Source organism: Loxodonta africana, chromosome 10 (assembly GCF_030014295.1).
Source record: "Loxodonta africana isolate mLoxAfr1 chromosome 10, mLoxAfr1.hap2, whole genome shotgun sequence".
NCBI lineage: Eukaryota > Metazoa > Chordata > Mammalia > Proboscidea > Elephantidae > Loxodonta > Loxodonta africana.
In genome coordinates, this window is record NC_087351.1 from 118,992,601 (window position 1) to 119,103,942 (window position 111,342).

Consider the following 111,342-nt stretch of genomic DNA (forward strand, 5'->3'; position numbering starts at 1 on the left):
CAGTGACAGGTGAAAGTGACGTTTAGAAACTGGGGCCTGTGGTCTCTGAGCCTTGACTGACCATGCTGTCTGAACTGTGGCCACAGGGAGACAGCCCAGGTGGGACTGGCCATGTGGCTGTGACTGTCACCCATGTGCCAGTTATCCAGTGCTGTGTAGCAGACCGCTCCAAATCTCAGTGGTTTCGAGCAGCTCCTCTCAGTCTGTGGATGGTTCCAGCCCACCTAGGCAGTTCTCTCTTGGGGGCTGGCGTGATCTGAAGGCTAAACAGGGTGGACGTCCCCACCCCATTTCTGGTGCCTCCAGTTGGTGGCTGGAAAAGCTGGGGCTGGCCAGCCACTGCGCTGCACATGGCCTCACCATGTGGGTGGCCTGGGCTTCCTCACTATATGGCGTCTCAGAGTAGTCAGACTTACTCCATGGCAGCTGCCCCCCACCACTTCAGACGGCATATCCAGTAGGCCCAGGCAGAGCTGCAAGCTACCTGTTGGTCAGAAAGCCCTAGGCTGTTCTAGGTCCACAAGGAGGGGACTACACAGAGTGGGAACACTGGAAGCATGGTTCATTGGGGCCATCACTAAAGACTAGTTGTCACCCTTGTAACTCTGTGAGGGGCTGTCCTCCCCACCCTTGCCCAGGCCAGCCAGTGTCCTCGGGGCCAGAGTGACCACCTGCTGGAGAGCCTTTGCAGGGGTTGCCTGCAGTCACCAGAGGCTGGGAGAGGCACAAACTGTTTTCCCTCAGAGCCTCACAAAAGAAGCTAACCCCACTGACACCTTGATTTTGGACTTCCGGCCTCTGGAACAGAGAGAACAAGCTTCTGTAGTTCAAAGCCCTCACTTTGAGGTCCTTTGTTGCACCCAACACAGGACTCAGCCATGCTGCCTGAGAGCCAGGCACAGGGATGAGCCCAGGCCACTTCCTGCCTGTGGTTGCCTGAAAAATGAGGACAAATCACAGGCAGAGGCGGCATGGCAGTGTCAGCACCTGGCTGAGGGGTGTGGTGCAGTGAATTACTTAACATGGCCCTTCTAGCAATACAATAGTCTTTGTAACTCCCATAAGTAACTGGGTGGAGCTATGCAGATGAGGTGGTTGTGGTCCCCGCCCCCCCGATTGAGTAGCTAATAATGCACATGGCGCCTAACCTAACCCACTGCGGTCCAGTCGATTGCGACTTATAGCGACCCTATAAGACAGAGTAGAACTGCCCTGTAGAGTTTCCAAGGAGCGCCTGGCAGATTCGCACTGCAGACCTTTTGGTTAGCAGCTGTAGCACCTCACCACTACACCACCAGGGTTTCTTTTGTGGGGGTAGGACCATGCAAATAACATGTATGAAACCCTAACAAGGAGATTGATCAGTTTTGCCATTCTGCTTAAAAGAGTGGTCAATCCCAGAGCAGGGGATGGCTTACCACCACCAAGAAAGAAGAGCTAGAAGTGGAGTGTGTCCATTAGACATGGGATCCCTGTGCTGAGATCTGGACCCAGGAGACACAGAGGGAGAGAGAGCAAGAAGCAGTGGCAGAGACAAATGGCGGCAGCAGAGGCAGCCGAACCAGGAGACTGGCAGGGGACAGCATAGTGGGCTTCCAGGCCCACTGAGCAAGGAGGTTACTGTGGGTGTGCTGACCCATGGAGCGAGAGAGCAGGAGACTTCCTGGTAGAGTGGGTACCTCTTGGCACCTGGTGGAGGAGCTAGGCTCACCAAACCAGAGTGAGAGAGCCGAGCCCTCCGGGCCGAGGCTTACCTGCAGAGTGGAGTGCTTCCAGACACCTATCAGCAGAGCTAAAAGAGCTTTGTAACACTTGCCTGAGCGGGGCAGAGACCGAGGGGTCAGAGAGGTGTGCCTAAGGGCACAGCTGAGAAGAGGCTGTCCTGATGGAAGAACTGTATCCTGAATTTTTCTGAACCTGAATTGGAAACTGTTGCTTCCCTAATAAGCCCCATAATCATGAGTATTGTCTGTGAGTTCTGTGTGGCTTTTGCAATAAATTATGGAATCCAGCAGAGAAGTAGAGAGTGCCGTGGGAGGGGTGGCTGGTGTCAGAATTGGTAAAGATGGCGGAGAGGGGAGGCATGTCTGACCCCAGCCTGTAGGAACCAGCATCTGACTGATGGTGATTCTCCCCCTCGTGGTGTTAGAGGAGGTCAGATGCTGCTGCCACACTGCCACACCGTGTTTACGGGGGCCACCTTCTCCAGCCACCTGCTTTGGGCCCTTTGCCCCACCTGTTGGGCCTGCCCGAGTGGGAACTTCAGCTCAGAGCATCAGGTGAACCAGCAGCTCCACAGAGATCCTTTGAATTCACATTTGGGGGAAAAATAACATTTTCACACTGATACCAGCTAAGGTCACTTGCAATGTAGTTTGCAGAATTTTCATGCCTTTAAAAGATGTGGAAACGCTGGTGGCATAGTGGTTAAGAGCTACAGCTGCTAACCAAAAGGTCTGCAGTTCGAATCCACGAGGCACTCTGTCCTATACGGTCACTATGAGTCAGAATCAACTCAACAGCAGTGGGTTTTTTTTGTTTGGTTGGTTTAAAACATGCAGCGGTGCAGTTGCTGTGGAAAACCCTTAAACCCAGAATTGCCATATGACCCCAGGTATGAACCCAGAAGGCTTGAAAGCAGGGATTCGAACAGGTGTTCGCACATCAGTGTTTATTGCAGCATTATTCACAATAACCAAGTGATGGAAAAACTCAAGTGTCCAAACAGATGAGTGGATAAACAAAGCGTGGTTTATCGATACGGTGGAATATAACTCATTTTTTTATAAAGAGGAGTGAGGTTCTGACACGCACTACAGCGTGCTTGGACCTTGAAAACATGCTCAGTGAAATAAGCCAGACACAAAAGGATAAGTATTGTATGATCCCACTTACATGAAATACCTAGAATAGGCAAATTCATAGAAACAGAAGTTTATTAGTGGTTACCAGGGGCTGGGAGGAGGGGAGAGCGGGATTTATTTCTGAAGGGGTGCTGAGTTTCTGTTCAGGGGGTGAAACGTTCTGGAGATACACAGTGGTGGTTGCCCAACACGGTCAATGTAATGAACGTCACTGAATTGTACTCTTAAAGTGGCAAATATTATCGTACGTATATTTTACTACAATGAAACTGAAAAAAAAATTTTTTTTTTTTCATTAAAGGAAAAAAATGCACTGGGCCTACATTTCCTTTCACGGGTAATTTTCCTGATTTAATAGTTGCCTTTTTTTCCCTTATTTTCTATGTACCTGTTGATACCTTCTATCATGGTCTTCTGCAGTTCCATAAGCTCCCCCTTGGTGCCCCTTCCTGCTGGGTCAGAGGTGTGGGATTGTTCTAGAACTTGTTCTTTCGTGCCAGCAGCCCTCTGGGGCCCTCTGCCCTCCTGCCTCATGACTGGGCGCTCCTCCTCCACCTCCAGGAAATTCCCTATGTCTCTCCCAGGTTCCATCCCCGATGTCTGGTCCCACAGCTTCCTCTTCCTGGGCGCACCCTCTCACTTCAATGGCTCACATCCTCTTCATCCGAGAGAGGTTTCGTGAAGGGAGAGAGGTTTCGTGAAGGGAGAGAGGTTTTGTGAAGGCCCATTGGTTGAGACCTTGTGTGTGTGGAAAAGCCACTGCTACCTTATGCTTGCTTGATCAGCTGGATGGTAATTTGAGTTTGAAAACCATTTTCCCTCAGTGCACTGAAGGCCTTGACCGATGACGACCTCTATCCTGGCCAGTTTTTCCCATCCAGTACCCTTTGTGGGGACCATCTTTTCCCTCTGGAAGTATTTGGACCCTGACTTCAGGTCCTGAAATTGGGTCTTCCTCATTCATGAGGCCAGGTATGTGGTGACCTTTTCTATCTGGAAACATGTGCCCCTCCATGTAGGAAACTTTCTCGTGTTGCTGTTCTATAACGTTCTCCGTTTTCTTTCTTCTCTCTAGAGCTGCTCCTAGTTGGATGTTGGGTTTTGTGGATTGAGCTTCTAATTTTTTTTTTAACTTCTCTCTTATTTTTATCTCTTTGTCCTTAAGTTTGACTCTGTGGAGAGTTTCTCAACTTTTTCTTCCAGTGCATCTATTTTTTCTATTTCTGCCATCATATCTTCAATCTTCTAGTGTTCACTCATGTCCCACGTTTGTCTATAGCATCGTGTCATTGTTTCACGGATGCGATCTCTTAGCTCTTAGAGGATGTTATCGTTGTTTTTTTTTCCTGGTCCAAGCTCATTGTCTCCGTTTCCTTTGATTCCAGAAGAGAGAAAAAAAAAATGGAGGCCCTTCTTGTTTTGGTCTTGGACCAGAAGCTTCGGCTGTGTGTAGGCTGGGTTGTCGTGGGTAGACTGCACCTTGAGGTCAAACCAGCCTCTTTGTTGTGGTTCCCCCAAGTTCCTCTGTGGGGCAGGGGGGCTTTTCCCTGCACCCTTTTGATATCTCCAGGGAGGAGCCCTCTGTCCTCTTGCCTGAGCTACATAAATCATTTGTCCACTGAGCTCAGCCCAGGGCATCTGGCCACCCCAGTCAGGGTCTCCCCAAGCCCTGAAGTTCCCCCGAGAAGACGGGGCCCTCAGATAGCCAAGCGTCTGTTTTTAAGCTTTCTGTTCTACCTCAGGGGTTGCTTTCTCAATCCCTGTGACGCATCACCCAGTTTTACTGCTACGGTTTCATACCTGGGCGGGCAAGTACCCCCTTTGCTGTTTTCCCCCCGTAAAATTAACTTATTTATTCTTGACCTTCATTTTTCCTTTCAAATTTTAGAACAAAATTGAAGGTTCTTTAAAATCACAGCTGGAATATCAATTGGAATTGTGTTGTGTTTACGGATGTGTTGGGTCCAGCACCCAGACACAGCAGGTCTCCTTGTGTTCCCCGTGCTGCCTGTGTCTGTTGTTCTCCAGAGGGCTTTGTGTGTTCCCTGCAGGCTAATCCCGTGCCTGTCGTTGTTTGGGTGCACAGTGGGTGCCACCCTGCCTTCTGTCAGATTTCTGCCAGATTTCTGTCAAATTTCTGCTTATGTGGAAGGGTGCTTAGTCACCTTGTGCTGCTGTAACAGAAATGCCACAAGTGGGTGGTTTTAACAGACAGGAACTTATTTTCTAACAGTTCAGGAGGCTAAAAGTCCAAATTCGCTGGCTAGAGCACTGGCTCTAGGGGAAGGCTCTCTCAGTGGGCTCTGAGGGAGGTCCTTGTCTCCGTCTGTGTAGCCCCGGCATTCCTTCCTTCCTTGGCGGTCTTCATGTGGAGACTCTTCCCTCTGTGCTTCCTTGTCTCTGTCTATACTGCTTCTTACAGCTCAGAAGGATTCTGTTTAGTGCACACTCCCCACCGATGGAACCTCACTAGCGTAACTCAGAAAACCTTATTTCCAGACGAGATTATACCCACAGGTATAGGGGTTAGGATTCCAGCGCATATTCTGGGAACCCATGATTCAGTCACACACAGTTCAAACACACAGTTGAACGGGCACCATTGACCAAGTGTTCAAGTTCTGAAATGTGTCATACTTACATTAAAAAAAAAAACTTGTCAATTCCAACTCATATGTATTTGTATGATGCACAGTTTTTAAAAGAATAATCTTAAAATAGACACTCAGCAGCCAGCTTGAGAAATACCACATTTCCAGTGCCTGAGAAGCTGCCTGGGGTCTCCCCCCTGGATCACTCTCCCTCCCCTCCCCCCATCAAATCACTTCCTCTCAGGCTTTTTGTAGGCCCTTCCCTGGCTTTTCTGAACCCCTTTAGCACCTGTGTGTATGACCCTGAACTGTATACTCTGTTTTGACAAGTTGCCAGTCAGTTCAGCCTCCCTGTGTCAGCCAAAGCTCCAGGAGAAGCTGAGCAGAGCCCTCCTGAGTGTTTACAAGAGGTAGTTTGGGGTGTCTGTGGGTAGGCACATTCCCACAGTCAGGGCCTCTCTCAGAGATGTGGTCGGGGGACGGGCTGCTCTGCATTTCTGCTTCTAAGCCCACCAGGGCCTCTCTAGCAATCAGGCATCAAAGCAGATACTCCTGGGGGACCCAGAGGTGCCATCTCTTGTGTCACACTGCCTAACCTGGACGGCAGCCTCTCCTTAGGGCACCTGCCCTCTGAACATCTCCCTTCACAGCCCCCTGGGGACTCACTTTCCCTTGCTCCTGTGTTAGGTATTCAAATGCTGGACTTCTTTCCTGGTTTACACTCTCATTTTGATGGAGCACATCCTCCAGTAGCTTCTTGAGAAAAGGTGCACCTTGCACATCTGAGGCGTCTTCACTACCCCCTCATATTTGAATGATAGCTTGGCTGCGTATAGAATTCTAGGTAGGAAATCACTTTGCTTCAGAGCTTTGCAGATGTTGCTTCATTGTCTGTTTTGCCTCCAGTGTGGCTGCTTCCAAGTCTCAAGCCATTCTGAGGCCTCCTTTGGGACTTAATCTATGTCCGTTTGCAGAATGTTCCATTTGTGCTGGGAAGGAGTGTGTATTCTCTGCTTGATGAGTTCTCCAGATTGTCCACATCTTTGCTTGTGGATGTTGAGCTGTCAGGAGAGGAGCTGGAGTGTTTCCACCTGCAGCTGCAGTTGTCGGGTCAGGTGTTGTCTGTCATCTGTTACTTTACATCTCTGAGGCTGTTTCTAGTTGTATGTGTGTCCTGTTTTCTTGATCTACTGTTCATCCCATTGACTATGTGGTAACTCTCTCTGTCTTTTATGATGACGTTGCCTTAAAATCAATGGTTTTGTTTATTAAAATACCCCAGCTTTCTTTGGATTATAGTTCTCCATCTGTTATTTTCAAGTTGGATGTGTCTTGTTGTTATAAGTGTGTATTTTGAAAATATATTGCTGGTTCTTGGGGATTTTTTTCCTTGTCCACTCTGAGCCTCTGATTTTTGATCATTGAGTTTAACTTGCTTGTATTTATTATAATTATTGTTGTATTCTGACTTATCTTAGCGATATTATTTTCTGTTTACTGAACTTTTTTTGTTTCTTGTTTTCTCCATTCTGACGTTCTGTTAGATAATGTCTTAGTCACCCAGTAACAGAAACGCCACACGTGGATGGCTTTAACAAAGAGAAATTCATTTTCTCACAGTCTAGTAGGTTACAAGTCCAAATTCAGGGCGTCAGCTCCAGGGGAAGGCTTTCTCTCTCTGTCGGCTCTGGAGGAACGTCCTTGTCCTCAATCTTCCCATGGTTGAGGAGCTTCTCAGGCGCAGGAACCCCGTGTCCAAAGGACACACTGTTCCCCGTGCAGCTTTCTTGGGGGTGTGAGGTCCCCAACTCTCTGCTTACCTCCCTTTCATCTCTTGAGAGATAAAAGTTGGTGCAGGCCACACCCCAGGGAAACTCCCTTTACCTTGGACCAGCGAGGTGACCTGGGTAAGGTTGGTGTTACAATCCCACCCTAATCCTCTCAACATAAAATTACAATCCCAAAATGGAGGACGACCACACAATACTGGGAATCAAGGCCTAACCAAGTTGATACACACATTTTTTGGGGGACATAATTGAATCCATGACAGATAAGTAAAATTTTCATTTGCCCTTTTGAAAATTACAATTTTTTAAATTCTTTTGGTAGTTACACATAGCTTACTAAGACTCATTTTGCCTTATTTCCTCTTCTGATAAAACAGGTCAATACCTGAACAAGACATGTCTCAAAGCATGATCCATCTTCCTCTGTTCTTTCAACAGACTCTCTCCACCCCTCACCATGTTGGCAGCATCAAGGGTTTTGTTGTGAATCAGTTCACCCATTCAACAAATATTTGGCAAGCATCTGCTATGTGCCGGCACGGTTCTTGGCACAAGGGGGAGTGGGGGCGAGTGCAGCGACAGAGCAGCCAAAGCCTTCTGGGATTTCTGTTGCAGTGGGGAGCGTGCCTCTGAGTGTGTAGGTCTGTGCGTGTGCACCTGTGTATGAGTGTAAAGTGTAGGTCTGTGTGTCTGTGTGCGTGCCTCTGTATGAGTGTGTGTAAGCCTTGGTCTGTGTATCTGCCCCTGCGAGTGCATCTGAGTGTGTGTGTGTGAGTGTAGGTCTGTGCGTACCTCTGTATGAGTGCATGACTATAAGTGTACCCCTCAGTGTTGTCTCTGTATGGTGCATGTGTGTCTGTGTATGGGTTTAGAAGCCTCTCTCCCCCAGTCACAGAGAGTGGGACTGGCTCACTTAATCCACTAACTTGCCCTCCCCCAGGCACCTCTGCTGGGGCAGCCTCCAGGCTCTCACTGTGTGGGCCCCTGGGGTTCAGGGCTCAGGGCTTTCATCCGGCCAGCCTGCCCTCCCTGGCTGCCTGACACCAAGCCTCCGGTAGCAGGCAGGGGCCTGGAGGAAGCAGACTGAGGTGAGGGTGTGGTCAGTGGGGGCCACCACCGTCCCCAACCTGGCCGAGTCTCCCCAGCACAGAGATGCCGGGCAGGTTCAGAGCCATACTGAGTGGGGGTCGTGAGCCTTGTTGGGGAGGTACCTTCTAGTCCTTGAGAATCCCGGGCCTACAGGTGGAGCTGAGGGGTCCAGAGGGCTGGGTGTGGGGGGCAGTAGGAGGCAGAAGAGGAGGGAGCAGGTGTGGTTGGGGCTGGGCTCTGAGTGGCTCTCCTGGCATGGGGAATGGGTGGGGGCAGCACAAACAAGGACTCCTGCTCCAGGCAAAAGGAGAGTCGTCCCCATTCTGGCCTACCTAGCCCGTGGGCTCCAAAGCCACGCGTACCTGGGCTCCTGCCGGGCACCCACCTGTGGGCGTGCGGGCGTTACCAAGCCCCCCCATTCCCACCCTCCAGGCGCCCCTGGGTCTCGAAGGGAAGCGGCTCAGCCCAGGGCCCCAGGAACGCACAAACCCGGGCCTAGCTCACAGCCGCCCCCCCGGAAGGTGCTCGCCTGGGGAACAATGCCCTTCGTGGGACAAACTTTCCCTCCTGCGAGAGAAAATAGCGTTTAAGAGAATGGCGTTTCCTGCGTTTGTGGCTGTGCTGCGGAGTGATTCATGCCGGCCCTCCCACAGAGCCAGGGGCTGCCTGGCTGGGCACCGAGGGCCCCTCACCCCCACTGCGGGCCCCAAGGTTCCCGCCTCCCAGCTGCGGCTCCTATACCCGCAGCCTGACCCTGGGCAGAGGGGCCATAACAGCATCCACAGGGCTGGGAGACAGCAGGGGGGCTTCCTGGAGGAGGGGGCCTGGGCTGGGGGCTGAGTGCTCAGTGGATCACTGCTCCAAGCCATCGAGGACAGGATGTTGGTTTGGGCACCAAGGAGGGCCTGGTGAGGGTGGCTGTGGGCACAGGGCAGAGGGAGCATGGAGACCACAGTCTGGCTGGAGGGTGAGCAGAGGTCTGGGGGTGAGGGGCATCCCTGTACATGGAGAGGCTGGGCTGGGTGATTTTGAGGTGGGCCCTGCATGTCGGAAGTCCTGAGTAGCCCAGGCGGTCAGACCTAGAGCCCAGGGGAAGTCTGGGCAGGTTGAAGGTGGAGAAGACAGTTCCTCACAGTGCAGGAGTGTGGGGGTGTGTGGATGGAATGGGGTGGGGGACCTTGAGGGCACCCCTTGGATTCTTATCTTCTGGAGAAGAGGGGTGAGGGCTGGGCCACAGGGAGAGGACATTTTACATGGGCACCCGCTTGTGGAAAGAGGGTGATGGGGAGGGGCCTGGGCCACACCCACATGGGTTTCCTCCTGGGAAATAAGGGCTCTGAGGCTTCTCTGCAACCTTCTCTCTAAACTGTCACAGGCTGCTGTCTCTTGGTCCCTTCCCAGTGCATGCTGGGAGAATCCCTCCACCTGGTGGTCCGCCTTCTGGTCATGAGCTCTGTATTCCAGCCTCAGTACTCCCAGGCTGCCCACACCCTAGCCTCTGTAGCCAGGCCCCTCGTGACCTCTCACCTCTTGGTGCCCCCTGGGCCAGACCCTGGCTGCGGCTCACCAGACACCCTCAGCCCTCTGACTTCTGCGTTCTCACCACACTCACCCCTTTCTTCCATCACCAGGAAGTGCATGTCCCACCCCTCGGGGCCCAAGCATGGAGGGGGACTGCCCTGCTTTGTGGACACACACAGCCTGTTCCCAGGATCACCCTGTATCCTCTGGCCCCCTTAGCCTTCACAGGTGTTTCCCCAACTCTCTTCCTTACCTGCCTCTCAGAGGACCCGGATTCACACAGGGGGTCCAGTTTGGGTCCTCACTACCTTCCACCTGTCCTCCTGGGAGCCCAGCTCCTCATGCCAGGGGCTCCCTTCCTGGGGAGGGGGTGTTCTGGGTGCCCTGGTGCAGGTCCAGCTTCCACTGTTTCCCTGTGGACGCCAGGCCCCTTTGGGAGCACTTGCTGCCCTGTGCATTTTAAATGCCCCTGAGTACTGGATACTGAGCTGTGTGCTCTGTCTCATCACCTGTGTCACCTGCATAAACCCCCACTTTATGACTGGGAGGCTCGGGGGGACAGGAGATTCCTGGGGCCCACTGCTGCGTGGTGGGAGCTGGGGCAGAACTATGGTGAGGAATGGGGTAGGGGTACCTGTGGTGGGGTGCCAAGTGAGGTTCCCAGTTTCGGATCAGCCCGGTGTGGCAGAGGGGTCATAGGTCTCACTGCACTCACCCCCTGAGACCCTCCTCTTGGCTGCTGGGGACCCTGCCCACCCTGCTTCCCAGACCCCTTGCTGGCTGGCGCCCTCATAGGCTCTACCTCTGGAAGTTGTGGACAGGCAGTGGAGGGGGCAAGGAAGCCAGGTTTTCCCTTTTGGGCAGCGCCCCTGGAGATGGAGGCAACGTCAGTGGAGCAGGCTGTGGTGACATCTGTGGGAACGGGCTGCTAGGCTCCAGCATGGGAGCTCCGTCCAGAGGCCGGCCTCGTAAGGACCCAGCCATCGTGGGCTCTGGGTAACCTCCCCTGTGCTCCTCCAGCCCAGGGTGGTGGCAGCTTCCTGTGGCATCCAATTTCTGGGTCACCTGGCTGTCCTCTTTGGGCTTCTCCTACCCTTGTTATGGGTTGCATTGTGTCCCCCAAAGAGATGTATTGAGGTTGTAACCCCTCCACCTGGGAACATGACCTTGCCTGGAAAGAGGGTCTTTGAAGAAGTTGTCAGTTCATGTGAGGTCACACTGGAGGAGGGTGGGTCCTGATCCCATCTGAGTGGGGGCCTCATACAGAGGGGACACACAGGATGGCCATGTGACAATAGAGGCAGACTGGAGTGATGTGTCCATAAGCCCAGGAACGCCAGGAACTGCCAGCAGCCACCAGAAGCTGGAAGATGCGAGGAAGGCTCCTTCCCTGGAGGCTTCAGAGGGAGCGCAGCCCTGCTGACACCTGATTTTGGACTTCTGGCCCCCAGAACTGTGAGAAAAAGCTTTGTTGTTTTAAGCCGCCCGGTGTGTGGTGTTTTGTCTCACCAGCAGTAGGAAACGAATGACAACTCCTTGAATTAAATTCTTCTATTTGAAATACCCCTGGCGGTTTGTTTTCCAGCCCAGGAACTGAGTCAGAGTCGGATTTTGCAGGGTGCATGGGTTTTTTTTTTTTTTTTTTTTTATGGGGGTTGGCAAGAGGTTCCAGGGCAGCAGGGAGTCAGCGGGGAGAGGCCACTGAGCTCCCGCTGGCTTTGAGGCCTCTGCACCTTCTTGAGGACTGGTGAGCTGTGGTCTTGGGGCCGGCCTCCCACCTCTGTTACATTCCCAGCTGTGGATGAACGCGTGACCCAGACCGACCAATCACTCCCCAGGGGGAGGGGGAGTGATAAAGCAGAGGGGACAGAGGGGCAGGGTGGGATCTGGCGGTCAGCGCCCTGTCTCCAAACTCGCCCTTGGGCACGGCGGTCCCCTACCCTGGCCCAGCCCTCAGCTCCTCCGTACTTAGGCGCTGGGAGCCGGGTTTCCATGCCTGGAACTTGAGCCCTGCCTAATGCTGTTCTCTGTGACCCTATCACCGCCCCACCCCACCCCACCCCGCGAAGATGGAGGGAGAGGACACAGACCTGGGGGGCACATTCCCGGCTGAGGGTCTTCCTCCCCCTCCGCCGCCCCTCCAGCCCTACGGGCTCTGATCTCGTGAGCCCTACCCCCACCATCGCTCCCTCAAAAACCAAACCATCGCTGTCCAGTCGATTCCGACTCATAGTGACCCTACAGGAGGGCCCCTTCTGGCTCTTCCCGCCCACCCTGCAGAGTGGCCAACGGAGCCCAGCTCCGCTCCCTCCTCCAGGACGTCCTCCCGACGTCTCAGCTCGCTGACCTTTGACTCACACCCGGCCCGGGGAGCCCCAAGGCAGCCCCCTTCCCTCTGGCCCCGCGCTGGGGCTCCGGCCTCCGCGTCTGGCCGCGGCTCGGGGCGTTTCCTGCCCGCCGCCCCAGCTCGGTTCCTGCAGGAAGTGGCCGCCTCCCGAACAAAGGGGCCGGCGGACAATGGCCATTGAATTGGGCCGGGCGCTCCGCGGAGGGGCCGGCCGCCAGCTGCCCGCGCTGATAAGAGCCGGTGCGGGTGGCCCGGCCGCGCTGCGCTCCCGGCTCCAGGCTCCGAGCCCCGCGGCTGGGATCGGGGGGCGCTGCGGCCCCGCCCGGCCTTCCCGGGCCAATGGGGAGCCGGCGCCCGCCCCGCCCCTCGAGCTGGCCCCGCCCCCGGGACGCCCCCACCCCGCTCAGCCTCGGCTGTCGGACCCCTGACCGCCGGCCGGGCCCCCGCGCCGGCGAGAGCAGCCACGCTTTGGAAAGCGCTCCCCAAAAAAGCACCAGACGTCACCGTGGGAGAGATCAGCGCTTTGTTGCGCTTCCTTCGCCTTGTTTGAATGACGGCGGGGGCGGGCGATGCTGAGGTCTGACCCGAAGCTCTGCCCGAGCCTTGAGCGCACTGGCCCAGGGCGCCCCAGGGACAGCAAGGGGCTGCGCGCCCGCTGGGGAGATCTGCTGGGACAGAGTAGCCCCACTCCTGACCCTGGATCCCTGGGCCCCGAGCAGGGCCGGCAGGAGGGAAAGAGTGACGCTCCTGCTCCCCCGGAATCTCTGAAAGCTGCCGGGGGGCAACATAGGGCTCACATTTCCAGGTTCCCATGTGCTCTCCCCACTGGGAGCCCCTTCCTCCTGAGGCCCTCAACACAGCTGGGCACAGGAGTGAGCTCCAAGTGGGGAGTGGGCCCCCACACCAGGCCTGAGTGATAAGCCGAGGTCTGGAGTCAGCACTGTGCTGCCTGGGAGGGCCCACGTGCACCCCACCCCGCCCCTAACCCTGGGGGCCTCTTCTGCAGAGCAGTAATTAGGACTAGCCACCAGGATCTATGTGTTGGGGGCCGTGTCCCAGTGTCTTCCAGGAGAAGCTCAGGGCCTGGCTGCCCCAGGATTAGAAATCCACGGGGGTGGGGGGAACAGGCTGGAGAAGTCTGGAAAGGGCTGGGGGCTGGGGGCTGGGGGGGGGCAAGACTTAGTTGTTGTGAGTTGCCGTGGAGTGCACTCCGCCTCATGGTGACCTTATGTACAGCAATGAAATACTCCATATGTTTGAGGCCACTGTTGCAGTTGTGTCAATCCATTTCATTGAGGGTTGCCCTCAGTTTCCCTGACCCTCTACCAACCATGACGTCCTTTTCTAGCAACTGGTCTTTTCCTGATGATGGGTTCAAAGTAAGTGAGCCAGAGTCTCACCATCCTCGATTCCAAGGGGCATTCCGGTTGTATTTCTTCTAAGACTCATTTGTTTGTTCTTCTGGATTCCGTAGTATCATCAGTATTCTTTGCCAACGTCAGGGTTCAAATGTGCCAATTTTCTGTCTTCTTTTCTCATTGTTCAGCTTTCACATACATGTGAGGTGACTGAAAAGGCCATGGCTTAGGTCAGGCACACCTTAGTCATCCAAGTGACATCTTTGCGTTTTTAGAGCTTTAAAGAGGTCTTTTGCAGCAGGTTTGCAAGACCTAGAGGTGTGGGATGAACTGAGGCAGGCTCTGTCTTCTTGCAGCCAGCTTTGAGCTGGACATCAGGAGACCTAGGGCAGGGCTGGGGCCTGGAAGCAGCCTGGAGCTCAGGCTGACACAGCCTCCTGCTGGGTCGGACCCACCTTCAGCTCAGCTAGCACTTCCTGATGCAACCTCTGGGCCAGCTGCAGCCTCTCCCTCCCCCTCACCTGATGGGCACCCCCCCCCCAGGGCAGGGATGACACAGGGTGGCTGAGTCAGGGCAGAGGGACACTTGCAGGCGACAGGAAAGAGGACCTTGACCCAGCTATGGGGGCAGGGGTAGGAAGGAAGGCTCCTTGGAGGAGATGGCCCTTGTATTGGCATTGCCGGGGGAGGAGGAGGCAGAGGAAAGCCACAGGAAGCCGAGGAGCAGCAGGTGCAGGGGCAACTGGGGGAACAGTCGAGTTCAGGGGAGACCCTGTCCTGATGGCGATGGGGTGTGGCTGTGGAGGAGTCCAAGTCCCCAGATGTTGGGTGGGGTGAGGTAACCAAGGATGTCCCTGGTGATGGCAGGACAGCTGGAGGCAGTGGGTTGTGATGCGAAGGTCGGCGGCCCTGATGGTGATTGGGAGGCTGTGCCCATGGATGGCAGAAGTCCTGGGGCACAGAGATGTTGCGTTATGGGGGTACTTGCAGAACTGGAGCTGGAGAGCAGGGTGGTGAAGCCACCTGAGCCTCCTGGGCGCCTGCTGGCAGCATACCAGGGCCACGCCCTCGGAGGAGCCTGGCGGCCCCCCCACTATCTTCCTGCTCCACCCAAGAGACCCCCATTTCCTAGGTAACCGTGGACCCCGTCTGTAGCACAAGGAGTCCCAGATACTCAACAACGAATTGGCCCCACTCGGCCTGCACACCCTCTCCCACCCCCACTCCCCGTCCTGGTGCTGGCCGTGTCCTTGCTCGGACTACCCTCCTCTGCCCTTCTCGGCCTCGGGCCGCAAGTGTCCTTGCTGCGGGAGCGCCCGCACCCCACCCGGCGCTGACGTCCCGCACCACGCCCCCACAGGCGCGGCCAGACGGTCACGGCAACGCGCGGCTGCGTTGTTCTGGGAGCGGCCCTGCGGCCGCAGACCCTGAAGCCCGCTGGGCAAATGTCGCCCGCCGCGCCGGCCAGTGGCCGCAGGAAGCCTAGGCTGGGCCGCCTTCCGACCCCCGCCCTTTATCAGCCCTCGCCGCTTCCTGCGGCTAGCGCGCCTGGTACCCGCGGCGCCGGACACCGTCCTGGTGACTCATGGAGCCCGCCTGGGGACCCTCATCCCCCTTCCCGAAGCATGGCTGCTCCGACCCTCAATCTTAGGAGCCGGACCTGGCGCTCAGCCAAGCCCACCGCCTCCTTCGGGCAGCGAGGCCCCGGCGCCAGCTGATGTCCCTCCCTGCCTGGCCCATCCTCTACCCAGCGACATCTTTCCCATCTTTTAGGGTCCAGCTCAGCAGTCTTCGCCCTCCCTCCTCCCCCGGCCAGCCAGCAGGGCTCAGGCACCCCCACTTCTTGTGCCTGTCCTGCAGGGCTGCGGTCCGGCAGGGTCGAGCACACCTTCAGCTCTGCAGTAGAGGCCTTGCTCCTCACCTGGGGCTGGCGTCTCCTGTCTGTAAGGAGGACCCTCCACCCTCTGAGGTCGTCAGGATGGGCCCGGCCCACCTCTCCTCTCCGCCGCCACCACCAGCTCTAACTGCCCTGCCCTCATGCCCTCTTTCACCTGGACCCCTGCCTCTTCCGTAAGCCTAGAACCTTCTATGCCTTATGGCGGCCGGGCCTGCTCCTCCTTCTCCTGCAGGTCCCAGCGTGGACCCCTCCTCTGGGAAGCCCTCCTGGCCTAACTTCCACACAGCCCCCACCCTGAGGCCTCCCCAGGGTTCTCCCGCGCCCTGTCACAGATGTCCCACTCTTAGAGCTTGTCTCCAAGCTATACGGGACCCTCAGCAAGAACCCAGAGCCTACTTCCCATCCGCGGAGCCGGAGCCCACCCTCTCCCCAGTGCACCCTGCTCTACGCGCCTGGGAGCAGAAGTTGGGGAGGACGCAGAGGGCCTCAGTGCTCCCCCTCGGGTGCCCCCGCCCTGTGACCACCCCGCGCATAGGGCAGAGGAGGTAAGGGGCCAAGGAACCGGCTGTCCCCAGTAGGGTCCTTCCTACAGCGGAAATGCATCCGCTTCTCTGGAGCGCAGGCGGGTTTGAGCCGGCCCCCCGCCAGGTACCAACCAACCCCACATTCACGAACACGCAGCCGCGGGGGTGGGACCTCCACGCACACACTTAAGTGCGGGCTCCACGTGCACACGCAGGCCGGCGCGCACAGAGCCGGGGGCTCCGCGCGCACACGCAGGCGCGCGCACATAGACCTAGGGGGCTCCGCGCGCACACGCAGGCCGGCGGACTGCTCGGCCCCCCGCCCCGCCCACAAGGCCGTCCTTGCGGGGCTGCCTGCGGCTGTCACCTAGCCGCCCCTTGGTCGGCTCCCAGAACCCGCAGGGTGGATGGGGGCGGTAGTCCGTGGCCTGTGCGCCGTGCGCGCCCGCGTGTGCATGGATCATGTGACCACCACCCTCCAACCCCCGTGTTGGCCAGGCCGGCAGGGACCGAGGGTAATGAATTTGTCTCTGAACAGCACCCCTGCCCAGAGCTCCGAGGGCTCATTGAATGCCACCCACAGACTGGTGCGTCCCGGATTTCCACCCCCCACGCGCCTTCCCCTCCGACTCTTCCATCCTGTTGCCTCCCAACTAGGACAAGTCCGACTCCTGGTCCATCGCCACCTGCCCTTTCAACGGCTTTCCCACCCCTAAGTGACCGCCACACTACCTGTGTGCTCAGGCCCTCTTTTGGGGCAGCCTCACCTCCTCGCTTCCCTCACCCCTGCTTCCTGCTGCCAGGTCGTGTGCCTTGTGTGTATGTGTGCACGTGTCCGGCGGGTCCTATGTGAGGTTGGGTGGGGGCACTTCTGGTCCATCGTGCCCACCTCTGCCACCTGTGCCCCCCTGAAGTCAGGCCCTGCCTGGACACTGCTGACCCCACTGAAGCCTGACGGCTCTGCTGATCCATGCCGTCCTGCCTGGGGGCATCTCTCAGCTGCCCGATTCACTGTACTGCTGAGGCCGGGACATGGGCCATAGTGGCCACCCCTCTGAGATATGCCAGGGCTCCTTTTCCCAGGCCCCCACCAAGGCACACATCAGGCAAACAACGTCATGACTCACCCTAATCCCTGCATGAGTGGAGCAAGGGCTCCTCAGCGGCCAAGAAAAGGATGGCCCCCACATTGTCTGTTAGAGCGGGCGCTGCCTCTGCCTGGTGTGTGGCCAGGTGTGTGTTGCCTTCTGCCTGGATCAAGGTGTCTCCCCTTGGCCTGACTCTGGGCCCAGCTTTTCTGCCTGTGGCCAGAGCAGCTTGCATCTGTAATGGATAATTCATGCTCCCGGCCCCACTACTCAGTTGCCTGCAGACTGGCCTGGGCTGCAGGGCACCTCCTCCAGGAAGGCCCCTTGGTGCTGCCCAGGGGTCCTCTCTCTCGGTCATGGCTGCCCCCTGGTACCCCAGCCCCCAAACAAGCAGGTGGGGTGTCGGTGACAGAGGAGGCTGCAAAGTGAATGTCAGTGATTAATCCGGGTCAAGGTCATGGTCAGGGTCAAGGTCATGGTCAGGGTCAAGGTCGACGTGAGGATCAGGGTTGAGGTTAGGGTTCAGGGTCAGTCAAGATCAAGGTCGGGGAGGGGATTGTTGGCATCAGGGTTGAAATGTAGGTTGAGGTCAGGGTTGAGAGCAGGGTCAGGGTCCCACCAGCGGGAGCCCCTGCCCTCACTGGCCCCATTGTGTGGGGACAATGACTTCCTCTCCCGACAGGAAAACCATAAAGAGCCTCCACTTTGCCTTTGAAGGGCCTGGGCAGCCTCGGGTGCTGACTGCAGCCTTGGACCCTGCCTTGAGGCCCCCACCCCTTGCCAGCCTGGCCGGGGCCCAGGCCCCTCCAGGGACCGGCCAGCCCTGCAGGCACGTAGGCGCGGACGGCGCGACAGAGAGGCTGGTCAGTTGGGCCCCGCGCACGGCGCCGGAATGGGCGAGGCCCGCGGGGGTGGGGGAGACAGAGTCGCTTGCACCGGGTTAACGGGAACGCTCCTTCTCCACAGTCAGGAGCTGCTCCTAGAAGCCCACGGTCGCCGGGAGGCGCCCACCACAGGACCCCACTGACTCCTCTAGGTGTTCACCAAGGGGCCGTGTCCCTCTGAAGCAGCAGTCCCCGTGGGTGCAGACAGCTCAGAAACCCGGAGGATGTTGGCCCAGGGCAGGCGCACCTGGACCGGGATGGGGGTCCCGTAGTGCCCCGGAGGGGATGCTCCAGGAGCTGCGGCCCCGCCCCGGTTCTGCCCTGAGCCTCCCCTACCAGGGCCAGTTAGTCCTGGGGCGCCCCCTGCTGCCCCGGCCTGGGCCTGCAGCCCCGGTGAGCGGCGAGTGGGGCCGGGCCGCGTCGGGGTCAAGGCCCCTGGTCTCCCGGTCGCCGGCAGCGGTGGGGGCCCGGCGTCGCTCTGGGCCCCAAGAGCTCTAGGGATGCGCCGGGCGCGCCGGGGCCCCACGAGCTGGCGGCGCGCACGAAGGAACGGTCACTGCGGGCTTGGGGAGGGGGCCGTGGGCTGGGGGCCTTGCGGTAGGAAGGGGGGCAGCACGAAAGGGTCGCGGCGGGAGGGCCGATGCTGGGCGCGGAGGGAAAATCAGGGCAGGACAAGAGTCGTGGAGGGTGAGGGTTGGGGTCCAGCCCGGCCGATGCGGGTCCAGGGGTGCCAGGCGGAGAGCAGGGCTTCTTAAGCCCCTCGAGGCGCGGGGGATCCGGGCAGCGCAGGTGGGGCAGGAAGCTTGGATCCCCGGCCAACGGCGGCCCCAGGATTCTGTCCTCTTTGTCCATCCCGCGGCGATGGGCGCCCCTCGTGCCCGTCTATACGGTCCTGTGGGGCGAGGGGGTCCTCAGCCCTCTAAGAAACGGGGGCAGCCTTGATGCCTGTGGGGGCGGGAGCCGATTCGCTCCCCGGCCCCGCCCTTCTCAGCCAGGTGGGTGCCGCAGAAGTCCAGGGTTCCCCCAGGCGGGGCAGCCCCAGCGCGTGCCCCAGGACAATCTGGGAAGAACTTGTCATAAAAAGCGAGTGGGCCTGTCGGGGACGCAGATGGAGGCTGGCACTCATCCTGCGATTCCGTGCAGTCCAAATCTTCACTATTCCGGAACATTGGGTTCCACGAAGTGTTAGGGAGCAGAGAACCGGGACCTGTCTCGGGGCATGTGCCCTCCTAGAGGGTGGCGGTGGCGGCGGTGTGCGTTCATCTGCCCCTTTCCCGGTAGTGCCGCCTGAGCGTGGCCTCTGCTGGGGCAGCTCAAGTGGCAAATGCCAACGCACCTCCAGTGAGGCTGAGTCTCTGATGTGGCCGGCCGTGCCGGAGTGGACCCAGAGCTCAGCGTCTAGCACGACTGCACAACTCTGCAGGGCAGCCCCATCCCCACCCCACAGGTGCAGCTGGGGTAAGTGGACAGGAGAGGCGCTGCTGCCCCACAGACCAGGGCATGGTAGGAAGAGGAGGCCAAGGGACTGCTAACTGCATAGGGCTAAGGCAGGCGCCACGCACTTCTGACCTTGCCAGTGGAGGGTGGTGCTGCCCGCTATGAGGCCCCAGGGGGACTTGGCATGGCTTAGGTTTGGACTCAGACCTGGAGGTGCCTGTGGGGGCAGGCTTGACTAAGTCCAGACAAGACTTTAGTAGACCTTTGTCTTCAGGGCTTTCCAGCATCTACTTCTCCTCCAGGGAGGGGCACCCTACCTTCCAGGGGTCCTATCTGCAACCCCATTTAGGTGGCATGAGTGGGACAGGTGGGGAGCAGACCCAGGAGGTAGTCAGCACTGGAAGAGGCAGGAGCACAGGCCAGGCTCAGAGCATGGTGGGGCTGGTGCCCACAGAGCTGCTGAATGGGCAGGGCGGCAGACAGCCAGCTCAAGGTGGACAAAGTTGAAAGGACCTTGAGGCCACTGGTGACTGGGTGGCAGCAGAGTGGGGACGGGAGTGACTGTCAGGGACAGCCAGTGGGGATGGCTCTCTGGAGTGGCTGCCTGAGTCAGATACAGAGAGGACCTCCCTCATTCAAGCCTCTCTGTGGACTCTGCCCCGTGGGCTGCCACCAACGCAGGGCTCCAGGAAGGACGGGATGAGAAGGCTCCACGCGTGGCCAGGCCTGCACCTGGCCCTGGGCCCAAACAGCCAGCTCACCCACCGTGAGCACCCACTGAACAAGGGCACTCCCCCAGAACAAGCCCCTCCCCTATGTGGGATGACTCCATGTTCCCGAATAGTGACGACTGGGACTGCACAGAACTGCAGGACAAGTGCCGGCCTCCCACTGCCTGAGGGCACGGGATGGAGGTCAGGGTGTCTGGGGAACAGTGACCGAGACTCCACCATGGCCTGCCTGGGCCTCGGGGCCACCCTCAGGGATTCTCAGAGGGAAGCTCTGATGGGGGGGGACACTCACGACAGCGTGGGCACCTAGGCTGGGGCCACATCTGCCAGGCTCTGCAGTTCTAGCCCAGGGCCCATTGGGGAGCAACTGGGGTCCCCCACCTCCACGTTCCGCACAGGATACAGATCTAAATCCAAGCTCACCCCACAGCACATCGCATGCCAGGACAGAGACACACAGGGACACCCCACACTGCACATGTAGGGGTGCATACACAGGCATTAGCTCCTGCCGAGGAACTTCACTGTGGAAGCCCCCCTTCCCATCTCCTGACCTAGGGGGAGGGGGCAGCAGCTCAGGCCAGTGGGGAGGCAGAGCAGCTAGGCCATGGGCTGTACCTGTGGGCAAACCCCACCTGCCAGCCGGCGCCCCTACACTCGGCCTAGGCCACAGGTAGAGGGTAGGAGGGGTCAGGGCCCCAGTCCTCTGTGGGCTGTGGTCAGTACCTATAAGAGTGCATATGGAGGGGCTGCTGTGGTGGCCCACCTGCTGGCTGGGGCAGGCAGTGAGGTCAGGGCTGGTGGGCCAGGCAGGCAACCCTAGGGATAGGGCTTGCTCACCCTGGGATAAAAGGTCAGATTTCAGGTTTCAAAGGGGGACCTGCCTGCTCACAAGGGCCCTCCTGGTCCAACATGCTGGCCTGGCCCAGCTGCCCCAAGGAGCAGTGCCAATGCACCTGACGCCCAGGCCAGCAGCCGCGCCTTGAGCAGACCCTTTGCCCTCCCCTGACACCCAGCAAGGACACTCCCCAGAACAAGTCCCTCCCCTAGGTGGGATGACCCATCTGTGCCCAGAGTCCCCTCTGAAGGTGGGCACGTGTCCTGGCAAAACCCTGGACGCCCCCAGGACTGCTGAGCACATCTCTGGCAGTGACGAAGCCTCCTTAGGTGGTCAGCTGGTGCCTGGTGGCATCCTTGGAGACCCAGGGTAGGCCCCCACGTCCACCTTCTCCCAGGCAGCTGGCATCCCCCCACCACTCTCCGCCCAGGCCTGATCCCAACCCATCAGCCTCCACTTCATGTGGGCAGAGGCTGGGAGGGGGCTCCCGTCTGCTAGGGACCCTGCCTGCTATGCAAGGCAGGTGGCCCAGCCTGGAACTCAGCATTATACAGGGACAACTAGATGACAGAGCTGCAACAAAGGGATGTCGCTACAGGAGCTGGGGGGCTCTCCCTCTGTTCCAGGACTGGCTGCCCAGGAGCCACCAATTCAGAGCAGGCTGCAGGGCCAAGGGGGTAGGTGCCCTGTACTTGCCCGCTCTGAACAAGTTCCAGTGGGACTTAGGCCAATGCAGAGATCACAGCTGGCTGTGGTCATCCTCCATGTGGGGGCATGCACATGGGCCCCAAAGCCACCTGTGGGATGGATGAAGACCTGTGCAGCCCCTGGGGCCCACACATCCCTGCACGCCTGGGGACGGTGGTGATGCCTTGGGGTTTTGACGTCTGCTCTGGGCCCCTTCTCCTCCCCACCTGTCCATCCAGACCCCGTGTGTCGAGGCAGTCATTCCGCGTCCTGTCCTGGCCACCGGCATCTACCCCAGGCTCTGCAACAGTGCACCCACTGCCCCTCCCCCCCCCACTCCCTGCACTCACCCCTATGACGCCCTGGATGGAGCCACCCCACGGAACTGTGAAGCCACCAGCCCTAGTCCAGACATCCACGTACAGCCCCCAGGCATCTGTAGCTCCCTTCACCCTGCACAACTTGGCCTTTTCACCTCTGCCCAGACGGCCAGCAGGCCTGGCACAGACACATCAGCACCCCCCCCACCACCACATACCCCAGCTCAGGAAATGGCAGTCTCCCCCAGCTGCTCAAGACAAAACCCTAGGAGTGTCCTTGAGTCTGGTCTTTCCTGCACTCCCCACACCAATCCAATGGCCAGTTCTGCCAACTTTTCCCCAAATGCCCCTACACACCCACCCCCACCTTTGCCCTGAGCCGCCAGCCCTGCCAGCCCTGTCACCGCTGGCCCATCTCTTCACACCCGAGCTCCTCTGCCCACGTTAAGGCCTCCGCACTGGAGCCTGACCGCTGCCCGGCCACATGCCTACACACCACTCTACACCCCTTCACACCCCCTTGTCATCCAGCCGTCACCTCCTCCCGGGGCTCCCCCAACTGCCATGGCAGCCTATGTCTGTCTCCCTGCGCCCCGCCCAGGAGGACACAGCAACAGGTGCTCACCCATTTAGGCTGCCTTGGGGCTCCCAGAGCCTCATTTACACAGCGAACACCAAGATGCCCCACCAGGTGGCGGCCCAGGGCTGCACCTGAGACATGGAGTCAGGTCCCTAGGCTGTGCTGGAGCAGGGACTGGCCAGACAGCAGGCAGGGACCTCCCTATGGGAAAGGCTGCCAACAGGGCTAGGGAAGGGTCTGCAGAGTGCATCTGAGCCCTCACCATACACCCTGACCAGACCCAGGTGCACTGACCACATGTCTCACAGGGCACTATGAAGCCAGGCAGCCTGCCCCCACCAACACCATGGGGGCAGCCTGGCTCACAGGAACCACAAAGCCTCAGCTGACCATGACTCACTAAAACTGTCCTTTCCAGAGCCTCCCAGGAGTCCCAGGCCTGCTGGCTACAGGTGCAGACTCGGCGGCCAGGTGGCAAAGAGCATGGCCTGCATACAGCTCCCCCACTCGTGTCCAGTGCCCTGGGAGGGGCGGTCCTCTGAGGGCCAGGGTGGTGGGTAAGATGGCCAGCCCCCCACCAAGGCCAACACTGCCCCAAGTGGGTGCTGCCCCACTCCTTGAGCCCCCAGGGGCAGCTTGGGGTGAGAACCATCAGGAGCAACGCACCAGGCTCGGGGTGCCTGCCTGGCCTCCCTTCACGGAAGCTGGGCCTGATCCCAGATCAGAGAATGTGCCCAGTGCTCTTTGCCTCTCTGGCTCTGGGGCCACCTGAGATGTTGTACGAGCTGCGTGTGGCGTCCCCCCGGGGGCTGTGCTCCAGGGCAGTGGGGCCACAGTGCGTACCTCCTGATGGCCTCGGAGCCCGAGTCCGCAGAGCAAGTGGTGCTGGACCGGACTCAGTCCACACTCTGCCCAGGTGTGGCAGGAGGCTGGGCAGCCTTGGGGCTTCTGGGGCAGACGTATATCTGGACTGTACACTGTGGCCCTGACAGCTGCGAGTGGGCCTTGAGGTGGCAGGGGTGTTGCCCCACTTGAAGGCTAGGGGCCTGGAGAGGGGCTGCAGCGTGAGGGGCAAAGGGTGCCTGCGATCCACCCTCCTAGGCCCTGTAGCTTCCCCTTGGGGCCACACGGCTCTGGACCAGCGAGGCTCCCAGATCTGGGGGACCACTTGGCCCCACCAAGCTCACCACAGATAGCTGGCTGTCCACCAAGTACCCACTGCCTTGCCTGATAGGCACCCTGAGTGCCAGTTTCTTGGGACCTGGCCAGGAGGTGGAGGTGCACAGAGCACCCTCCACCAGTTGCTGTGTGGGACTGAGATCAGGGCGCGGGGCTGGGGGGTGGCAGGGCCGAGGGCAGGGTGCAGGGCTAAGGGACAGGCCAACCCCACTCCACTCTAGGACAATGGTGACCTCCTATGCTCGGGCCCAAGAGTGATGGTCAGTGATCCGAGGGCAGACCTGAGGCCGGTGTGCAGGCAAGAGTGACCAGACACAGGAAGACATTGGTCCAGCTTCCCTGCTGGGTGGAAATGCTCCTTACATTGCTCAAAACATGATCCCAACAGGAAACTACCACAAAGGCCACATGGCTATGGGTGGGCCAGGGCAGATGCCGCCTCTTGTCACCGAGTCTCTTGCCCACCCTGCCTGGGAGCCATGGATGTTCTGCAGACCGAAGCCATGTCCACTGCCAAGTGCAGCCGGCCCAAGTGTGGGACCCATGTCAATAGCCGTCATCGTCGTCACCGTCACAACCGTAATCTGCAGAGCACAGGGAACAGTCACGTCAGGGGAAAGAGCGGCCCAGCGCTCCCCTCACCCCTCCCAGCCCCCTGCCCCTGGGCTCCCCTCCCGTCTCCCTGCCCACTTCCCCTCCTTCCCCACGTCCCCCCCAATCCCACCCTCCCCACCCCAAGGATTCCTCCCTCCCCCTCCTTGGGGGCCCACCCCACACCAATTCAGAGTTTCCTTCCAGGGCAGGTGGTGGCTGCCCTCCTCCCTCGGCCCCCAGCCCACCCGACCCACCCACCCACCATTGCTACCCATCATCTGCAGGGCGCTCACGCAGGGTTCGCCCTCCTCCTCCTCGGCGTCATCCTCGTCCACATCCTCGTCGGGGTGATAAGACACTGGCCCGCTCTCCACCACAACGGCTGCCGGCCTCACAGGCTCAGCACCAGGGGCCGGGGGGCTGGAGACCATGGCCTGGAACAGGGGAAGTGCACTGTGGGACAGCTGTCAGGCCCGGCCGCCCCCTACCCCACTCTTTTTTTTTAATTAATTTTTATTGTGCTTTAAGTGAAAGTTTACAAATCAGGTCAGTCTCTCACACAAAAATTTACATACACCTTGACATACACTCCTAATTGCTCTCTCTCTAATGAGATAGCACAGTTCTTCACTCTTTCTCCTTGTGTCCATTCGGGCAGCTTCTGACCCCCTCTGCCCTCTCATTTCTCCTCCAGACAGGAGATGCCAACAGAGTCTCATGTGTCCACTTGATTCCAGAAGCTCGTTCTTCGCCGTTATCATTTTCCATCCCCTATTCCAGTCCAAACCCTGTCTACCCCACTTTTGAAGGCACTGTGTGGAGCACGGCTGCCCACCCTGACCACCTCAGGGAGCCCACCCTGCCTGCTCCAGCCCTGGGCTCCAGCTGCCTGCTGCTGTCCTCCAGTGCTGGGCACACGTGGTGGCTGCCACCAAGGCCCAACAGGGAGGGCATGGGCTCGGGTCCCTTGTCATTCCTGGCCACATTCCTGCCCCCCTGCTCCTGTGGAGCCAGGAGGGGTTGCAGCCCTCTTTGCCAGGGCCTACTCTCCTCAGCCCACCAGATGTGGATAGCCCCAGGGTCGGGGAGCTGCCCAGACCACGGCCCCGCCCACCCCCGACAACACACCTCTCTGAGGGCCGCCTTCTTGGCTGGCTGGGCAGACACCAGAGGCCTCAACCTGAAAGGAAGCACAGGCAAGGCCTCAATGCCAGGGCACAATGACAGGACGCTAAACACATGCCCCACTGCACGGCCGTGCGGGAGGCCCCAGGCAGCAGATACTCCCACAGCACACGCACTTGGGTGCAGGAGGGCACTCTTGGGGCTGGTGGGGAGGACCTGGTGCCCACCCCGTGTTCCCACCCAGCACTGTCCTGGTGGCATGGAGCACCATGTGAGTGCCACTATCTCCAAAGATGTCACTCCAGAACCATGCTGGTGCCATCAGCCGCCACTCCATGTGACCCTGCCCGGGCCCAGTGCCTTCCCCACTGCCTCTCAAGTGATGGCTCCACTTTCACCCCTCCCCCCACTGCCGTGTTGCCCTCAGTCACAAGGCCCCTTGATCCCCAATATCTCTAGTCCATCCACGACAGTCTGTCCTCGCTCCCTGGAGGTGGCCGAGCCCTCCTGGCTGCTCTCAGCCCCTAGTGTCATTGCGTGGCACGGATCCAGTCAGGCTACCCCTGGCTTAAACCCTTTAGTACCCCTGCATGCCTACTCTGAGGGATGGCCTGCCCACCCTACCCTGGTCCCACTTACCCTCCTGCCCTTAAGTCCCTGGACCATCACACACCCTCCAACCACGGGCCCCTAGCACGTCCTTGTGGCCTATGACCCCAGCTTATCCAGCCCCGGTGTCCTGAGGCTCCTGCCTGCAGCCCCTCAGCCCTACCCTACATTCTTGCCAGGGATCTTGTCTGACAGGGTCCTACACACGTTCATGCGTGTTCTGTCCAACCCGCTCAGCACTGCAGCCGACAGCTCCTCATGCCCTTGTGGGTGGGTGGTTAGTCACCTCCTATCTTTCACCTTTCCCAACAATGTGGCGATGGGTGTTCCATAACCGGGCTCCCTATGCCCAGAAGGAGTGCCTCCAAGGGGGGCACAGGGCCAGGGGGCGGGGTCACCCTCACACAGTGAGACACTTGGGCTGCCATAGGGTGGGGGCGCAGAGGGCACCGGGGAAGGCAGGGACACTGGGGATGGTGGGCGGGGAGCATGGGGGGTGCAGCCCCTCAGAGTAGCTGCCAATGTTACGAGATGTTCCAGTTTACCCAATGAAACGGGAAATCCTGAGTTTTCTATGAAAGCTTCTGATTTTCTGTACTGGCAGCTAATTCAAATCTCACTTAAACCACCACGCCAGCCAAACGAATGACACCTGGGGCAGGGTCAATGCACGCTCATAAATACCTGAAGAACAATAAAGAATTAGAGCCAAGACACCCCGCCTGGCTACCTCTGGCCGTGGTATGCTGAACTGTGACATCTCAAGCCCCTGACCCTGTGGGCCAAGGCCCCAGCAGTGGGCTCCCTGCCACCCCACTTCTAGGAAGTACGTGGAGGGCGTGGCAGCGGCCCTGTGTGGAACCCCTTCTTGGGTCCCGTTCAGTCCACCCCCTCGCACCTCCCACTGGTAATGCCACAGGAGGAGAGGAGCCTTTTTTTTGGTTTGTTTTTGTTCTGGGTTTGTTTTTTTTTTTTTTTAAATAATTTTTATTGTGCTTTAAGTGAAAGTTTACAAGTCAGTCTCTCACACAAAAACCCGTATACACCTTGGTTAAAAAACTCCCAATTACTCTCCCCCTAATGAGACAGCCGCTCTCTCCCTCCACTCTCTCTTTTCGTGTCCATTTCACCAGCTTCTAACCCCCTCCACCCTCTCATCTCCCCTCCAGGCAGGAGATGCCAACATAGTTTCAAGTGTCCACCTGATCCAAGAAGCTCACTCCTCACCAGCATCCCTCTCCAATCCGTTGTCCAGTCCAATCCATGTCTGAAGGGAGAGGAGCTTTTTAAGACATTTATCTGCTCCCCTTGGCCAGAGAGGCCTGAACGTCCCCCCATGGCACCTGCCACCCCTACTTCTACCAACACCCCCCTTCCTCGGAGTCTGCCCCCGCAGCCTGCAGCACCCTGCCTCGGGGTCCAGACCCTGCAGGCATACAGACTGTTCACAAGAGACAGGGCCACCCAGAACCTGGAACTGGGGCGGGGGGCCCACCTCAGAGCTCCAGCAGCCCCCTCACTTTCAGGAGCCACTCTGAGGACCCAGCCCATAGTCGGCTCCCTTGTCTGCAGGGCCCTCAGAGCTAACCTGCATCGCTCCCTCCAGGGTTTGTCACTGGTGGACAGGACAGAGGGTTGGGGGCAAGGGGGGCCACAGCCCCATCCTATGCCCTCCGTCTCCCTGCTGGCAGACCAGAGAGGACAGCACCGGCCACCACTGCTCAGACCCCGGTGCCATCCACCCAGTGCACCACATACTACCGAGGAGCCCTGGTCCACAAGGGTGCTCACGTGGGATCCCACCTAACATGGGGCTGCTCTGCTCCCTCGGGGCTGGTCAAGAGCCCCCAGTCCGCCCCCAGGGAGGATACTTCTCCTCCTACTGGCTTGAGAGGACTGGCCCTGGCACACCCTGGGAAGCAGGCCCCATTTGGAAGCAGTCATGCTGGAGTCCATGGGGACCCCGGCCCCAAGACTGCTCCTCCCTAGCACAGCAGCCAGAGTCCTGCCGTAGCCCCACACTGAGGTTGTGGGGCGCTGCCATCTGGGGTTGGGTCTGTCAAGTCTCCCCAGTCTGTCCCCGTCCCCAAAGACCCAGCGGTCTAGACAACATGCCCCGTCTGACCAGGCACACTGGCCTGGCCAGCATTCGGGTGCCCAGTGCAGATTCCAACTGGAAACATCTGACCACAGCAGGACCCCACTGAGGTGCGGGTACTGGCCCCCAACCTGGAGAGCCAGGGAAGCCTCTGTTTGCCTTCTGGGGGGTGTGGGTGGCCCCTGGCCTGTAGGCTGGGAATCTTGTAACAACTCATATCAGGTGCCAGGCAGAGGAGACCCCTTGTGGAGGGCACGGGAGGGACAGAAGCAAGCCTGAGAAGACTCTGAGGCTCCATGATGATCTGGGAGGAGTCGCAAGAGAGGGAGACAGGACCCATGGAGACTTGGATGGGGGGCTGCCCCCCTTTAGTTTTAAGGAAACTTCCCGCCAGGCCCTAAGGCCTCTTCCAGGACATGAAATACTCAAACTCAGATCCCGGCTACTCAGAAAGATCAATGGGTTTCTGAGGCAGGAAGCAGTACACATGCACGCTCACACGCACGCACACACACACGCACACATGCACACACACATGCACACACACCTCCCACGCTCTGAGGCAGGGGTGCTCGGGTAGCCCTGAACAGGAGGCATCCCCTGCCTGGCCAAGACAGCTGCGTCTGGGTCTCAAGCGGGCCCTCGTGCAGACTCAGCCTGGCCTAGCCCCACGCGACAGAAGTCGGAAAACCCTTCCTATACAGATGGTGACGTTAGGCCAAACCAGAACCCAAAGGGTCTCAGGAATGGTGCTGGGTAAGGCCCCTCACTGCCAAAGCCACCCTGTGAGTCCAGGGCCAGGGCAGGTGGAGGAGGTCTAGAGCTGGCGGCTGTCCCCAGAACACGGGGTGTTCGGAGTGGAGTCAAGGCCTCCCCACCAGCCACCTCCCTGCTTGTGCCGCTGCCCCAATAAATACAGGGAAAATGACAAGGCCAATAGCCTAGCAAAAATACGCAAGGACTTGGGTAGCCAAGTCACATAAAAAGTGCTACAAAAGGGTTTTAAACATATGAAAAGATGTTCAAGCAACTTAAAACAGTTTTCCCTTCTCTGATGAGCCGCGCCAGGAACGTGGTGATGGTCTGAGGACAGGAGGTGGGTGCAGCCCCACCAAAAGAAACTGGCAGCCATTGCAGAATCGCCCTGTGCAGTGCCACCCCCTGCCTCCAGGGCTGTTCCAGGACCTCGCAGGCCAACAAGGCCCCACAGCTGGGATGGTGAGACCAGGCTGGCGCGTGTGGCCAGCAGCTTGTGCACCTCCAGCAGCACACTGGGCCGGCATAAGGATAGCCAAGGGTGACCCAGGTGTGGCAGGGCCATCAGGCCCAGGGGCACAGAGAGAGCAAGCTCTGATGCGGGCCTTCCGCTGCAAAGCACAGGCATCCTAGCGCCAAAGACATACTCCCCTCTGATCGCGTCCACTGCTACCCTGAGAGAAGCCCCTAGAGACGAGCTTCTCCCCAGGCATGCCCCCGCGCTCCCCACTTCCCCAGCACACAAAGGGTGTCCTGCAGGCCCCGGGGAGCCCCCCTCCGAGTGCCTGATCGCCTTCTGGTAGATGCAGCCCCCACCTGACACGGCCCCTTGGAGGCCCTGGAAGGACACGGGGCCCTAGGAGCCCCTCAGCTGATACCCACACTCACACGCTAGCCAGGCCTGGGGGTCAGGTGCCATGCCTCACACAGCCAACACCTACACCCTCCCAGGCGCAGGTGGGTGATACCTTCTCACGCACATGCAGCTGTGGGCCTGGCTATGGGGGGCACTCCAAAGCCTGGCCCCCTGCCCCCACGGCCCGAAATCCCCACCACACAGTACCTCTTCCCCCCGCTGGCGGCAGAGTTGGCTGTGCTCCGGCTGGCTGGCGTCCTCCTCCGTGACAACTTCCTAGCACCGGCCGGCCCCGGCAGCCCCTCATCCTCCCCAGGTGGGCCACCCCCGCCTGTGCTGTTGAGGTCCCGCAGCACGTGGTAGTTGATCTTGCTGGAGATCTTCTTCTGCTCCAGCATCTTCTCGATGGCCTCGCCCGCCGTGCTGGCCTGGATTGGCTCCCGCTTCTTGCAGGACTTCTTTGGCTGTGTCGGGCACAAAAGGAAGGACTGCGGGGGGTGCATGCCCTGCTGCTGGGGGTGGGCTGGGCTCCCTCGGTGCCGCTGGACAGAACACCAGGGCTTGAGAAGCTTCCAGAACTCACAACTCAGCAGAGGACCCACAGGACTCCCCTCACACCCAGGTGTCCTGCCTCGCCAGCATGTCCTGCTGACCCCTGTGGCCTGGACGCTGTGGCCCTTGCCTGCCTAGCCCTCAGTTGGAGACTCTTGCCCGTCCCCTGGCTGGGGGACATTATGCCTTCCCAGGACTGCAGACACCCAGACGCAGTCCTCGGCCAGCAGAGATGCCCGGGCTGCACCCCAGGGGCCCAGGGGAAGGTCTCCCACCCCGCAGACACAGATGTACTAGCGGCGCAGGCGGCTCTACCCTGTGCTCCCTGTAGATGCCGAGCTCCTTCTCCTTGGCAATCCTGGCTTCTTTCTCTGAAAGACCAAGAGCTGTAGGTCAGGGGGGCCCTCCCCAGCTGATGGTAGGGGGCCCGCCCACCAGCTTACCCCTCTGTTCCCGTAGGTACTCTGCGTTCTCACGCATCCATAGCTCAGCCTTCACGCGGGCCTCCGCCTCGTCCAGGATGTACTGTGCAGGCACAGGGAGGACGTCAGCCCCACGGCACATACCGGCATTCTGGGGTCCCTCCTACACTGAGCCTTGATCCTGCTCACACCTTCACGTGGCGCAGGGTGGAGGCAGCAGGCCACTGGCCCCAGAGCATGGGAAAAGGTACGGCCTCCACCCTCCTGCCCACTCAGCACCAAGACCATGCTGCACTCTGGGGTGGGGCCCAATGCACATCGGGGCGCAAGGCCCCACCAGGTAGTGAGGGACACGAGCGAGTGACGAGACCATAACGCACTCAGGAACAAGCAGGCAGCCGTGGTCATGTGTGGTCACGCTTCTTTAAACAGAGTTGGAGAGACTTCTCCCTCACAGCGGACAAGAACTGGAGGCACAGTGCTGGCCCGAGTCACCCGAGTGCCTGGGCCTTGGAGGCAGTGCCCTGCTGTGGCTGGACACTGTCCTGAGCAGAAGGACCAGGCAGTCATGTGCCCGTACAATGGTAAAGGCCGCCCTGCAGAGCGAAGGCCCTGGAAAGGGTGTGGGCCCCAGGGGTTCCAGGGGCTCACACTGCCTAAGGCTGCCCGGACCTAAAATTGGGATGAGGGAGCTCAGGGGCCTAGCAAAGCCACAAGGTGGGAAATGACAACAGCGCTCCATGCAGGGGGTGGCCAGTGTCCAGGGGAAACAGCAAGCCCCCGAGAGGCACCAGGGAGCAGCAGCCCTGGGCTCAGGAGGGCAAACAGGCCAGCCCCGCCCCCGTGCCCGGACTGCACATGGGGTGACAACAGCTTACTCTGTCAATTTCGAGGTCATCGATGCCACTAAGGTCCAGTTCACCATCCTCCAGGGTGTCTTCTAGAGGGGAGCACAACCGTCAGCTCATGGGGGTGAAGGCTGGTCAAACTTCACAGATACCCCCTGGCCAACAAGCTCCTAGCAGCCACGGCCCCGCTCTCTTTGCACCCACAGAATCCCTCTGAACGGGTGAAGGCTGGTCAAACTTCACAGATACTCCCGGCCAACGGGCTCCTACCACCCAGCCCCGCTCTCTTTGCACCCACAGAATCCCTCTGAACGCTACGCAGCAAGACAAGCCACATCCCTGAGAACTACCATAGGGGAGCTTCTCATGTCATGGCCCGAGTGAGGGAGCCAGGGCACTGACCAGAGCCACCAAGGGACTGTGGAGGTCCCAGCTCAACTGGGGACCCAGGAATCCTGGGCCCCGACAAAACGGGGGGTAAGAGGACACAGCAGCTGGCGAGGCCAAGGGTTCCCATTGCAGCGCCCACAGGCCAGGGCACAACGAGGGCAGTCCCAGGTGCAGAGCTGCCATTCTCACAGGGGCTGCGCCCTCCCACTTGTGCGATATCCGGGTACCCTCTTCTCCACAGCCCCTCACCTCCATCAAGTCCTATCACCCCAGACTCCACGTGACACACCCTGTCAGTTCTGTTATTGGGGTCTGTGAAGTAGTCCTTCACACTGCTCCAGCTGGGCAGCCCCACCCACCCTCGGCACCATGCTTGGCACCATGCTTAGCACCGTGAGCCTTTAATCCCCACGTGCCCCGGGGCGGGGGGCCAGCAGTGTCCTAAAACACCATGCCTCAAAAACAGCTGGCTGTGGAGGGAGGGCCAAGAGGGGGGTCTCCACATCCTCCGCCGCCCACCACGCACCCTCTTGGCTCAGAAAGGCCCTGAGACCTCCTGCCAGCTGCAACCCTTTCCACCTACGATGCTCCCCACCCAAAGAGCCCCGCTCCTGCCCTCCACTTGAAGAGCCCCCTCCCCGCCCTCCACTTGAAGCAGCCCTCCTTTCTCCGGCCCCCCTCCCCAGCACTCACTGGGGTCCCGGCTCGGGGAGGAGATACACTCTCGGATGGACTCTGAGATGCCCAGGCTGGCCGCTGTGGGCAGGGGCCCGAGCAGGGACTCCAGGGCAGGGGGCCGGCTCCCCTCCTCCGTGCCCCCGGCTGATTCTGAATTGCTGGGCAGGCCATCACCAAGGAGCTCCCGGTAAAAGTCCTTGTTGAGGTGGCTGGCAGCAGCCTCCAGCTCCTCGTCCTCCGCATCCTCCTCGCCAAATAAGCTGGATACGGTGTCCTCAATGGAGCCTGGGGACACATTTCACACACCTGTTAACCAGGTGGAGGGCCACAGCCAAGGACGACCCTTCGGTATAGCCCCTCCTCTAACCTTTAAGAGGCAATTTCTCTGCAGGTCTAAACAACCTCGAGTGGGAGCGTAAGACCACAGGCTGCCCTCACTCAGTGGGTAGCGAGGTCCTTCTGACAAAGGGTTCTGGACACCTGACACCCACATGCGAAAGAATGACCCTTGACCTGCACTGCACACACCTCACACAAACACGAACTCCCTGTCAGACCTGCACCCCACATGCCACACATACACTCTGTCAGACCTGCACCCCACATATCACACACAAACACACTCCCTGTCAGACCTGCACCCCACATACCACACACAAACACACTCCCTGTCAGACCTGCACCCCACATACCACACACAAACATACTCCCTATCAGGCCTGCACCCCACACACCACACTCCCTGTCAGACCTGCACCCCACACACTGCACACAAACACACTCCCTGTCAGACCTGCACCCCACACACTGCACACAAACACACTCCCTGTCAGACCTGCACCCCACACACTGCACACAAACACACTCCCTGTCAGACCTGCACCCCACATACCACACACAAACACACTCCCTGTCAGACCTGCACCCCACATACCACACACAAACACACTCCCTGTCAGACCTGCACCCCACATACCACACACAAACACACTCCCTGTCAGACCTGCACCCCACACACTGCACACAAACACACTCCCTGTCAGACCTGCACCCCACACACCCCATGCAAACATGAACTCCCTGTCACTGACCCAAATGTGAGAGCTCAAACTACAAAGCTTTAGAAGAAAACAGAGAAAAAAATCTTTGTGACCTTTGATTAGGTAAAAATTTCTCAGATACAATACTAAAAGCACAATCTATAAAAGAAAACACTGGTCAATTGGATCTTGTCAAAATTAACCTCTGCTCTTTGAAAGACGCTGGGGTAAGAGAATGAAAAGACAAGCCACCGACTCGGAGAAATTATTTGCAAACAACATATCTGACGGAAGACTTATATCCAAACATATATGAACACACAGTCCAATAAAAAATGGGCAAAAGACTTGAACAGACACTTTGCTAAAGAAGATACACGGCAGGGGCAAATAACTAGTGAAGAGATATTCATTACCACTAGTCTTCAGGGAACTGCACACCTACTAGAAAGGCTAACATTCAAGGGCCTGACCACACCCAGTGTTGCCGAAGGTGTCGAAGGACTGGAGCTCTCACAGACTCCCAGTGGGAATGCAAAAAACGGTGCGGCCACTGCGGAAGACCTCTACCTACCAGAACATGGGCATACTGAGTGATTTAGAGTCAGGAAAGCTGTGGGTCAGGGTTGTATCCTTTCCCCTTACCTACTCAATCTATACACTGAGCAAATAACCCGAGAAGCTGGACGATATGAAGAACAGGGCATCAGGATTGGAGGAAGACTCATTAACAACCTGCGTTATGCAAATGACACAACCTTACTTGCTGAAAGTGAAGAGGACTTGAAATACTTACTAATGAAGATCAATGACCACAGCCTTCAGTGTGGATTACACCTCAACATAAAGAAAACAAAAATCCTCACAACCGGACCAATAAGCAACATCACGATAAACAAAGAAAAGATTGAAGTTGTCAAGGATTTCATTTTACTTGGATCCACAACACAACACCCATGGAAGCAGTAGTCAAGAAATCAGACAATGTATTTGCATTGGGCAAATCTGCTGCACAAGACCTCTTCCAATTGTCAAAAAGCAAAAATGTCACCTTGAAGACTAAGGTGCGCCTGACCCAAGCCTTGGTATTTTCAGTCGCCTCATACGCACACCAAAGCTGGAAAACGAATATGGAAGACCGAAGAAGAATTGAAGCTTTTGAATTATGGTACTGAAGAAGAATATTGACTATACCATGGACTGCCAAAAGAACTAACAAATTTGTCTTGGAAGAAGTACAGCTAGAATGCTCCTTAGGATTGAGGATGGTGACACTTTGTCTCAAATACTTCGGACATGTTATCAGGAGGGATCAGTCCCTGGAAAAGGACATCATGGTTGGTAAAGTAGAGGGTCAGCTAAAAAAAGGAAGAGCCTCAAGGAGATGGATTGACACAGCAGCTGCAACAGTGGGCTCAAGCATTAACAAGGATTGTGAGGATGGCGCAGGATCAGGCAGCGTTTCATTCTGTTGTGCACAGGGTCGCTGTGAGTCGGAACTGACTCAACAGTCCATAACAACGACAACGTGAGAACCGGAGGTGATGGATACGTTCACTGTTGTAGACTGAATCGTGTCACTCAAAAACATGTACTGTAAATCCTAACCCCTGGTGGCATAGTGGCTACGCCCTCAGCTGCTAACCAAAATGTCAGCAGTTCGAGCCCACCAGCTGCTCTGAAGGAGGAGGATGTGGCAGTTTGCTCCTCTAAAGATGTACAGCCTTGGAAACCCTATGGGGCAGTTCTACTCTGTCCTATAGGGACTGACTATGAGTTTGGAATCATAGTTTGTGTATACCTGTTGATGTGATCCTATTTGGAAAAGGGGTTTCTTTGTTATGTTAATGAAGCTGTAATCAGTGTAGGGTATGTCTTAAACTGATCACTTTTGAGATAAAAAAGAGCAGGTCAGGCACAGAGACAAACAAATAGAAAAGTGGGAAAGATGGAAACCAGTGGAGGTTTCCAAGGAACACTAGGAACTCTAGGGAAGCAGAGACTAGGACCTTCCCCTAGAGCGGACATAGAGCCTTCCCATGGAGCCACTGCCTGAATTTGGACTTCTAGCCTCCTAACTGTGAGAAACTGGAGCCCTGGTTGCACACTGGTTAAAGCATTCGGCTGCTAACCAAAACGTCAGTGGTTCAAACCCACCAGCCACTCTGCAAAGAGCCCCCTTTGTCCCTGTGCTGACCCTCAGCTTCCCCTCTGCACAGCAGCAGTGTGAGGCTGGGCAGGGGTCTCTGCTCTGTCCACCACGAGGCCCCAGAGGCCAGGACAGAGCCAGCAGGCTAGACACACGCTGTCTACTTCTGAAGGTAGGTGTTATTGCCCACTCTGGTTATTTCTTCCTCTACCCCTCAACTTCATCAGCCCCCAGCCCCACTTCCTCCATCAGGCTGGCCTTGCTCTCCTCACAATGTCCCCTGGTAAGTCACCATTGAGTGACACTCCTAAGAGGGAAAGTGTGCAGTTGAGGACCTGCAGTGATCAGGCCTGAGACCCACAAGTGTGGACGACAGCCCCATGCCAGCAAACACTCAGCCATACCATGGGCTAGGAAATCGTCTGAGGAAGGGCCTTGCTGACTGCCCAGGCAGATGTGGGTGTCAGGGTGGGACGACATGTGGCAATGACAGAAATCACCAAAGCTGGGCAGCATGAAAGTTGGGGGTCTGTCCCTGTGGGCCTCGCTGGAGAAGCCATGTATGGGGCACCCTGAATGCCTGTAGACAGGGCACCCTGAAAGCGTGGATGAGGCACCCTGAACACCATAGGGGGCAGCACCGTCAGGGCAGCTGGTCAGGGATGTGGGGAAGGAGCGGTGTGCCACTGTCAGGGCAGGTGCTGCAGAAACTGCCTGGGAGCCAGGACCAGAGGAAGCACACAAAGACGACCATGAAAGCCAGCACAAACATCCTGGGTTCAGAGACCTGCATGCAAACGAGGTCTTCAGTTAGGTGTCAAACAGCCTAGCACAAACACTAAAAGGAAGGTTCTCAGATTGGGCCAAAACGCTGACCCAGTTCTCTGCTGTGTGAAGGGGTGAGTGTGGACTTGGGGGTGGGGGCCCGGCCAGCAGACACGGAGCAGACTGCCAATGGCCCTGACCACTCCACGCTGCATACCAAACCCACACCAGCAGGTCAGAAAGACGGTGGGAGCCCCAGAAGGAGCAGTGGACGTTGGTCAGCTCACACGGTCCTCAAGCGACAGACAGGACAAGACATGAGAGTTCAGAATTCACTAATCACCCAGCAAGAAGCCTGGATTAGAGCCACGCACTTGGCAGACAAGCTATTCCCCTGGAAACGAGGGCAGCCTTCCTCTCAACTGCTCACAGATCGCGTTCAAACTGGCCACAGGCGGGTCACAAAAACCAACAGCTCCATAAAGCCACAAGAATATTGTCTGGTTACCACACCATAAAAGCAGAAACTAACAATAAAATCAGAAAACAAAAGCCCTCCCCACTTTCAACTGTAAAACTCTCCCATAACAACTCTCAGGCCCAAAGAGAAAACCCCCCGAGAGCAGAGACCTGAGAGAGCACCCACCTCCTAGCGGAAGGTAGGGACCATGCTGAGATGACTCTCGGGGGGAAAAGGCCTCGCCCTAAGTATGCACAGCCACAAACATGTCACGGCGAGTGAGCCGCACGTTAACCCTAAAACGTCAGGAAACAACACAAGCTTGGCTGAGGGAGAAGGCAGACTCGAGGAGGCAGCAGAAACAGTAAGTCAATACGAAAGCGAGTTTAAGGGGAAAACTGATAACCCCGGCTGAAAAAGCATAGAAAACAAAAGTATACACACTAAGAAACGATAACAAGGAAAAGAACCACAGAAACAACCAGATTGGGAGTGTCGTAGGGCGCCTCGGCCTGGGTGAGGCAGCCTGGCCCTCGAGGGCAGCTCAAGGGGAATGTGAACATGAGATGGTCTGGGCACGGGGCTGGTGGCTGTGGCTGGACAGAGGCTGGGCATCAGTCAGGGTGGGGACGGAGCAGGGGCCAGAACTGAGACAATGGGTGGTGCAGGGTGTCCAGGAAGTACAGCGTGTCAGGACCAGAGGGCCACAGGCCTGGACAGGACTCCATGACAAAGACCACGTGGTTGCACGGGGAGGGGGGGATGGGGCGCTGAGGCAGCCCTGGGTGCTGACCCTCACACGGCCTGTGGGGCAGGCTGAGCTCACCGTCTTTGGCCAGGGTGGCGAGGGCCCCCTTCGCCTTCGGCCGGCTGCTTTCTAGCTCAATCTCGATTGCGTCCTGGTAGCTGCAGATCTCACCTAAATAATGAATTAAAAATAAGCAAAAAACCCACATTTCAAGAGAAACTGAAGTCTCTGATGGTAGGGCCCGTTAGCTACCTTCAACTTCCTCCAGCTGCTTTGACAGGACTTGTTCCAGCTGAAAGAGAGGAGGCGGCTGTCAGGACAGGAGGTGAGCTTGTGCACGGGCATCTCCTATACCCGCGGGGTGCTGTGAGGACAGGAGGTAAGGTCGTGCATGGGCATCTCCTATACCTGTGGGGTGCTGTGAGGACAGGAGGTAAGGTCGTGTATGGGCATCTCCTATACCTGCGGGGTGCTGTGAGGACAGGAGGTAAGGTCGTGCATGGGCATCTCCTATACCCGGGGGTGGGGGGCGGTAAGGACAGGAGGTGAAGTCGTGCACGGGCGTCTCCTGTACCAGAGAGGGGAGGGTGGGCCGTCAGGATAGGAGGTGAGGTCGTGCATGGGCATCTCCCGTATCCAGGGGGCTCAGCGCATGCCTGCCACTCCCCAGCACTGGCCCCGCCATGCAGTGGACACACATCAAGGCAAGTACAACGGGCCAGGTCACGTGGGGGCAGGAGGCACCACGGTGTGAAGGGAGGGAGGAGCTGGTGAGCACCCAGCAGAGGCTCAGGACCTCAGGAGACAGGGAGACCCAAGGGCCCTTCTGCCCACAGGAGGCCCCCAGTACGACACGGCCTTGAGAACAGGCAACCCCGTGTGAGGACGTCGGTTGTGCTGGGACGGGGGCTTGGCAGGCAGGTCTGAAGCTCTCCCACTACCCCCAAGCACCTCGCAGACTGCCACGCCTGCTTTCCGTGGAATGGGAATGAAGGGCTTCCCCAGCCGTCCCAGAGAGGGCTCAGGGCGCGGAGCCTGGCTGGGGACTGGGCGCCGGGGCTCACTGCTCATCACTGTCACTCAGTCAATGGGAGTGGCCCAACCAGAAACCTAGACAGTGGGGACCCCTGGGCTGGCCACAGAGAACGACAGCCCAGGAGCCACCTGCCTGAGAGAACAACTCCCTGCAGGCACCTGAGCCTCCCCAGCAGCCCACCGCCACCCAGCCCCCTCTGCTGACCACCACGCTGAGTAAAGCCCACCCCCAAAGACCAGTCCTACACCTGCTCCAGCACTCAGTGGGGACTCGGCTCTGCACTACAGTGACCCAGGAACGGCCACTTCCTAAAGGGCACCCAGGCCGGCTGGGGCTGGAAATCCCAAAGCTGTTCTTCCAGAGCCTCCACCCTGAGTTCTCAAACCCAACCCCTAAGCCGGCCCCTGAGTTCTCAAACCCAACCCCTAAGCCGGCCCCTGAGTTCTCAAATCCAACCCCTAAGCCGGCCCCTTTCTTGGTAGCAGCCTCAGTCACAATGGCTGTTTTAGAAGACCTCTGTACTCCCCAGGCGGCTGTGCGGCTTTTCTGCTCGCGCAAACTGGCAAGCGTTCCAGAAAGGAGAAGCCATCTAGACATCCTCACAACAGCAAGTGTATGGCCCCACAGTCTCCTCAGTGGCAGAGACCGCCACCACACCCCAGGCTGCAAACCCCATACTCAGGGGCTGCCCACCACTGCCTGTGACCTCTGTCCTTGGCAGAAATCTGACCCCACAGGGGTCCCGGCTGGGTTTGCGTGGTCATGAGTCACCACTCAAGGGTGGCAGCAGGTGGGAACCCTGAAGCCGTGAGCGCTGTGGGGATGGTGCCGTGATGACGCCCGTGGTGCCCGGTGCCTACCTGCTTCATCCGCAGCTTCCTCTGGCCCGCCGTGTACGAGGGGGGGTCACACTCCTCTTCCAAGTCAATCCTCATGAACTCGTCGATGGTCAGCTGACTGGTCGGGGTGTCTTCAAATTCGGTGAGTCTGAAACAGACAAGGGGGTCACGCCTGACACCCTGAAATCAGCTGTTTACCAGATGGCCCCCGGCATGTGGATGCCGCACTCAGCTCAGGAGCAGGCTGCTTTCTGGCAGCTTTCGGTCCCCACCCTATCCTGCTGACAGCTCGGCTCCTGGGGGGGCGAAACCCTGCAGGCCCCTCGCTGCTGCCAATGTGTGACGCCAGGTCCCTGGTCAGCAGACCCCCTTTGTAGAGGTCCCCAGCAGCCACAAGCCCGCACTGGCAGGTGGGACTCTGCCAGGGTGAGCAACTGAAGGCTGATTCGATCAACCTGGTCAACTTTCTACATTTCAGAAACTTTTCAAAATGTTTAATAAAGGTCTTTAAAGAGAATTAAAAAAAAAAAAACATAAAAGTGCCACCAAGTCAATTCCAGCTCATGGCAAGCCCATGTATGTCAAGGTGGAACTGTGCTCCGTAGGGTTTGCAGGGGCTGATTTTTCAGAAGCAGACCACCAGACCGTCCTCCTGAGGTGCTTTTGGTTGGCTTGAACCTCCAACCCTTCAGTTAGCAGCTGAACACATGAGCTGTTTGCACCACCTGGGGGCCCCTAAAGAGAATCAGAAGTGAAATATTTAAAGCAAAATAGCTCTCCATCTGCCTCTGAAAGCTGCTACAGGGCACGCTCTCAGATGAAAAGCAACTGTCGTGCTTCCGGTTCACGGTAAATACGGCGGCAATTATAAGTCTGCCACCACCTCCGTGGCTGCGTTTATCCTGTCAAAGTCCTTACATGCTGCTGCCACTCAGGATGCGATGGGAGGAGACCCTGGACTCACTGAGCAGGTACAGGGCTGCTGTGCACAGTCTGTTAAATGTTAAATGTCCCCTGCCTTCTGTGGACAGGAGGCCCTCCCCTTTAGCCCCAGCTTCCCACTGAGAGTCGGCCACTATGGGTCCTCGAGGTCCAGGGCAGCCACCTGAGCCTGAGGCCAGCTACTTGCACTGCTATTCCCATTGCCCCTTCTGCCTGCTTCCTGTTCCTGCAAGGGACGCATCCACACCTTAGCCTGGACGACAGAGAGAAGCACCAGGATGGGAAGGAGCACAGCTTCAGGATGACGTGCAGGGGAGGTCCGAAAGCCCTGCACAGAGCAGTGCCCCAGGCCAGACCGTGGGCAGCAGCCACATACTGAAGTACCCGCCAGCATGCCTGACTACCCACAGACGACGCGCGTGCTCGGTTGTCCCCTCGGATGGAGGGCACCTACCTCTTGCGCAGCGTAGACTCACACACTTTGACCACACTGATGACCTCTTTGACAGTTCTCCGGAAGTCATGCATCCTGGCAGCAACCAGAAGGGCTGGAACGAACCAAGATGGGCTCAGTGACACTTGGCCATAGCCGCTGTAGCCGCACGGTGGTCATGGCCCGCCCTATACATAGAGGTCATGACCCTGAAGCTAAACCTGGCCTCGGTCTGCTGCCCACATGCCACCTGGTGCTGGACCCCAGAGCTGGTGGCCTGACCATGCAGTGCCCACACTTCTTTTAGGCAAGGATACCTGGGGGCCACAGAGGTGTCACGGCATACAATCGGAAGACTGCATCTGCGTGCTGCCTTGCACGTAATACACCCTGACTAAAAAGCCGTAACGAGTGCAGCCCCACACGCCCCACCTGAGAGCACGAGAACTGAAACAGACTTTTGGGAATTCTGTGTGACCCCTGAAAGCACAAGGAGGTGGCGTTCTGGTGACCGTGGTGAGTGACGCGTTCAGGATGGGAGCTAAGGGCTCAAAAAGGACAGGGCCGAGTCAGGAAGGAAAGAAGGTGGTGCCATCCCAGGGTGGCCAGAGGGTGCTTCTGTTTCCCAAAGAACAGGTGCCTTAGCGAGCCGCTCAACCCTGCCCCGCCTGCTGCAAACCAGGTCTCAGGCAGACAGAGTCCAGGGCAGCGTCAACCCTGACATCAGCTGCAGGTTGGAGCCCAGGCACTGCAGACAGGAGTGGAAAGTGTGGGGAGGGGACCCAGGGTTCAGGAGAAACTGCCCAGCTGACAGGTATGCCCGACCAGCAGCACAAGGAGGCAGGAGGGCTGTGTGCATGGGTAAGGGCAGCAGGGGCTGAGAGCCACAGAGCAGTACTCTCCCTCTCATTGGGCTGGGCGGAGTGCCCCAGAAGCCAGGATGGGTCCCAGGGGCAAACAGAAAACCTTGTGAAGTGCGGAGTCGCTAGCCACTGGGAGCAGCACCCCAGGGCCAGGCAGGGATGCCCACCATGCCACTCGAGCCACTCAGCCTCTGTCCCTGTCCTCAGGCCAAGGAGGCCCAGAGGGGAGAGAGTCCAGAGGGCAGAGAGACCAGGGGCCACAGGAGGCCAGGGCCTGCAGGTTCCGCCTGCTGACCAGCAAGGCTGAGTCTGCAACCTGCTATGAAATGAGGCCAAACTACCCAACAACGGCCGAGGGAGTGAGGGGCTGTAAGTCTACAGAGTAAGGATGGCACCAAGCTCTGGGGGTGTGCGGTGTTACCGTGCAAATCTCCGCTGTGTGTCTGGGGATTTTCCTGGCTGTCCACCCTCCAGCCCCATGGGCCAATCTGCCCTGCCTGCAACATCGCGGTGCCCCTCCCCGTCCTGCACCATACCTGCGCCGCAGAGCCCGAAGGGGCACCGTCCCTGAGCCATACCTGCACCGCAGAGCCCCGAGGGGCGCCGGCCCGTGTGCATCCAATCCCTCTTCATGCGCTGCAGCAGCCGCAGGGCCGTCATGGACACCTCATGGTTCTTCTCCCCAAACTCCAGCAGGTGGGCGAAGCGTGGGATGTACAGGCAGGGGTCTGTGGCACACGCTGAGCTCAGTGCAGCTGGCCCAGCAGCGCCCCCACGGCAGGCCGGCGCAACTCCCAACCCCATCTGGGGACCCTCCTGCCTGTCCCCCGTGCACGGCCCGTGTCCTCTTCCCTCCCGTGGCCTGGACCCCTGCCCCTTGGCCAGAGTGGTTGCAGACAGTGTGCCCAGTGCTCCCACCATTGGGTAGGCAGGTGGTGCAGCGCCATGGTGGCCTCCGTCCCTCACGCAGGCCTCCCGCCGCCCTCTGGGAGCACGGAGAGGGCTTTACACTGCCAGGCCTGTGCGTGGCTGTCAGGGACATGCTGCCCATGGCGCCCATCACATTTCAGGTTGTTTCCTTAGGGTATGCGTCCTAGAAGTGGAATTACCAAGAAAGAGCATGGATGGGGTAGGTTCCAGACGCAAGAACATAAACAAGCCCTCTCACACCAGCTGGGCAGTTCACATCAGCTCACTCCCACACACGTGGGGAAGACGGCCCGCTCAGCACCTGCAGCTGGGCAGTTCACATCAGCTCACTCCCACACACGTGGGGAAGACGGCCTGCTCAGCACCTGCACCCAGTGCTGCATGTTGCTACTGTGGGGGCAACCACGGACCAGAGCACACGTGTGCATGCATGCACGCACACACACACACTCACATGCATGCATATCTGCACTCACACACACGCTCACATGCGTGCACTTTCACGCACAGCACTCACATACACACACTGACATGCGTGCAGTCTCTCACACTCACAAACATACCTGCATTCACACACGCACTCGCTCCCACACACGCTCACATGAATGCACTTCCACACACGTGCACAGCACTCACGTACACACACACTCACACACGCACACATCTTGTTGACTAATTCTGCATTTCACAGTTTACCAGTGAGATTAAACTTATTCACATGTTTACTTCCTATTATTTCCCCTCCTATGACATGTCAGCAGTTCAGATCCACCAGGCACTCCTTGGAAACTCCATGGGGCAGTTCTACTGTGTCCTATAGGGTCGCTAGGAGTTGGAATCGACTCGATGGCAGTGGGTTTGGTTTTGGTTTATGGTGTGTCAGCTTATCTTTTTTCTTTTTGTCTACTGCCATGTGTGTGTTTTGGTAAATAAATCTGTATTTCTTACTAAGGAAAAATGAATCTGAGTGTTAACGTCACAACTCTACTCATTTCAACTAAAACATTTAAAATAAAGGGTCGGTACGCACATGCGCGCGCGCACACACACACACTCTGACCCTTATCGGGTGTCTTCTCTATGCCTGGCGCCATGCTAGGTGCTGGGGCTGCTTTATGGAGCTGACAGCCTGGTGGGGTGACAGAGGTCCACCCTGGAGGAGACAGGCTGGGGTGGGGGCAGCAAGGAATGGTGATGGAGGGACACCAGCGAGTAGTAGGGCCACAGGAAGGGAGGGACTTGTCAGCTCCTGTAACCCCCTCCCCAACAACCTGCTCAGAGGTGAGGAAGATGCTGCAGATGTCCGCCAGCACCCGACACCCTCCCCTTTTGGCTCTCAGCCCCCTTGCATCATCCTAAATGACTGGGGTCTGGCCTGGGACTCCATGAGGTCCTACCGGCATTCCTGTCCACCTCAGCCCACCTGAAGGACACAGAGAAGGGTTCTGAGGCCCCTGAAGGCAGGCGAGGTGCCGAGGGGCTGCGCGGGCCAAGCAACACTGTCCCGCACTGAGCCCGGCGGCTGCACTGTGAGGAGCAACGCCCCAGGACTGCATCAGCCGCCTGCCCACACTGGCCAAGTGGGCAGCTATCACTCAACCTCCAGGCCACGTGACTAGGACACGGTGGGGCCAGGCTCGAGTCCGGCTGGTCTGGACAATAGCCTACTCCTCATGATAAAAACTCTCAGTAAAAATAGAAACAAAAGGGAGGAATACACGGGGTCACTGTACCAAAAAAAACTGGTCCATGTTCAACCATTTCAGGAGGCGGCATGTGATCAAGAACTGATGGTGCTGAAGGATGGAGCTGAAGGTGCACTGAAGGCCTTGGTGAGAAACAAGGCTCCAGAAATCGACAGGACACCAATTCAGAGTTGTTTTTTTATTTTTCATTGTACTTTAGGTGCAAGTTTACAGCTCAAGTTAATCTCTCATACAAAACTTTACACACATACTGTCACGTAACACCAGCAGCAGTCCCCATGACAACACACTCTCCTTTTCCACTCTGGGTTTCCCGTCTCCATCCAACCAGTTCCTGTCCCTTCTCATCCTGCCTCCGGAAAGGAGCCGCTCATCTGGTCTTCTGCACCTGCTTGAACTAAGGAGCGCACCCTTCAGGAGTCTTATGTTTTATATAGGCCAGTCAAACTTTGTCTGAAGAGTGGTCTTCAGAAATGTTTTTAGTTCTAGGTTAACATAGTGTCCAGGGCCATGTTTTTGGGGGGTTCCTCCAGTCTCAGTCAGACCATTAAGACCAAAAAGACCATGGTCTTTTTACTGAATTTGAATTCTGTTCCACATTTTCTTCCCACTCCATCAGGGACTTTCTGTTGTGTTCCCTGTCAGGGTGGTCACTGGTGGTAGCCAGGCACCATCTAGTTCTTCTGGTCTCAGGCTGATGGAGTCTCGGTTTATGTGGCCCTTTTGTCTCTTGGGCTCATATCTTCCTTGTGTCTTTGGTGTTCTTCATTCTCGTTTCCTCCAGGTGGGCTGGGATCAATTGATGTATCTTAGATAGCCACTCACAACCTTTTAAGACCCCAGACGCCACTCACCAAAGTGGGATGCAGGACGTTTTCTTAATAAACTTTGTTATGCCAACTGACCCAGATGTTCCCTGAAACCATGGTCCTCAGGCCCCCGGCCTTGCTACTCTGTCCCTTGAAGTATCTGCTTGTATCCAGGAAACTTCTTAGCTCTTGGTTTAGTCCAGTTGACCTCCTCTGTACTGTGTTGTCCTTCCCTTCACCCAAGATGATTCCTGGCTACTGTCTAGTTACTGAATTTCCCTCTCCCTCACTTCCCCACCCCCATAACTACACCAAAGAATGTTTTCTGTGTTTAAACCTTTTCTTGAATTCTTGTAATAGTGGTCTCCTACAATATCTGTCCTTTTGCGACTCGCTAATTTCACTCTGCATAATGCCCTCCACATTCATCCATGCTGTGGTATTCCGCAGATTCTTCATTGTTCTTTATCACTGTGCGGTATTCCGTTGTAGGTATATACCATAATTTATCCATTTATCTGTTGATGGACACCTAAGTTGTTGCCATCTTTTTGCTACTGCGACCATGGGTGTGCATATATGTCTATTCATGCGATGGTTCTTACTTCTCTAGAATATATTCCAAGGAGTGGGATTGCTGTGCCGCATAGTACTTCTGTTTCTAGCTTTTTAAGGAAGCGCCAAATCCATTTCCAAAGTGGTTGTGCCATTTTACATTTCTACCAGCAGTGCGTAAGTGTTCCAGTCTCTCTACAGGCTCTCCAACATTTATTATTTTGTGGTTTTTGGATTAGTGCCAGACTTGTTGGGGTGAGATGGTATCTCACTGTAGTTTTGATATGGATTTCTCTAATGGCTAACAATCATGAGCATTTCCTTATGTATCTGAATGTCATCTTTGGTGAAATACCTGTTCATATTCTCTGCTCGTTTTTTAATTGGGTTGTCTTTTTGTTGTTGAGGTGTTGCAGTATCTTGCAGATTTTAGAGATTAGACCCTTGTTGGATATGCCGTAGCCAAAATTTTTTTCCCAGTCTGTATGTCTTTTTTTTACTCTTCCGGTGATGTCCTTTGACGAGCATAAGTGTTTGACCTTTAGAAGCTCCCAGTTATCTAGTTTCTCTTCTGGTTTTTATGCACTGTTGGTTGTGGTTTGTATTCTGTTTATGCCATGTATTAGGGCTCCCAGCGTTGTCCCTCTTTTTTCTTCCATGATCTTTATTGTTTTAGATTTTATATTTAGGTCTTTGATCCATTTTGAGTTAGTTTTTACACGTGGTGTGAGAGATATGGGTCTTGTTTCATTTTTTTGCAGACGGATATCTAGTTACACCATTGGTTAGGGGGGCTGTCTTTTCCCCATTTAATGGATTTTGGGCCTTTGTCAAATATCAGCTTCTCACCGGTGGATGTCTTTACATCTGGGTTCTCAACTCTGTTCCACTGGTCTGTATATCTGTTGTTGTACCAGTACCAGGCTGTTCTGACTACGGTGGCAGTATAATAGGTTCTAAAATCAGGTAGTGTGAGAGCTCCCAACTTGTTCTTCTTTTTCAATAGTGCTTTACTTATCTGGGGCCTCTTCCATATGAAGTTGGTGATTTGTTTCTCTGTCTCATTAAAAAATATTGTTGGAATTTGGATGGGACTTGTATCTATAGGTTGCTTCGGGTAGGAATAACATTTTCACCATGTTGAGTGTTCCTGTCCATGACCATGGTATGTTTTTCCACTTACGTAGGTCTCTTTTGGTCTCTCACAGTCCTGTCTTACAGTTTTTATCGTATAGGTCTTTTACATCTCTGATCAGATTCATTCCTAAGTATTTTATCTTCTTGGGGGCTACTGTAAATGGTATTGACTTGGTGATTTCCTTTTCAAACTTCTCTTTGTTGGTGTAGAGGAAGTGAACTGATTTTTGTATATTTATCACGTATTCTGATACTTTGCTGAAATCTTCTATTAGATCCAGTGGTTTTCTTGCGGATTCTTTGGGGTTTTCTGTGCATAAGATCTTATCATCTGCAAATAGGGATACTTTTACTTCTTCATTACTGATGTGGACGCCCTTTATTTCTTTTTCTAGCCTAGCTGTGCTGACTAGGGCCTCCAGCACAATGTTGAATAAAAGTGGTGATAAAGGGCATCCTTGTCTGGTTCCTGTTCTCAGGGGGGATCCTTTCAGACTCTCGCCAATATAGTCGATTTGATTCCTATGTAATCCATCTCGTGAGGTCCGCATGTATAGTCACCTTTATGTAACACTGGAGGTGCTCACTTGTCTATGCCAGGAAATTTAAGACAGCTATTTGCCCAATCTACTAAAAGAGATCCATATTTGTGCCCACTCCACCAAAGGAAAGTTATCCAACAGAATGCAAAAATTATAAAACCATGTCATTAATATCACATGCTAGTAAAACTCAGCTGATGATATTTCCGAGACTTCTATAGTCATTCATCAACAGGGAACTGCTAGAAATCCAAGCCAGGTTCAGAAGAGGATGTAGAACCAGGGATATCACTGCTGAAGTCAGATGGATCTTTCTGAAAGCAGAGACTACCAGAACGATGTTTACCTGTGTTTTACTGACTATCGAAAGGGTCTTAACAAATTATGGAACCCGTACATAGACCCAGAGGCAGTTGTTCAAAGAGAACAAGTAGATACAGCGTGGTTTAAAATCAGAAAAAGTGTGCACCAGGGCTGTATCCTTTTACCATATTTATTCAATCCATATGCTGAGCAAAAAATCCAAGAAGCTCGATTCTATGAAGAACAAAGCATCGGAACTGGAGCAAGACTAATTAACAACCTGCAATATGCAAATAACACAACCTTGCTTGCTGATGAAAGATTACAGCCTTCAGTATGGATTATACTTTAACATAAAAAAAAAAAATCCTCACAACTGCATCAATACGCAACATCGTGATAAATGGAAAAAAATACTGAAATTGTCAAGAATTTCATTTTACTTGGATCCAAGAAATCAAATGACTATTGCACTGGACAAATATGCTGCAAATGGCCTCTTTAAAATCTTAAAAAGCAAAGGTGTCACCCTGAGGACTAACGTGCACCCAACCCATGCCGTGGTATCTTCAATTGCCTTATGTGCATGCAAAAGGTGGACGATGAAAAAGGAAGACTGAAGAAGAATTGATGCATTTCAATTACGGTGTTGGATAGGAATACTGAATATTATCATACACTGCTAGAAAAACAAACAAATCTGTGTTGGAAGACATACAACCAGAACATTCCTCAGAAGGGTGGATAGTGAGACTTTGTCTTACTTACTTTGGACGTGTTACCAGGAAGGACCAATCCCTGGAGAAGGACATCATGCTTGGCAGAGGGTTAGTTAAAAAAGAGGAAGACCCTGAACGAGATGGACTGACGTGGTGGCTGCAGAAATGGGCTAAACATACCTACTGTTGCGAGGATGGTGCAGAATCGGAAACCCTGGTGGCGTAGGGGTTAAGTGCCACGGCTGATAACCAAAAAGTCAGCAGTTCAAATCCACCAGGCACTCCTTGGAAACCCTGTGAGGCCGTTCTACTCTGTCCTGTAGGGTCACTATGAGTCAGAGTTGACTCGATGGCAGTGGGTTTCGTTTTTTTTTTTTTTTGATGCAGAATCAGCCAACCGCTTTGTTCCAGTATCTGTAAGGTCTCTAGGAGCGAACCAACTCGACATCACTGAATAATAACATACCCAAGAGCGGAGTTTCTGGGTACCTGTTTGTGCTCGGCTTCAGCAGACACTGTCAGAGAGCTTTGCAAAGTGTCTGTGCCAAGTTGCGAGCCCACGCAAAACGTGGAAGTTCTAGATGCGCCACACCCTGGTCAAGGCAGCCAGCATCGGCCTTAAGTTTAGCTACTTTCAGGGGCTCGGTGATGCCCCATCTCCTGGATGATCAATGATGCGAAAACTCTTCAGATGCTTACTGCCCATGTGAATGGTGTCTGTTCACATCTTTCACCCATTTATCAAAAACTGGCTTGTTGAGCCTTTTCCTTTCTCATTTGCAATTCTTTATATCAATTTGAGATATAAATTCTTTGCTGAAAACAAAGCAAATATCTTCTGAAAGGGATTTTCTCTAGGGAAACATTTACTAAATGGAGCAGGCCTACTAAACAGACCAATAATCATGGAAAGAACTAAAAGCTTGTGTTTTAATTTCTAGACCAAGGTGGGGAGACCCAGTGATGAAATCGCTGAGCTGTTGGGCTACATTTTGCACGTTTCTCTAGGAAAGTTCTGAAGAAGGGAAGCACAGGAGAAACACTGGGGACCATTTACATGCCTTGAATGAGAAGCCCCTTCTCAAAGCAAAGGCTCTAGGGCTGGAAGGGTGAGTCCAGCCTAGGCGGCACGATAACTGTGTGGCCTCGGCAGAGGATGCAACCTCTGGGGCTGTTTCCTCGTCTGTAAAATCAGGAGCCAATGACACAGATTAATTTTTGAATGTTGAACCAGGATTGCATTTCTGGGATAAATCCCAAACAATAATGATGAATTAACCTTTTTATAAACTGTTGAATCTGATCTGTTAATTAAAAATGTTTACACCTATATGCATGAAAGATACTTGTTTATAGGTCACTTTCCTTATAATGTTTTTGTCTCGTTTTGGTATGCGTACTTTAACACATATCGCAACAGTAAAAAAAAAATCAGTTTCTCTCTGGGGAAAAATAAAATCAAGAGTGAGTCCGGTGCCACCTGCCTCCCAGGATTAGTGTGAGGATGACGACAGCCTGTGCTGAGAACGGTGCATGGCCTGGAATTGTCCGTTCAGCGGTAGCTGCGACCACCCCCAGACACAAGATGAGACACAGCACCTGACCAGAAAAAACCATGACCAACATCAGAGACAGACATGGAGCAGTGCCCACTGGGAGCTCAGAGTCTAGGGCTGGGTGCCCGGAACCAAATTCTGACTTTTCCATCTGCCAGCTGTGTGATCTTAAACAAGTACTAACCTCTCTGTGCCTGTTTCCTCATGGAAAAAAGTGAGAGAGTAAGAACTCCTACCTCATCCGGGTGGATATACGTAAAGCCCTCAGCACAGGGTGGTAAGTGCTATTGACGACTGCTAGCTTCTGATAACTGCAATAATCTGAACTATGAAGTGCACTCCAAAAAATCAATTAGAAAAGGACCATAAGCAATCCAATAAAAAACAGTAAAGGGTATAAATGCCTGTCAGGAAAAATCACAAATGATCAATACACACAGGAGACGTGCTCTACTATGTTCAGAGTTCAAGAAACGCAAACTACAACAACGAGGCACGATTTTTCATACACTAACGCCGACTAACAAAGCCAACCTGGGGTGCTGATGAGGGAAACATGAGCCCTCAGGAGCTTCCCAGGGTAGAACCGCACTGTGTGGTGTGACCCCTACAGCAAAAACGGCGCTCCTCAAACCCAGCATTTCACGGCCCCTAAGTTGTCCCAGGAAACCCTGGTGCTTAGTGGTTAAGTGCTACGGCTGCTAACCAAAGGGTCGGCGGTTCAAATTCGCCAGGCGCTCCTTGGAAACTCCATGGGGCAGTTCTACTCTGTCCTATAGGATCGCTGTGAGTCGGAATCGACTCGACGGCACTGGGTTTGGTTTGGGTTAAGTTGTCCCACAAAACCCCACTCGTTTCCAGGGGAAGAGCGCCCACCGCCTGTGGGAGACTCCGCGGCTTTAAAAACCACCCGGTGGCTCGGCAAGAGAGGCGGCCTGAAGGGTAACACGACGGGACCCCACTGTGCCCCACGACCCTCCTCCACATCAAGGCGATCCAGGCGGGACGACGGCAACAATCCCACGAATCGCCACCAAGCTGCTAACAGCAATCTTCTTTAAAAAGGAACGGAGTCGCCCCCCTGCACTACGCTCCTCTAAACGCTCGCGCTTCTGGGGAACCTGTCATTTTTCTGAAAACAGATGTGAAACAAGAGGAGCAAAGCACTGAGCGCGCAGGAGAGGAAAGCAGCCTTTACGGGCTACGAGCGCGCCTGCCGGGGCCCCCAGCCGGGACAGACCCCCAGACCCCGCAGCTGTCCCACACGCCCCCCGCCGGCCCCAGCACCCAGGGCCGGACTGCGCGTCCGGGGGAACCGACCACCCACTCCGGGCTTCTGCGGGCCGGGCATTGCGTCATCGGCGCGGGGCGGAGCCGCGGCGGGGGCGGGGTCACGGCCAGGGGGCGGGGCCAAGCAGGGACGGGGCCGCGGGCAGGGCCCAGGCCGGGCGGGGGCGGAGCCGGGGGCGGGGCGGGGCGTGCGCCGTGACGTACCCCGACGCACAGTGACGCGCGGCCGCCTTGGTGAGCAGAAGGCGCCTGTGGGCGGGCAGGCGGGCGGGGGCGGAGCCGCGGGCGGGGGCGGAGCCGGGGGCGGAGCCGGCCGGGCGTGCGCCGTGACGTGCCCCGACGCGCAATGACGCGCGGCCGCCTTGGTGAGCAGAAGGCGCCGGTGGGCGTGCGGGCGGGCGGGGGCGGAGCCGCGGCCGGGGGCGGAGCCGGCCGGGGCGTGCGCCATGACGAGCCCCGACGCGCAGTGACGCGCGGCCGCCGCGGCGAGTGGAAGCCGCCGGCGGGCGCGCGGGCGTGCGGGCGTGCGGGCGGACGGCGCCCCCTGCGGCCGAGCTCCGGGCGCCGGCGGCGGGCCGGGCAGGCGGGCGGGGCGGCGCGGAGGTGAGCAGCCCGCCCGCCGCGCCCATGCTGCTGCCCCTGGCCTGCCTGCACGGCCGCGTCGCGCAGTGCCTCACCTCCCTCCTTCTGCTTCCAGAGCCGCTCCCGAAGCCCCGGCGCGGGGCAGGGGCGCGCGGGGCAGAGGCGCGCGGGGCAGGGGCGCCGACATGCGCTGAGGCCGCCCCCGCCGCGCCGCCCGCGAAGATGGCCGCGGAGCTCTACCCCCGCGCCGCCGCCCCGACCGCCACCGACATCGCCAACAGCAACGCCGCCGGCCCCGCCGCCGCCGCCGCCGCCGCCGCGGGCAGGAAGGGAGGCCCGCGCTGCCCGCCCTGCGCCCCGGCCCCGCCGCCGCCGCCCGCGCCCGCGCCGCCCGCCCTCAACAACAACTTGGAGAGCCCCAACTGGCAGTCCTTCCACCCGACCCTGCGCGAGAGGTGAGCCCGGGCCCGCCCCGTCCCCGGCGCCCGGCCGCCGCCCGCCGCGCGCAGACCCGAGCCCTGTGTCCGCCCTTTGCAGGAACGCGCTCATGTTCAACAACGAGCTCATGGCCGACGTCCACTTCGTCGTGGGGCCGCTGGGGGCGGCCAGGAGGGTGCCCGCCCACAAGGTTGGTAGCGAGGCTCGGTCCTCCGCGCTCCCCCGGCCACCTGCCACCTCCCCGGTGTCCGCCCTCCTCCGACACAGCCCCGCTCCGTGCCCGCCCTGCGGCCGGCCGCATGGGCGAGGGCGCCGGGCCCCTAGCACCCTCTTTTCTGTCCACAGTACGTGCTGGCCGTGGGCAGTTCCGTCTTCTATGCCATGTTTTATGGGGACCTTGCAGAAGTCAAGTCGGAGATTCACATACCAGACGTGGAGCCGGCAGCTTTTCTCATCTTGTTAAAGTAAGTCTGTCTGTATCTGGGAAGGGGGTTCCTTCCTGCCCTGGTGCCACCACGCAGCATCTAGCAGTCTCTGTCCGAAGGGACAAAAGGAGCTAGTGGCTCTTCCTCCTAGTCCCAGGAGCCATCCAGACCTCTGTTCAGGGCCTCTGACCCCAGCCCTTACTTGCCTAGGTACATGTACAGTGACGAAATCGATCTGGAAGCCGATACGGTGCTGGCCACTCTTTATGCTGCCAAGAAGTACATCGTTCCTGCCCTTGCCAAAGCCTGTGTCAACTTTCTGGAGACAAGTCTGGAAGCAAAAAATGCCTGTGTCCTGCTCTCCCAGAGCCGGCTGTTTGAGGAGCCCGAGCTGACCCAGCGCTGTTGGGAGGTCATCGATGCACAGGCTGAGATGGCGCTGCGGTCTGAAGGTTTCTGTGAGATTGACCGGCAGACACTGGAAATCATTGTGACACGGGAGGCCCTCAACACCAAGGAGGCGGTGGTCTTCGAGGCCGTCCTGAACTGGGCCGAGGCGGAGTGCAAGAGGCAAGGCCTGCCAGTCACCCCACGGAACAAGAGGCACGTTTTGGGACGAGCCCTCTACCTAGTCCGAATTCCCACCATGACCCTGGAAGAATTTGCCAACGGCGCAGCCCAGTCAGACATCCTAACACTAGAGGAGACCCACAACATCTTTCTCTGGTACACAGCTGCCAAGAAGCCCCCCCTGGAGTTCCCCCTGACCAAGAGGAAGGGCCTCGCCCCACAGAGGTGCCACCGATTCCAGTCCTCCGCCTACCGCAGCAACCAGTGGCGGTACCGGGGGCGGTGCGACAGCATCCAGTTTGCGGTAGACAGGAGGGTGTTTGTTGCTGGGCTGGGGCTATACGGGTCGAGCTCTGGGAAAGCTGAGTACAGCGTGAAAATCGAACTGAAGCGGCTAGGGGTCGTCCTGGCACAGAATCTGACTAAGTTTGTCTCCGATGGCTCTAGTAACACCTTCCCTGTCTGGTTTGAGCACCCGGTCCAGGTCGAGCAGGACACTTTCTACACCGTGAGCGCAGTCCTGGACGGCAGTGAGCTCAGCTACTTTGGGCAGGAAGGGATGACGGAGGTGCAGTGTGGGAAGGTGACCTTCCAGTTCCAGTGCTCCTCTGACAGCACCAATGGGACCGGGGTCCAGGGCGGGCAGATCCCGGAGCTCATCTTCTACGCCTGAGACACCAGGGCTGCCAGTGGGCGTGGTGCACTGCGAATGGGCACGCAGAAGGTGGTGCTGCTTGCCCCTTTTCTCCAGCACGTTGCCCAAGTAAGTGTGGCATAAGTGTGGGTGCTTGGCGCCTGGTGCACACTTACTCCTGAGCTGGCAGGCTCGCGGACCCTAATGGCTTCACTTACTTCCTATCTCTTTTGTACCTAGACAGCTGTAGCCGTGAACTGTGAAATAGAAAGCTTTTCCATACGGCCAGAGCCTTGTGTTGCTGAGTCTGTGGCTGAGTCTCTGTGGGCCTCACAGGTGTCTGTTGTACAGTGGGGTGTGCGTCTCAGGCAGAGGGCAGCCTTTGGGGTACAAGGCAGGCCCTGTTCCCCTCCCAGTAGCACCCACATAACCTGCTCCAAGGGATTTGCCATCCTCCCACCCTGCTGGATTTTAAATAGTATCTTCAGACTGTTGTCCAAAACGGTGGGGGAGTCGGTTAAAGCTGTCCGTCTATTTAAGCGGGTTTTCATAATAAAGTTCTAATAAAACAATAGCCACGTGTAGATAAATGAGTACAGAAGTGTTAAGTTGGGTATTCTATTTCTCATATAACTGAGAAGATGAAGACTGCTCTCTGCCATCACTAGAAGAAACTCTAAACCACTAGGCGATGCTAAGTGGTAGACAGAATACATCCCGGGGAGCCATCTGTTCCCGCCCGTCGTCCTGTCTGCCCAGCGTCTGCTCTCCACCAGCAGGCAGGCTGGGCTCACCTCTGTTCTGGGCCTGCTGGCTAGAACGCTCTACTCCGTAGAGCATCACAGTGGCTTAAAGCCCCATTGCAGGAGTGCCACTGGGCTGCTGCTCGAGAGTAGAGCTGACTCTGATGGCTCATACCCTGCCCCCTAACCCCCGCGCTGTGCACAGTGGCTTTGTTCCTGGAAAGCCTCTGCTTGACCCTTGAGGAGGGGACAGTGCTGCTTTGCACAGGGATGTGGCCTCAGGAATTGGGCAGGGCTGTTGTGTAGGGCCCAGCCCGGTATCCCTCTGCTGTGACTGCCCTCCCTGTGATGCTGTGCCACCTTGCAGCCCCCCGCCCCTCCTTCATGATGACCAAATGACCCACCGTCCCTGCACCTGGGACCAGTTCCGCTGGTGACCTGAGCCACCCACCTAGGCCCCACATGCTGCCCTAACTCAAGGAAATATACTTCTAGACTCACGGGCAGAGCAGGCAGGAGCCTCTCTAAGCAGGTGTGAACACTCATCCCCTCCTTTGTAAAGCTCAGCTCAGCCTCAGGTGTGGCCTGGGGAGCGCCATGTGCAGGAGCCACCCTGCCCCCACTCCCACACTCCACAGCTGCTTGATACACGCCCACCCGCAGGACGTCCACCCGCAGGGTACATGCTGCACCCGAAACAGCCGCTGTCCTCCTGACCTTTCAGGAGGCTCTTCTTACCTGAGAAGTCCTGCACGCTCACCTGCTCTCCTCCCACCCCTGAAAGAACACCTGGCAGTCTGGCCACCCACATACCTATTGCTGGTGCGTTGATGCAGAGCTCTCTCGCCAGGAGCAGGAATGTCTTCCCCAGCACGTAAACGTTCACCTGAGAGGAAGACATGACAACCGACAATGGTATTTATGTTTAAGGAAATGTTCTTATTTTTCTTTCTTAAAATACGTATCTGATTGTTTACTCTTTAACAAATCCAAAGCCCCAGACCTCAGTGAGCGTGCACAGCTGAGTTTCAGGGCTGTGCTGGCCTCAGCCTCCCCGAGTTCTCTGCCCAGCGTCCTGTAGAAGACAGGCCCCAAGTGTCCTGTAGGACACATGGTGGGCTTCCATCAGAATTAACAGTTCTCACACCCAGTCACGCTCCTGCCACACCTCCTCTGCCCTTTCATCCACCCCAGCTGCCACTTTCAGTCCTGATGGGCCACCTGCAATACTCGAACCCAGGCTTCAGCCCCTGCTGCACCTGGCACAGATTTCCTCTTGGCCCTCTTCACGTAAGCCTCCATGACCCTTCTCTGCCTCCCCACTGCCTGGGGCAGTCCCCAGAGCACTGAGGAGCCTGCTATCCCTGACTCAGTAGCCTCCGTCTGCTCCCTCCCTGGCCCTAGCCTGCTGGGCTGTAGGCAGCACAGACAAGGTCAGGACTGGGAGGGGCAGCCTCAAGGGCTAGCAGATCCTCAGGGAGACAATGGCAGCTTAGGGGTACAGGTGTTGGTGCAGACCCCAGTCAGGAGCACCACGGCAGCTGGTGAGGGGCTTTTCACCACCGACCAGGGCAGCTGGCGAGGCCCATCAGCGGACTCTGGCGAACAGAAGGTGTGGAAGTGGTGGGAAGGGGCCTCCAAGTGGACAGGGGAATGGAAGGGGCCATTGGACAGGGTGGCTAGAGGCAGTGACGTGGGAGGCATAGGTTCCCACCCAACCCTGTGCCGAGGGCCTGTGTGTCCCTGCCTCAGCCTGGGACGGCCGCACCTCTTGTTTACCTGCTGGCTGTCACCTTGTCCTCACCCCGGGCTCACCTAAGCCCAAGGGGCTACACTCCTTTTCCCTGAGACTCACAGACATGGTGGCCCTGCCTCCCAGCCTCCCTTGCCTCACCTGACCAAGTCCAGTCCATGGCCTCCTGGACGAGGGCCCTGGCCTGGCACCCACACAGGCCACAGAGAAGACGTGCAGGGGCAGCCATCAGAGCTGGTGCTCATGCCATCCACACTGCGGTGTCCCAGGACGTGACACCCCTCCCAGACAGTGCACAGAGGAACCTGCTGACTCCAGGAGGCTGGGGCACTACGCAGTGGTACAAGTTCGGTGTGATAGGTGGGAGGGGGTCCTTGGGTGGCACCACGTTAGGTCGGACTGCCTGCCCAGCTTATCCGCTGTCCACCCCATCTGGCTAGGCCTCTATATCTCCTCCGAGATACTTCCTGAAAGCTCCACAAGGAGCCCTCCATCATTACGGCCCTGGCTTATGGGTCGTGCCTTCTGAAGGAATTCTGGCCTCTCACAGCACAGTTCCTGGAGTCTAGGAGCCCTGGGGCCTCAGGAGGACCAAGTCCCCTAGGCCTGCCTGCCAAAGTGCACGTGTGCACATGTACATCAGTGTGCACATGCGTGCGTGTTTGTGTGCATGTAGCTGTACACGCGTGGGGGTGTAAATGTGTGCGTATGAGTGCGTATGCGCATCCGTGTGTCTGCACGTGTAAGAGCGTGCTGTGACACAGCACTTGTGCCAGCTCCTCGCTGGGCTCCGTGTCTTGGCCATTCTAGCCTGATCCCTCCATTCAGACTAGAGCAGAACCACTCAGCTGCTGCGAGGAGGTCGCTTCTGCTGCCCCCCACCCTCACAAGACAGGGCGCCCCAGCCTGCCCGGCACATCAGACTTCACACTAACGAGTCGGACACAGAACAGCTTTGTGAGCGTGCACCTGGGGGCTGCATGAAAGGGTTCTCTAATCAAAACTGAGAAATAAAAAGGCTGTGCGTTTAACGTGCACGCAGCTATTTCCAGAAATGCTAATGCGTCTTAGTATCACTAATTCACTGGTTAGAGACGGTAACACTGACACGCCTGGCGCAGAGACTCACGATCTGTGTCGTGCAGCCTCAGTGAGGGTGGCTGGCGAAGGCTAGGCGTCTGCAGCCCTGCCTGTTCCCCTCCTGGGACGGGAGGAAATACCAGAGCAAGCTCCCCGCCCTCCTGAGCAGGGCCCAGCAACTTGTGGAGCCGCTGGCTTGTCCCCAGCCTTCTCCTGTCTTCACTGTGAAGCCACCCAGGCTGGAAACGAGGTCTCCTGGCCCTGCCCTGACCCAAGCCCTGGAGCATTCCAAAATGCGGTCACTGGATTCTCACAATTCCAATAGGTTATTTTTAGCTTGGCTACAGAGTATTTCAGCAAGCGCTTCTGAGAGATGCCATTTAAAAAGACAGCTGGGAGAACAAAAATACAAGGCACGGTCTGCTTGCGACAGAAGTGTAACTGCTGGTGGCTACCATGGCGCACACGCCCCCCCACAGGCAGGGCTCTGGACCGAGTCTCTCTGGGTCTGAAATCCAGGAGAGACCTGTGTGCACCTGCACGCTGTGTCATGTTAGTTTTCAATGGCCAAGCTGTTACTGCAGGCTGGGCCTCCCCAAGACTGCAGGCCCAGACCCCAACTTGCCCACCGCACAGCCACCGTAGCCGCCGGGGGCACACTTGGCTCATCGTGGTACTCCCTGATGCAGCTCACCCGCGTCTGCCCGGCAGGCGTCCCCCTGTGGTGGGCACCACCGTGTTCAGTCGTTGGGGGCGGGAGACTCCACAGAAAGGTACTTTCTCCTGGTACCAGAAATAAGTTTCTCTAAACAGACTACAAATGAAGTATTTTATAGTACTTTAAAATGCATACATCTGAATCCAATATTTTCTTTTAAAGCCTCTCCCTTGACTAGAACAACTGTGCATTTGGGCCTCTCAGCTTGTCCACAGCTGGGAAATTCTGGCCCACCAGGAACACCTCCGCCCTGTATTTCCATTGGCAGCAAACCGCCCCCCACCCCATGTGCCAGTTTTAAAACAGGCCTCTGCCTGGGCAGTTCTGCTATGCTAGCAAGCCCCTCTAACTTGACTGAGGCTCTGCCCTGGGACAAGCAGGCTGGCACCCATCATGCACAGATGTGGCTGTCCCCCGTGCCCTCAGGCCCTCATGGTGTGTGGGTAGCATGTCTCCACCCTCCTGCAGTGTGTGGACATGTCTGTCCCATGCACCCTCAGGGCCCCCGTGGTATAACAATGTATCTGTCTCCACCCTCCTGCAGTGTACAGACGTCTGTCCCGTGTCCTCAGGCCCCCACAGTGTAAGGGTGTGTCTCTCCCCTGTGCCCTCAGGCTTCCGTGGCATGTGGATCTGTCTGTTCCCACCCTCCTACAAAGTACAGATGTCTGTCCCCTGTGCCCTCAGGCCCCCATGATGTATGAACATGTCTGTCCCCTGCGCCCTCAGGGCCCCGTGATGTAAGGACATGTCTGTCCCCACCCTCCTGCAATGTGTGGACATATCTGGGCCCTGCAGTATGAGGGCGTGTTTGTCCTCAAGCTGAGAAATCAGGTGTACCTGGAGCAGATCACTGAGGTCCAGGAGCATGTCTGGAGCAGGAGTCAAGGAGCACCGCAGCAGGTGGAAGCACAAGTCACCCGGACACTCTAAAGAAGCAGCAACGGCACAACCAGCGAGCAGGGCCTTCGGGTTTGCTAAGTCCAAGTCCAGCAACTGGTCATGACTGAGAGTAAGGCAGCAGCGCCAGGCTGACCAGAACCCCCCGTGCCCCCGTGCCAGGGGAGGGAGACCTCTGTGAACCCCTGACCAGGACAAGAGGGAAAAGGAACGCGGGGTTTTTCAGCCCAGGCCTGGAGAGGAAGCCCTGCCTACACGAGCGGCATCTCTGCAATCAGGGCCACCACCACAAGGAGTCTTGTGTGGGCTGACCCCACAGGGAAATAGGTGGACGCACTCAGTCTCAGTCTATGAGTCTCCTGGGACAGAAGATATACGTGAGCATGGGCCCTCCCCCACACAGGGCCCACGGTCTCCTGGGGAGACGGAGGGACACACAGACACTGGGGCACCCTGGCAGATACCACGCACAGTGCTGTCACTCCAGGGAACAGCCATTGGGATGCTGGCATGGGACCAGGCCTCTTTTGAGCAGATGCATAAACAGTACTGAGAAGATGTCCTACCCGACTCAAGGCTCTGATGGTGTAAAAAAAAAAAAAAACGGTGTACGTGAGCAAAAAGATAAAGCACAGGCAGTGACAGAAGCAACTTGTCAGGTGACCTTAAGATCAGTGCCATCCAAGGCTCTGCTGTGGCCTCAGCTGGTCACTAGTAGAGACAGCTGGGTGGTGCTGATTACAAGTCCCAGACCACGTGCCCAGGGGAAAACCCCAGGGATTCAGACACATCACAGAGGAAGAAAGCTCCAGAGTACTACGGTCTTACACAAACCCCAGACGTCTCCAACGTGGGCATTGAGGGGTGAACGCAGGCACATTTTCCCTCAGCCTTTAAGGAGCTTCACCCACGCTGAAGGGCAATGATGTGAGACAGGCCACACCACAACAGAGACCAACACACCAGGCAGGGCTGCAGCGGGGAGAGCAGTGGGACCAAACAGTGAGGGGCTATGGCAGGGATCTAGGAGCAGGAGCAGACCAGGAGCAGGGGGGAGCTGCAGGGAGAAGGGGAAGGCAGGCCAGGAGGGGGGGCCTGCAGGGAGATGGGGAGGGCAGGCCAGGACGGGGGGCGTGCAGGGAGATGGAGAGGGCAGACCAAGGAGGGACTGCAGGGAGATGGGAGGGCAGGCCAGGAGGGGGGGCTGCAGGGAGACGGGGAGGGCAGGCCGGGGGGGGGGCTGCAGGGAAATGGGGAGGGCAGGCCAGGAGGGGTGGCGTGCAGGGAGATGGGGAGGGCAGGCCAGGAGGGGGGCCTGCCGGGAGATGGGGAGGGCAGGCCAGGAGGGGGGGCCTGCAGGGAGATGGAGAGGGCAGGCCGGGGAGGGGGGGCTGCAGGGAGATGGGGAGGGCAGGCCGGGGAGGGGGCTGCAGGGAGGTGGGGACGGCAGGCCAGGAGGTAGGGGCTGCAAGGAGACGGGGAGGGCCGGCCGGGGCGGGGGCGTGCAGGGAGATGTGGAGGGCAGGCCAGGAGGGGGGTGCTGCAGGGAGATGGGGAGGGCAGGCCAGGAGGGGGGCTGCAGGGAGATGGGGAGGGAGGCCAAGGGGGGGAGCTGCAGGCAGATGCGGAGGGGAGGCCAGGAGCGGGGCGGGGGGCAGGCCAAGGAGGGTGCTGCAGGGAAACAGGAGCAAAGGCAGCACTAAAGGTATGAGCATAAATAATGATCCAGAAAAAAGACAAACCACAGAAAACATTAACAAAGCTAAAAGTTTGTTTTTTGTAAAGATCTGCAAAATTGACCAACCCTTGCTAGACTGATTGAGGCAACAGGGGAACAGAAATGAGCAGTAATGGCTGTAGACCCTGTAACATCACACGGATAATGAGCCAAGAGCATGAAAAACTTCATGCAAACAAACCTTACAACTTCTACAAAGCAGACATATTCCTTGAAAAATACAATTTGTCAAAACTGACATAAAAGAATCTGAGTAGTCTGTATCTATCGAGAGAATTAAATTTAACCAAATACTTTCCTACAGAGAAACTCCAGCTTATGTGGTATCCCTGGTGAATTCTACCAACATTTAAGGAAGAAATGACTATGGTTTTCACTTTCAGAAAACAACATCAACTCATTTTATGAGGCACACATTATCCTGATACAAACCCCACCAAAGACATTACGTAAAGATGAACCCTGGACCAATGTCCCTTAGGAACACAGACGCGAAATCTTCTAAACGCACTAGCTGACGCGATGCATTGATACAGAAAAAGGGTCAAGTTGTGAGGAAACAGGCTGATCCCACGAGTGCAGGTTTGGTTTAACAAGCGAAATTTAATCCATATAACTCACTATTATGAACAGAACAAAGGGGAAAAAAACAGTATGGTAATTACTGTAAGATGCAGAAAAAGCACCTGACAAACATCTAACACCCATTTATGATAAAAACACTCAACAAACTGGACACAGACAGAAGCTTGCTCAATCTGATAAAGGACAACTACAAACAACCCACAGCTCACATCCTACTGAGTGGTGCGATGGCAAATGCTTTCCCCCAAGATTGGGGACAAGGCAAAGATACACCCAGTCTCACCGCTTGTACTAGATATCCTAACAAATGCAATAAGGCAAGAAAAAGAAAACAAAAAGGATAAAGATTAGAAAGGAAGTAGTATAACTGTCTCTATTTACAGACAACATTATTGTTCTCATAGGAGATGCTAAGGAATCCCCAAAACAACTACTAGAACCAGCAAGTGCATTTAGCAAGGTCACAGGACACAAAGCTAATATACAAAAATCAATTGTATTTTACATTTTTATATATTAGCAGCAAAAGACATAACACAATTCCATTTACAATATCATCAGAAAATATAAAACAGACATATGTTTAATAAAATTGGTATAATACCTGTATATTAAAAGCTACAGAACATTACTGACAGAATTTTTAAAAGAGCTAAATAAATAGATATACGTGCCATTTTATTAACTGGAAGACTCCATGTTGATGACAATGCCCCCAAATCTACAGAATCAATGCAACCCAAAGCTAAAATTTATACAGAAATGCAAAGGACCTAAAATATCCAGAGCAATCTTGAAAAGGCGGCAAAGCTGGAGGACTCACACAGCTGCTTTCAAGGCTTACTACCCAGCTACGGTCATCAACGCAAGGCAGCGCTGGCACAAGGAACCACAAGAGCACGGCAGGGAGCAGAAGAGAGAGCCCAGTGCGTCCTGCACATACAGTCATTTGTCACTTGATTTTTACAAAGGTGCCAAGCCAAGCCAATGTGGAGGAAGGTCTTTTCGATGGTGCTGGAGCAACTGGATATCCATATGGGGAAAAAAGCTAAAATCTATCAAAATTAATTTGAGCTGGATCATAGACCCAAAGGTAAAAGTTTAATTGTAAAGCTCTTAGAGAAGAAAACACAGGAGAATATCTTGGTCTCTTGGGCATGGGTGAAACTTTATTAGACAGGACACCAGACGGCAACAGCCATAAAATAAAAGGTTGGTAAATTAGATGTCATCAAAACTAAATCTAATTAAGACAATAATAATAATATGATTAGGCAAGCCACAAACTGGGAGAAAATATCTGCAAAACATCTGACAGAGAACTAGCATCCATGATACATGCAGAACTCTTAAAACTCAATGATAAAAAGATAAACTACCCAATTTTAAAAATGGGCGAAAGTTTCAAACGGATGCTTCACAAAGGAAGGTAAACAGCCCATTAGCACGTGACAAAGCACTCAACATCAACAGTTATCACAGAAATGCAAATTACACTGTCACAGCACCACATACCCACAACATCACCAAACGCTGGCAAGGACACGGAACGACCAGAACCCTTATAACCTGCTGGTGCTACAACCACTTTGGGAAAAGGCCTGGCAACTTCTCATAAAGCTAAACGTACGCCCACTCCATCACTCAGCAATTCCACTTCTAAGTAGTCACCAAGAGAAATGAAAGCACCTGTCCACCAAAGACCTGTACGAGGTTGTTCTCAGCAGCTGTATTCCCAAGAGCCCCAACCTGAAAACATCCAAGTGGCCATCAGTAGAAAATCTGTAGTTTAACTGTCACGTATTCACACAACGGAGTACTACTGCTCAGCACACACAATAACATGGATGATCTCCAAAGCATGCTAAGCGCACACACTGTACTCCATTTATGTAGTTCCAGGACAGGCAGGAGCTATCTCCAGCGGTTGTCTCTGTGGGTAGGGGCGGCACGAGGAGCTTTACGGAGGGACGGTGACGTTCTGTCTTGGGAGGGAATGGGTTGCACAGGCTGTGCTTTTGTTAGAGCCCATCCGAGGCACACTTATCATTTGTGCATTTTACTATACGTCATTTTTACCTCGAAAGGAGAAAAGAACTGTAAGCAGATATTGAAACCTGGTGGTGGCGGGAGTGCATGCATGTATGCGTATTTGAAATGCACCAAAAACTAAGGTGGCTGAGCGGGGCAAGGCAGGTGGGGAGAGGGAAGATCTGGGGCACAGCAAAGACCACCATGTGCTGACGGCACACTTGGGGAGGGGGGGTGTATGGTGTCCACTGTACAATTCTTTCACCTTATGTAGTGTTTGAGAATTTTCAGGATAAAATACTCGGGGAAAACTATGTATATTTTAAAAAAGAAACTGGAATTAGATTTTTTAAATTAAGGTCGAAGTCTACAACAGACCATACGTTGGTGTGTTGTTGCTGTTAACTGCCGTCAAGCCAGCCCCCAGCTCGTGCCAACCCCACGCACGACGGAACACAAAGCTGCCCAGTCCTACACCATCCCTGCCATGGGCTGCGGATCAGACCATTATGACTGATCTCTGGGGTTTTCACTGGCTGATTTCAGAATTTCCTAATCCGTCTTAGTCTGGAAGCTCCACTGGGAGTTCAGTACCACAGCAACATGCAATCCACTGGACATTGCCTGAACGGTCTCAGGGAACACGGGATTATTTTCAAGCCTTGAGAGCTAGTGTAGGGTGTTTTGCTGACTTACTTGGTGCCTGTTATCCCTTCTGACCCTCCAATTTCTGTCATTTGTAATGGAGAGGTTTAACTTGTACTTTGAAAGCAGGTAACTTGTATTCTAGATTTCACAGATTAAGAGGAATTTTGCCCCAGGAGATTCTGGACTTGGAGTTTTTTAAGACTTCTGCTATGATATGATGGGGTGAACATGTTTTACATGTGGCAAGGACATGAATTTTGGGGGGCCACAGGGTGAAAAGTTATGGATTGAATTATGTCCCCACAAAACGTGTGTCAACTTGGCTAGGCCATGATTCTCAGTATTGTTTGGCTGTACACCATTTTTTGATCTGATGTGATTATCCTTTGTGTTGTAAATCCTAACCTCTAAAATCTGAACGAGGCAGGATTAAAGGCAGTTATGTCAATGAAACAGGACTCAATCTACAACATTAGGTTGTACCCTGAGTCAATCTCTCTTGAGATATAAAAGAGAAAAGTGAGCAAAATTTAATTGCATGTGATAGTGACGATATTCTTCAGTAATTTTCGCACTGTTTTGGCCTTAACAACCAGAAATTTATTTTCTCACAGTTAAGAGCCCTCAAAGTCTGAATTCAGAGCACCAGCTCACAGGGAAGGCTTTCTCTCTGTCAGCTCTGGAGGAAGGTCCGTGTCGATCAGGACGGCCTCTTCTCAACCACAGACAGGCCCCTCTCTGGCCCTTGGCCCCTCGGCCCAGCCTCTGCCCTGCTGGGGCAAGTGTTACGAAGCTCCTTGGATTCCCAGAGAAGTGCCTAGAGGCAACCCGCTGCACCAGAAAGCCTCCTGCCCAAAGACACTCAGCTCTTTCTCGTCCCATGGGTTGGATCCCGTGCCATCTCATGCCCGTCTCCTGGTTCTGCTGCCATTTCTCTGCTGCTGCTTCTTGCTGTCTTGCGCCATCTCTGGTGTCATAGCTCTCCCTCTGTGTCTACTGGTTCTAGGAGGTTGTCAGCCCAGGGACCCCAGGTCCAAAGGACACAATCTGCTCCCATCTCTTCTTCTTGGTGGTATTGAGGTCCCTATCTCTGCTTTTTTGTTGTTGTTCTTCTTTATTTTTATCGTATTTTAGATAAAGGTTTATGGAGCAAGTTAATACAAATACTGTTTTCTGACACTGGTTGCCACCCCCACAACGTGTCAACACTCTCCCCTTCTCGACCTTGGGTTCCCCATCACCAGGTTTCCTGTCCTCTCTTGCCTTCTTGCCCTTGCCCTGGCCTCGTGTGCCCATTTAGTCTCATTTTGGTTTTACGGGTCTGTCTAATCTTTAGCTGAAGGGTAGGTAAACCTCTGGAGTGACTTCAGTACTGACTTAATAGGGAGTGCAGGGGCCATACTCTCTGGCCTTTTTTGTGGGTGTGAGTCAGAATTTTGTTCTACATTTTTCTCCTGCTCTGTACAGGGCCCTCTATTGTGATCCCTGTCAGAGCTGTCAGTGGTGGTAGCCAGTCACCACCTAGTTGTGTTGGACACAGTCTGGTGGAGGCTGTGGTACTTGTAGTCCATTAGACCTTTAGACTAATTTTTCCCTTGTCTTTGGTTTTCTTCATTCTCTCTTGCTCCAGATGGGGTGAGACCAGTGTAGTATCTCAGATGGCAGCTTGCAAGCTTTTAAGACCAGAGACACTACTCACCAAAGTAGGGTGTAGAACATTTTCTTTATAAACTATGTTATGCCAATTGAGCTTGATGTTGCCTGAGACCATGGACCCCAGCCCTCAGCCCACTAATTCGGTCCCTCAGCGAGTCTGCATGTGTCTATGGAGCTTCCGTGACCCTGCCTTGGACAAGTTGTGCTGGCATCCTCAGAACTGTGTACAGTCTTACCCTTCACCAAAGTTATCACTTACCTATCGTCTATTTAGTGTTTTTCCATTCTCACCCCTCCCGTCCCTCATAACCATCAAAGATTGTTTCTTTTTGTATGTAAACCTTTGCATGAGTTTTTATAATAGTGGTCTCAAACACTATTTGTTCTTCTGTGATTGACTTATTTCGCTCAGCATAATACCCTGCAGATTCATCCACGTTGTGAGATGTTTCACAGGTTCATCATTGTTCCTTGTCATTGCATAGTATTCCATTGTGTGCATGTAGCTTAGCGTGTTTATCCATTCATCTGTTGAGGGGCACTTAGATTGTTTCCATCTTTTTGCTACTGTGAATAGTACTACAATGAACATGGGTGTGTATATATCTGTCTGTGTGGCAGATCTTATTTCTTTAGGATTTATTCTTAAGAGTGGGATTGCTGGATCATATGGCATTTCTATTTCCAGCTTTTTAAGGAAGCGCCATATCATTTTCCAAAATGGTTGTACCATTTTGCATTTCCACCAGCAGTGCATAAGAATTCCAATCTCCCCGCAGCCTCTCCAACATTTGTTATTTTGTTTTTTTTTTTTAGTTGGTGCCGGTAATGTCGAAGTGAGACTGTGAGACCGTATCTCATCGTAGTTTTGATTTGCATTTCTCTAATGAGACCGCAAGGATTTCCTCATGTGTCTGTTAGCCACCTGAATGCCTTCTTTGGGGAAGTGTCTGTTCATATCCTTTGCCCATTCTTTAATTGGATTATTTGTCTTTTTGTTGTAGAGGTCTTGGATTTTCCTATAGATTTTAGAAGATTAGACCTCTGTCAGATTTGTCATAGCCAAAATTATTTTCCTAGTCTATAGGTTCGCTTTTTACTCTTTTGGCTAAATGTTTAATTTTTAAAAGATCCCAGCTATCTAGCTTACCTTCTGGTGTTTGTGTGTTGTTAGTTATGGTTTGTATCTTGTTAATGTCGTGTATTAGAGCCTCTGGTGTTGACCCTAGTTTTTATTCAATGATCTTTACAGTTTTGGGTTTTGTATTTAGGTCTCTGATCCGTTTTCAGTCAGTTTTTGTGTATGCTGTGAGGTACGGGTCCTGCTTCATTTTTTTTGCAGACAGACGTCCGGTTTTCAGTCAGTTTTTGTGTATGCTGTGAGGTACGGGTCCCGCTTCATTTTTTTTGCAGACAGACGTCCGGTTTTCAGTCAGTTTTTGTGTATGCTGTGAGGTACGGGTCCCGCTTCATTTTTTTTGCAGACAGACGTCCGGTTTTCAGTCAGTTTTTGTGTATGCTGTGAGGTACGGGTCCCGCTTCATTTTTTTTGCAGACAGACGTCCGGTTTTCAGTCAGTTTTTGTGTATGCTGTGAGGTACGGGTCCCGCTTCATTTTTTTTGCAGACAGACGTCCGGTTTTCAGTCAGTTTTTGTGTATGCTGTGAGGTACGGGTCCCGCTTCATTTTTTTTGCAGACAGACGTCCGGTTTTCAGTCAGTTTTTGTGTATGCTGTGAGGTACGGGTCCCGCTTCATTTTTTTTGCAGACAGACGTCCGGTTTTCAGTCAGTTTTTGTGTATGCTGTGAGGTACGGGTCCCGCTTCATTTTTTTTGCAGACAGACGTCCGGTTTTCAGTCAGTTTTTGTGTATGCTGTGAGGTACGGGTCCCGCTTCATTTTTTTTGCAGACAGACGTCCGGTTTTCAGTCAGTTTTTGTGTATGCTGTGAGGTACGGGTCCCGCTTCATTTTTTTTGCAGACAGACGTCCGGTTTTCAGTCAGTTTTTGTGTATGCTGTGAGGTACGGGTCCCGCTTCATTTTTTTTGCAGACAGACGTCCGGTTTTCAGTCAGTTTTTGTGTATGCTGTGAGGTACGGGTCCCGCTTCATTTTTTTTGCAGACAGACGTCCGGTTTTCAGTCAGTTTTTGTGTATGCTGTGAGGTACGGGTCCCGCTTCATTTTTTTTGCAGACAGACGTCCGGTTTTCAGTCAGTTTTTGTGTATGCTGTGAGGTACGGGTCCCGCTTCATTTTTTTTGCAGACAGACGTCCGGTTTTCAGTCAGTTTTTGTGTATGCTGTGAGGTACGGGTCCCGCTTCATTTTTTTTGCAGACAGACGTCCGGTTTTCAGTCAGTTTTTGTGTATGCTGTGAGGTACGGGTCCCGCTTCATTTTTTTTGCAGACAGACGTCCGGTTTTCAGTCAGTTTTTGTGTATGCTGTGAGGTACGGGTCCCGCTTCATTTTTTTTGCAGACAGACGTCCGGTTTTCAGTCAGTTTTTGTGTATGCTGTGAGGTACGGGTCCCGCTTCATTTTTTTTGCAGACAGACGTCCGGTTTTCAGTCAGTTTTTGTGTATGCTGTGAGGTACGGGTCCCGCTTCATTTTTTTTGCAGACAGACGTCCGGTTTTCAGTCAGTTTTTGTGTATGCTGTGAGGTACGGGTCCCGCTTCATTTTTTTTGCAGACAGACGTCTGGTTTTCAGTCAGTTTTTGTGTATGCTGTGAGGTACGGGTCCTGCTTCATTTTTTTTGCAGACAGACGTCCAGTTTTGGCAGCACCATCTGTTAAAAAGACTGTCTTCTACCCGTCTCTGGCACTGGGTGATGGGATCTTCTACCCGTCTGATGCACCCCGGGCCACTGTCGAAGATCCCTAAGTGGATGGATTTACATCTGGGCTCTCGATTCTGTTCCATTGGTCCATGTGTCTGTGTTGTACCAGGACCAGGCTGCTTTGATGTACCAGGACCAGGCTGCTTTGACTACTGTAGCTGCATAGCAGGCTCTGAGGTCAGGTAGTGCAAGTTCTCCTACTTTATTCTTCAAGAGCGTTTTACTTTCCGTATAAAGTTGTTGATTAGTTTTCACATCTCTTTAAAGAATTCTGTTGCTATTTGGATCAGGATTGCATTATATTTGTAGATCACTTTGGGTAGGATTGATATTTTCACAACGTTAAGTCTACCCATCCTGAGGGTGATATGTTTTTCCATTTATGTAGGTCTCTTTTGGTTTCTTCCAATAGTGTTTTGTAGTTTTCTTTGTATAGAGGTCTTTTACATCCTTGGTTAGATTTATATTCCTAAGTATTTCATCTTTTTAGGGGCTATTGGTATTGTTTTCCTGATTTTCTTTTCATATTTCTCTTTATTGCTGTATGGGAATCCAGCCGACTTTTGTATGTTTATCCTATATCCTGCTGCTCTGCTGAAACTTTTGATTACTTCCAGTAGTTTTCTTGTGGAGTTTTTTAAGTTTTCTATGTATAGTATCATATCATCTGCAAAAGGGACAGTTTACTTCTTCCTTATGAATTTGGATGCACTTTATTTCTTCTTCTTGCTTTACTGATCTAGCTAGGACTTCTAAAAAAAAGTCCTTCTAGCACAATGTTAAATAGGTGTGGTGATAAAGGGCATCTTTGCCTTGTTCCTGTTCTCAGCCTCTCTCCATTAAGGATGATGTTGGCTGTTGGCTTTGTATAGATGCCCTTCATTGTGTTGCGGAATTTCCCTTATACACCTATCTTACTGAGAGTTTTTATCAGGAATGGGTGTTGGACTTTGTTGAATGCCATTTCTGGGTCAACTGAGATGATCGTGAGGCTCTTTTATTTATGTGGTGGGTTACTTTGATTTTCTAATGATGAGGCATCCTTGCATACCTGCTATGAATCTCACCTAGTTGTAGTGTATTGTTTCTCTGACAAGATGCTGAATTCTGCTCGCTGGAATTTTGTTGAGAATTTTTGCATCTATATTCATGACAGATACTGGTCTGTAATTTTCTTTTTTTGTGGTGTCTTTGCCTGATTTTGGTATCAGGGTTATGCTGACTTCGTAGAATGAATTTAGATGTATCCCCTCCTTTTCTGTGTTCTGAAATATTTTGAGTAGTATTGGTGTAAGCTCTTTTCTCAATGTTTGGTAGAATTCTCCAGTGAAGCCATCTACACCAGGGATTTTATTTGTTGGGAGTTATTATTATTATTACCTTTTCAGTCTCTTGTTATGGGTCTGTTCAGATTTTCAACTTCAGTTTGTTTCAGTTTGGGTAAGTAGTGTGTTTCTAGATATTTTCCATTTCCTCTAGGTTTTCAAATTTGTTGGAGTATAGTTTTTCATGGTACTCTGTTATGATTCTTTTTATTTTGGTTAGGTCTGTTGTAATGTCTCCCATTTCATTTCATATTTCAGTTATTTGCGTCCTCTCCTGTTTTTCTTTTGTCAGTTTGGCCAATGGTTTGTCGATTTTGTTGATCCTTTGAAAGAACCAACTTTTGGGTTTATTGATTCTTTCTATTGCTTTTCTATTCTCTATTTCATTTATTTTTGCTCTGATCTTTATTATCTCCTTTCTTCTGGTGGCTGTGGGCTTCTTTTGCTGTTCTCTTTCTATTTGTTTGAGTTGTGTAGCTGTCTTAGGCTGGGTTCTCTAAAGAAGTAAAACCACTGACGTGTATAAATATATATATAAAGATAGATTTATATCAAGGAAATGGCTCATGCAATTGTAGAGGCTGGAATCTCCCAAGTCCATGGATCAGGATAGAGGCTTCTCTTGACTCACATAGCCATAGGGGCTGGCAAACCCAAGATCGGCAGGTCAGACGGCAGGGCTCCCCCTTTCAGGCTGTGAAGATTGATGAATCCCAAGATCTGCAGATAAGCTGATGGCTCAAGTCCCAAAAGCCAGAGGTCAGACAAACAGGGGGCAGCCACATGATCCAGGGTGAGCAAAAAAGCCAGAACATCTGCTTATATTTGGATGCAGGCCAACCCAGTGCCATCAAGTCGATTCCAGGCCACACACCCCCCAAAAATCCCTATCAACTGATTGGCTACTCACAGTAGATTAAATCATGGGAAAGATCACACATATACACAAGAATCATGGCCCAGCCAAGCTGACACACAATCTTAACCATCACTGTAGCTAATGTTTAGATTTTGTCCCCTTCTTTTTTTTTTTGATGTGTGCATCTATTGCTGTAAGTTGACCTCTGAGCACTGCCTTTGCTGTCCCCCAAAAGTTTTGGTATGATATGTTTTCTTTCTTGTTTGATTCTAGGAATTTTTTTAATTCTATCTTTGATTTCTTCTATTACTCAGTGGTTTTTAAGCAGGGTGTTATTCAGTTTCCATGTATTTTTTTTCCTTGCTCTTCTATTATTAATTTCTACTTTGATGGCATTGTGATCGGAGAAGATACTTTGTATTATCTCAATATTCTGGATTTTGTTGAGGGTTCCTTTGTGACCTAAGAAGGGGTCCATCCTGGAAAACATTCCATGTGCGTTGGAAAAGAATGTATACTTTGCTGCTGTTGGGTCTATGAGGCCAAGTTGGTTGATTTCAGCCTTTAGATCTTCTGTATCTTTGTTGAACTTCTTTCTAGATGTTCTGTCCTTTACTGACAGTACTGTGTTGAAGTCTCCTACTATTATTGTGGAACTGACAATTTCTCTTTTCAATGCCATTAGTTTGTTTTATGTATTCTAGAGTACGTAGATACTTATTATGGTTATGTCTTCTTGGTGGATTATCCCTTTAATCATTACATAATGTCCTTCTTTGTCTTTTACAGGGGATTTTGTTTTAAAGTCTATTGTAAATAAGATTAGTATTACCACTTTTGCTCTTTTTTGGTTGCTGTTTGCTCGATGTTTTTTTTTTCGTCCTTTGATATTTTAATATATTATGTCTTTGTTTTTAAGGTGTGTCTCGTGTAGACAGCATTATGTTTTTCCTCGTTATTTTGATGAGTAAGTTTGAACCAGTCTTTTATTCCTTGATTATCACCTTGACTTCCTCTCCATTTGAAAGTTCTACACCTACATCATTTGTTCCCTTTTTATTGTTCTGATGTTGTTGTCATTTACAGACTAACCTCTCTGGTTCTCTGTTGTTATTTGACATTTAGTGTTCCAGGATTGACGACTGTATCTGTTTTACTAAGTTTTTCAGGTCTTTGCTGTAAAGGGACGGCATGGTGCTTCTATCTACAGTGCCATGTCAGAGCTGCCTCCCCCTCCTCTCTTCTTTTATCTCTTGTAAGATAAATGGTATGACTCAAGTAAGGGCATGACCTGAATAAGGGTGGTAAGGGTGGTGACTAGGGTACAGATGGTGACTTAAATCACACCCTCTAGGAGCCCTGGTGGTGTAGTGGTTAAAAGCTCAGCTGTTAACCAAAAGGTCAGCAGTTTGAATCCACCAGCTGCTCCTTGGAAACCCTATGGGGCAGTTCTACTCTGTCCTATAGGGCCACTAAGTCAGAATCAACTCAATGGCAACAACTTTAGTTATGGCTTTTTAGTAAGGCAGTGACACAAGATACGTCCCACCCTAATCCTGCCTCATTAACATAATGGACAACTCACTCCTCAATGGGACCGTAAAAACAGGCATAAAGGCTAAGATTTACAACATTACAAAAAGGAGGATAATTACATTAGATCACAGACTAGAGGATTACCACACAATGCTGGGAATCATGGTCTAGCCAGTCGACACATATTTCAGGATACACAATCCAATCTGTAACAGGGGGCAAGGAGGAGGTACAAGAGTAACATATTTTGGTAACTTCTGCTTCCAGGGAGCAGAGTGACCCTCTTTTCAAGAACAACAATAAAAGCTAGATAAAATGAAACCAGTCACGCATGGGGGTTCCAATTTCTCCGTATCCTCACCAACTTGTGTTACTTTCTATTTTCTGTCCACAGCCACCCTAGCGGGGTGAAGTGTATCACTGTGGTTTTGATTTGCATTTTCAGGGGGTGGTGAATGACACTGAGCATCTTTTCATGTTTTTCTTGGCCATCTGTATACTTTCTCTGGAGAAATCTCTCTTCAGATCCAGGGTTGTTGTTTTTTATCTTTGAGTTGTAGGAGTTCTTCTTATATTCCGGACACATTGATGAGGATGTAAAGAAACAGGACCCTCATGCATTGCTGATGAGAATGCAGAATTGTGCAGCCACCGCAGAAAACAAACAGTTCCTCGCAAAGTCAAACACGGCCGTAATTCACACCAGGAGCTGAGCTAGATGAATGGGGTCTGCTAAAAATTAAACACTTAGGCTCGTCAAAAGACTTCACCCAAAGAGTAAAAAAAGAACCTACAGACTGGGAAAAATTTTTTGGCTATGACATACCCGACAAAGGTCTAATCTCTAAAATCTATGGACAAATCCAACACCTCTACAATAAAAAGGCAAATAATCCAATTAAAAAATGGGCAAAGGATATGAACAGACACTTCACCAAAGAAGACATTCGGGTGGCTAACAGACACATGAGGAAACGATCACGATCACTAACCATTAGAGAAATGCCAATTGAAACTACAATGAGATACCATCTCACCCAGACATTATTGGCAGGAATCAAAAGACAAAAAATAACAAAAGCTGGAGAGGCTGCAGGGAAATCTGAACTCTTATGCACTTGCTGGTGGGAATGCAAAATGGGACAACTATATTGCAAAAAAATATGGTGTTTCCTTAAAAAGCTAGAAATAGAAATACCATATGATCAAGCAATCCCACTCCTAAGAATATATCCTAGAGAAATAAGAGCGGTCACATGAATAGACATATGCACACCCATGTTCATGCCTGCATTATTTACAATAGCAAAAAGATGGAAACAATCTAAGTGCCCATCAACAGAAGAATGGATAAACAAACCACATACACACAATGGAATACAATGCAACAACAAAGAACGATGATCAATCTTCAAAACATCTTACAACATGGACGAATCTAGAGGACACTGTGCTGAGTGAAATAAGTCAATCACAAAAGGACAAATAGTGGATGAGACCACTATCATAAAAACACACGAAAATGTTTCCACACAGAAAGAAACAATCTTTGATGGTTACGAGCGAGGGGAAGGGTGGTATCATGGATTGAGTTGTGTTCCCCAAAAAATATGGGTATGAATTTGGCTAGGCCATGATTCCCAGTATTGTGTGATTGTCCACCATTTTGTCATCTGATGTGATTTTCCTATGTGTTGTAAATCTACCTCTATGTTAATGAGGTGGGATAGGTGGCAGTTATGTTAATGAAGCAGGACTCAATCTACAAGATTGGATTGTGTCTTGAGCCAATCTCTCTTGAGATATAAAAGAGAGAGGTGAGCAGAGAGACAGGGGGACTTCATGCCACCAAAAAAGCAGCACTGGGAGCAGAATATGTCCCTTGGACCCAGGTTTCCTGTGCAGAAAAGCTCCTAGTCAACGGGAAGATTGATGAGAAGGACCTTCCTCCAGAGACCACAGAGAGAGAGAGAACCTTCCTCTGGAGCTGATGTCCTGCATTTGGACTTCTACCCTACTAGACTGTAAGAAAATAAATTTCTCTTAATTAAAGCCATCCAGTTGTGGTATTTCTGTTATAGCAGCACTAGGTGACTAAGACAGACGGGGAGGGAAAAACACTAGACAGTAGATAAGTGATAACTTTGGTGAAGGGTAGGACAGTACACAAAACTGGGGACGTCAGCACAACTTGACTAGGACAAAGTCACAGAAGTTTCACAGACACATTCAAACGTCCCAAGAGACCAAGCTACTGGGCTGAGGGTTGGGGACCATGGTCTCAGGGAACATCCAGCTCAACTAGCATTACATAGCCTATAAAGAAAATGTTCTACATCTGACTGTGGTGAGTAGTATCTGGGGTCTTAAAAGCCTGTGAGTGGCCATCTGAGATGCATCTACTGGTCCCATCCCGGTTGGAGCAATGTAGAATGAAGAAGACCAAAGACACAAGGGAAAGATTAGTCCAAAGGACTAATGGTCCACAACTACCACAACCTCCACCATATTGAGCCCAGAACAACTAAATGGTGCCCAGTTATCACCACTGACTGCTCTGGCAGGGATTCCAATAGAGGGTACCAGATGGAGAGGTGGAAAAACGTAGAACAAAATTCAAATTCACACACACAAAAAAAGACCAGGCTTGCCGGTCTGACAGAGACAAGAGAAACCCCAAATGGCTCCCAGGCATCCTTTTAGCTCAGTACCGAAGTAATTCCTGATGTTCACCTTTCAACCAAGGATTAGAAACATCTATAGGGCCAACGGAAACCCTGGTGGCATAGTAGTTAAGAGCTACAGCTGCTAACCAAAAGGTCGGCAGTCTACTTTTGTAAAGACTGCAGCCTTGGAAACCCTATGGGGCAGTTCTACGCTGTCCTACAGGGCGGTTGTGAGTCAGAATCGACTCGACAGCAATGGGTTTGGTCTGGTTTTTGCAGGGCCAACAATAACACACGAGGGATGTGCTTCATAGTTCAACCATGTTTACAAGACCAATGGGCACACCAGCCCAAAAGCAAAGACAAGAAGGCAGGAAAACTGGATGAACAGAAACAGGGAACCTGGGGTGGAGAAGGGGAGAGTGTTGATACATTGCAGGGTTAGCAACCAATGTCACAAAACAATTGTGTATTTGCTGTTTAACAAGAAACTAATTTGCTCTGTAAACTTTTACCTAAATTACTATTGAAAAAAAAAAGTTAAACAGAATTAGCATAAAAAAAACCCATTACTGTCAAGTCAATTCCGACTCACAGTGACCCTAGAGAACAGAGTAGAACTGCCCATAGGGTTTCTAAGGCTGCAATCTTTACAGAAGCAGACTGCCATATCTTTCTCCCACAGAGCAGCTAGTGGGTTCGAACTGCCGACGTTTCGGTTAGCTGCCGAGTGCTTTAACCACTGCCCCGTCAGGACTTCTTTAGAATAACCACATGACCCACCAATTCCACTCTTAGCTATATATACCCAAATCAAATACTTGCACGCCCATATTCATAGCAGGACTATTCACAAAACCACCCGAGTGTCACTGACAAATTCTGTATAAACAAAATGTGGAACATCCACACAATGGAATGAGACTTAGCCTTAAAAAGGAATGAAGTTCTGATACATGCCACGACATGACTGAACCTTGAAAACACTGTTAAGTGAAAGAAGCCAGACACAAAAAGACAAATAGCACATGATTCCACTTACATGCGGTAACCAGAATGAAAAAATTGTTACAGAAACAGAAAACAGATTACAGGTTACCAAGAGCTGCCGGAAGGGGGGAGTGGGAAGATAATGCTTAATGGGTGCTGAGTTTCTGTTCGAAGGTGATGAAAAATTCTGGAAATAGATAATGGTCATAGTTACACAACACTGTGAATGTAATTAATGTCACTGAATTGTACACTTTAAAATGGCATTTTTATGTTACATATATTTTATATTTTATCAAGTAGCCCTGGTGGCACCGTGGTTGAGTGCTCAGCTGCTGTGGCGGTCTGCTTCTGTAAGATTTACACCCTTGGAAGCCCTATGGGGCCGTTCTGTTCTTTCCTACAGGGGTGCTATGAGTCAGAATTGACTCTATGGCAATGGGTTTGGTTTTTTTGGTATATATTTCATCACAGATTAAAACACACATACACACAGAGAGCTGTTTGAAAGCACTGGAGAGCAACCAGGAGCCACACGTGCAGAGCAAGATCCTAGAAATAAGGGCATGCATTCCAAGTGAGCCCAGGTGCAACATCCACTGCCGCCCCCCACCGCGGGCACTGGCTGCTTCCTAGGGTGAAGCACAGAGGCCAACAAAAAGCAGCAGCCTAGGCCTCAAGGAAGTCTTACTTGGCTGGGCAAGATAAACTTAAGAGTTTAGGGATTTCCAGGAGAGCCAGATCCCAGGGACAAACTGTCACGAAAAGAGGCGACAACTACAAGCGGCGAGCCCAACATCCTCCACAAAGTGCTTCACGGCACTTGCCAACTTCTATGCTGCCCAAGCAGCCACAAAGGCTAAATACCACATAACGAAAGAGATGTCAGCTGTTGAAAAGCTAAAGAGCTGAGCAGGGATTTCTGCAGTTGCAAAGTGTCAGGAAGAAAACAATGGTCTTGCCAAGGCTCCAAGCCTAGCACACACCCTAGGCTCAGTCAGCACCTCTGTACTTATGAATATGCAAACTCAAACTGGACCAGCCTCTACTGTACCAGGGCCATCAACCCTACACTCTACCTGCCAAAGGAATATTAAATTCTCTCAGGAGAAATATCAGTCCGACTCTATACTTCTTCAAACGTAACGTCCGGCAAGTCAATTAAAAATTAGCAAGCATGCCAACAGGCAGAATCAAATGATGGAAAATTTCCTATTTAGAAAGCTCAAGCAATAAAAACAGAACCACAAACAATCCAACTACTGGAGTTATCAAAGACTTTCATACACCCGTTGCCGTCAAGCCAATTCTGACTCATAGCGACCCTAGAGGACAGAGCAGAACGGCCCCATTTCTACTCTGGGTTTCCAAGGAGCAGCTGGTGGATTTGAACTGCTGACCTTCTGGTTAGCAGCCAAGCTCTTAACCAGTGCACCACCAGGGCTCCAGGCTTTCATATAGCTGTGATTAACATGTTCAAGAAATTAGATGAAGATGAATAATTTCACCAAAGAATTACAATCAATTAAGAAATCAAATGAAAATTCTAAAACTAAAAAGAAATGAAAACCTTCATGGATGTGTTTAACAACTGACCAGACGCAGCAAGAGAAAGGATATATGAACTCAAAGGTAGGTTGCTAGAAGACAGAGAGAGGAAAAAAGAGAACTGCTAAAGAGCGGATAATACAAAAAACAACAAGCACTGCAGCGAAAAGGCCTAAGATACATGTAACTGCAGTCCCAGAGAGGGAATAGAGAATGGGGTAGAAACTGTATTTGAGAAGACACTACTCAAGATTTCTCCAAAACAGACAAAAAACATCAAGTCACAAATCCTAGAAGCTCTACAAAAAAACAAGCAGGGTAAATACAGAGAAAACCACACCTAGGTATATGAGTCAACCCCCTGAAACCAAAGACAAAGATATTTCTTAAAATCAGGTAGATATGAAACAGTATCTTCAAAGAGGCAACAAGAAGAGTTGCAGGCAGCTTCCTAACAGGAACAATGAAAGGTAGAAAAAAAGGGTGCAGCTTCAAAATACTTAAAAAAAAAACAAACTACTGAGGACCCAGAGCTCTATACTCACTCAGTAAGAATATTCTACAAAAAGGAAGAAAAATTAAAAGGTGTTTTAACACAAACGGAAGTTGAGAGAAATTTTTACCAGCAGACACTTAAATATAAAAGAGATTTCTTCAGACAGAAAGAACATAATCCCAGGTGAACACAGAGAAATACAGGAAGTAATGAAGAACAGAGGAAAGGGCAGAAACGGGACGGATCGAAACGAATACAAACGGTTTTAGGTAGTGATAATAATACCTTGTAGTTTGCACGAATGGGAAGTGTTAACGTGCTAGTTTAAGGTAAGCTCTATGAAGTCAAGAATACAAGATATTATCTCTAGAGTAGCCAGTAACATAATAATAAATAGATATACAACTAATGAACTATTTAAAGGATAAATAGAACTGTAACATACTTGATAAGAGTTTGGAAGAAAGAAGGGAAGGAACAAAAAACAAATGGAGCAAGTAATCTAATAAAATGGTAGAATTAAACCCAAATGTATCAGTAACTGCACTCAATTTAAATGGGTGAAATTCCCCAATAAAAAAATAAGTATCTAATACTAGATAAAAAACTAAACACACACAAATTATACGCTATTTACAACAGACAAACTTTAATCAAGAAGGACTGAATTTAAAAAGATGGGAAAAGATAGACCACGCAAACACTAACCAAGAGAACGCTGGTACAGTTTTACTGATACCAAAGTTGATTCTAAGGGAAAAAGCGTTAGTGATAGAGACATTTTATAATGTTGAATGATTCGGTTCTACTAGGAAGACACAATCCTGACCTGTATCCTCCTAATAACACAATTTCAAAAAATAATGCAAAAACCAACAAAATAAAAGGAAAAGCAGATAAATCCTCATTCATGGTGGGAGATTTTTATATTTTTCTTTCAGAACAAGCAGACAGGAATGTCGGTGATGACCGGACTGTCGCCTTTAACCAACTTGACCTAAGTGGCATTCACAGAGCACTCGGCCCACAAATGCGGATACGCACTCTCCTGAAGCGCAACGAGAACAGTCACCGAAACAGGCCGTGTGCTGAGCTGTGTGTCAAACCTCAACAAATCGGAAACTGCGGAAATCACTCGGCACACGTTCTCTGACCACCATGGAATTACGGCAGAAATCAGCGACGAAAAGATCATCAGAAAACACCCAACTGTTTTTAAAATAAGCAAGACACTTCTAAATGACTCATGTATCTGAGAATAAATAACAATGGGAATTAGAAAATATTTTGAACTGAATGATAGTAAAGATACGACACATCAAAACTTGTGAAATGCAGCTACAACCTAACCAGGTAAAAACGTGCAGTCTCAAGTGTATATATTGGAAAAAGACTAAAATCAAGAACTTAAGCATCTATCTTAAGAAGCCAGAAAATAGTAAAGAGAACAGAAGAAAAGAAATAATAAAAAGAAGAACCAATGAAATATAAAATACACTGTCTTAGGCTGGGTTCTCTAGAGAAGCAAAACCAGTGACATGTATACACAGAGAGAGAGAGAGAGAGGGAGGGATTTATCTCAAGTGACTGACTCACGTGGCTGGAGAGGCTGGCATGTCCCCGCTCACGGGTGAAGTGTCAGGCTGGAGGCCTCTCCTGATTCAAGAGCTGCATGGGCTGATGAACCCAAGATTAGCAGGTCAGACAGCAGGCTGCTGGTTCACAGGCTGCAGACGCTGATGAACCCCAAGATCAGCAGGGAAGATGACAGGCCGCTGGCTCAAGCCCCAAGAACTGGAGGTCAGATGATGACGAGCCAGATGCAGGATCCAGGGCAAGCAAAGACAGAGAGCCTTGGATGCAGGCCACCCCCCCAAGGAAACTCCCTGCAGTGCCATGAATTACTTACTAGGCCCCTACTAGCCACAGTCTTTGTAACTCCCACCAAACGGCTGTGTGGCCTATGCAAATGAGGTACACAGATCTCTAATGAAGGGATGGGTCAGTTCTGCCATCCTGCTAGGTTTAAAGGAAGACACTGAGAGAATGAGTAGGAGCTGTAACACGGAAGACAGAGAGGGAGAGCGGTAACACCAGAGACAGCAAGAAGCAGCAGCAGAGAAAAGGCAGCAGCAGAACCAGAAAACCGCAGGAGACTGATATGAGCCTTGCAGCCCACAGAGCAAAAAAGCTGAGTACCTTTGGACAGGAAGCTTGTTGGCAGAGCAGGGAGCCTATGGGCACTTGGCAGAGCTAGGTTTGCCGGCCCAAGGGCTGGAGCTGAGTGCCTTTGAGACAAGGCTTACTGGCAGAGTACGGTGCCTCTGGGTACTTATCAGCAGAGCTCAAAGAACTTTGTAACACTTGCCCAAGCAGGGCAGAGGCCGGGCTCAGAGGCTGAGGGGCCGAGGGCCAGAGAGAAGCCTGCCTCCGGACATGGCTGAGAACAGGTTGTCCTGTATCCTGAACATTTCTGAACCTGAGCTGTAACCTGCTACTTCCCCGTAATTGTGAGTATTGTCTGTGTGTTCTGTGTGGCCACTGCAATGAATTATCAGACTCAGCACAGAAGTAGAATGTGCTGTGGAAGGGACAGATGATGTCAAAATTGGTAAAAAAAAAAAAAAAAAGGCTGTCAAAAGGAAGTATGTCTGACCTCCACCTCATAGAAATCAACCTTGGGCTGTTGATCTTGATTCTCCTTCCCCCTTGTGAAGTTAGAGGAGGTCAGACCCCTCCGCCACGCCATCTTTATACCTCCCTTACAACTGCCTGGCTGATCACATCACAGAGGTGTTTATATCAGAAAACAGAGAACAACTAAGTCATTACAGAACTGGCAAATCACTGAGAATCGTGGCCTAGCCAAGTCGACACATAACCTGAACCATCACACACGTACCAGACAGATAATCAAAGCAAAAGTTTGGTTCTTTAAAGACTAATAAGAGTGTTGGTGAGAACGTGGAGAAGTGAGAGCTATCATACACTACTGGCAGGATGTAGAACGGTGCAGCCGCACTGTGAAGCAGTCAGAGTTGTGAAATCATCACCACAAGCAATTTTAGAATGTTTCATCCTCTCAGAAAGAAATCCCATACCCTTGACTCTGCTCTGGATACCCTGGTGGGTAGCGGTTAAGAGCTATGGCTGCTAACCAAAAGGTTGGCAGTTCGAATCCACCAGGTGCTCCCTGGAAACTCTATGGGGGCAGTTCTGCTCTGTCCCATAGGGTCGCTAGGAGTCGGGATCAACTCAGCGGCAACAGGTTTGGTTGGCTCTGCTCTCCTCCTCTTCCCAGGCCCCATCTAACAGTGGTGATGCTGCTCACCTCACGGAGTCAGGTTGGAGTGACCTCTCAACATTGCAAAGTCAACCAGGATGTTGTTTCAAGACACAGAAGAGCAAGGGAACAACTAACATAACGTTCAGGGGGTGGTGGCTGCTTCTGACACAGGGAGGGGCTGTGGCTTGGGAGCCACATGTTGGGTGAGGGGCTTCTGAGATGCTGGTCAGGTTTTAACTTCTCAGTCTAACTAAAGATAGAAGGGAAAGATTAGTCCAAAGGACTAATGGACCACATTTACCACAGCCTCTACCAGACTGAGTCCAGAACAAGATGGTACATGTGGCCCACCCTCCACTGTTCCACCCAAGATGGCTGGTTTAGAATGACAGTAAGTCTGCAAGGGCCTCAGAGATGACAGAATCTAAGCCACTAAATAGTAGATAAACTGAGGACAAGGAGGTCGGGTGCCCACGCAGTAATAAGGGACTGAACTGAGGCCACCTACTCAGCCTGTGTGTCACCCCACCCCATGTAATCTTGAGCGATCCCGGAAATAGCCATCATCTGTGGGCACCCCGATGGTGGCTCACAACATGCCTGAGCATCCCTGATCCCAGCACACCAGTCAGGCCTTAGTGCCATTCATGCAGTGCACCCCTCTCCCAGGACAACACTGCCTTCCCTACCCACATGTCAAGGCGTTCTGATTTTCAGCTAGGGCCACTCCACGGGATAAAGATGTGAGTCTGTTCCCGTAAAGATTACAGCTCTAGAAGCCCTATGAGGCAGTTCTACTGTGTCCTATAGGGTCACAATGACTTCTAATCAACTTGATGGCAACGAGTTTGGTTTTGTCTTTTTTTAAATTACTTCTCAGAGATCAGGTGGCTTTATTTCCAACCTCTCCCTCTCCTTTCCTTTCTCAATTTCCTTTCTTTCGATGCAGGCAGGGCAGGGGCATGGAGGGACGTAACTGAAGCACAAGTACCCATACCTCAAATCTGCACCATCCTAGGACAGTGCACAACACTGGGGAAGCCAGCACAGCTTCTCCAAGGCATGGTCATGACAGCTCCATAGACACATCCAAACTCCCTGAGGGACCGAATTGCTGGGCTGAGGGCTGTGGGACCATGGCCTCAGACAACATCTAGCTCGACTGGCGTAACGCAGTTTACAAAGAAAATATTCTACATTCTACTTTGGTGAGTAGTGTCTGGGGTCTTAAAAGCCTGTGAGCAGCAATCTAGGATACTCCACTGGTTTCACCCCTTCAGGAGAAAGGAAGAATGAAGAAAACTAAAGATACAAGGGAAAGATTAGTCCAAAGGACTAATGGACCACAACTACCACAGCCTCCACCAGACTGCGTCCAGAACAACGAGATGGTACCCTGGCTACCACCACTGACTGCTCTGGCGGCGATCACAATAGAGGGTCCCAGACAGAGCTGGAGAAAAATACAGAACAAAATTCTTACTCAAAAAGAAAGACCCAACTTACCAGCCTGACAGAGACCGGAGAAGCCCGAGTGTATGGCCCCTGGACATCCACGAGGTCACTCCTGGGGTTCACCCTTCAGCCAAAGACTGAACAGGCCCATGGAACAAAACAAGACTAAAGGGGCACACCAGCTCTGGGGCAGGGACTGGAAGGCAGGAGGGAACAGGAAAGCTGGTAAGAGGGAACCCAGCGTTGAGAAGGGAGAGTGTTGACATGTTGTGGGGTTGTTAACCAATGTCATACGACAATGTGTGTACTAACTCTTTGATGAGAAACTAATTTGTTCTGTAAGCCTTCACCTAAAGTACAATTAAAAAAAAAAAAACTGACCCCCTTCCCTCATCACCCACACAGTAGCCATGACATCAGAACCCTCAGAGGTGCTGAGGGCCCAGGTAGTTACAGCCACCTGAGAGCATGATGCCATCTCCAAACGAGAGGACAGAACCAAACAACAGGAAGATGTGTAAGATAAGCACCCATGTCCAGGCGAGCTCCAGAGTGGGAAGAAAATGGGGGGCAGGAGCTTTGAGGGCAGATGGAGCACTTGTCCATCCTCCCCAAGGGCTGTGTAAAGAGATCGGTGTTTGAGAGCTCCCCAATTTCTCAGCGCCACCCAGGGCCCCTCAGGTTCAGAAAGCCCTGAGCTTGAGTTATCCCTTTACAATCAATGTAAACACCAAGAAATACTAACTGCTGAGTCACAACAACTGAGGGAGGCCAACTGATACCCAAACGGGCGCTGGCGCCACCCAAGGAAAGGATACGTGGTGTGCCCTCTGTCCGGCAGACCAGGTAGAGGCAGGCGGCAATCACGTGGGCCATCTTCCGCCCCCGTGTCAGGTGCTTGCTCACAGCCATCTTGAAGAAGTTGAAGGCCGTGTCCAGGCAATGCTGGTTCAGTTGCAGCTGATTCCCCAGGTGGTGGATCTGCCTCTTCCCTGGACATGGAAACACAACAGCACGCTCAAAGAGGTGAAGGAAACCAGGGACAGAGAACTAAAGGAAATCAGGATAATGATGCCTGAACAAGTGGGAAGTATCAATGAAGACACAGAAATTATAAAAAGAAACCAAACAGCCCCCCTTGCCACGAAGCCAGAAGAACTAGGTGGTGCCTGGCTACCATTACTGAACATTCTAATCAAAGATTCTACACAAGAATCCCGATCAAAAGGGGAACAATGCAGAGCAGCATTTCAAATTCTCGTGGACCCCAGACTTTGTGGAGACGTAGAGGCTGGATGAACCTCTGAAACTTCTGCCCTGAGATAATCTTTAAACCTTACACCAGAAATATTCCTTGAAGTTAATAGTTTAGCTTAACTAGTAAAGAATGTCTGCCTTGAGCACTGAGCTTTTAAGATCTATCTGTATGGGATCAAATTGACAACAGCAACTTGAAGGATTAGATAGGAAACTTAGGGGCAGGTGAATTTATGTTAATGGGGGAGGAACAACTCACAAAAGGAAGGTAAGAAGGGTCACACAACTCAAAGACTGTAACCAGCGTCAGTGAATTCCACATGAAGAAATTGCTGAACCGCTGTATTTTTGCTGTGTATATTCTCAACGACAATAACAAAATTAAAATAAATTATTTAAAAAAGAAAGAAAGAAGCCAAGCAGAAATTCTAGAGCAGCAAGGTACAACAGCTGAAATTAAAAAAAAAAAAATCACCGGAGATGTTCAACAGCATATTGGCACATGCAGAAGAAAGAAGAATCAGCAAACTTGAAGACAGGGCAACTGAAATAACTCAGACTGAGGAGCAAAAAGAAAAAGGGATGAGAAAAGATGAATGAAGCCTAAAGGCCTACGGGATGCCATCAAGTGGGCCAGTATAACCATTATGGGAGTCCCAGAAGAAGAGAGACAAAGAGGCAAAATGATATTTGAAGAGTAATAACTGAGAACCTGACAAATTTGACAAAATACATGAATCCACAACCCAAGAATCACAAGGAATACCAAGCAGGATAAACTCCTAGAGACCCCTACCAAAACATTATAACCAAACTGTCAAAAACCAAAGACAAAGAGAGAATCTTGAAAGAAGCAACAGAGAAGCAACTCGTCATATAAGAGCTCCTCGACAAGATTAACAACTGATTTCTCATCAGAAACCAGAGGCCAGAATACAGTGGAATGATATATTTAAAATGCTGAAACAACAAAATTGTCAACCAAGAATTCTATATCAAGAGCACATGGAACAATCTCCAAAATAAACCATATGCTAGGGCATAAAACAATTCTTAATAAACCTAAAAAGACAGAAATTATACAAAGTATGTTCTCAAACCACAAGCTAGAATTCAATAACAAAAGGAAAACTGGAAAACTCAAATACATGGAAATTAAACAACACATTCAAACAATTAGTGGGTCAAGGAAAAAAATCACTAGAGAAATTAGAAAGTACTTTGAGACTAAAAAAAATTAAAACACAATACACAAAAACTTATGGGATACAGTGAAAGCACTACTCAGAGGGAAATTTATAATTGTTAATGCCTACATTAAAAAAGATCTCAAATCAACAACCCATTTGTACACTTCAAGGAACTAGAAAAAGAAGACCAAACTAAACCCAAAGCTAGCAGAAGAAGGAAAACAATAAAGATTAGAACAGACATAAACAAAATAGAGAATAGTAAAACAATACAAGAAATCACAGAAAGTGAAAAAAACTTCTTTGAAAAATCAACAAAATTGACAAAACTTTAGCTATACTGACCAAGAAAAAAAGACAGAGGACTCAAACTAGTAAAGTGCGGAATGAAAGAGAGAACATGACTACCGACCTTACAGAAATAAAAAATATTTATAAGAAAATGCTATGAACAATTGTAGATAACAAATTAGACAACCTAGATGAAATGGACCAATTCCTTAAAAGGAAAAAGTCCAAAACTAACTCAAAAAGAAATAGAAAATTTGAGTAAACCTATAAAAAATAAACAGATTGAATCAGTAATGAAAACACTACCTACAAAGAAAAGTCTAGGTCTAGATGACCACACTGGTGTATTCTAGTAAATGTTTAAAGAAGAATTAATGCCAATTCTTCACAAACTCCTCCCAAAAAAGAGAAGAACTGAGAAAATCAAACCAAACCTGTTGCCATCAAGTCAATTCCAACTCATGTTACTAGGTGCCCTCGAGTTGGTTCCAACTCATAGCGACCCCGTGCACAACAGAGCGAAACACTGCCCGGTCCTGCGCCATCTTTACAGTCATTGTTATGCTTGAGGCTCATTGTTGCACCCACTGTGTCAATCCACCTCGTTGAGGGTCTTCCTCTTTTCCGCTGACCCTGTACTCCGCCAAGTGTGATGTCCTTCTCCAGGGGCTGATCCCTCCTGACAACATGTCCCAAGTATGTAAGGCACAGTCTCGCCATCCTTGCCTCTAAGGAGCGTTCTGGCTGTACTTCTTCTAAAAGATTTTTTTCTTCTTCTGGCAGTCCATGGTACATTCAATACTCTTTGCCAACACCATAATTCAATGGTGTCAATTCTTCCGTCTTCCTTATTCACCGTCCAGCTTTCATATGCATATGATGCGATTGAAAACACTATGGCTTGGGTCAGGCATACCTTAGTCCTTAAAGTGACATCTTTGCTTTTTAACATTTTAAAGAGATTTTTTGCAGCAGATTTGCCCAATGCAATGCATCACTTAATTTCTTCACTGCTGCTTCCATGGGTGTTGATTGTGGATTCAAGTAAAAAGAAATTCTTTACAACTTCAATCTTTTCTCGGTTTAGTCTTGATGCTGCTTCTTGGTCCAGTTGTGAGGATTTTTGTTTTCTTTATGTTGAAGTGTAATCCATACTGAAGGCTGTGGTCTTTCATCTTCATTAGTAACTGCTTCAAGTCCTCTTCACTTTCAGCAAGCAAGGCTGTGTCATCTGCATAATGCAGGCTATTAATGAGTCTCTCCAATCCTGATTCCTTGTTCTTCATATAGCCCAGCTTCTCAGATTATTTGCTCAGCATTCAGACTGAATAAATATGGTGAAAGGATATCACCCTGATACACACCGTTCTGGACTTTAAACCATGTAGTATCCCCTAGGTCTCTTCGAAAGACTGTCTCTTGGTCTAAGTACAGGTTCCTTGTGAGCACAATTTAGCGTTCCAGAATTCCCATTCTTTGCAGTGTTAGTGTAGAAACGGCTTGGGAGTAATGTCTGACCTCCTCTAACTTCACAAGAGGGGAGGAAAATCAAGATCAACAGCCGAGGCTGATTGCTATGATGCAGGGGTTAGACGCGCCTCCTCTCTGCGCCATCTCTATCAATTCTGACACCAACCATTCCTCCTGCAGCACTCTCTACTGGGTTCGATAATTCATTGCAATAGCCACACAAAACTCACTAACCGTATTCACAATTATGGGGTTTACCAGAGAAGTAACAATTACAACTCCGGCTCAGGAACACTCAAGATTTACTTCTTCCATCAGGACAGCCTCTCCAGCTGTGCTCGCAAGGCACACCTCTCCCTGGCCCTCGGCCTCTGCCCAAAGGCACTCAGCTTTCTCTCTCTGTGGGCTGGGAAGCCTGCAGAGCTGTCTCCTGCTGCTGGGTCTCTCCTGTCACCACTTCTCATCATCTTCAGGGTTACAGCTTCCAGGAGCTTCTCAGCAGAGGGATCCCGGCTTCAAATGACAGGCTCTCCACTCCAGGCTGTTTTTCCTTGGTGGTGGTAAGATGCTTCTCTCTGCTTTGGAATTGGCTCTCTTTTAAGGTAAAACTGACCAATCCCCTTGGTGGGCCGCAATTACCCAATCACCCAGTCACCTGAGTGGCAGTTACAAGACCATGGCTAGACAGCCACACAAAAAGTCATTAATCGCACAGCAGTTAGCTGTAATTTGTTATGATCCACACAGTCAGATTCCTTTGCAAAGTCAATAAAACAGAGGCAAATATCTTTCTGGTTATTTGCTGCTTTTAGCTATGATTCACCTGACATCAGTAACGATACCACTTGTTTTGTTCCACGTCCTCTGCTGAATCTGGCCTGCATTCCTGGCAGTTCCCTGACGATATACTGCTGCAGCTGCTTTTGAATGATCTTCAGCAAAATTTTACTTGTGTACGATATTAATGATACTGTTCAATAATTTCCGCATTGGATCACCTCTCTTTGGAATGAGTATAAACATGGACTTCTTCCAGTCGGTTGACCACGTAGCTGTCTTCCAAATTTCTTGACATTGACAAGTGAGTGCTTCCAGTGCTGCATCCATTTGTTGAAACATCTTAATTGGTATTCCATTCCATCAATTCCGGGAACTTTGTTTTTTGCCAATGCCTTCAGTGCAGCTTGGACCTCTTCCTTCAGTACCACTGGTTCTTGACTATATGCGAACTCCTGAAATGGTTGAACGTTGACCAATTCCTTCTGGTACGGTGACTCTATATATCCCCTCTACCTTCTTTTGATGCTTCCTACATCATTTAATACTTTACCCATACCAAAACCAAACCAAACCCATCACCATCGAGTCCGTTCCGACTCACGGTGACCCTACAGGACAGAGCAGAACTGCCCCACAGGGTTTCCAAGGAGCGGCTGGTAGATTCGAACTGCCGACACTTTGGTTAGCAGCCGTATATTTAACCACTGCGCCAACAGGGCTCCATCTTGCCCATAGAATCCTTCGATGTTGCAACTCGAAGCTTCAATTTTTTTTTTCAGCTTGAGAAATGCCAAGCATGTTCTTTCCTTTTGGTTTTCTATCTCCAGGTCTTTGCACATCTCATTATAAAACTTTACTTTGTCTTCTCAAGCTGCCTTTGAAATCTGTTCAGCTCTCTTACTTCATCATTTCTTCTGTTTGCTTTAGCTACTCCATGTTCAAGAGCAAGTTTTAGAGTCTCTTCTGACATCCATTTTGGTCTTTTCTTTTTTTCTAGTTTCTTTAATGACCTCTTGCTTTCTTTATATATGATGTCCTTGATGTCATTCCACAACTCATCTGGTCTTCATTCATTAGTGTTCAACACATTCAATCTATTCTTGAGATGGTCTCTAAATTCAGGTGGGATATACTCAAGGTCATAATTTGGCTCTTGTGAACCTGCTCTAATTTTCTTCAGCTTCAACTTGAACTTGCATATGAGCCATTGATGGTCTGTTCTGCGGTCGACCCCTGGTCTTGTTCTGACTGATGATGTTGAGCTTTTCCATCATCTCATAGTGACCCTATAATTCCTAACTCATTGTATGAGTCCAGTATTATCCTGATACTAAAACCAGACATAAACTTTACAAGAAAAAAATACTACAAACCAATATCTCTTAAGAATATGGACATAAAAAAATGCTCAGCAATATTCTGGCAAGGTGAACCTAGCAGTATATAAAAAGGGTTATACTTCATAACCAAGTCTGGTTTCCTTCAATTAATGCAACACATCACATCAACAGAACTAGTAACAAAAACCACACGGTCATCTCTGTAGACGCACGAAAGGCATTCGACAAAACTGAACGTGATAAAAACACTCAACCAACTAGGAACAGAAGCAAACATCCTCGACAGGACAAAGGGCAGCTATAAAAAACCCACAGCTGACATCATAGTTCATGATGAAAGACTGAATTTTTTCCCTAAGATCAGGAACAAGACAAGGATGACCACTCTCCCCATTCCTATTCCTCGCTGTACTGGAGAGGTCTAAGTCAGGGCCATTACACGAGAAAATAAAATAAAAGGTATATAGAAATGAGTTAACCTACCAGTCCTGACTGCTACCCTTAGAAAGACTTGATTACTAGGCTGACCTTTGGCGGGCACCTGGGAACTTAGGTTTTGGGAGGCTCTCCACCATTGCCAGAGCTGGCAGGAGTGGCACACTCTGCCTAAACGTTTATATAAATAGCATGGTTTACATGGAGCACCTGCTCTCTGGGAGTCAGGAATTTGGTACGTGCTAGCTACGTGTCTGTCAGTTTTTCATACTGTGGGGACTTGTGTGTTCCTGTGATGCTGGAAGCTATGCCACCAGTATTCAGATACCAGCAGGATCACCCATGGAGGACAGGTTTCAGCTGAGATTCCAGACTAAGACAGACTAGGAAGAAGGACCCAGCAGTCTACTTCTGAAAAGCATTAGCCAGTGAAAACCTTATGAATAGCAGCAGAACATTGTCTGATATAGTGCTGGAAGATGAGCCCCCCAGGTTGGAAGGCACTCAAAACATGACTGGGGAAGAGCTGCCTCCTCAAAGTAGAGTCAACCTTAATGATGTGGATGGAGTAAAGCTTTCAGGACCTTCATTCGCTGATGAGGCATGACTCAAAATAAGAAGAAACAGCTGCAAACATCCATTAATAATCGGAAACTGGAATGTACAAAGTATGAATCTAGGAAAATTGGAAATCGTCAAAAATGAAATGGAACACGTAAACATCAATATCTTAGGCATTAGTGAGCTGAAATGGACTGTTACTGGCCGTTTTGATTCGGACGATCATATAGTCTACAACGCTGGGAATGACAACTCGACGGGGAATGGTGTTGCATTCATCATCAAAAAGAACATTTCAAGATCTACCCCGAAGTACAACGCTGTCAGTGATAGGATAATATCCATACGCCTACAAGGAAGACCAGTTAATACGAGTATTATTCAAATTCACGCACCAACGACTAGGGCCAAAGATGAAAAAATAGAAGATTTTTATCAGCTGCTGCAGTCTGAAATTGATTGAACATGCAGTCAAGATGTATTGATAATTACTGGCGATTGGAATGTGAAAGCTGGAAACAAAGAAGGATCAGTAGTTGGGAACTATGGCCTTGGTGACAGAAACAATGCTGGAGATCAAATGACAGAATTTTGCAAGACCAATGACTTCATCGCAAATACTTTCTTTCACAACATAAACGGCGACTATACACATGGACCTCGCCAGATGGAACACACAGAAATCAAATTGACTATATCTGTGGAACGAGACACTGGAAAAGCTCAATATCATCAGTCAGAACAAGACCAGAGGCCGACTGTGGAACAGACCATCAATTGCTCATATGCAAGTTCAAGCTGAAACTGAAGAAAATCAGAGCAAGTCCACAAGAGCCAAAATATGAACTTCAGTACATCCCACCTGAATTTAGAGACCATCTGAAGAAGGGACTTGACGCATTGAACACTAGTGACCGAAGACCATATGAGTTGTGGAATGACATCAAGGACATCATACACGAAGAAAGCAAGAGGTCACTGAAAAGACAGGAAAGAAAGAAAAGACCAAGATGGATGTCAGAGGAGACTCTGAAGCTTGCTCTTGAGTGTTGAGCAGCTAAAGCAAAAGGAAGAATTGATGAAGTAAAAGAACTGAACAGAAGATTTCAAAGGGCCTCTCGAGAAGACAAAGTAAAGTATTATAATGACATGTGCAAAGAGCTGGAGATGGAAAACCAAAAGGGAAGAACACGCTCGGCGTTTCTCAAGCTGAAAGAACTGAAGGAAAAATTCAAGCCTCGAGTTGCAATAGTGAAGGATTCCATGGGGAAAATACTAAACGACGCAGGAAGCACCAAAAGAAGATGGAAGGAATACACAGAGTCATTATACCAAATAGAATTAGTGGATACTCAACCATTTCAAGAGGTGGCATATGATCAGGAACCGATGGTACTGAACGAAGAAGTCCAAGCTGCTCTGAAGGCACTGGCAAAAAACAAGGCTCCAGGAATCGATGGAATATCAATTGAGATGTTTCAACAAACAGATGCAGCTCTGGAGGTGCTCACTCGTCTATGCCAAGAAATATGGAAGACAGCTTCCTGGCCAACTGACTGGGAGAGATCCATATTTAAGCCTATTCCCAAGAAAGGTGATCCAACCAAATGTGGAAATTATAGAACAATATGATTAATATCAGATGCAAGCAAAATTCTGCTGAAGATCATTCAAAAACAGCTGCAGCAGTATATTGACAGGGAACTGCCAGAAATTCAGGCCAGTTTCAGAAGAGGACATGGAACCAGGGATATCATTGCTGATGTCAGATAGATCCTGGCTGAAAGCAGAGAATACCAGAAGGATGTATACCTGTGTTTTACTGATTATGCAAAGGCATTCGACTTTGTGGATCATAACTAACTATGGATAACACTGAGAAGAATGGGAATTCCAGAACACAATTGTGTTCACGAGGAACCTTTACATAAATCAAGAGCCAGTTGTTCGGACAGAACAAGGGGATACTGATTGGTTTAAAGTCAGGAAAGGTGTGTGTCAGGATTGTATTCTTTCACCATACCTATTCAATCTGTATGCTGAACAAATAATCTGAGAAGCTGGACTACATGAAGAAGAACGGGGCATCAGGATTGGAGGAAGACTTATTAACAACCTGCATTACGCAGATGTTACAACCTTGCTTGCTGAAAGTGAAGAGGACTTGAAGCACTTACTAATGAAGATTAAAGACCACAGCCTTCAGTATGGATTGCACCTCAACATAAAGAAAACAAAAATGCTCAGAACTGGACCAATGAGCAACATCATGATAAACAGAGAAAAGACTGAAGTTGTCAAGGATTTCATTTTACTTGGATCCACAATCAACGGCCATGGAAGCAGCAGTTAAGAAATCAAAAGACGCGTTGCATTGGGCAAATCTGCTGCAAAGGACCTCTTCAAAGTGTTGAAGAGCAAAGATGTCACCTTGAAGACTAAGGTGTGCCTGACCCGTGCCATGGTATTTTCAATCACATCATATGCATGTGAAAGCTGGATAATGAATATGGAAGACCGAAGAAGAATTGATGCCTTTGAATTGTGGTGTTGGCAAAGAATATTCAATATACCATGGACTGCCAAAAGAATGAACAACTCTGTCTTGGGGGAAGTGCGGCCAGAATGCTCCTTAGAGGCAAGGATGGCGAGACTGCGTCTTACATACTTTTGGACATGTTGTCAGGAGGGATGAATCCCTGGAGAAGGACATCATGGTTGGCAGAATACAGGGTCAGCGGAAAAGAGGAAGGCCGTCAACAAGGTGGATTGACACAGTGGTTGCAACAATGAGCTCAAGCATAACAACGATTGTAAGGACGGCTCAGAATCGGGCAGTGTTTCGTTCTGTTGTGCATAGGGTCGCTATGAGTCGGAACTGACTCAATGGCACCTAACAACAACAACAGGTAGAGGCTGTCTACATGACCAGCCCCCAATAAAAGTCCTAGGCACTGAGTCTCTAATGAGCTTCCCTGGTTGCCAGCCTTTCACATGTGTTGTCACAACTTGTTGCTAGGGGAAATAAGCATGTCCTGTGTTACTCCACTGGGAGAGGACCGTTAGAAGTTCATGCCTGGTTCCTCTGGACTTCGCTCCATGCACCTTTTCCCTTTGCTAATTTTGCTCTGTATTCTTTCACTGTAGTAAATCGTTAGCTGTGAAATGACTATATGCTGAGTCCTCTGAGTTCTCCTAGTGGATCATTAATCTCAGGGGTGGTCTTGGGGTTCTGGATACAAAAGGAATCCAGGGTAGACAAGAAAGTAAAACTATTTCTGTTTGCAGATGATATGATCTTGTCTATAGAAAATCCCAAGGAATCCACTAAAAAACTGTTAAGACTAATAAATGAGTTCAGTAAAGTTGAAGAATTCAAAATCAATATAAAAAAGGTCAATTGCATTTTTATACACTAGCAGTGAAGGATCAGAAAAAGAAATTAACAAAACAATTCCATTCACAATAGCATCAAAAGAAAATAATTACATAAAAGTTACACTCTAAACACTACAAAACATTGCTCAAAGAAATTAAAGACCCAAATAAATGGAAAGACATTCCATGTTCATGGATCTGAAGACTTAATATTGTTAAAATGATAATTCTTCCCAAATTGATCTACTGATTTGATGCAATTCCTGTCAAAACCCCAGCTGACTTCTTTGCAAAAACTGACCAGCTGATCCAAAAACACATGTGGAAACTCAAGGTACTCAGAATAGTTAAAATTAGCTTGAAAAAGAAGAACAATGTTAGAGGACTGATACTTCTTGGTTTAAAAACCTGTTACAGAACTTCGATAATCAAAATAGAAGAGTACTGGCATAAGGATAGACATATAGATCAATGGACTAGAACTGAGAATCTAGAAATAAACCTTCACATTTATGGTCAATTATTTTTTAAAAAGATGACAAGACAATTAAATGGGGGAAAGAAGAGTCTTTTCAACAAATGGTCCTAGGACAAATGGACAGCCACATGCAAAAGAATGAAACTGGGCCCCTACCTCACACCATATCCAAAAATAAAGTGGATTGAAGACCTAAATGTAAGAGCTAAAATTATAAAATGCTCAGAAAAAAACATAAATGTAAATCTTTATGACCTTGGATTCAGCAACAGTTTCTTAGATATGACAGTGAAAGCATGAGCAACAAAAGAAAAAATAAACTAGACATCATTAAAATTAAAAATTTGGGGGCTTCAAAAGATACCATCCAGAAAGTGAAAAGACGACCTGCAGCAAAGGAGAGAAATTCTGCAAATCATGTATCTCATAAGGGACTTGTATCTAAAGTATATAAAAAAACTTTCACAACTTCAGAAGAAGAGGCCAAATAACTCGAATTAAAAAAGGGCAAAGGAGCGTAGCAGGGGCAGGGCGCTGGGGACCATGGTTTCAGGGGACATCTAAGTCAACTGGCATAATAAAATCTATTAAGAAAACATTCTCCATCCCACTTTGAAGAGTGGCATCTGGAGTCTTAAATGCTAGCAAGCAGCCATCTAAGATGCATCAGCTGGTCTCAACCCACCTGGATCAAAGGAGAATGAAGAACACCAAGGACACAAGGTGATTACGAGCCCAAGAGACAGAAAGGGCCACATAAACCAGAGGGTGACAAGGATTTGACCAGGCAATGAGGCTGTGGGTGAGGGGTGGGGCAGTCCACCAAAAAGGGCAGATGTGCAGGGGTGGGCTAAGCTCAGAACAGGGTGGCCTTCATCCTTCATCCCCATCCCCCATCACCAACCCCAGCTCCAGGAAGCCACCCACGGTCTGCAGCATCCCCGGGGGTAGTACCGTTCTGCAGGGTCTGTGCTCTCGACTCCTTCCCCAGATTCACATGGAAGCTGCTGCCCAGGGTCGGGGTTTTGCCAGCACCTGGAAACACAAAGGCTCATTAGACAAAGCCTATAGAGCTCAGCAGCCCCAGCCCCTCTGCTGTAGCCAGTGTTTCTGGCATCAGAGTAGAACAGGCATCAGCACTAGTATGAGGAGGTCCAGTCCCCTGTCCTGTTCTCACAATGACCTAGGGAACATCCACGGGGGAAAGTTCCTCTCCCTCTGCCCAGCCCTCAGGGTCGTGGCTTTGACCTGGAGCCAGCGGCAGTGGACCATGCCTGTTGGCATCTCCTAGTGCCATTCCCGGAGCCCTCTAAACCCAGAGCACTGCCGTCACACAGCTCAGGGTCAGAGCACATTCTGCTCCCAGCTGCAGCTGGGGTGTGGCCATCCCAAGTCCCTGTCCACGTCCCTGGCCAGGCTCCGCCAGCCCTGCACAGGAGTTACACCTGTACTGTGAACTTCTGCTTGTTCGTCCAACTCCCTGCTCGCTGACTGCCGACTCCAGCAGTCTGTTCTGTGTGGCCTTGCTGTAGCCTCTGCAGCTAGCCCGCCCATGGGAGGCCACTCTATCCACAGATGCACTGCTGCAGAGAAAGACAGCCTGGGGAGGCCCCAAGGTGCCACAGCGCACCCCAACTGGACCTGCTGAGCACCTACTTTGGAGCTCCCGTCCTATCAACACCAACCAAAGGAAGTCCCACAACACTCTGCTCTGCAGGGTTCAGGGGCTGGGACTTCTGCTCTCAACCAAACCCAAAAACTCATTGCTGTCAAGTTGACTGACTTATAGCAACCCTACAGGACAGAGCAGAAACTACCCTATAGGGTTTCCAAGGCTGTAAGTCTTTAAGGAAACAGATCGCCACATCTTTCTTCCACGGAGTGGCTTGTGGGTTCGAACTGCTGACCTTACTGTTAGCAGCCGAGTGCTTAACTACTGCACCACCAGGGCTCCTTTTACTTTTGCTCTACTGCCCTTTTAAAGCAGTCAGGTTACACAGATAGTTCACCATAAGTATGAAGCCCACCCTCAAACCATAATCTCCAGAAGAATGAACAACAAGGCTCTGAACACCACCCTTACCCCCTGCAAAGAAGGGGTCTCCACATAACCAGCAAAGAAGTTAAGTATGGACCGACTCACCAATGCCTCAAAGGAAAGGGAGTGGACACCTGTGTGGACAGAATGCATGCTCAGAAGCAATGGGATCTGGGAACCTAGGGGCAGCAGGACCCTCTGGGTCACCCCAGGCGGCCATCAGCAGAGACAGGCACAGAACAAGCAGGGTCTCCACTCACCTGTTGGTGCAACCGAGTCCTGAACAAACATAAATGCACAAGACTCAGAGTGAGGGGCCAGCCCCCCTGCTGGGGTGGGGAGTGAGCAGGCGTAAAACAACACGGGTGTTACCTTAAATTCTACAGACATGCGACCGGGGCCTCCCTGGGCTAGATCACAGTGCTTTCCCATCTGCCTGTCAGCGTTCTTTTGTTGTTGGTGGGGTTTTTAGCTTTAGAATGTTTACACTTGAACACTTCCTACATTTAGCAATCGCACTGAAGGAGACAACACATCACATACCTGGGGCTAACATCAGTCACCGCTGTCTGTAGCACCCCTCCCCCACCATTTAATTTTAGAAAAGAAGAAAATCACCTGTGGTTTTAGCAAGACTGGGCATGGGCTTTCGATAAATAGCTCAAGTAATACTGCACTAGAAAAAGGCCAATGGTCAGCAGGTAAAACAGGCCGGGGCTCCAGGCAGCCAGCCTCCTACACAGGCACTGGGTGGGGCAGGCCTCGCAGGCCTCACAGGCATCAGGCTCACCTGGAGGTGTCGGCCTGCACAGGAGAGCAGCAAGCCTGAATGCCGCATAGGAGAGCAGAAAGCCTGAATGCACTGTCCTCACTCCTCCACTCACTCCACCTGGCTTCCACTCAGAACTCCACAAATCTAATGACCTGTCTGGCATCCCACCCTCACACCTCTGCCCTCCTCTCCTCCTCCTCCATCCCCTCCTGGGGCTGTCCAGCCACCTGCTCTGGGAACCAGCTCAGGACTCTTGCCCCTCGTCCCCCAGCTCCCTGCATGTGGCCTCAGCTCATCATTTGTCCCCCAGGTGATAAGCACGGACTTCTCGACTTCTCGTCTGTCCTCCCTGGTGACTTCATGGCAAAGAAGACACTCCTGCTCCTCGCTGGGCCCACCTCACCCTGAGGAAGGGCTCAAAACATGTTTACCAAATGGACACTAATGATTTGACTCACCAACATGGACAGGGATGTGATCCCAATAAGGAAAACCTAGAAAGCAGGCACAGACAGGATAAAAGGCACTACAACTCTCAGTACGCGAAGACAAGGGAGCTGGGAGTATAAAAGAAAAGAGCTTATGGTAAAAAAAAGTATTATCTCTGGCCAAAAGCTGCAGACTTATGAAACTCTTGCCCTTCTGCATCTAAACACTTGCTATTTGTTATGAAAAAGAGTTAAAAGAAGAAAGCAAGTTGGAGCTAACACATGGACCGTGCAGCTGCAGACATTTGGTCCATGACTTTGGGTCCAAACTGGCCACTTGCTCCAGCAGCCAGGCCAAGGCCACTCCCCGTGGGTGGCCGGGACAGAGTATCTGTACAAAAGGAACCGAAGGACTGACCCAGCAATGCGAAGGACAGGTATCACAGCCCTGTGCCTGCACAGTGCAGACACAACCATCAACACCCAACACCCCAAAGACCAGAAAGGGGGGTCCAACCAGGGGGATTAGCACATAGCTCCAGGAGAGACCCGCCACACAGCACCGTCCACTGCTCACGGATCGTCCTATCAAGGAGATACAATTTCAACCACCCTGGATTGATTCTAAGTGCAGCAGTTAAGTGCTTGGCTGCTAACCCAAAGGTCAGCAGTTTGAACACACCAGCCAGCCGCTTCGTGGGAAAAAGATGTGGCAGTCTGTCCCTGTAAAGATTACGGCCTTGGAAGTCCTATGAGGCAGTTCTACTCTGCCCTACAGGGTCACTACAAGTCCGAGTTGACTTCACGGCAATGGGTTTTGGTTTTAAGTTGATTCTGCTCTTATTTAAGTAGGGTTCTTGTTGCAATTCACGCAATTCCCTTTATAGGAGACGTGTGCACCAGGAAGGGCCACAGGGGTCAGGAGGGAGAGTCACGACCCAGCTCTTCTCCCAGGACCACGGCATGTCCAATTGCCGCACACACCCAGGGCTCCAGGAGTGCCAGGCCCTGTGCCTGCTAGAGGGGTCACCAAAAACCAGTGTGCCACATGCAAGCAGCAAGATCCGTTGTAGGACATCCTGAATAAACTGCAAAAAGCCTGGAAGCTGCCTGCACCCCCATCCAGGAGCCGAGCCACGGGGAGCATGGGTTTTGGGGACTGGGCTCAGTCATGACACCCAGTGGCATGGCACGCCACGGGAGAAAGGCACGGGGACATGCCACGGTGGTGGCCGCTCACGCCAGCCCCTCCTCCCAGAGCCCAGCCAACACTCCCAGAGGGCAGCACTTTCCCCCAGGGCCCATTGGCTCTGAGGGCTTACTGGCCGGGAACCTCCCACTCCAGGCCACAGCCAGGTGGGTGGGGCCTCCCTCCACCACAGTGCATCTCCCTCCTGTGCTGGGAGCAAAAGCTTCTCTCAAGGGAATCTCCCTCGTGGGGATGGGGCTGGACCTCCCTTGTGGGGATGGGGCTCGCCCATCACAAAGGACATCAGAGGCACCACACCACATGGTCACGGAAACATCAACGCTCATGGCCACCTGGACTTACCAGCTGGAGTTCTGTGGTGATTAAATGTTTTGATTAGGGAAACTGTGGTGCCTCCCGGGCAGGGTGTACTGCTCCCAGCACAGTAGGGGAGGCCTGAGAGAGGAGCTGCAGTGCTTGGATGCTCTCGGGCACCCTGGCCCTTGTGTCCCAGTGACCACGGCAGCACCTGGGAGGATGGGCAGAAGCACAACGCGTTGCCCACAGAGGGAGACCCAAGGGAGGGCTGCTGTCACCGAGACCTTCTGTGCGGACCCATGCCCAGGACACTGTCATGCAGAGCTGACCCTGATGCCCTGCTGGGGACCCTGCTTCCCTGCAGTCTCTAAGCCCCTCAGGACATGCCCGCACCCTCAGGGGCCCCAGGAGCCTCTCAGAGCCCAACCCAGGGTTCGCCCTTCCACGTTCTTCCTACCAGCCTTGCTGGCCAGCCATGCCACCCCTTTGCCCTAGCCAATCTCTGGGCCCGGAACACCTTCCCCTCACCCATTTCCACCCTACACTCCCCAGAGGAAGGACTTGGTCCTGGCGCCCCACACTCACACGTCACCCCTACCCGTCAGTGAGGTGTCCTGTCTGCTCATCAGCCCCAGACGCTGGCACTCACACACCCTGCCTGCTGCACTCAGCAGGCTGTGGACATCTTCCCAGGGACCCACGAGGACAGGGCCTTCTTGCGCTGGACTGGCGCACAGTCGAGGCTGCAGGCGCTCTGGGGTCCAGAGTCCTCAGACACTTACTCATGTATTCCACAGTAAAAGGCTGCACTACCCGTGGAGGCTTTGTTCTCAAGGGGAGCTGAGAAAAGACAGCTGCCGTGAGGCCTAGAAAACTGCAACTCAAAGGAGAAGCTCAGTTTTCAGGACAGAGTTCTGCTCAAGGACGAGCTGGACCACAGGTGGCCAGGTCTGGAGGGCTGGGAATGAGCCAAGGGCTTCTGAGCACTTGCTCTTGGGCCAGGAGCCCCTAGTGGCACTAACGGTTAAGCACTGACTACTAACCAAAAAGTTGGCCGTTCGAACCCACCCAGAGGCGCCTCGGAAGACAGGCCTGGTGGTCTGCTTCCCAAAGATCACAGCCTTGAGAACTCTGTGGGGCAGTTCTACTCTGCACACGTCAGGTCGCCACAAGAAGGAGACGGCCCGACAGCAACTGGAGACTCTTGTGCCAGGGAAACAGAGAAGTAACCAAAACTTACGAGGGGTGTGATCAGTGCTGTGATGGGGGAAGGGAGGATGCAGGGGAGCATCTGGGAGCAGCTAGGAGACAGAGGGGCTGCCCTAAGGAGCAGTGACGTCTGCCCACCACACCACTGTGCCCAGATGCCACCTGTGCTGCCCCCTGGGCTCCAAACCAACAACCTGGCAGTGCTTCCCTGCAGGCCCACTGGCTGCTAGGGCTGCCTCCCCCATCTCCCCCCAGGATAAGCCTGCAAGGACAGGACCTTGAAATCATGCCACCAGCAGCCTGGCACCAAGTGTGTGCTCACAGCACGCTGTGACTCCCCAGAGGATCCTCTTTGTCTCCCCGATGTCCCCACTCCACCTGGGAGGAAGCACAACCCCCACCTCTATGCCCAGGCCGCCTGCCCTCCCACCCAGGCCTCTGAGGGTGTCCATCCGTCCACACCTCGGTTCTCCAATCTGGAAAGTGAGGACCACAGGTTGACATGATGTCACGGGTGTGCCTCACACACAGCCATCCCACAGACAGGCCCAGTTACAGCCATGACCATTACCTGTCTATTGTTGTTAGCAATATCCGAACATGCATCAAGCAAAGTCAGGGGAGACCTTGAAGGGGCTTCCCACAGCCACACTGGGGGTTTATCCTTGGGCAGCCACCGCGAAGGACACAGATGCACACCACACATAAGGGACAAAGATGAATAAGAGACAACGAGGCAGGAGGGGATCAACGATACCCAAAGCTGGGTCTTTGAAAAGATGGATAAAATCGATACACCTCTAGCAAGAGAGACAAAGAAAAAAGACAGAAGTTAATGATACCTGAAAGGGAGCAGAAGGTATCACTACAGACCCTGCAGGCATTAAAAGGAGGCGGGGGACATTAGGGTAATACCAGGGACGCTCTACACACGTAAATGAACAGCCGAGATCAAACGGACCAATTCCTCAAAACCTACAAACTACTAAAACACACCTGGGATGAAACAATCTAAAACACTGACTATAACCTGTAACTATTAAAGATATTGAGTCCATAGTTTAAAACTTTATGAAAAAGAAACCTCTAGCCCAGATGGCTACACCGGTGAATTCTACCAAACATTTAAGGAAGAAATAACACCAATTCTAAGCATTATTCCAGAAAACAGAAGAGGAAGGAACATTTCCCAACTCAATCCATGAGGCCAGCATTACTTGATACCAAAACCAGACAAAGACAAGAAAAGGAAACCACAGACCAGTAACCCACAGAACATAGATAGAAAAATCCTCAACAAAATATTAGCAAATCTAATCCAGCAACATATACAGTGCAACATGACCAAGTGGGTTTATCTCAGTAATGCAAGGCAGGTTCAACATTCGAACATCAGCCAGAGTAAGAAACCAGAGAAAAAACATATGATTATATCAACTGATATAGAAAAAGCACTTAACAAAACACAACATCCATTCATGATAAAAATTCTTACTAAATGGTAGGAGACTGCATACTTTCCCCCTAAGATCAGGAACAAGGCAAGAGTGTCTAAGGCAAGAAAAGGAAGCAAAGGAAGAAATAAGATAGTCCCTATTCACAGACAACATGACTATCTACGCAGAAAACTCCCAAGGGATCAAAAATTTTAAAATAAAAAAAACCTCCAAGAACTAATAAGTTTAGCAAAGTCACGGGTAATAAGATCAACACACAAAAATTAACCTATTTCTATATACTAAACTAGCAGCAGACAATTGAAAATTGAAATTTTTAAAAAGTATCATTTACAATAGCTCCAAATAAATGTTGGGTATAAATCTAAAATAAAGTACAGAAAACAAGACGCGTAATACTGACGAAAGAATTGGCACTGAGCAATGGAACAGCGTAGAGAGCCCAGAAGTAAACCCCCACAAATATGGCCCGTTGATTTTTACCAAAGGAACAAAAGCAATCCAATGGAGAAAGAATTAGTCTTCTCAACAGATGATGATGGAACAACTGGACATCCATATGGAGCAGCTCTCCTCCGACACACATGGGGTCGCTGTGAGATGGAATCAACTTGACACCAACTAACAACAACATACGACAAAAATGAACCTCAGCCTACACTCCACATCTTATACAAATATTAACTCAAAATGGATCATAGATCTAAAAAAGTAAAACTTAAAGCTGTAAAACTTTTAGAAGAAAATCTCTGTGACTTTGGGCTTAAGCAAAGACTACTTAGATGTGACACCAAAAGCGCTATTCATAAAAGAAAAAAAAAATGGGACTGCATGAAAATTAAAAACTTCTGCTCTGCAAAAGACAGTTAAGATTTGCAAACCGCATATCCAACAAAAAACTCGTAACTAGAATATATGAAGAACTCTCAAAACTCAACCTTAAGAAAACAAAAAACAATTAAAAAATGGGCGAAAGACTTGAACAGACATCTCACCAAAAAGGATAGCGGTGGTGGTGGCTGTTAGCTGCCATCGACGGAACAAAGAGCTGCCCAGTCCTACACCATCCCCACCATCGGCTGTGAACCGAGCTGTTGTCATCCACAGGATTTTCGTTAGCTGATTTCTGGAAGCAGACGGCCAGGCTTTTTTTCCTCGCCCACATCAGCCTGGGAGCTCCATTCTGGAAATCTGCTCAGCATCCTAGCAACACGAAATCCCCACTGACAGACAGGTGCTGGCTGTGCATAAGGTGTCCTGGCCGGGTCTCCCACATGGAAGGCAAGAATTCTACCACTGAACCACCAATGCTCATCAAAACCACAAAGGGATGATAAACCAGCACGTGCAAAGACGGCCGACATCGCTAGCCGCTAGGGAAATGTACACCAGAGCCATGACGGGATTCCCCTGACACACCTACTCCTGTTAGCTGCCATCGAGTTGGGCCGACTCATGGCCACCCCATGTGTTGAGAGGAGAACTGCACCACAGGGTTTTGGTCTTCACCGAACCATATTACCAGGCCTTTTCTTCCATGAAGCTGCTGGGTGGGTTGAAATCACCAATCTTTTGGTTGGCATTTGATGGCAAACCACTTGCACCACCCAGGCTCCTATACACATGAACTCGTTGCCATCGAGTCGATCCTGACTCACGGTGACCCTACAGGACAGAGTAAAACTGCCTCATAGGGTTTCCAAGGAGTGGCTGGTAGATTTGAACTGGTGACCTTTTGGTTAGCAGCCATAGCTCTTAACCACTGCACCACCAGGGCTCCTCTATACACATTACAATGGCTAAAACAAAAAAATATTGACAATACCCTGTGGAAAAAACAGTGCTACCGGTGAGAATGCAAAATGCCACAACCACTTTGGAAACGTTTGACAGTTTCTCGTAAAGTTAAATACCTACATACAGGTATACACAGATTGCCAGGCCTTTCTTCCCAGGCACCTCTGGACTAGAACCTCCAGCCTTTCAGTTTGCAGCCTCGTGCACTAACCATTTAGACCACCCCAGGATTCTCACACCAGCGAAAGTTACTATTCAGAAACAAAAAGGACCAACTGCTGATGCACACAACCTGGGTGACTCTCAAAGGCACCGGGCTCAGTAAAAGAGACCAATCCCAAAAGACTGCATGCTGCCTGATTCCATTTAAAAGACAAAACTGTAGGATGGAGAACCGATCAGGGTAGGGCTTGGAGAAGGGAGAGACGATAAGGGGACAGCAGGAGCTGGGGTGGGGGTGACGGGACTTTTCTTTATCCTCATTGCGGTGGTTACCAGAACCTAGAAAGAAATGTGTTAAAACTGACGGAACTCTACACCAAAATAAACTCGATTTTACTGTATATCAATTAAAAAAAAAAACTCACAGGCTCATATCCACTGTGTCCCAGGCCACAGTTTTCTCCTCTTCCTGTAAAGCCAGAGTTACACAAGCATAGGGTTTAAAGGGCCCAAGGGGCGTCGGGCTCCAGGAGGCTCCTCACCTAAAGCAGCGGTGCCCTCGCACCCACGTCCCACTCCCGGCGCTGGGGGCACGTACCTCAGCTTCTCCCAGCCACCAGCCCATGGCACCGCTCGTGCGCCTGCCCGTCGGGTCGTCCCCACCTCCCGTCCCCGTGACTGTCACGGCCCCCGGCGGCGCGCGCTCCCCTTGTCCGCGCAACTTCTGCGCTGGGACTGGCTCCGTCCGGTCCCCTCCGCCTGCGCTCCAGCCGCGGCCCTCGCCCCGGGTCCCCGCCCCGCAGCCCCTCCGGCCGCCGCTGCGCCCTCGCGGCGCCAGGTGCCCCGCAGACGCCCGGGGGTGTCGGGCCTGCCATCGCGCGGGCCGGGTCCGGGGTCCCGCGGAGCCTCGGGGGCCGCCCAGCTGCCCAGCCGCCCTGCCCAGCCGCCCCGCCGCCCGCCCGGGACGCACCGTCCAGGGACACGAACTGGCCCACGGCCGAGGAGCCTCCGCCGCTGTTCTCCACGAACTGCACCTCGGACACGATGATGTTGTCCTCGAGCACCGAGCCGCAGCCCGTGCACACGGCGTCCCCGCGCGCCGCGTCAAACTCGATGTCGGTGCCGCCGCACCCGCGGCACACGCGGCCCGTCATGCCGGCAGCCCCCGGAGCCCGGCTCGCCGCCGCCGCCCGCAGGCCGCCCGCCAGGCCCGCCGCGCGCCCCCGACGCCCGGCAGTCTCGCGAGGCTCCCGCGCCGCCGCCGCCGCCGCCGCCGCCGCCGCCGCGCCCGCCGATTCGCAGCGGCAGATTCGCCGCGCGCCCCGGGGCCGAGACGGCCACACCCGGGAGGCGGGGACGCGCTCGGAGCCGGGGGCCGAGAAGGGGACACAAAGACTCGAACCCGTGACCTTCGAGCCCGAGCGCGGCCGCCGGGCCTCAGACCCACAGGCCAGTCGAGCCAGCGGCCGACGCGCTAGCGTTGGGGGAAGGAGGGAGGCGGGCTGCGGGGCGGGGCCTCCGGGGGCGGGACTTCATTGGGACCGGGTGGACAGCGGTGGGCGGGGACCTTAGCGGGATGGGCGGAGTCTGGGGAGCGGCGCCTGGTTTTGACTGGGCAGATAGTGGTGGGCGGGGCCTTGGGGTGGGACGGGGTGTCGGGAGAAGTGGGCGTGGCCTTTGAGTGACGAGCAAGCTGAACAGGACAGGAGAGCCAGTGGTGGGCGGGGCCTTGAGATGGCAGGCCGGACTTGTGAGGACCCGGCCCGTCCGAAACCAGCGGCGCGCTGTGGACGCAGCCTGGACGGGGGCGTGGCGTGATGGAGGGGCCGGCGGACGGAGCGTGGCGGGCGGGGCCCTGGAGTGACAGGCGGGACCGGGCCAGGAAGGGGAGTGGTGGGCGTGGCCTGACGGGGACGGGAGCGTGGTGGGCAGGACCTGGGTAGGTGGGCGGGACGGCTGGTGGGCGGGGCCGGGGAGTTGCTCCTCCCCGGGGAGACCTCGGAGACCCCGGTCCGAGGGCGCCACCCCGCAGCTGCAGCTCCTGCGCCTCCTGGCGGTGCCTGCACGGCCGCCCGGTCAGCGAGCCGGCATTGCACCTGGGACTCGCGGGCTCCTGGTCACCTGCCCAGAGTGGACCCTGCTCGACGCACGCCCGCAAATACCTGCGCGTTCCTTCCACAGGAGCCACAAAACCCAGGGAGTTCCTGGGAATGAACCCAAACAGAAGTGTGCAAAGCTACATTTTTTTAAGTCTCTAAAGCTTCATTAGAGAACATACAGAAGATGAGACAAAATCGGAAAAACGCCCCTTCCCAGCTCCAAACAAAGCTATAACATCGAAAGTTCTTCCCAAGTCAGTTTATAAAATCGATGTAAGCCGTCATAATGTCAACAGGATTTTTCAAAGACCTCGATGAACTGATGATAAATTCATCTGAAAGAGGTCATCTCCAAGAACAGTCAAAACTATTCTCAAAGAGAAAACTCAAGAAGGGGAGAATTGCCCTTCTGTATATCAAAAAATATACGTCACCTGGTAGCAATCAAAAGCACGTGGTATTTGTACAGGGCAAGTAGAGTAAAACAAAGAATCCAGCAACAAACCCAGGTATGGCGAGTCATTGGAGCCCTGGTGGCGCGGTGGTTAAAAGCTATGGCCGCTAACCAGAAGGTCAGCAGTTTGAATCCACCAGCTACTCCTTGGAAGCCCTATGGGGTCGCTATGAGTCAGAATTGACCGGATGGCAGTGGGTTTGGTGGAGTCATCGCGACCCCATGTGTGTCAGAGTCAAACTGTGCTCCACAGGGTTGTCAATGACTGATTTTCAGAAGTAAGTTGCCAGGCCTTTCTTCCAAGATGCCTCTGGGTAGACTTGAACCTTCAACCTTTCGGTTAACAGCTGAGCATGTTCACTGTTTGCACCACACAGGGACGCCACCTGGAAATTGGGAGGCCTCAAATCGGGGAGGAAAAGACATACTCTTGAATAGTGTTGGGACACTGACTTTCCATTTGGAGGGGAAGGGTAAATTGAATCCTTACCTCACGCAGTCCAAAAATAAAAAATGCCAGTGACATTAGGAGCTAAAAGCAAAAAACAAAATGACAGGTTTGACAATGAAATGTAAGAGAATATTTTAAATCCCCAACGGATATTTGTCACGAGGGGGTGCTGCATCTGAGCCCCTTCCTGAGAGTGCAGCCTCTGCCCCCTGCTAATGCCAGGTCCCAGCCACCCTCATGCAGGGTTTGGGTGGGCGAGGAAGTGAGGCCAGAAAATGTGTGCCGGTGGGCCATAAAACCAAGCAATGCCACCCAGGAGGCTGAAACCAGGAGAGATTCTCTGCTTTGAATAAGCCTAAACTAATGGCTTTTTCTTCTTTTTTATTCTTTAGTAAAATATTTACAGCATACCTTAAAGTAGAGGGAAAATAGGAAAATAACAAATGTGGTTTGACAGATCCCTTTTGTATGGCCTTTCTCGCTGTGGTCTTGTAACCCCCACCCACTATCAACAATTATGAGGGTGCCACAGGATCAGTGTTTTGTTCTGTTGTACATGGGGTTATGGGGTTGCTATGAGTTGGCAGCTAGAAACAACAACAGTTTCAAAGGGAGATTCTGACTCTGGAGCAGAATAAATCTCTGACCTCAGAGAAAAGAAATGTTACTATTCACCCCTGAGGCATTGAGGAAGTTGTAGGCAGCAAAAGTGGCCTGTGCTGCTACCTTCCATGTCTCTGTGATCTCTGTGAAGAGTCCAAACACAGACCCTCATCTCTGCTTCACAACCAGGTCCACTTGAGGAAGAAGCAGAGGAGGTAGCTTATAACCAGTGTGCCCCCAGGGCTCCAACGACTCTATAGCAAGTGGCAGGTGACTGGGTGGGACTGTGCAAATAAGGTAATTGTGACCCACCAAAGGAATCAGGCAGTTTTGCCATCCTGCTAGGCTTAAAAGAGGACCAATGACTCAAGAGGGGGAGAGCAAGTGGGAGTAGGGAGTGAGATGTATGTAAACTTATATGTGACAGACTGATTGGATTTGTAAACGTTCACTTGAAGCTTAATAAAAGTTATTAAAAAAAAAAAAAAAGAGGACCAACTCCGGAGCAGAATAAGGATCTCACCACCACCTAGGAAGAAGAGCCAGGAGCGGAGCAAGTCCTTTGGACCTAGGATCACTGCAAGGAGAAGCTACTGGAACCAGACCGAGAGAGAGAGAGAGAGAGACCTGTAACGTGGCACTTGGTGGGGCTAGGTTTGCTGACCCAGGAACCAGAGATGAGCATCGTCAGGACGAGGGTTCCCGGCGGAGTGGGATTCCTTGGGATACTTATCAGCAGAGCTAAAAGAGCTCTGTAACACTTGTCTGAGCAGGGCAGAGGCCAAGGGGCCAGAGGGATGCCTGCCTGCGGGCACGGCTGAGAAGGGTCTGTCCTGAAGGAAGAACTGTATGCTGAGGATTCTTGGACCTGAATCGTAACCTGTTGCTTCCCTAGTAAACCCGCTAACTGTGAGTTCCGTGTGGGTGTTGCAATGGATTATTGAACCCGGCAGAGAAGCAGAGTGTGCCATGGGGGATACGGTTGGTGTCAGAATCGGTAAAGATGGCAGAGAGAAGAGGCGTGTCTGACCTCCACCTCATAGGAATCAGCCTTGGGCTGTTGATCTTGACTCTCCTTTCCCCTTGTGAAGTTAGAGGAGGTCAGACGCTGCCCCCATGCCATTTATACACCAAAAGTACCATCATTAGTATCTTAGTTATCTAGTGCTGCTATAAGAGAAATACCACAAGTGGATGGTATCTTAGTCACCTAGTGCTGCTATAACAGAAATACCATAAGTGGATGGCTTTAACAAAGAGAAATTTATTCTCTCACAGTCTAGGAGGCTAGAAGTCCAAATTCAGTGTGTCAGCTCCAGGGGAAGGTTTTCTCTCTCCGTTGGCTCTAGGGGAAGGTCCTTGTGGTCAGTCTCCCCCAGTTGAGGAGCTTCTCAGCTCAGGGACCCAAGGTCCAAAGGACGCCCTATGCTCCCAGTGCTGCTTTCTTGGTGGTATGAGATACTCCTGTCTCTCTGCTCAATTCTCTCTTTTATATCACAAAAGAGATTGACTTAAGACACTGTCTAATCTTGTAGATTGAGTCGTGCCTTATTAACATAACTGCTGCTAATCCCACCTCATTAACTTCATAGAGAGAGGATTTACAACACAGGAAAATCACATCAGATGACAAAATGGTGGACAATCACACAATACTGGGAATCATGGACTAGCCAAGTCGACACACATTATTTTGGGGGACACAGTTCAATCTGTGATGCTCGGCTATATCAAAATTTAGCATTTTCCCGTATTTGTAATTTGGTTATACATAGATATAGATACAGATGCGATATAGCTGTAGATGTATGAATACAGATATGTACCTAGAGTTGCTACGGCTGCTAATAACACGGAGTCTGTGTCTTCCCTCGTCGCCCAGAGTTAACCCTTACCCCGTACTGGCCGACAGTGCTGTGCAGATTTTATGCTTTTCCTCAATAAATAATGTATACTACTGTTTTACATGTTTTTAAATTGTGTATAAATGATCTCATACCTGATCTTCTACAAGTTACTTTTTTCCTGATCAGTGATTTTGAGATTTATTCAGATTGAGACACTAATTTTCAATGCTATAGTCTTTTGTTGAAAACACGGAGCATCATTTGTTTATGTGTCTCCTGCTGAGGAAACTGAGGGCACTGCCACAAGCATTCCTCTCTATGTCCCCCGTGCACATATGCCAGCATTTCTCTACACATTGCCAAATTAATCTCCAAAATTATTGTATGAAATTATAGTCCAGTAGTCCAATATTGCCCTTTATACTTGCCAATTCTTGGTATATTAGTTATCTACTGTGGCATAACAATTTACCCCAAAACTTGGCAGTTTAAAACAATAGACGTTTATTATCTCATGCAGTTTGTGAGGGTAAGGAATTTAAGAGAAATTAGCTGGGTGATTCTGGCTCAGGGCCTCTCACGGGGTTACAGTCAAGGTATCTGCCAGGGCTGCATCATCTAAAGACTTAATGGGACCAGAGTGTCCACTTCTAAGCTCACTCACGTGGCTGTTGGCAGGAGGCCTCAGTTCCTCACAGGGTGGGCCTCTCCGTGGGGCTGCTTGAGTGTCCTCACAACACGGCGGCTGGCTTCCCCCAGAGCAAGTGATCCATGAGAGAGCACGAAGCCGCAACACCTTTTATGACCTACACTTGGAAGTCACATTCCGTCACTTCCACTGCTCTGTTAGAAGCAAGTCACTATATACTTCCCATACTCAAGAGGGGAGGAAGCTAAGCTCTGCCTCCAGGAGGAGGAGTTTTCATGAATGTGTTTTAAAACCCCCACAAGCCCCACACCTTGTCCTATGCTGACCAAGGCCCACGGTTGCTGGACTTCTCACCAACAGCACCAGAAGCTCTTGACAACAGAGGAGTGGCTGCAGACTTCTGAGAGAGAAAGAGCAGCATCCAGGAGCCCTGTTCCCAGCAGAGTGAAAGAGGGATGTCTGAGGATGTGTGAGAGTCTGGAGAGTATGCCACTCACCCACCCCAGCTGAGGAAAACAGCCAAGAAAAGACTCGGAGCAAACAGAAGAGACCAGGACAGAGCCCTTGAGATGCAGGAGCTGAAGAGGTGAGAGAGCAGAGAGCTGGGAGTGTGCTCTGCCTGTGTCTCTGCAACCTGTCCTCCTAGACAGAAAAGAGGTGACCGCTGGGACAGGGAAGGGGTGCCACTGCCCATCTTGCTGAAGCCCCAGAGCTGAGGACAGTGGGCACTCAATTCCCTACATTAGAGACAGGTACCCAAATGCAGGCCTCTCCCTGACTTACCAATATAGCATCAAACTGCACCAGGTCTCCTGCTCCAGTGCAGGCTGTGAAAGAGTCTGGGGGTGTGTTGGGTCCATCACAGGGGGTTCCTGGGAACAAGGAGGCCTTGGGCTTCGCGCTTCCCCTTCCCATAGAGGAGAAGGTACTGTAAAGGGAACTACAGGCAATCACCCTGCATTTGGGGGATGCCTGGAGGAGGGAGCCTGCCCTTCACCCCCTTGTTAGGGCTTGCTGGGCTGCCCCAACAGGTGTAGCCCCAAGGTGATGAGAGAGGTTGTGGGGAGCTTGGTGAGTGTCTTGGAGTACAGGGTGTACCAGAAAGATTACAGCCTATCTGCTGTCTTTGGAGGTGGGGGTAGAATGGGAGCAGCTAAGGAGTCTGGAGAGGAAAAAGGGCACAATAAGGGTGGCCTGAACTACCAGCATACAATATAGAATAATAGTTGATTATCATTTTCTTTTAGCCCTTTCAAGACATCATTCCATTACCTTCTTCCTTCCATTGTTTCTGTTGAAAAGTCTGTCATCTGTCTTTTTGTTGCACATTTGAAGAAAATGTATCATTTTTCCCGGATTCTTTTTGTTTTCAGCAGTTTTACTATGCTGTTCCTAGGAATGTTTTTCATCATATGTATCCTACTTAAACTTCATAAATCTTCTTGAATTTATGGCTTTTGTCTTTAATCAATTTTAAAAAATTCTTAGCTAATATGTTTTCAAATATTGCTTCTGCATCCTCCTCTATTTTTCCTCCCTTGCTGGGACTCCAATTACACCAATGGTATATTTTTACTATGTCCCGTGTATTTCATAAACTCTATGTTTTTTTTTCTTTTTTCTCAGTTGTAGTAATCCTATCTTCTACTCTGTATAATCTGCTTTAAACCCATCTCTTAAATTCTTAATTTCAGTCATTTTATATTTCAGTT

General features: G+C 51.8%; 2 protein-coding genes across 8 annotated transcripts; one reads left to right on the forward strand and one right to left on the reverse strand.

The window, feature by feature from the left end:
• Window positions 1–18,646: 18,646 nt before the first annotated feature.
• Window positions 18,647–104,681, reverse strand: BRF1 (BRF1 RNA polymerase III transcription initiation factor subunit). 7 transcript variants are annotated; one of them, XM_064293096.1, is made up of 19 exons: window positions 104,498–104,681; window positions 95,058–95,192; window positions 89,942–89,953; window positions 83,821–83,958; window positions 59,259–59,290; window positions 55,681–55,753; window positions 42,507–42,656; window positions 41,087–41,180; window positions 39,712–39,838; window positions 38,068–38,107; window positions 37,894–37,986; window positions 32,669–32,938; window positions 31,616–31,677; window positions 30,759–30,840; window positions 30,631–30,686; window positions 29,971–30,227; window positions 25,448–25,499; window positions 24,582–24,753; window positions 24,160–24,309 (listed from the first exon to the last, which is right to left on the reverse strand). In XM_064293096.1, the coding sequence occupies exons 1-19, from the start codon at window positions 104,679–104,681 to the stop codon at window positions 24,272–24,274; spliced, it is 2,067 nt and encodes a 688-aa protein (XP_064149166.1). In that variant the 3' UTR covers window positions 24,160–24,271. The 7 variants fall into 7 exon arrangements, with proteins under 7 accessions (XP_064149165.1, XP_064149164.1, XP_064149162.1 ...); XM_064293089.1 differs by lacking the exon at window positions 89,942–89,953 and having other exon boundaries at window positions 18,676–24,309; window positions 24,613–24,753; window positions 83,796–83,969; window positions 95,112–95,192; XM_064293091.1 differs by lacking the exon at window positions 89,942–89,953 and having other exon boundaries at window positions 24,591–24,753; window positions 83,796–83,969; window positions 95,112–95,192.
• Window positions 52,103–54,698, forward strand: BTBD6 (BTB domain containing 6). The gene is made up of 4 exons (XM_064293097.1): window positions 52,103–52,512; window positions 52,595–52,685; window positions 52,841–52,959; window positions 53,131–54,698. Exons 1-4 carry the CDS (start codon window positions 52,103–52,105, stop codon window positions 54,161–54,163), a joined length of 1,653 nt encoding a protein of 550 aa, XP_064149167.1. The 3' UTR covers window positions 54,164–54,698.
• Window positions 104,682–111,342: the final 6,661 nt, after the last annotated feature.

Bases quoted from the DNA above. Each gene is read 5' to 3' on its own strand.
- BTBD6 (XM_064293097.1), top strand. From the start codon at position 52,103: ATGCTGCTGCCCCTGGCCTGCCTGCACGGCCGCGTCGCGCAGTGCCTC. The intron at 52,686-52,840 runs GTTGGTAGCGAG...TTCTGTCCACAG, and splicing joins GGAGGGTGCCCGCCCACAAG to TACGTGCTGGCCGTGGGCAG. The intron at 52,960-53,130 runs GTAAGTCTGTCT...TTACTTGCCTAG, and splicing joins GCTTTTCTCATCTTGTTAAA to GTACATGTACAGTGACGAAA.
- BRF1 (XM_064293089.1), bottom strand. From the start codon at position 104,681: ATGACGGGCCGCGTGTGCCGCGGGTGCGGCGGCACCGACATCGAGTTT. The intron at 38,108-39,711 runs GTAGGCACCGGG...CCTCTCTTTCAG, and splicing joins GGAAGCTGCGGATGAAGCAG to CTGGAACAAGTCCTGTCAAA. The intron at 37,987-38,067 runs GTAGCTAACGGG...TTCATTATTTAG, and splicing joins GCAGCTGGAGGAAGTTGAAG to GTGAGATCTGCAGCTACCAG.